The following is a 144,179-nucleotide window of genomic DNA, read 5'->3' as shown; positions in this document are numbered from 1 at the left end:
CTCTTTGTCTTTGTTCTTTCTGTTCACCATAGGTGGTGTGTGGTTTATTCTGTCCAGAGACGTAATTTATGTCTCTCCTATGGGCATGATTTCCATAGAAAGATTTTTCTGTTCTAGCAAAAGTGTTGCCATATCTATTGTCATATTTTCTATCTCCTTGGTAGGAGTTTCTCTTCCTCTTCCAATCCCTTTGTTCCCCCCTCTTATAATCTTCCTCATCTCTTAGGAATTTATCAGTTTTATTAATATATAAATCGTTCTCTAACTTATCTATTTTTTTCTTTAGTTCCCTATCTTTAATTTTAAATTCCGCAGTGTCTTCTAGATGCGCTAATTTCTCCTCTATAATTGTTACTTCTTCATCTATTTTTTTAATGTTCTTTTTGTGTTGATTGACTAATGCTAGCATCAAATCCACTGAGCATTTGTCAATAATATTATACCATATTTTTACAAATTCCTCATCCTCCAAATTAGAGGAGGGATCTTTAGAGAATCTCAAACCCCTTGGTATTCTATTACATTTGATATATTTGTTCAAAAAGCTTAGATCCAACCATTTTTTAGTGTCTTTAACTAATAGCCTATCTAGTTTGTGAAATTCTTCCTCTAATAAATCATATGCTATTGGTGTGTGAGATGTGTCTACATCCTGGTAATTAAATTGTGTCTGTCTAGAGTGTCTTTTAGCAAATATATTTGGTGAAGCGATATCCATTATCTGATTACTATCCTAATAACAGTGATAAAAAATGTGCAAATAAAATATAGAAAGCAAACAGGCAGCCCACAAATCAAAAGCAGATGAACCAATATACTAAATGACTTGCCTAGGCACCACAGCTTTCTAATAAATTATAAAGTGTAATACAGTGCAATTAAATGATGTTACCCGACAGGGTACTTCTCAAACCTTCCAGGGAAATATGCTCGGATTTCCCACAAGTACAGTCGTGATTGGTTGTGGAAAGTGAGCGACCCAGTCAGGAAAACAACATGTGAATAAAAAACATATACAAACAATTAGTTTAATTTTTATTAATTATTTAATGTATAATAAATCTTAACAAATTTATTATATACTCCAATCTATAATACATTGACCTTTACCCTTAAGTCTACCTCCAATTAAAAGATAACATCTTGTAGCATATATTAATCTAAAAATTCCTTATACAATATTCAATGCAGACACTATTTGCCATACTAATATTTGTTTTATATCTCTCCTCTCTCCCAACCTAGATAGTTTTCATGACTTATTGTGTATAATAATTATTGTTAGATAATAGGATAGTATTATATGTCTTCCTAAATTTATTCCAATTATAGTGAATTGGACAGAATGAGTTATCATATTTACTGTTTTGTTCCAGTACTCAATAAATTTATATAACTAATTAATTAAATCTTTTATAGTTTTAAAGTATGTATGAATAAAGATTGTCTTAATAACATTTTTTTTTAATGTATTTTAACTATTAGTTAAGCAATGAGTGTAGGTTTTTTTGACCACAGAGTAATGTGCCTATGTAAAGGCAAACCTGTGGGTTAAATTATGTTTTGAACCATTTGAAAGAGATTAGGATCAATTAACCAATTAGGCTTTAATCACATAAATACACTAAGCCCACGCAACTCTGCATGACGCTCCTGACGAAGCTGTATGACGCAGCGAAACGCGTAGAGCCTGATCCAGAGCTTATTCAGTCAAGCTGCAGCTGACTGGAAGCGAAGACCAAAAGACTCCAGACGTTTGTGCTCTCCAGTGATCCCCCTCTCGGCGCCTCGCAGTCTATTACCATCTGATGCGACCAGATACCACCCGGAAGTGACGTCAGATGCCATTTGGCGACGGCAGCACTAGGAACAGAGGAGGACGGGGAGACAGCACAGCGGGCGCACAGAGCGCAAAAGATACCTTTATGTGTCTGATATTTGTGTACTGAATGTGAGTACATGTCCTACAATTTCATTGATCATAAAACTCTGTTCTTTGCAAGCTATACTATTGGCCGTTTCTTCTGCTCTTCTTTTATATATATTCTATGGGAAACCGAGCTATACCATCCATGGAGTAACCCTCAGAAGGGAAGATCAAGAGGGGATTAAAGTCCTACCCAAAGAAAACCTCATTACCATATCACTATCTGACAAAGTCAGAGAAAAGCTAATTTACCCTACATTTTGCTGTAAGTAGGTTCTCCCCCAGAGCTAAGATTCACGTATATTAATTTATTATTGAATCACAATATTGCACAATAATTGTTTGTATATGTTTTTTATTCACATGTTGTTTTCCTGACTGGGTCGCTCACTTTCCACAACCAATCACGACTGTACTTGTGGGAAATCCGAGCATATTTCCCTGGAAGGTTTGAGAAGTACCCTGTCGGGTAACATCATTTAATTGCACTGTATTACACTTTATAATTTATTAGAAAGCTGTGGCGCCTAGGCAAGTCATTTAGTATATTGTTTCATCTGCTTTTGATTTGTGGGCTGCCTGTTTGCTTTCTATATTTTATTTGCACATTTTTTATCACTGTTATTAGGATAGTAATCAGATAATGGATATCGCTTCACCAAATATATTTGCTAAAAGACACTCTAGACAGACACAATTTAATTACCAGGATGTAGACACATCTCACACACCAATAGCATATGATTTATTAGAGGAAGAATTTCACAAACTAGATAGGCTATTAGTTAAAGACACTAAAAAATGGTTGGATCTAAGCTTTTTGAACAAATATATCAAATGTAATAGAATACCAAGGGGTTTGAGATTCTCTAAAGATCCCTCCTCTAATTTGGAGGATGAGGAATTTGTAAAAATATGGTATAATATTATTGACAAATGCTCAGTGGATTTGATGCTAGCATTAGTCAATCAACACAAAAAGAACATTAAAAAAATAGATGAAGAAGTAACAATTATAGAGGAGAAATTAGCGCATCTAGAAGACACTGCGGAATTTAAAATTAAAGATAGGGAACTAAAGAAAAAAATAGATAAGTTAGAGAACGATTTATATATTAATAAAACTGATAAATTCCTAAGAGATGAGGAAGATTATAAGAGGGGGGAACAAAGGGATTGGAAGAGGAAGAGAAACTCCTACCAAGGAGATAGAAAATATGACAATAGATATGGCAACACTTTTGCTAGAACAGAAAAATCTTTCTATGGAAATCATGCCCATAGGAGAGACATAAATTACGTTTCTGGACAGAATAAACCACACACCACCTATGGTGAACAGAAAGAACAAAGACAAAGAGACCACAATCCGCAAGTAGACACAACACTAACATCTAACAAAAATAATAAAACTATTTTTGAGGAAAGAGAAATACGCAGAGATATTGAGATCCAGAAGGAGAGAGAGAGAGTAAGGGAGAGAGATTCTAGAATGGAGGAGGAGAGACGAAGGGAGAGGGAGAGAGAGAGAGAAAGACAGAGAGAAAAAGATTTGAGAGTGAAGGAAGAAAGAGAAAGAGCTATGAGAGACAAAGAAAGAGAGACTAGAAGATATAGGGAAGAACAAAGAGATAGAGATTTTGCTTATCACCAAAAGCAAAGAGAACTAGAACAGAGGGAGAAAGATCAAAAAGATAGGGAATATCAAAAAGAGAAAGAAATTAAAAGAGAAAGGGAAATGAAAAGAGAAAGGGAAGAAAGGAAAAGAGAAAGAGAGAGAAATCATTTAGATAAACAACAGAAAACTAGCAGATCCAGGTCACCCATTGGAGCAACTGGACAGACTAGTTTTTTAGACATGGACACAACATTGAGTGTATGGGAGATACCCAGCACTTACACCCCCCCGAAAGAGAGGAGGGATCCAAAACTATATCTAAAAAGAGACAACATCAGAGAGGGAAACGAGGAAAAAGAAGGAAAAGGGAAAGACTGAACAAGAAAGAAGATATTGATACAAGGAGTATTTTTAATTTAAGCAAAGTAGAACTAACTGCACCACAACAAAAATTGATTTCAAAGGGACTGTCTTTTGCACCGACAATAGGGCCCAATAATTTTGGCCTATTTTTGGATGCAAATCGTTATCTTAGAAAATTGACAGTGAAAAGATTCTTCCAAAGTAAAAACACAGAATCTAGATTACATGTGGAGAAAACCAATATTAACTTTGGTGAGAGCAAATTTAAACATACTTCATTAAAACAGAAGTCCTCATTTTACCCGACCTATTACAAAGGGAAACATCTTGAAGTATTCTATGATTTAATTGTTAAGGACTTTGAGGCTCTTTCTAAGAATACAAAATCGTCGACTAGAAATAACTTAACCATAGAGGAAAGAAAAGCCTTGGAAGAGATAACTAAAAATGAAAACATAGTGATCAAACAGGCCGATAAAGGCGGTGGGACAGTTATAATGGACAAAGAGGATTATTTGAAGGAAGTACATCGCCTTTTAGGAGATGAAAATACTTATAGTATCTTAAAGAAAAATCCAAGTCTAGAAATTAATAAAGATCTGATTGTGCTTTTAGAAGAAGGCAGAGATAAAGGTATCCTAACAGAATCTGAATATAAATTTCTAAACAATAAGTCACCTCAAATTCCGATTTTTTATATTTTGCCAAAAATCCACAAATGTCTCCAAAATCCGCCCGGGAGGCCGATCATATCAGGCATCAATTCATTAACGTCAAACTTATCAGCCTATATTGATAGTTTCCTCCAGGGTTACGTCAAAGATATGCCATCGTATTTGAAAGATACAGCGGACATTATAAATACCCTAAATAAACTTGTATGGAAGGAGGACTATTTACTAGCCACCATAGATGTTGCTTCGCTGTATACATCCATTGCACATCAACTAGGCCTACAAGCGGTGGAGTATTTTCTTAGAAAGGATCCAGATTTACACGAATTTCAGATAAAATTTCTTTTGGACAGTATTTTGTTTATTTTGCAAAAAAACTATTTTCTATTTGATAATATATTTTATGTTCAGAAATGTGGCACCGCCATGGGAACGAAGTTTGCCCCCAGATACGCGAACCTCTTTATGGGGTTCTGGGAGGACCGTACCATCTGGCCCGGAGGCAAGCTGGGGGGGAACCTTGTCCTATGGCGGCGCTACATTGATGACATTATCCTTATTTGGCAGGGAGAGAAAGTAGACTTGGAGCAATTTATTTTAGATTTGAATAAAAATGATTTCAATCTGAAATTTACACATACTATAAGCGAGACTTCAGTCGAATATCTAGATTTAAATATTTATATAGAGGGAGGCACTCTAAAAACTAAAACACATTTTAAAAACGTTGACTGCAACAATTTCATCTTGAGATCGAGTTGCCATCACCATCAGTGGATGGACGGGGTCCCCTATAGCCAGTATAGGAGGCTCCGCAGAAATTGCACCGAAGATAATGTGTTCAATGATCAATGCAAAGTTTTGGAAAAAAGATTTATGGAGAAAAATTATAGCCAAGACACTTTAGATAATGCATTTACGGAGGCAAAGAACTTAGACAGAAAAGAAACTCTAATATCTAACAAAAAAACAAATCTTATATCTCCCACTTCGATCAATCCATATGATACTGCGTTTATGACTACTTTTAATAAAGAAGCTAAGACTATAGAAAAGATTTTACGTAAACACTGGCATGTTTTAAAATCAGACAATATTTTAAGGGAAATCTTACCGGACAATCCAAAAATAATTTTTAAAAAGGCACAAAATATAAAAAACTTAATTGCACCTAGCGCCTTAAGAAACACAAGAGAAATGAATCAAGGGTGGCTTAAAGATCTGACAGGTTTTTATGGCTGCTCTTCTTGCAAGGCCTGCCAACATAAACTAAAAGACAAAACTAGTTTTAAAAGCCAAAGGAACAACGAGTCTTTTAAAATCAAGCAGTATATTAATTGTACCACTAATTTTGTAATTTATATACTCCAGTGCCCGTGCGGGCATCAATATGTAGGGAAGACGTCAAGGCCCATTCGCACCCGCATTCTTGAACACCTTAGTAATATTAGAAGGGGGATTTTAATTGCATCATTTTTGGCCTCTTGACAACAATAATTCTTTTAATTGTTGCTTGTCTTAGGTTTGTTTTTGGTAATCTTTTATTAATTTTTTATCAAGTGTTGTGTTTTAATGAATTTTAAACTTATAAACTTAAAATTAAGAATAGTATTATTAAATTTGATAGATATTCCCTTATTTTATATATAAATCTTTTATATAAAGGTTTTTTAATTGTTTTTTTTTTTTTTTTTAACATCGATTATAGTCCCGCCGTTAGTTTAATTTTTATTAATTATTTAATGTATAATAAATCTTAACAATTTTATTATATACTCCAATCTATAATACATTGACCTTTACCCTTAAGTCTACCTCCAATTAAAAGATAACATCTTGTAGCATATATTAATCTAAAAATTCCTTATACAATATTCAATGCAGACACTATTTGCCATACTAATATTTGTTTTATATCTCTCCTCTCTCCCAACCTAGATAGTTTTCATGACTTATTGTGTATAATAATTATTGTTAGATAATAGGATAGTATTATATGTCTTCCTAAATTTATTCCAATTATAGTGAATTGGACAGAATGAGTTATCATATTTACTGTTTTGTTCCAGTACTCAATAAATTTATATAACTAATTAATTAAATCTTTTATAGTTTTAAAGTATGTATGAATAAAGATTGTCTTAATAATTTTTTTTATGTATTTTAACTATTAGTTAAGCAATGAGTATAGGTTTTTTTGACCACAGAGTAATGTGCCTATGTAAAGGCAAACCTGTGGGTTAAATTATGTTTTGAACCATTTGAAAGAGATTAGGATCAATTAACCAATTAGGCTTTAATCACATAAATACACTAAGCCCACGCAACTCTGCATGACGCTCCTGACGAAGCTGTATGACGCAGCGAAACGCGTAGAGCCTGATCCAGAGCTTATTCAGTCAAGCTGCAGCTGACTGGAAGCGAAGACCAAAAGACTCCAGACGTTTGTGCTCTCCAGTGATCCCCCTCTCGGCGCCTCGCAGTCTATTACCATCTGATGCGACCAGATACCACCCGGAAGTGACGTCAGACGCCATTTGGCGACGGCAGCACTAGGAACAGAGGAGGACGGGGAGACAGCACAGCGGGCGCACAGAGCGCAAAAGATACCTTTATGTGTCTGATATTTGTGTACTGAATGTGAGTACATGTCCTACAATTTCATTGATCATAAAACTCTGTTCTTTGCAAGCTATACTATTGGCCGTTTCTTCTGCTCTTCTTTTATATATATTCTATGGGAAACCGAGCTACACCATCCATGGAGTAACCCTCAGAAGGGAAGATCAAGAGGGGATTAAAGTCCTACCCAAAGAAAACCTCATTACCATATCACTATCTGACAAAGTCAGAGAAAAGCTAATTTACCCTACATTTTGCTGTAAGTAGGTTCTCCCCCAGAGCTAAGATTCACGTATATTAATTTATTATTGAATCACAATATTGCACAATAATTGTTTGTATATGTTTTTTATTCACATGTTGTTTTCCTGACTGGGTCGCTCACTTTCCACAACCAATCACGACACATACATACTCTGACTGACACACATACATACACAAACACACATACATACTCTCTGACTGACACACATACATACTCTCTGACTGACACACATACATACCCAAACACACATACATACTCTCTGACTGACACACATACATACTCACTGACTGACACATACACTGACTGACACATGTGTGCCGAGCACGCTCGTTATAAGTCAATTTCTGTGACAAAAGTCAAAGAAGTTTCACTTACTATGCGCGTGCACAGCACACACAGCTCTTTTTTCCAAACAGAGTTTTTAAAAATCTATGATACCCATGCCCACTACGTAGAATAAGAGTACGGGGGGCCCACCTTCCATACGTTACATATGACCTTATTGTGCTTCAAAAAGCTTCAGTGCTCTGGAATAGTGGAGCATGCTTTAAATTAGTTTCACTCATACCTGTTGTTAAGATCCCAATTTGTGTATATCTCGGGTTCTAACTCCAACCCCTTGGATGTCACTCGTGGAGTTCTGAAAGGCTCGGTTCTGTGGCCCCTACTCTTTTCAGTCTTCATTAATGATCTATCTAGAGCTTGTAAGGTGGTTTCAATGCTTATGTATTTAGATGACATGATTTTATATGTACACAGCCCTAGTTTCACTGACCTCGGACACGTCCGTCAATCTAATTTTTTAAGATTTGAATACTGGATTTCCCAAAACAAACTGCTTTTCAACACAGACAAACCTGTAATGACGGTAAATTTCTAAAGCTACCTATGACTGATTTACATATCAGAACTAACTCTAACACCATTCTAACCTCTGTCACAAGTTTTTAGTATCTGTGCATTTAACTTGACTCTCATTTAGCATTCGGATTGCATATTGATACTCTCAAATACAACAACTGTGCCAAACTAGGTATACTTTATAGGAACAAATCCTTTCTAAGCTCGATGATCAGAAAGTGCATTGCACAGCAGATGCTCATACCAACTATAGACTATGTAGACATAATTATGTGCCCAGGACATACTTGAAAACAAGAGCTAACTCTCAATGTGTTATTTTCTGGTAAAACATTTAAAATTAAAAAAAATTACACAGCCACTACCTTTAACCCCTCAAAGTCCTCTTGTAAAAGGGATAAAACCAGTTCATCATCCATCCCTGCATGTTTTGTTGAGTAATATCTCTTTGACACTGACCCTTTCCTCGCAAGTAGTTCTACCAGTGCCTTTGTACCCCAGATCCTGGACCTGTACAGAATCCGACAAATTCTCCTGCACAGGGTCCTCTTCACTTTCACTCGCAGATTAAAAGATTGTGCACATAGATGTAGCAAAACTTACTGTTCCTGGTATTGGAGCAAGGTTCAAGATCCAACCTGTGAGAAGACATGGATAACAGAAGCCTACAAAATTACATTACACTATTATGTTGAAGAAATATATATCACTGGCACCTAACACATGTAAATATATGTATAAATAAAATAAAACATACAACCAGGACTGGCATATGACTCAATTCCCGGAACAGGCTTCAGTAGGTGGAGAAATCATATACATGAAATAAGAACAAACAGAATACATAGCGTAATACTGTAAAATGATAACATAAATAACACACACTTATGCATAACACACAATGAAACTACTGGAAGCTAAAACGAATAACAGGTGAACTGAATTAATTAAAAAACATTTCATAAACAACACAATGTATAACACTGATGAGATTGAATATCCTATGGATATAGTCCCACTGGAACTTCCTCTGGTATAGATAGACTGCCCACTTACCAGATGGAAAATGGTAGTAGGCGGTGGAGATATCTGAGAGTCTCCCCTCTCGTCTTTGGCACAGTGGTTCCTGGCCTCTCTTCGACACAGGCGGCGTCCTGACCTCCCGCAACTTCTGTCCGGGTGGAGCGCCACTCCTGGTCTCACGAAGCCTGATGGAGCCATGCTATGAACTCCGGAATCGCCAACTGTGTATAGCTAAACACCCCTGAGGAAGAAAGCAGTCGCTTTCGAAACGCGTAGGGTGGTCCCGCTGACTCTGCCATTACTACCCCTCACAACCACTTGGCCATTCCACGGCGAATCTGCAGTTGCAGTTGGCGATTCCGGAGATTCCAATTTATCCACTAATTGTATTTAAAGAAATAGTGCCCCAGTAGGTCAAAGTGAAGAATACACCTGTGTGGAAAAAACAAACAAAAATAACCCTTGGGAATTTAAAATTGCCCCCCAGCTGAAGTCAAATACAGACTCTGAAAAAATGGAGAAGAAAATGTGTTCCTGGTGTAAAGAACCCCACCACACGGAGCAGTGTCCCTTCAGGCCTTATTCAGACGATGAGAGTGAATGCATGCACAGCACTGCTAATATTGTACAACTTACCAAAGAGAAGAAAAAGTCTACAGAGATGCGACCAGTACAGCAAAATATGCCCACTTGTACAGTAGATCTACCACAATTTTGGGTTCTATCAAAAACAGTGGCAACAGCTGCAATAGCGCCTCCTGAGGTCAGGAAGAAAAATACACCTGGTCACCCCAGAATGGAGAATAAGATGCAGCGTTCCTGTAATGAATCCTACCCCATGGAAGAGTGGCCCTTCCGGTCCGAAAAGGAAAAATACATCTCTTACGGGGAACCCGAACCGAGTCACACCCACAATACATCCCAGAATGGTGGGGGTGCCTGAACTCGGTACGAACCGAAAAGACCACTCTCTATGATGATGAATGTGATCGTCAAGAGTGGGAACAACAGATCTCTTAATATTTACACCACCTAACGCAACTGCAAGGGAAACATGGCGGATACAGAGAAGCTGGTGAAGTTCCAAATAAAGACGAAGACCCCAGTATCCCTGATGGGACGGAGTCGTCCAAAACAAAAAGGCGGAAAAATAAAAAAGGGTCTTCACTTACTATGGAAGGAACAGACACATCTGCAGATCCCGCTGAGGAAAAGGGGGTCCGAGGTGCCCTGCAGCCCATAGAAAATGGAGAATTCGTCCAGCGGATGACCGAATATCCAGAGGGCCCAAGGCAGAAGTCGTGTACCCCAAAGAAGTGTCTGCCTGGTGCTAATAGTGAGAAACCCTCAACCAACCATACCAGGTAAGCAGAGCCAGAACCAATGAGTGACGATCCCTTGACCAGCACTGACGATGCCCTGAAAATTGCCAGGTGTGACTGTGATCTGCTCCGGGAACAATTGAAACTGGAGAGGGAAGATAATGCTACAGAAGACTGTTCTTGCAATGTACTCTGAATCCGGGACCGACTTGGAGGATCTAAGGACAGATCTAGATACAGCAAACACTACTATTACCGCCATGGATGAAAAAAAGAGTCAATCTGATAGAATGATTACTATTCTGAAGCAGAAGTAAAAAGAGGCACTGAAGGAGATTACAGTCTTTCAGCAAGACGTTCGCAAATGCCATAGAGAGGTGGAAGTCTCTCAGAATGAGGTTCACACTCTCCGCATAGAACTGAATGCCTCACACCAGGAGGTCAACAGTGTCCGGACAGAAGTGGACATATCTCAGAAAGAGGTTCATACTCTCCGCACAGCACTGGTTGCCTCACACCACGAGATCGGCAGCTGTCGCACAAAACTGGAGGTCTCCAAAAAGGAACTTCACAGTCTCGCTGAGGAGCCGGACAATTCTAAAAAAAAACTATTGTCAATCTTAATATAGATCTCAAAGTGACTGTATGAGAGAGCGGGAGAAGGCCCAGAAACTGGAGCAAGAGCTGGAGAGACAGAGAGTCTATTCAATCCCCTTGAGTCAGTACACCAAGGAGAAAACAGACACAGCGGCAACCTGACGACAAAAATTATGGAGCTCCAGAATTTGAAGGAGACACTGATACAACTAAGAGAGAGCAAAGTGCGCAGATAAATTACCTGAGAAGAGACTTGCAAGACACACTCAAAAAACGGGATCTCTCGCGGATGAGATTACAGTACTACAAGGACAAGTATTGACCCTAACCAAGCGTCAGTATCCCACAGCAACAAAAACCCAAAGAAAAAAGGGTACAGTGAGAGCTGGGAACTCTTCTCCCCTAAAAAACAAGGTTGCAAAGTCTAAACCACCTAAGCAAGCACTAGCTAAACCTTCAGCGTCCCAACAGGCAACACAAAAAGGTATACATGCCAAATCAAAACCAGAAGAATCCTTAGTTGATGAAGCTGAAAAGATGGGACATTCTCTGGAAGTGGAGGTGGAATTTCAACTCAATCCCAAAAAAGCTGAACTGGCTGAACTGAACTGTCCATGGAGTTGAAAGAGTGCAGAAGGACAGCTTCAAGAGCGGAAAACTCAAAGGGCTACTCTCAAACGCTGTGCAATTGTCACCATACAGTCTGCCTACAAAAAGAGGAGCGCCCGACGCAAGGGAAATCTCATGACCGCGCACTCGGTAAAAAGACTTTACTTGGAAGAAGTTCTCCTCGAGTGACTGAGGAGTGCTGATCTCAAGCACCTTCGGGAGGAGACACAAATAAACTGGAGAAAGGGCTCCAATCCCAGCGGGACTGAGGGTTCTCTTCCTCCATCCACTCTCATTCAAGTCACAGAGATATCTCGAATGAGAGTGGAAGGATGGGCTTCAACCATGGAAAGCCCGAGCTTCCCACAAACAGGGGAGGTATGTAACAGGGTCTTATCCCTGTTAAACAGGCTTGCCTCTAATCCAGCAGTGTGCTGGTTGATTGCACACCTCATCAAAGCTCTGTGAAAAGCCTGTTCCCAGAAACAGGAGAGAGATTTTCCTCAGTACACAAGAATGCTGACAAGAGGAAAGAGGTCTTGAGCACAAAGGCTGTGCTGAGATCAAGACGCCCAAAGACCTATATTCCTGGACACAGGGGACTCAGGGAACCTACCAGAGACTGAAATGAAGGGCCACCTGCTTTAAGGTATCTCCTGAGACTTTGGGGAATAGGGTGGTAATGGGATTATCCCTCCTCCAGCCCTGCAGAAAGGGACTGGGGAAGTAAGTTAGCCCTTAAACAGGGATAGGCGTTTGTTGTTTTCATATGTTTTGCTGTGTTAAAGGGACAGGCGCAATAAAGCCTTATTTTAATTTCACCTTAAAAACGGTTTCCATTGCATACCTCTGCACACATCTCCTACATTGCTATTATGCATAATAATACATTTTATTTTACCTGCCTGCAGCCCTATTTTCCTTCGCTGTGCTCAGCCCTCCATTCTATCTTTGTTCACCATCCCCCAGGACTGAAGCACGCAATCATCGGAACGTAGACAGAGTCTACATTCGTGAGTATACTAAGTAACTCCGACTGCAACGGGACTTTCTTCCGACAGCCAGTGTGATTAGTACTTCCTTACTCCCACAGCACGGACCAACTGGAGGAGATCTGTGCACCCTTCTAGGGTGAGTTCTCTGGTTACGGGACCTAATCTTGGGTTGCACAGCTCTCAGCTCCTGTATATCGGTTTCTTTCAGTGTCAAACATCAGGTGAGCTGGATGTTACATATACACACGTAATTGGGCATTATGGATGGACTGTAGTCGCCATTATTTCTACATTGCTTACGGTTCCGGACTTGTGTTTTATACAATTATTCCACACCTTCTCGTGTTGGAAGCACCATTTAGGGTATTCACTTCGCATTGTTTTGCCAAAAGGCACAATAAATATCTTTGTTGATGGGCGCAATGTGGCTGTTGAACAGCATCAATATTTTACAGTATAACTTAGAATATTTAAAATTAAATGGTTCATTTCAAGATCATAAAACTTTTCTTAAGGGAGATGAAAAATTTGTTATACCATACATTCAGTATATCAATAACTTCACGCTTATCCTCTGTCTAAAGACCTTTTTTAAACAATAAAATTAACTACAATGTTGCATTCACAAAAGTTCCTTAAAAAGAAACACAAATTGTTATCTAAAATGCATATTGTACTTTACAGGCATTCCAATGAGATACTTATGTTCTTTGTGTGAATCTCAAGGCTTTTTGTTCACTAATCAACACGAGTGCCAGCACACGCTTAAAATATATCTTTTTTTACTTACTTTTCAATGAGTCCACACCAAAACACCCATCCAGACCAATCCCCTCCTCCATCATGCATATTCTAAAGTAAATAAACAGCTGTCATGCATTGTGGGCATTAAAACACTATTAACTATGTTAAATATCTTGGAAACAATAAATTGTCTTGTTAATATTGTATTGTGTGTTGAAGGGGATACAGTTCCATTATTTGTGAACAATTAATCAGCTTTTCATAAATTAAATCATACAGTTAATGACACAGCAGATGACTTTAATTTAAGTGGGGTGTAGGTGCAAACCAAGAACAAAAAAACACATTCATTAATATTCTAAAGAGCCTCACACATTCCAATTAAATACCCCTTATCCCTTAGCTGTCCTTTTTTTGTTCCAATACGAAAACAGAGATAGTGGTAGTCAAATAAGAAATATTTTTTAAGTAAGGTAAAAAGGTATTATACAGTTTCTTTAAGAGTACTCCTTCAAGAGTAGCTATACCTATGCATGGAAACATTATAGTGTTAACGATTACAGGATTAATACTGATTATCATGTGTATCCCTCCCCATCCCCATCCCCATATATAGTAACATTAATTGCAGCACTATAAAAGTCACAAACCATGGCCCCAATCACATTGCACGCTGGATCCTTCCATAACAAAGGCATATAAGATGTGCACATGCATCAAAAAAAGTTGCAGGGATGTGAAGTCACTATGCAAGCATGTTGTAAATGCATCATCCTCACACTTTGAGCTGATCATGTTATCTACAAAGACAAGACAATGGGCACCTGGGATGCAGAGCCAAGGTAAAATATAATCTGTGTTTGTGTGTACATTGAATACTGTACTTATTTTGGTCTCTTCTAGATCTATTTGTGATTTCCACAAAAAAAATGAGACTCAAAACCAGGTTTTATTTAAAAATGAAGCAGTGTAAATTTTAATATTTTTTTGAAGGCAATCTCCTGCACTTCGCTTATTGAATTTGGTCATTTTGGAGACTTAAGGCCTTATTTGAGTATCTTTTTGCTCTGTATTTTTTTTTCCACGGAGTGGCCCTGATGGCCAAGTCACAACTTTATTCTTGCAGTATAATTCTGATGGTTATTACCAATGATCTCCAGTGGAAATTCCCCGACCTGAGCTTTTGGACATTGAGGTGAAACCAATATGCCACGATCCTCATACCAGAGAGTTTCGGATTCACTGTGGGTATCATGGCTGGGAAACCAGTTAGGTCGTTGAGTCTTTTACCGAGGTTTGTATCTTGTCGTGCATTATATAAGTCCTCTATGTGAGTTTTAATTAGCATCTGATCTCTAAAATACAATATGGTATGTTTTTAATTTTAAAGAAGAAGGTTTACTGCAAATTTGGCTGACAGGCCATTCCTTCTTTTGTTTTTGTCATGGATTTAGAGAATAAGGTGTGCACAATAAGTAGCACACAATATACATTTGTGAATATTGTGTGCTACTAATATAACTGTAGTACAGGTAAATATACTTGCTGTGTATGTGATTGCCAATATGATTGGATTCAGCAGTGTTCAATTTGTTATTCAATTTAAAGGATTTGTTATCTTATACTATATTAGTGAAAGCACTGTATGTTTGCCTGCCTGCCTGCATGCATGCCTGCCTGCTGGATGTCCGGTGTCCCTAGCGGCAATCTCATTGGTCCCTTGGCCCGCCCGCCCCCGCACACCTCTCATTGGCCTCACACACTCACACCACCCCCTTGGCCCGCCCCCCACACCTCTCATTGGCCTGAGGCGGAGTGACGGGCCAAAGGTCCAAAAAAATAAATAAAACACACACACACACACACACGCACGCACACGCACACGCACACACACACCTCTCTCCCCTCTCCAAATCACCTTTTCCCCCTCCCCAGCGGCATCACCTCTTCCCCCTCCCCAGCGGCATCACCTCTTCCCCCTCCCCAGCGGCATCACCTCTTCCCCCTCCCCAGCGGCATCACCTCTTCCCCCTCCCCAGCGGCATCACCTCTTCCCCCTCCCCAGCGGCATCACCTCTTCCCCCTCCCCAGCGGCATCACCTCTTCCCCCTCCCCAGCAGCATCACCTCTTCCCCCTCCCCAGCGGCATCACCTCTTCCCCCTCCCCAGCGGCATCACCTCTCCCCCTCCCCAGCGGCATCACCTCTTCCCCCTCCCCAGCGGCATCACCTCTTCCCCCTCCCCAGCGGCATCACCTCTCCCCCTCCCCAGCGGCATCACCTCTCCCCCCTCACCGCTCCAAATCACCTCTCCCCGCTCCAAATCACCTCTCCCCGCTCCAAATCACCTCTCCCCCCTCCCCGCTCCAAATCACCTCGCTTCCCGCAGCTGCCACGCGGCGCGTAAGATGGCGGACCCCCTTCCTCCCTCGCGGCGCCGAGTCAGACGGTGGCGGCGCCCGGAAGTACAGGTAGGTGTCGCTCCCCACCTCCGGCGCCAAACGGAACTGAGAAAGGGCGCATCAACTGAGGTGTGTGTGTGTGTGTGTGTGTGTGTGTGTGTGTGTCACTGTCCACTGCCCCCCCCCTCCTATCCACTGCCCCCCCCTCCTGTCCACTGCCCCCCCCTCCTGTCCACTGCCCCCCCCTCCTGTCCACTGCGTCCCCCCTCCTGTCCACTGCGTCCCCCCTCCTGTCCCCCCTCCTGTCCACTGCCCCCCCCCTCCTGTCCACTGCCCCCCCCTCCTGTCCACTGCCCCCCCCTCCTGTCCACTGCCCCCCCTCCTGTCCACTGCCCCCCCTCCTGTCCACTGCCCCCCCCTCCTGTCCACTGCCCCCCCCCTCCTGTCCACTGCCCCCTCCCTCCTGTCCACTGCCCCCCCCCTCCTGTCCACTGCCCCCCCCCTCCTGTCCACTGCCCCCCCCCTCCTGTCCACTGCCCCCCCTCCTGTCCACTGCCCCCCCCTCCTGTCCACTGCCCCCCCCCTCCTGTCCACTGCCCCCCCTCCTGTCCACTGCCCCCCCCTCCTGTCCACTGCCCCCCCCTCCTGTCCACTGCCCCCCCCCCCTCCTGTCCACTGCCCCCCCCCCTCCTGTCCACTGCCCCCCCCTCCTGTCCACTGCCCCCCCCTCCTGTCCACTGCCCCCCCCTCCTGTCCACTGCCCCCCCCCTCCTGTCCACTGCCCCCCCCCTCCTGTCCACTGCCCCCCCCCTCCTGTCCACTGCCCCCCCCCCTCCTGTCCACTGCCCCCCCCCTCCTGTCCACTGCCCCCCCCTCCTGTCCACTGCCCCCCCCTCCTGTCCACTGCCCCCTCCCTCCTGTCCACTGCCCCCCCCTCCTGTCCACTGCCCCCCCCTCCTGTCCACTGCCCCCCCCCTCCTGTCCACTGCCCCCCCCCTCCTGTCCACTGCCCCCCCCCCTCCTGTCCACTGCAGGAAATGCAGGGGGAGGAATCCATGCCTTTGAGGCGCCCCCCCCCTCCCTTTGATGCCCCCCCCCTCCCTTTGACGCCCCCCCCCTCCCTTTGACGCCCCCCCCCTCCCTTTGACACCCCCCCCCTCCCTTTGACGCCCCCCCCTCCCTTTGACGCCCCCCCCTCCCTTTGACGCCCCCCCCCCTCCCTTTGACGCCCCCCCCCCTCCCTTTGACGCCCCCCCCTCCTTTGACGCCCCCCCCTGCCTTTGACGCCCCCCCCTGCCTTTGACGCCCCCCCCCTCCCTTTGACGCCCCCCCCCCTCCCTTTGACGCCCCCCCCTCCCTTTGACGCCCCCCCCCTCCCTTTGACGCCCCCCCCTGCCTTTGACGCCCCCCCCTGCCTTTGACGCCCCGCGCGCACACACTGACTGACTGCCGCACGCACGCACACACTGACTGACGCGCACACAAAGCCTGACTGACGCACGCACACACTGACTGAGGCACACACTGACTGTGTGTGCGTCAGTCAGTCTGTGTGTGTTTGTGTTTCTGCCTCAGACTCACTGACGCGCGAGCAAACACACAGTGACTGACGCACACACGCTACATGAAGCTGTAAAGGAGGGAGGGAGGGGGGGGGACTGGATTGATGTGAATGGGGGACAAACAGAGAGAGGGGGGAGGAGAGAGAGGAACGGGAACATTACATCCCGGGCAACGCCGGGTCTCTCAGCTAGTTCAATATAAAGTAAATCTGTTGTTAAGTCACACAGCTTTCTTAATATTTAATGGACAAAAAAATGGTTTTGCTTCTTTTGTAAAAAGAAAATGTAACTCTTTGTTTTCACTGTCGCTTAATGGAGATTCCATCTTGCCATTATACTGTACTGCCTTTTATTCCAACATTAACATCTGTTTTATCTTTCTTATCAGTTTACAGCACTTTACCAGCAGGCTTCAGGAAGAGTTGACAGCCTCTTATTTTATTATCAGGAAAACGTGGTAATTAAAATAAAGCTTTTTGTTCTCTGCATACATTATTTAAGAGTATGAAAAAAATGTTTCAAAAAAGCCTTTTAAATGAAAAATATACAATTAAATAAGTGGTGTTGTCAATTAAATGTCCTATATGTTCAACTAAATATACAATGGTATATTTAGCCTCACTGTCATTGTAGGGGTTCATGATTACTTGATTACTTTGCACACGTTACATGCAAGGCATGTGCCCTGTTGGAGGCTGAGAGAGTGGATGAGCCCCTTATTTTTACATACAATACCAGTTACTAAGTCATTTCAATACAGGAGGTTATTACTGGGCAGAAACTGAAAAAAAGTATCTAATAACTATCTAATTTGACACTTTCATAAATCATTGTAGCATTTTGGGTTGATACACTTAAAGCACACATCATTTGCTATTTCCTTATGGCACCCTCCCGGTTAGTCTGAGGCAACTCTGGGTAATAGCACATTGGTTGGGAAAGGTATCCAGAAAATGATTTAGGAATGGTGCTTCCACACCACAGTATATCAGTGCACATGTGGGTGACACTATGTGAATAGATATTGAGATACTAATACACTGACAAAAAGTGATAAATCAGTGATTAGTGAAAAAAAAAATATAGATGTGTGCATTGATGATCTATGAAAATTCTTCTGATGAAGTTGTTCATTCAGCAAAACGTGTTCAGCCATTACTGAAACTTTCTGAAGATAAATAAATATACTTGTGACGAACTGCTCAAACCCTCGTGCTGATAGTAATAATAAATTGAACTGAGCTACTTCACAACTTTGTGAAGAGCCCAAGCCTGCCGGACGTGTATCACGCCCAGCTAGGAGACCACCGGATGTGACCGAACCTAACTGGAAGTGACATGGGACATGGGACGCGATACACAGGACACCCGGAAGAGTGGAGGTGTAACCTGTGGCACGAAACCACGGAGCTAAAAACTATGATCTTCACCATATTTTTATGTGCATTATTTAAATGTACTACATTTGAGTACATTTACTACGTATTTTATTCTATAAAGCCTTTAAAACTGGTCTGCACCATGATTTGTTTCTTCATCTCGAGGTAAAAATCCTGCAAAACAACATACCTACCAAAGGAAGATTTTGCCACAGTTAAGGGGATATTTGCTGTATTGATATTTTCCTGTTGTGATCCATGTCTAGGCTCCCTATGGACCTTGGAGAGTGTGTACATTGGTTGGGAAACAATTATGTACAGATGTAGCAAGGCTAACTGTATCTTGCACCATGTATAAACAAGTCAGTGGAAATTGTCTGCCGAGATGGAACTGCGGGAGATCGGGAGTTCTGAATGGAACTCCTCAGTGTTTTATTCCTTTGTTGTCATGATTGCTGCGATCATGTGTCTGTGTGAGACACTAGAACCAAAGATAGTAAGGTTTGCTACAACTGTAGTGTAATCCTAGGAAAATATTGAAACATATTTAGCACTAACTGTACCTTAGTTAACATCTAATCTTTGATTGCCTAAACTGCAGACTATGTCAGTTACAAAAGACGTAGACATGTTTATGTAATAACATAGGGAAGGTATGGTAAACAAAAGAACATGCATCAATGGTGCTCTCTCACTCGACCCCCTCAACCAAGCGCTTTCTCACCACTGTAGCCTGAGGAAAGATGGGATCCAATTCTAAACGCCCCAGGGCCACGGTAGAGAGACCATGAGCTGGGAATTTGTGGGAATTGTCTGTATCTTAATCACAAGATAAGAATACATTCTTTCAATACACTTAATATATGAATTATACAGAGCCCTTAACACTATGTCAACCTTCTGACTGTATGCTCAAAGCTAAATATCAAATAGATGTAGCCCCCTTTTCCCATGACTTAGGGAACTACGTGTGCTGCCTTTACCTGTGGCTCACAGAAGACCCAAGCCTCCACCGCTGGGAGCCTGGGGTATGCTTTTGTTCTTCTTGGTGCAGCGCCTCCACTTGGGAGGGATCCTAGCTCTGCAGGATAAGAACTAATACAATAATAGTAATACACACCACAGGTATAGTTTAACAGTTTAATCACACACCCTAATAATAACACCCTATAATCAACCTTCCCACAATGCAATGCCCCCATACACTGTTCACACCCCTGTGAGATCCCCCAAAGTACTGAGGTGCCCTGGGCACCTAACCACCCGGTGTCCAGAGAGCCCAAAGTGTGTGGAGTAGTACTATCCACTGTGTATGTGGCTGTTGGTGCACGTTGGGTACCTTCCTGGTCTTAGGCCAGACCAAGCCTACTTGGATGGTGGATCCGCAGAGCTACAACGTGATCCCATGACACAATCTACCGGATCCTCTCTCTCTCTCTTGTCCGCAGGCTTCCGCCTCTTGAGGGAGCTCATGCTGGAGGGTGTCCCTTAAAGTCTTTTATACGGTGCCTGTGGTCTGGTCCCAGACCGCAGGCCGCGCACAACGCACAAGCAAACAAAACTGTGACAGGGTGAAGTCAACCCCTATCAGTTATGCCTGGGAAACATATGTCTGAGTGCTTCATCCAGCACTCATAAGGGTTAACTCAGGTGGAAGCTAGCTAATCAGGATGTAAGCTGACACCTGAGAGCCAGCAAGGTAGATAAGGATCTTGTTACCAGCAGTAGCTGGCTGTCTGAGATGAGAGCACATGGATAGATGTGCTGCTAGCCAGAAGGATAAAGCACACCACTTACTGCAGCCAAAGTAAGAGTTCTTTCATTTGTTTGCATGACTGCTTAAAAAGACTCTTACGGTTTGGGTATGGTTTAGCCAGCCAGCCTGCTAGCTAGGACTGCTGTGTTAGTCAGTTTTCTCCCAACGTGGAGCAGGATTTATTTGCTTAAAGGGACAGTGTACCCGCATGTTATGTTGCTGTGGAGAAATAAAGCCACTGAACGTTTTCATTTATCCTGAAACTACACGTGTGGACTGTTCCCTGACCTCGGCTACAGGCTGTCCTGCCACAGGTGGTGTCAGAAGTGGGATTTGGATGGGCCCTGTATCTGAAGGGCCACACACACACACAGACGGGGGGAAAAAATGGAGACAATTTTTTCTCAGTTCCTTGAGCAACAGCTCCAGCTAGCAGAGAAGCAAGCTGAGCGACAAGCCCAGCAAGATGAGCAACAGGCCCAGCGAGAGGAAAAGCTACTCCAATTGCTGGCCGAAGGCCCAGCTCCAGGCAGACCAGGGATTCCATATAATCCACCGGTGATGCTGCATAAAATGAAGCCAAACGAAGACCCAGAGGCATTTCTCCTCACTTTTGAAAGGGTAGTCACGGCCCACGGCTGGACAGTTGATCGCTGGGTAACGACTCTGGCTCCACTCCTCATAGGGGAAGCTCAGGCAGCCTACCAGGCTCTTCCAGCAGACGAAGCCATGGACTATCAGCAACTAAAGGCTGCTATTCTGGATCGCCTAGGCCTCACTCCAGAGACCTACCGACAGCGGTTCCGGACAGTCAAATATACAAACAGAGACAGACCCCGGGTCGTAGCCCACCGCTTAGTAGACTTATGTACCAGGTGGATACAACCGGAAAAACATGACAAGGCAGAGATCCTTGAACAGTTTGTGCTCGAGCAGTTCATACAGAAACTGCCCCCCTCCTCCCGCTCCTGGGTAAAAAGACACGCTGCATTTTCCCTGGATTCAGCGGTCCGCTTGGTGGAAAACTTCCTGGGCGACGACACCCAGAAGGATAGCTGGGAATGGCCGGTGCAAACACCAGTTGCTTCCGGTGATACTAGAGGCAGGAGAGCAGACAATCGAGGGGTCTACAACCCGCCAGCTCGGGAGATCCAGTCAACCCGATCGGAAGACCCTTTCCCATCTCGGAGGGTTCCTGGTACAAACTCCCGCAGAGACGTCCGTCCTGGGTCCGAGGCCACTGGATCACTCAAGGGAGGCCGCCACCCACAGTATTCCCCGAGAACCTGGACTCCTGTCACCCACCCGGTGGAGAGGATAACCCCACCAACCAGAAGGGAGGATCCCATCCAACAGCGGAGAGGTCCAAAAACCGAGCCCTGTCGAGAGCTTCCGCTGATGACCGAGGTTGCGGATTCAGGAGATGAGATGGACTGTTCATATGGCAGAACCACTGCCACAGCTTGTCTCCGAGGGGACCACAATCCGTGGTTAGTCCCAGCATCTCTGGAGGGGACAAAAGTAAACGCCATGCTGGACTCGGGCTCTGGAAAAACCCTGATCCTAGAGGGCCTAATTCCAAGCAATAGACTATCTTATGACTCTCCTTGGAATATCGAGTGTATCCATGGGGATACAAAGAGATACCCGACGGCGAACGTTCTACTGCATATCCAGGATCAAGAGGCTAGCCTACTAGTGGGAGTTGCTCCCTGGCTACCTGCTCCTGTTCTACTTGGCCGAGACTGGCCCTACCTCGAAACATTGTTGGCCCCTACTCCTACGGAGCCTACTTCTCTGATACCGGAGAAGCCCGGAGACTTTTTCCCTTTTTCCCCAGAGATTTTTCCCCGTAGACACCATGTCCCAAAGACACGTAAACAGAGACGTGTGGAAAAAGAGGACTGGTTAAGAAAGGCTGGGACTCTTGGTAACATTAGTCAGCCCAAAGGACTGCAGGTCATGGCCGGGGATGACCAGGGTGGGGAACAGATAGATACGGGAATTTTGCCAGACCTGGATCTTCCTGACTTCCGTCAGAGGCAGAGGGAGGACCCCGCTCTGGCTAGACAATATGAGAAGGTGGTACAGGTCAACAACAAGATAATGGATGAACAGGGTGTAAAAGTGTTTCCACATTTTGAACTGTTGAATGACATTCTATATCGTGTGAATAAGGTTACACAAACAGGGGAGGTCATTCGACAGATGCTAGTCCCAAAAGGGTTGATTAAAACGGTGTTCACCCTAGCCCATACTCTCCCATGGGGTGGTCATTTGGGCAGAGATAAAACCACGGACCGCATCTCGTCCCGGTTTTACTGGCCAGGCATACATGGTGACATCATGAAACTATGTGAGACATGTCCTGAATGCCAGTTAACGAGCCAAAAAGGACAGAAGCCGGCTCCCTTGGTTCCTCTGCCCTTGGTAGCCGTCCCATTCGAGAGAATTGGGGTAGATATGGTCGGACCTTTAGAACCCTCTGCGAAGGGACATAAATTTATACTCGTTGTGGTAGATTATGCCACCAGATAACCAGAGGCCTTCCCTCTGAGATCAGCCACTGCTAAACAGGTTGCTCACAGGCTGTTAGAACTGTTCTCTAGGGTAGGACTTCCCCAAGTAATGTTAACTGACCAGGGAACAAATTTCATGGCAAAGTTAATGCAGGATGTCCTAAAGTTATTGGAGGTAAAATCCGTCCGGACCTCAGTCTACCATCCTCAGACTGATGGATTGGTAGAGAGGTTTAACCGTACTTTAAAAACCATGCTTAGGAAGTTTGTGGACACTGAAAAGCGAGCTTGGGATGAACTTCTCCCTTTCCTGTTGTTTGCGGTACGAGAAGTTCCCCAATCATCTACAGGCTTCTCCCCGTTTGAGCTCCTATATGGACGCCAACCTCGGCCTACTGAAGGAATCCTGGGAGGAGGAGCCCTCCCCCTCCAAGAATACCCTTCAGTATGTCATAGACCTTAGAAATCGCCTAGACATGATAGGTCGGTTTGCTAAGGAAAACCTCAAATCTGCTCAAGAACGTCAAGAAAGGCAGTATAACCAAAATGCTCGCTTGAGGGTCTTCCAACCTGGGGACCAAGTGATGCTACTACTACCGACATCAGAGAGTAAACTCCTTGCGAAGTGGCAGGGTCCTTTCCAAGTTCTCCGCCGCACCGGGGAGGTGAACTATGAGATCTCTCAACCAGGGTCCAGGAAAGGTAAACAAATCTACCACGTGAACCTCCTGAAACCCTGGAAAACGATGAGGTCACTGTTTATCCACCCTCGGGAAGGAGAGATGGATTTGGGTCCGCAGCTTCCAAAGGGTAGTACGTACAATGACCATCAGGTTCCCATGGGAGGGCAGTTAACAACGGAACAAAGGTCAGACCTACTAGAATTATGTGACCAGTTCCCAGATGTTTTTTCGGAGCTGCCATGGCAGACTAATTTAGTGTCCCATAGGATTGAGACAGAACCTGGCGTAAAAGTACGGTCCCGTCCCTATAGATTGCCAGAGGGCCGAAAAGACCTGGTAGAGAGGGAGATAATAGACATGTTGGAATTGAGCGTGATCGAGGAGTCCCACAGCGAATGGTGTAGCCCTATCGTGTTGGTCCCTAAACCAGATGGGAAGGTGAGGTTTTGCGTGGATCTGCGAAAGGTAAATGCTGTATCCAGATTTAATGCATATCCAATGCCTAGGGTGGATGAATTGCTTGACTCGCTTGGGAAAGCAGAGTATATCTCTACCCTAGATCTCATGAAAGGATATTGGCAGATACCTCTAGCGGAAGAATCCAAATGCAAAACTGCCTTCGCCACCCCTCTCGGGTTATACCAATTCGTCACTATGCCATTTGGGTTACATGGGGCTCCAGCCACGTTCCAAAGGTTAATGGACAAGGTACTACGACCCCATAGGGCATATGCCGCGGCCTACTTGGATAACATTGTCATCTATAGCAGACACTGGCAGTCTCATATAAAAAGGTTAAGGGCAGTACTAACGTCCTTAAGAGAAGCAGGGCTCACTGCAAATCCAAAAAAATGTGCCCTGGGTAAATCCACTACAAAGTACTTGGGCTATGCCGTTGGGGGAGGGATAGTAAGGCCACTAGCTAGCAAGGTGGCCGCCATAAAGGAAGTCCCTACCCCACAGACAAAGACACAGGTCCGCTCCCTTTTGGGGTTAGCAGGGTATTACCAGCGGTTTATCCCCAATTTTTCAGAAATATCTGCACCCCTAACAGATCTGACAAAAAAGAGTGCCCCGACCCAAGTTAAATGGTCTTGGGAGTGCCAAGATGCCTTTGACATGCTAAAAAAGTGCCTGTCAGAGGGCCCCGCTCTTCGGAGCCCAGATTTTAAAGAGCCCTTCATCATCCAGACGGATGCCTCAGAGGTAGGACTGGGAGCAGTGCTGTCTCAGCAATTTGATGGTGTTGAACACCCCATACTGTTCATCAGCCGGAAGCTGTTCCCAAGGGAAGTGAGGTATTCCGTTATTGAGAAGGAGTGCCTCGCTGTAAAATGGGCAATTGAGGCCTTGAGACATTATGTCGCCGGAGTACACTTCACCCTGGTCACTGACCATGCACCCTTGAAGTGGTTAAACACCATGAAGGACACAAATCCAAGGTTGACCAGGTGGTATATGGCCCTCCAACCCTTCTCTTTTGATATTCAGCATAGACCTGGAAAAGACCATGGAAATGCTGATTTTTTGTCAAGAGAAGGAGTGGAGGGTCGGGCTTCAGCCGTGTGGGACACTAGCCACACACAAACAGGGGAGGTATGTGACAGGGTGAAGTCAACCCCTATCAGTTATGCCTGGGAAACATATGTCTGAGTGCTTCATCCAGCATCATAAGGGTTAACTCAGGTGGAAGCTAGCTAATCAGGATGTAAGCTGACACCTGAGAGCCAGCAAGGTAGATAAGGATCTTGTTACCAGCAGTAGCTGGCTGTCTGAGATGAGAGCACATGGATAGATGTGCTGCTAGCCAGAAGGATACAGCACACTACTTACTGCAGCCAAAGTAAGATTTCTTTCATTTGTTTGCATGACTGCTTAAAAAGACTCTTACGGTTTGGGTATGGTTTAGCCAACCAGCCTGCTAACTAGGACTGCTGTGTTAGTCAGTTTTCTCCCAACGTGGAGCAGGATTTATTTGCTTAAAGGGACAGTGTACCCGCATGTTATGTTGCTGTGGAGAAATAAAGCCACTGAACGTTTTCATTTATCCTGAAACTACACGTGTGGACTGTTCCCTGACCTCGGCTACAGGCCGTCCTGCCACAAAAACAAACTGTGAGATGGTCCTTAAGCCTTTTTAAGTTGGTCACAGCTTGGAACAGACCAGTGGGACACAGTAAACTGTGAATTAAGATTTAGCCAAACAAATCAAACCACAGTGTGGTTCTTAAGCAAACAAACTGGATGTATGCATGATTCCTTGGCTAGTGCACCAGCACAAAGCTTGGGACAGAGCAGTAGGGCATGGTGCACTGCAGAAATACATTTAAGAAAACAGCAAACTGTAGTGAGTCTTTTAAGCAAAAATCCAGGTGCTCAATATTCAACACACCACCATTACTTTATTTTGTTTAGGAGCAGTACAACAGAATTGAATACAGTAGATTTTTTTCAGGACACTTCAATATTGTGAGGATCCTTAGGGTACGTCAGCCTCGGCGCGTACTCCACGTACCTCAACCCGTGGACAGACCTGTCCTCCGCCTGCACTTCATGGCTCCCCTTCTCCTGGTTCCGGTTCCCAAACTGGGCTTGTGCCTCGATCGGCCCGTAGTGCGCCCGCCTCCGGACTCCACTAAGTTTCGGCGCCGTCAGTGCACGGCGCGCGATCAACGCGCTTAAGAGCCGCATCATCAGTCTGTGCCAGGGCTCCTCCCCACACCTGCTCCTTATGTCGCAATGCCAATCGCAGCCACGCTGCTGACGCGCCCCTCACCCCCTTCATCCATTGGCTGCTTTTCCCTACTTATGCTCTGCTGCCCCACTGGCTCTTTCCCTGAGCATAATCCTATGTTCCCTTGTGTTCATTGCTTCCTAGCCCTTGCAGTCGTGTCTTGTCCTCTTGTTCGCAGCTCTCTGTTATTGACCCGGCTTGTTTTGGACTTCGCTCTTCTGTACTCCTGACCACGGCTATCTATGCCTGTCCACATCTCTCCAACCCAGACCTCGGCACCCATACAATGACTACTCTCCAACCCAGACCCTGGCTAATAGTACCTGCAACGATCCGTACCTCTCCAACCCAGACCTCGGTAAGTATATCGACTATCCATACCTTTCCAACCCAAACCCGGCTACCTTGACCAACCTACACTCCAGACGTGCCCACGTGCCTGTGGGTGGTGTTTATATCTATCCCTAACTCGACCATGTGGTCATGCTTTGTTTGTGGTGAACACATCGTGACAAATATAAAACTGTATTACTGAATTAACGAAATCAAACTATATTAGTAACAACAAGTATGGCTTCCACTTAACACATTTTTGGATATTTTATATATGTGGGTGAAAATAGGTAAGTTAAATCAAACCTATATTGAAAACCAATGGCAGGAAACTCAGATTGTAGTGGCAAAAGTTTCCACCCTAAACATAGTATGAATAATATCCCTATTGGAAGTATTTAAGATTAAAGCAGCTGTCCAAGCTGCCATTTAAAAAACAAAAAAATATCCCTTTCATATGTGCACCAATACAATCTACACAATGATAAGTAATTATCCAAGTTGTTGATGGATCCACTCTCCTGTGAAGATTCAGCTCGGTGGTTCACTAACTGGCTGCAGAGGAGTATTGACTCAGTATCTGTGACTTTGTAAATGGGTGAAATAGAAACCAAAAAAAGCGTGTTACATTATAATACATAAAAAATGTAATTCAGATTTGTTTAAAAAAATTCTTCAAGTATTTTGTCATAGTATAGAACTGATTTATTTAAAAAAAAAAACGTGTAGGATATTGCTTGGTCTGCAACTTTAAGATGAAATTGCTCTGAGAATAGTGAATTTTCATAGGAGAGTGAAGTTTTATAACAAAGATTTTTACAGCGGGTGTTACCATGAAAAGGTATTGATAAAAGGTCAGAAAAGTGCATCAGATATGGATAGGGAAAGATTTTTAATACCCATTCATGGGAAGATGAGGAACTGAAAACAAACAATTCAACCTGGCATTTATTACACGCTATCATACAGAATCAAAAGAAGTTCAAATTTAAGAGATATGTGTGTTAAACTCCTTTTTGGAGAAAGATTTGAAAATGCCACAGGATATGGCTTTTCTTTCACAAAATATAAAGAGATGCTTCAAATGTAGTACTTATACTATGAAAAAATTTATCAATCAGACCTCTTGTTTGTCTTGTATTCAAGACAAAAACAATTTCTTGTCAATTTGTAGCGCTGTTTCCCTCACCCTATGGGAGATGTGGCAGCTACTGAGTGTGTGTGCTTTACCTGTGGCTCACAAGAGGCCTGAACCTCTGCTGCTCGGAGTCTGGGGTTTACCTGCCATCTGGTGACAGTGCCTCCACCTATGAGGGATCCTAGCTATACTGGATAACCCCATCAGAGGACAATATACCCAGTAATACACACCACAGTATAGTATAACGGTATTTACTAGGCAAAGACTTAGAACACACAGATAATATGCAACACCACCTTACAATACGTACACTGGCGACACACTTTATTCGAGCTCGGCTAGTCCCACGAATTCGGGTATACCCGGGTGTATTGAGGTTTGTGACTGTTTTCTGCCCGAGTGCATTGAGTTATTTTCCGGCAGGGATTGAAGCATTTTATTCCCGTTGGCTGCAATACTGCACACTACATATATATATATACTGCATTACAATTCATGAATTTATGCCATCTGGTAGACACGCGAAGCATTGCAGCCTATTAAATCCTAATCATTATCATTTAACAGATCAGCCGCCCATCAGCCAGGCATGAACCCAGGCTGGGAAGGCAAATGCAACGGGGCTTGTCAGAGGTGAGGAGCGGCGCATTCCAGGTATCTGCCAGGTACATACCGGGTATTTGCTCGAATAAAGTGTGTCGGTGCAGTATATTGGAATACCCACACAGTATTCCCACAGTACTTGGTTGCAGGGGCACTAGTGTCCCAGTGTCTAGCTCACAATAGGCACACCCACCAAGTGTGTGCGACAGCACTGTCCACAATTTGTGTTAAATTTGTTGCACTTGTAGATTGGGTATACATGCGGGTGCTCCAACACCTGGTAGCGCCATCCGAATCTGTCTCTACATGGGGTGGTATCCAGCTGGAGGGTCCCCTTAACAGTCTCTTTATGCATTGGTGGTCTGGTACCAGACCACAGGCTGCATCTGCTGTGCAGCGTCCTTCGCTGTGTCCCTGACACTAATTAGATAATAGGGCAGTATCCCTGTTTAATGGCCTGTACCTGTAGCAGCCACAACCTACAGGGGAGTTGGTGCCTAGCTTGGGCCTAATAGGGGGTTTCTGGCCTAGTGCAGGGGCCACAGACACCCTGCACATACACCCTTACCCTCCTTTTTCCCAGCTCCGACTAGAACAGGTTGTATCCACTACATGTATCAGTAAACTACCCTGTAAGTAGGCATTTTTATCTTTGCAAGAAAAGTTTGTGCTGGTTCTGGCTACTTCGCAATGTTTTGCTGTCTTTTATTTATATAATAGGATGACACAAACCAAAGAAAAAGTCTTTCCAGGACTCTGTCCTTTGATTGGACTCTTGGGACACTTTTGTTTGCTGTGACATCGATTTTGGACATTCATATAGGTACCTTTAGTATTATTGTATTGCGCCATGGACTGCATTTTTCACTTTCCCTAAGATTATTGTAACAAGTTCATTCGAGAGCGCTTGTGTGCTAGGTTGCCCTTGGCAGCCATTCCTATTAGAATTTTTTCTGTAATAAGGAATTTCTCTATATGGTATTTTCACTTAATAGTTCACGTTGTGGGTTATTCACAGTTACAATAGATACAGTGCTTTAGGCCCTTTTCACCTAAGGGTATAGATTTCAAGGTCAAGCGCTGATTGTACGTTTTTAGTTAGTTTGTCTTTTATACAAATTTCTAAGCACATATATGCAGTCATTAAGAACAACCAATCCTATCTTACAGCAGCACGTGTACTGGATAAACATAAAAGGGATAATACCTATTTATCATTTACAGCAATTAAACTAGTGATAGTGGTGCTAGCCATCAGCTAGTTAGATCACACTGCTAGATCTTCAGTCCAGAATAGCAATGCTTATGGGTTCTAGTCCTGTTTTGTCTAACCATTCTAGTCATTTGGTTGGTGCCTTAGAAAATTAGAAAGGTATGTTTCTGCGTTTCTGTGTGTTTGCTCTTTTTTTACAATCCATTTGAGAATTGTAAATAAATCCGTCCAGATTTCTTAAGTATGCAACCTGTGTGCAGATTTTGTCAAAGTAATCAACGGACATACAGTACTTGAGATAAATCTCAATGTATTACTTCCTGGTAAAACATTTTATAAATAAATAAAATTCCGGGAAATTAATTTTTACAGTTTTGCACTTCCCTAACTGTACACCACCCTGCCCCTTCTAGAGAGCAACCTTCTCTTATAATGTGCTCTGTATCGATTAATTATCTGGGAACAAAGCTTGTGAACACTTGCCATTTGTGAATTGAAATATTCATGTATCAATAGATATTGGTAGAGAATGATAGATGGTGTGAGTTTTGAGACAATGAAATATTGCTAACTTATTTTTTTCCTCTTTTTGTTCTTCACTGCAACCATCGAGAATAAATATATTTTAAATTCTCTCCAATAAAACTAACTACAATTGTAAGATGTGTTGTTTGTTAAGAGCAATTCATGTAAAGTGCGTATTTGCTTTTGTGGGTCTTTTCTCATTCAACATTAAGTGTTTATAATTTCCATATTTTGATTTCATTCAATAAATAAATCCAGCAATACTCACAGCTTTACTAAATGGGTATTTTTTCCCAAGCCATATGGAACGCCAGGTGTTCATGAGATTTATATTCTTATGAGACTAGGACTGGCTGTAGCTAATGTAATGTAGCAATAAGCTCAATTGTTGCTTATCTGAATAACGTATCGTATATACAGTATTTGTACAGCAGGAATGCCAAGATTTAAACTTTAAAAAAATGTTTGAGAAAATTGTGCTACAGTTCAGTGGTTATTTATAATTCTCTACTGACCATTTACAACAATATTGGTATTATAGGATTTTGGAAGATATAATTGCATGGTTTTGGCATACCCACAGATATACTGTACTGTATGATTTAGATTCTAACTTCATTGTATTTTATTTACTATGGAATTGGCAAGTGACACATGAGATGTATGAAATGTTATTAAAGCCTCACTTTGTGTTACAGCATCATGACATGTCTACATAATGATTAGAGATTAGCACATTTGGTTAGCGGATATGGATCCACCATGGATTGGCCGGTTACTTTGGTTTGCGGATTTCCACAGATCAGTCTCAAAAAGGCCAATTCACCTATACATATTTTTTTCCTATTGCTGGCAATTCGCACAACAGCGATATGCAGACGAGGAACATAAATAGAGGTTAATCCTCAACCTGAAGTTATTAGCTGCAGGGTTTAGCTGTGTATTGGTTAGGCTGTTGCTGCTGTTCTATTATATCTTAAAAATGTTTAACTGATTTACTTAGAAATAGTTTTTGCATTAACCTGTTGTGATTGAATGGACTTTCAGTTAAGTGAACTCTCTGTCTCTGGCCCTCATGCTGCACATGTATATGTGATTGTAGTATATTATCTTGATATACATACAGTAGCAGCAGTTATTATTATTATTAATAATATAACTCTGAAAAATAATCCAAAGAATAATTATTAAGCTTCAAGTTCCAGAACAATTTATTTATTGTAGCTCTGACCAGTTTTTGAAAGAACAGTCAGAGATAATATATATTCAGGGCTGTACTCTAGCTTCATTTTCTATCATTCTCTACTTGTACACAATCAGCGGGGAAGGACACTGCTTTAAATCCTTAGTAAAATTAATAAAAAAATCACTCAAGTGTCAAAAAGTTTACCATATTTATGTAAGAAATGTGGGACCTACTGTAGTTGAATGATTAAACAACAACCAGACTGTCAGGTGCTTCCTGAAGTCCTTGTCTTCAGTACCCATGTACGTCCACCGGGACTGCTGTCGCTCTTTCTAGTTCTCTGAAAGACTCTGTAACCTGATACTTCTGCACTGGTGTTTTCTCTCAGCCTGCCTATATAAACTTCCCCTTCCTGTCTCTCAGTGCCTGTTTCTACTGGTTTCTCCCGCACGTGCTAGGTTCATGTGTTCACTGCTCCCTACTGCTGTGCTGTTGTTGTTGCTATTTGTTGCCGCTATTGCTGCTGTTGCCTTGTCCTGCTTCCTTATCCCAGGCCTGTTCCCTTGTCTCAGTCCTGCCTCCTTGCCCCAGTCCTGTTCCTGCCTCCTCCCTGCTGACTTCTGCCAGTGACCCTGACTACAATACAGTGCCGAATGCCTCCGACCTCTGCCTGTGATCCCGACTACGATATACTGCTGCCTGCCTCTGACTGTGTGTCAGGACTTTTCTTCTGGTCTCCACACCTCCCTGCTCACCGGCGCTCACGTCCTGTTGCAACGGCCCGTCCCTCTGCTGGTCTGCGCACTGTGAGAACATCGCCCCCACCTCCCAGGAGCACGTGGTGGGTCCTGTCTGCGTGCGCATCTCCATGCCTCACGCACCAACCTTGGGCCTGCGTGCGGCACGCACATGCTCCCATTAAAGGGACCAATGCCTGCACTAATCTCAGGTGGACTACATCTGAGCCACATCCAGCCTCGGCCTATCACCATTCCACATATGTCTGACCACTCCTCCTCTCTTCCCCCTCATTGGCTCTCTCCTCTATTTAGGTTCACTCTGCCCTCTAGTTTTTGCTGAGCATAGACCTTTCTATGCACCGTGCTCATTTGCAGCCTGAGGATCTGTCTCTTCTTGTTCCCCTGGACCACGGCTTGTTTATCGGACTTCTACTCTTTCCACTCCACGACCATGGCTTACGGACCTCCACCATTCTACGCTCTCTACTCCACGACCATGGCTTACGGAACTCAACCATTTTACACTCTCCAACACCGGATCATAGGCAAGTACCCGCTACACTCTCCACTCATATACCGGCTACACGTTCATGACCCTGCAATCCGGACCCATCCCTGTGGCTTAGGGCAGTGGTTATATATCTTCCCTACCTCAGCCCCGCGGCCCAGTCTAGGTTGTAGTGAGTATCCATGACACTGTGACCCTTACTACAATTCACTGCTGCCTGCCTCCGACCTCTGCCTGTGACCCCAACTACTTTACAGTTCCACCTGCCTGTGACCCAATGAGTCCTGCCTGTTCCTGCCACTGGGATCAACACCTGCCGCAGATCTCTCCTTGACAGAATAAACAGGCCCTATGGATTCTTCTGGAACAGACCTAACCCAGGCTCAGCAGATTGCTGCCTTGCAACATGTCATAGCTGGCTTCCAGGAACAACTAGGTAATGTTTTCAACTATCTTGGTTGCGTGGAAAATCATTCTGTCACCACAGAAGCTTAACAACATGAACAGTGCACCGCTCAAACCGCGGTGCCTGTTCAAACCATGTCCCGTGTACCACTTTCACAGAATTTGTTTGGGTAAGACAACAATGCCAGGGTTCCCTCAACCGATTCAGACTTCTGTTTCAGCTACAGCCCACCATCTATAATACGGATGAAGCCAAGGTTGGACTAATATCAACCTGCTCAAGGATGAGGCCCTTGCTTTGATCTCCCCTATGTTAGAACAAAATAGCCCACTACTAAGGGATCTGGAGGACTTAAGAGAAACCATGAGCCTGATTTTTGATGACCCAAACTGTGGTGCGACCGCTGAGGCAACTCTGAACAACCTTTGTCATGGAAGATGCCCTGCAGCAGAGTATGCAGCTGAGTTCCACAAGTGGGTTACTGATACTAATTGGAATGAGGCCGCTCAGTGATATCACCTTCGCCAGGGTATTTCAGAGCAAATTAAAGATGAACTGGTCTGGGTGATACCTCCAGAGGAGGTTTGAGGAATTTGTCTGTCTATTTATTCAGATCAATCAAAGGCTTCTGGAAAGGAAAGTGGAGAAACAGGGGTTCATGGCCAACAACCCCAAGGGTAGAGATATTTACACTCCAAGATGCTCCAGGGAGACTGAGGTCTAGCCAATGCAAGTGGATACGTTGTGGGGTCCTATTTCTCTTGGAGAAATGAATAGACAGCGTTCAAATGTAAATATCAATATATTTCTACATTTTGCCACAGTGATTCAGCGCATCACAATGCGGACACGGCTGTTTCCTGCTGCTGGTGCAGCCAGCCAGCCCCCCGGCGGAGGTACGGGGACATGGGGTGGTGCTCGGCGGCTCCCTGGGGGGGTTCTTGTGGCTCACTTTGGCTCACGGTGGCTCAATTGATATTGGATTAGTAATGCTAGCTAGAGTTTAGATAGTAGTTTTTGCATGTTTTTGTATAGCGCTGCTAGTTGTACGTAGCACTTTACAGAGACATTTTGCAGGCACAGGTCCCTGCCCCGTGGACTTACCATCTATGTTTTTGGTGCCTGAGGCACAGGGAGATAAAGTGACTTGCCCAAGGAGCCGACACCGGGAATTGAACCAGGCTCCCCTGCTTCAAACTTTCAGTGCCAGTCAGTGTCTTTTACTCACTGAGCCACTCCCACTCCCTCTAGATAATTAATTATCTAGAAGAAAATGTCCCAGACAATCTAGAAGAAAATGTCCCAGACAATTGTGGAGGGTGGATAATTATAAAGGTAAACTAAACAATTTTATTAGTTTATAAGACAGTAAAATAAGGGAGGCAATCATATAGTGAACACAATATAAATGCTGATGAGCAGCAGCAATCAGGTCAAAGCGTAATATGGTTGAGTAGCAGATGGCAACTGGATCTATTAATAGCGGCAATTATAGCACCCACATTGGTGGTAACTAGTGGATAATGGCTTATCTTTGTAATCAGCGCAAGAGGTCGCTACCTAGCTGCCTGTAAGGATCATCTGGGCAGTTAGGTGGGAATTCTCTATATACGTCTAGTCTGTACGTATGTTCAGACATGGTATTAAATGCTGTGATTACTGTTTAGTAGCCTGCAAGCCAATACATGTAGCTAGTTGGTTGCAGTGAGTGTAGCAGCGTGGTGTTGGTTGCAATGAAGTAATAAATCAGCGCAGTGTTCAATTAGTGAAGTAACAAGGTAGTTTATCCACTGTGTGTGACCTGTGGCTAGATTACCAGTTCTAATTGTGCCAAGAATGAGGCAGATTAGTTTAACCGAAGTACGACAGTTACCTACAGTATATTATCATCAAGTGATGAAATCAGTCATATCCCAAATCTGTGGCAATGTAGTTGGTGTTGGATGGTCCCAATGATCTCAGGAGAAAGAGGAATAGAGACACCAGTGCAGATGGTATTGATAATAAAAATATAAACTTTCTAATAAAAAAAACCCTCCTAATTAAAGGCTTACAGAAGATAAGTTCTTTAAAGCATAGAAGTAGAATAAACAGTGACTCCCGAATGCTGGGTGAGTCACGATCTCACCACTCTTGCTTCCTATGGGTCCGTTGTGTTGGAATGTCCTACAGCGTCGGAAACGAAGGGTAGGCTTCTCCCAATCCTGTCTCTCTCTTCTGAATTAAGGCTTTGAGACTGTATGGGTTTCGCTGGGCTTGCAGCTTCGTCAGTAGTGATCCAGGAGATTAATTGGTTAAACACAATCTTATAATAAAGGCTACCAATGTGAGAGTCTGCTGCTATCCAGAAAGATGGCTCGTCATCTCAAAGGCTAAAAGAAACAAAAAAAGCACAAGCACGACTTTCCTAGTGTAGAAGGTTAAAAAAGATGTGTATTATGGTAAAGATAAGTATAAGTATTGCACATACAAAATAGCAGTTCTTTAAAGCTTATGATATGGCATATTGACAAGGTTACCGCAACACATATCAGCTGGTCCCCACGGGCAACATAGAGATGATTGTTGTGCCAGGTTCCATTCAGGACGATAGCGGGGAAGGTGATTGAGTCTCCAATCGATCCACTCGCAGTAGAAGACTTTTCAGCAGGAGCACAACCAACAGGATAAAGTTGCACTCAGTGAGTGTTTCTCCACAGGCGGCAGTTGATGATGTCACTCGGGTCAAGCAATTCTGATTTACAAAGATTCCATGAGTTAAACACAGATGCATCTCATGTATTCTGTATGTGGTCTCTCACCTGATTTCATTCTCCTTGTAGCAATTTTGCTTGTAATATTAGCTAATAATTTAAGACATATTTATTGTACAGATGTAGCCAGACTTAATGTTCCTGCTGCCAGGGAAACCCACAGAATACTGACCGCACCATTCCACGACAGTGGGAAATGTCTCAGTGGGAGTCCTAATGTAAGGAATGGGCCATCAAAAGTCAGTCGTGGCCTTTACTGTCCCGAGCCACTGGATTTTGCTTTTTATCCTGTGTCTCTGGGTACAGTAAATCTGACTACAAATTTATAGTGTACTATGGCTAGGGGCAAAATCTTAATAGTGCTTGCCACCTATCCTGATAGAAGTATGATTCACTTACTTTTAATCTTCTCTGGTATTTTAGAATTGGACAATTATTAAAACAACCCCATGGATGTTGTTTTGTAAATAAATCAGATAACAGCAATGCATCTACAGTACCGACAATGTTTATTGAAGCAAAAGCCGCCGGTTGACCAGGACTTACTCTGGCTGGTGCTGAGAATAGTCAGTGCGCCAGCCGCATCCAGCCGCGTCCCCTCCGTTTCCCCCCCCTCCAATCGGCGCGCAATTTAAATACCTTCCCAACCCCCTAGCGGCTCCTGCTGTGCCCCTCTGCATCCCCGCTCCCCCGCTTACCTCATTTCAAACCTTCAGGGGAGTCGGGGAAGCCGGGGAAGCCGGGCGCGCACGTCACTGTGACGTCACCGACGTCACGCGAACGAGCCGCTTCCCAATGCTTCTCCACGCTGCCGCCACGCATCCAGCCGTGCGGTTTTTAGTCGAATAAACATTGTCGGTGCTGTAGAAGTGTACACGGAAATTTTTTTTCAGTTCTTGATCTGTTTCTTTGGCCAAAGTAGATTTATATACAATTATATAAAACTACTATTACTTGTAAAAGACAGTAATCGGAGAACAATGTATAAATGAAGGCAATAATAAACAACACAAAATAAAAATGTATTTAATACAACAGAACATATACATTATAAACATATAGAGGACAGGTATTGCTTTATTCTCGCCATTCACTGGTGCATAAGGCTCTAAATTTGTGGTTTTATTATCACCATTAGTACCTGAAAATCACCTAAAAACAATTACAATTAGTACATTATATCGCAAAAACTCAATTCAATTTGTAATATTGTAAATTTAGTCCCGAGACGCTATAATTTTTCTACTCCTTAATTTGTTAATAATGAACCCTTTGAGTGCGCTGGGACATAGCTACTACATTATGGTGTCTGGCTCTTCAGGGACCCCGTGGCATAGTAGCTACAGTATGTAAAAAATAATGCTCATTTGCAAGGGGAGAGCGTGTCCTGCACTCCTATGCAATCCACACTTGGACTCCTCTTCCATCCAATCATTTGCCATAACGCGACAACGTGATTGCGAGTGTCGAGAGAGGGTGTAGCACTCTGGTACCGCGGCATCTCCAGCACTCAAAGGGTTCATTGTGACGATCCTCACAAAACCCTTACAGTTGTTTGTATTGGATGCACATTTTTGGGTGGAATTTAAAATAAAAATGTACAAAGCTACTGTAAATGTTTAATAAAGGAAGACTACAGCTCAGTTAATGAAAAAATAATAAATGTGATGATCTCATATGCAGTGAGCCCATAATCCACTGTTTGGCAAGGTTACCCAATACACTACTATGGGAGTGCTGTTCGGCTGTGACCATGTCTATAAGAATAACAAAAAAAATATTTAAATATACTAGTAGCACTAAAAGTAAGACATTTGGGATCAAGTGTGATGTGCATTAATATTTTTTACTTTCATCTCAACAACACTCTAATATAATCTACACTTTAAAGCAGGAATCCCAGGTGCATCTTTTTTTTGGACTTTACATTTATTTTTAAATAGAACCAGGGGGTTCCTCCAGGTGACCAGAGCTGAACCCCACTTTATTCAGCTCCAGGCCCCCGGTTCTCAACATAGATAATGGTGAAATTACTTGTGTTGAAAGCCCTCAAGGAGGAAAAAGAATGACCATTTAAATATGAGTCCCGCTGGCCTGTAGGAAACTGCAACATCATCATTAGCGGCTTAGTGGTTTAATAATATTGTATAGCAGGCTTTTAAGCAGCATTATGTGTAAGAAAGATGAGATGCTGAGGGATAGGCAGTGCTATTTTTTTTAATTTTGTTCCCATGTAATGCAGTAACTGTAAAAGTATCTGGATAAAATATCTAAAGTACCTGAAAATCAAACCAAATTAGCTTCATGGATTCGACAATATCCTGCCAATTTAAGCAGAAAATGCCTAAATTAGTTCTGTAGTAATAGATAATACTTACTGAATTTAAAAAAAATTGTTCAACTCTTCGTGCCATTTGTAATTAGTTTTAATATACTGAGCATCCTGTGGTTGCTATAACACATTTTAGCACACATCCCCTGCGTGCAAGTTTTGGCAACAAATGATCACAAACAGGAAAATGTTGCAGTTTTCCCAGCAGGAGGCTGTGGCGAAATCTATAACAATAGGCAATGTAACCCTTAGTAATATAAGGTTACATTGTAGCTGTTGCATTCCACTGACTGAAGGATAGATTCAGGAACAACCATTACATGAATCCATTCAGCAGGATATTCGCTGATCAATCATATGAGAATGGAGCGATTGGCAGCTTACGTAATTAGTTTTCATTAAAGGTAATTTAATGCTGCATATATATTAAAATAGAAGAAAAAGTGCAGCAAGGAAGGCTGCTTTCAATATTGTGCATCTCTCTGCTATCCAGCTGTTAGTTATTGTTTTATAACTATATTTTAATTTTCATTTTGTTTAATGACAGTGACTGTGAAAGGAACTATTTGGTAACAACAGCAGCAGTGAGTGTTTTCAAGGAGTGGTTTCCCCCCCACCCCCCAATATAAAGATTTCCTTTAAGACTGATTCAGACCTATGTATTAAGCTTATGAGAAGAAAAAACAGATAGTATTAAACGAAAAAAATTGTTATATTGGATGTAGCTCTGGGGCCTTTCTGTCTACGCATGTATTCAGCATCGTAAATGTCATTCTCGGTGCAAAATTGGAACATGGCAAGCTCAATTTCAATTAGCCTCGTGTTGGCCTACGTACTAAGCTCAGTTTTCTCAATCTGGGTCAATAATATATATACAGTTGTGTGAAAAAGAAAGTACACCCTCTTTGAATTCTATGGTTTTACATATCAGGACATAATAGCAATCATCTGTTCCTTAGCAGGTCTTACAATTAGGTAAATACAACCTCAGATGAACAACAACACATGACATATTATACCGTGTCATGATTTATTTAACCAAAATAAAGCCAAAATGGAGAAGCTATGTGTTAAAAACTAAGTACACCCTTACTGCTTCCATAGGAATTAAGATGCTAAGTAGCAGACAGGTGCTGCTAATCAAATGCCCTTTGATTAATTGATCATCAGCAAGTGTGACCACCTCTATAAAAGCCGAAGTTTTAGCAGTTTGCTGGTCTGGAGCATTCAGGTGTGTTAACACAATGCCAAGGAGGAAAGACATCAGCAATGATCTTAGAGAAGCAATTGTTGCTGCCCATCAATTCGGGAAGGGTTAGAAGGCCATTTCCAAACAATTTAAAGTCCATCATTCTACAGTGAGAAAGATTATTCAAAAGTGGAAAACATTCAAGACAGTTACCAATCTTCCCAGGAGTGGACGTCCCGGCAAATTCACCCCAATGTCAGACCGTGCAATGCTCAGAGAAATTGCAAAAAACCCAAGAGTTACATCTCAGACTATACAGGCCTCAGTTAGCATGTTAAATGTTAAAGTTCGAGACACTACAATTAGAAAAAGACTGAACAAGTATGGTTTGTTTGTAAGGGTTGCCAGGAGAAGGAGCTGACCCTGATCAGTGAGACTGTCCCTCTACCAGCTACTCCTAAACGGAGCTTGGGACTTATCTACCTGGATTACGTGGAAGCCTAAAGGGTACCCTCCGCTTCTAAAGAGCCCAGCAGATGAAAGCACAGCCTGATATGACTGCAGATTCCTGAAATTGGGTGATCCGCTGCAGCCTTCTCCTGTGTCCTGATACCTGAGTGGTAACAACTGTCATAGTTACAGTTACATGCCTGTTTTACCTTTATCTGATGTACGCAGAACCTTGAATTACTTTTTAATATAAATTTTCATTCTTACTTCACCATGAGCGTTGTGCGCTGTTTTGTGTTTTGTTTTGTCTAGATTCAGGGTCTTGGACCACCCTATCACAGCAGCAGACGCTCCTTATTGGTAACCTAGTTACTTATACTCACTTGGGTATTAAGTGGTTAATGCACTTTATTTCAATTCACTGTTTATTCATTATAGTTGTGCACTTGTACTGTGTTTTTCTTTTGCCAGGAGAAAGCCTCTTCTCTCTAAAAAGAACATGGCAGCACAGCTTAGGTTTGCAAAGTTGCATCTGAAAAAACCACAAGACTTCTGGAACAATGTCCTTTGGACAGACGAGACCAAAGTGGAGATGTTTGGCCATAATGTACAGCACCACGTTTGGCGAAAACCAAACACAGAATATCAGCACAAACACCTCAAACCAACTGTCAAGCACGGTGGCGGAGGGGTGATGATTTGGGCTTGTTTTGCAGCCACAGGACCTGGGAACCTTGCAGTCATTGATTCGACCATGAACTCCTCTGTATACCAAAGTATTCTAGAGTCAAATGTGAAGCCGTCTGTCCGACAGCTAACGCTTGGCCGAAATTGGATCATGCAACAGGACAATGATCCCAAGCACACCAGCAAATCTACAACAGAATGGCTGAAAAATAAAAGAATCAAGGTGTTGCAATGGCCCAGTCAAAGTCCAGACATCAACCCGATTGAAATGCTGTGGCTGGACCTTCAGAGAGCTGTGCATAAACAAATGCCCACAAACCTCAATGAACTGAAGCAACGTTGTAAAGAAGAGTGGGCCAAAATTCCTCCACAACGATGTGAGAGACTGATAAAGTCATACAGAAAACGATTACTTCAAGTTATTGCTGCTAAAGGTGGTTCTACAAGCTAATGAATCATAAGATGTACTTGGTTTTTCACACATGGTTTCTCCATTTTGGCTTTATTTTTGTTAAATAAATCATGACACAGTGTAATATGTCATGTGTTGTTGGTCATCTGAGGTTGTATTTAACTAATTTTAAGACCTGCTAAGGAACAGATGATTGTTATTATGTCCTGATATGTAAAACGATAGAATTCAAAGAGGGTGTACTTTCTTTTTCACACACAACTGTGTGTGTGTGTGTGTGTGTGTGTGTGTGTGTGTGTGTGTGTGTGTGTGTGTGTGTGTGTGTGTGTGTGTGTGTGTGTGTGTGTGTATGTATGTATATATATATATATATATATATATATATATATATATATATATATATACATACATATATATATATATTTTTTTATGTTGGACTGGACTTGGACTGGACTTGAATTAAACATGCAAATAAAATGTATTTACAATAATATTTCTGTGCCACAAAATGAAGAACAAAATGCATCAAAATTGTCTTCCAAGTTCAACTTGGCATAACCCCAATAAATAGTGTTAGCGCAGATTTCAGTTGCTATGTACCAACCCAAAAATGTATCTGACGCAGCATGGATGCCTATTACACAGGTTATCAAAATTTATTATTTTCACAGTATAGCTTTCATAAATAATATTACACAAAAATGTATATTTACTAATACTAGTTAGTATGACATTATTACATTATAAATGTAAAAATGCACATAATTCTGTTTCAATTTAAATTGTATCAATCGGGTAATCAACATGAAGGATGTGTCAAAAATAATTTCAGACAACAAATGATGCGTTATATGAACTAAATCACACACAAAGGTTTGTATTACTTTTTAGCACTATAATTTTGACACACACAAAAAATGTAAGATAAAATTTTAGAACATAGGCCCCAGTTTCTTTTGCAATGATGAATAACCCGTGTTAGTCACCTGCTAATTTAGTTACATTGCACCATCTAGGGACTGGGAGACGTAAAAGTTATGTGAAAATATATTAATGTAACTGTCCTGCACCATAAATGATATCATCATTTTTTGAGGCTGTAGCTTAGCTTTAAACTGTGTGAGTTTAGAGGCATTTTCATGCATCTATACATATTTGTTTTGCAAATAAGTATGAAACCCTGGAAATGATGTCCAATTGTTTTTTTGTATCTTAGAAATACAAAATCTTACATTAGCGTTGATAATAAAACACCATAAAAATATCTATTTTGATCAAATATCCAATAATGTATTGGCCGTAGAATAATTACTATTTTTTTGCAGATGTATGCATGCGTTATGCTTATGGCTATATCATATCAACTGCATGATTTTTTTAAAATTCATATTTCAGTTTACTGACAAACAATTTGATCGTTGACACGAGTAGCACTTTCAGTTATACCAAAAAAAAAGTCTAAAATCTGACCCATAATCTATAATGTATTGTAGTTTGTGGACTGATTTGGATATTTATAGTGTGTCAACACATTTAACTTCAATAATAATATATAGTACTTCTATAAAAAATTTAAAAATATATTGGTTGACAGTAATTAATAATCTGGTACAGTATTGGCAACATAATTTGCTTCTGATGATAATAAAGTTACCTATTTGACTATATTGCTCAATTTTCAGAATATTTGATACAATCTGTACAGTTCATTGACTTAAATATTCAATGTAAACTGGTACAAATGTAATACTTTTTGGGGCTAGTACTAGCTTTTGCTCTTAAAAAAACTTTTTTCATTCTATATTATATTATACCAATTCATTCATGTGTCTTATAAAAATGTACGTAATAGTTTGCGATATGAAACATTGACGTTTTATGAGTGGAGATCTCTATACAAGCTGAATTACTGTATATTTTAAAATAAATAATTGTTTTTTTTTTTATATAGATAAACTTTCATCATTATTTTTTTTTATGTTCAAGATTTGGATGTTTGCTTGACAGACATAGATCACGTTGGTTTTCAGACATTTAAAAAAAAAAGTGCCAATCATAAAATACTGTATAAGGCTTGCAATATTTGCAGATCAGTTTTGCTTGCCTTGCAATTATGTAAAATTGGACTAATAGTGTTATTTAGTTATGTTAAAAAAAGATTCAAGTTATAAATGCATTTCTTAATCATCCCACAATGACAGTATAATGTGTGTGTGTCATATATATATATATATATATATATATATATATATATATATATATATATATATATACTGTATATATATATATATATATATATTACTTACTTGCATATGACATTGCTTGCATATGACACACACACATTATGGTTCATATGTACTGTGTATTTTTAGAGATGAAACTGAGTAAAATGTACAGTATGAAGGTTTAAAGCTGTTCCACATACATTTATTTTAATGTTTAATCTACTTTATTTACTTACACAGTTCATTGCAAATGGGTTTGCATAGATTGATCAATTGTGATCAGCAAATGTTGACAGGAAAAAAATAATGAAAAGTGGTAGGAAATACTGGGTATGATGTTTCCCACCAGCCATACAAATTGCATATATAGAGCTTTTAATTTTGTTTTACTATAATCAAAAATACATAAGAAATTTGTTTAAATGTTTACTGAAAGCGGAAAAAATATATAATTTGTTATAATAAATATACCAAATGCCGCTGGACATTTATTATGGATGAACTATGCTTTATATGGATGTTAATTTCAGTTTTGTATTGCAACAGTATTAGGTTGTGTATTAAAATACACTCCAGGTAATAGTACAAAAACACATTTGGGGCTGTTATAAGTTTAATCCATTATGTCTACATCTATGATTGAGTGGGCTTAGGGCCTGGAATAGGAACCAAGCTTCGTGGGATACAGTACGTTAAAAAGTCTAAAAATTATATTATCTTTGTTTCAGAACTCGCATGCAACTTGAAGCATCCCAAAATTAAGTCAGTCAGTTCTGAAATATGCTGTCCTCAAGCAAAAACATCCTTGTGTTATCTACTTTTGATATACAGTAGTTCATGGCCACTTCCTATTCCCTCAGAAGGTAAGGGAGGGGTTGATATCACATGATGTTGCTATTTGAAAATAGCTAAATGAATTATATTATATATAAAAAACATTTGTTATATTGATATGTAGTAATTCTGTATGCAACTAACCATGTTCTAGTGATTTTTTTGTACGGTATATTAATATAACATTAGCACTCCATTAGGACAGTACACCGTAGATTTGAGCTTCTCTTATTTACAATACGGTATATATTACCAAGAATAAAGTGGCACTCCGGTGGTGTTCAAATCATAAAAAAACAATTTATTGATACCAAGATCGACATTTCAGCCTGCTGGTGAAACGTTATCATCTTGATAGATTTGCCAGCGGACCGAAACGTTGGTATTTTTATTAATAAACCTTTTAACGATTTGAAGACCATCAAAGTGCCACTTTATTCTTCGTACTATTGGCGGTTCTGTGACCACATGTGGTGACCACGTGTGGAATCTATGACAGGTACCGTGAGTTCACCTTTTCTTGGACTATATCAGTATATGTTACATACATAGGTAATTTAAATACTTGATAACTTTTGCTGATCAAATAGTCATACGTTTAAATGTATTTTTTTTTGTTCAATGTTTATTTTCCTGTTTCTTGTTTTCATTACAGGTATTTACTTTTCATATTCTTCCTGTGTGTTTTTGAGGCATCTGAGGCATTGATCAGACTTAAAAATACGGTTCAAAAAATAAGGTCCAGGTTTCCTAAATGGTACTGTCGTGGAGGTCCACTCACATAGGTAAGGCTATCTGCCATTTAGCATAGACACCATGTCAAAAAGCTGTCTTTCATTGAGACGGAGCCTAAGATATATAGTATTATTATTACTACTGATAGGTATTGTATGAAAAGTCAAGTATAAATGATATACAATATTTTATAACTTCGCAAAACACAAAATCTACAAATTAATTATTCCTATAAACCTTTAGTTAAAATGGGGAAAAGTTAGAATGTGTTCTGTAAAAGTTAGCATAGCATGGGGGAGATTCACTAAGTACTGATGCGAGGTATGGCATTTAATATGAGGCCGTAGTGCGATACCCCACATTGGAGCATAGTGAATCACGGCGCTTGAGTTGTACATTTCTGAATTACATTACTTGCATATACAGTATGTGTGCATAATGCTTATTTGTAAATAGTAAGGAATAATAATAATAATAATGGTAAAACAATCATAATACCAGCTAAGTAAGACCAATAGCTTAAAAAAACAAGAGACCCTCATAATAATTATATCTTTTATCTAATATTAAGATGATGGTCAATCACGGAATCACTAAATGTATAGGGAATTCTGGAATCTGAAGCAATGCAATATAATACCCCGGGATATATTTTTCTGTGATTCTGAGAATATCAATGTGGTCATATTATTGAAAAGTGCAATGCTGGCAGTTTGATACTTCAAATCTAGTGGAAGATCTAGTCAAGCAGTATAACGTAGTCATTGTAGAGAAACATCAGGCAACGAAACACTGCAAGGTAACGACAACTTGGTATTTTATGACTATACTTAAGGTGCTTTTAACATCCTTGCTAAAATATATAATATTCTTAAATGTCCACTATAGCTCTAGGGAAAATAGGATTTAAGACTATATTTTCTGTAGGTAGTGTAGGTCTGACAACAACATATTTCTCAATACTAGTAAGATACAATATACTCCAAAGAACACTGCTCCAATCCCAATTGTTATATCTTTCACATCTAAAAATGGAATATGTGTAGAATATGGATTTGTTTATTAATTGAACTGCTAGCAGTTAAATACAGAAACTATTGTGTTCAGCTACCTTTTCTTAATTAATTTGCACCTAATGAAATGCAATCCTAGATACAGATGTTTAGATTTGGACATCCTATAACTCAATGACAAATAATCAACAGTCTATTCTCATGTAATACTTTGTCAAGTTTTTTGATGCAGCAAAAATACACTTTACCACAAATAAATACATTTTCATATTATATACTAGTTTCTCTTTCTGATGAATTATTTGGGGCCTTAGATAACTTTGTTGTCACATCAACAATCTCAGTGCTGGTCAAAGGTTCTGCCTCCTTGGTATCAGGAGTTTTCTCTGCTGTATTTTTTCCATCCTTCATCTTTTCCTTTGCCAATAATCTGTAATTAATGGCATTTCCAATAAATAACCAGATGCTTGCTGTGATGACAATTATTCCGCAAACAAAGTACATGTATTTATAGTTTCCAGTAATGTCCACCAACCATCCTGAAAGACAAGAAATATGTATGCAGTTTTAAATATAAACACAACCAACCAGACACTTTTCTGAATGTTTGCTTATTTTATCTTTCCTTAACATGAGATATACTTATTTGGCATAATGTATTTGTATATAAACTGAGCCCTTCACATTTGTAAGTGTGTTTTTATTAATGGGTCCACTTAGCCTTCTATCATTTAGATTCAAAGGTGAACCATAGTTATGGCATTTGCTTTTCTCCGGCAAGTATGAGCATATTGTACATTAGACAATTGAGGCATTTATTGATAGGGTTTGTGAGTTTAATAAATTAACCAAGTGAGTTGCTCTTCTCCAGACCACCTTTTTACTGATATCTTTGTGCAATACAGGTGCAGATATCCCCCCCTCCGACCCCCTAGATTATTCTACATTAAGTTATTTATATAAAATAGACACTCACAGCACCACTTGATTCTTGTAAATAGTAATACACAATGTACGGTATACAAGTCAACATTTTCCATACTGTAACCGCCTTTCTTTTTCATTTACATTTCAGTTTTGAAGCTAGAAGAGAGGTCTGGAGCAGCAAAAAAAAGCGGCAGTTTGGAATGGAAGAGCCCCCAAAAGTATGCAGGTAAAAAAATGGCTTTACTGGGACATTCCATAGAGAGTAATCTCCGTAGAAAAAACCTCCCACGTGTTTCACCCCTACAGTAAGAGGCGCTTTCTAAAAAAGTGCCACTTAGGCGTCAAACGCGTGGGAAGTTACTTCCAGCCGTTTTTTTGCTGCTCCGGACTTCTCTCTTCACTCTACTACTTGACATTGCCGTCCAGGAGGGACTGCGGAAGTATGCATCGCCGGCAGACGCGAGATGCTGCATTGCCGCTTGGCCAACTGTTGCACTATTTTTTCCGGAGGTTCATCCAGAGGTACAGTAGGATCATCATACTATACCTCTCAGACCCTACCCAAGTGCTTGTCCATAGTTTCCTGCAAACACATTCCCTCACAGCAAGTTATATTTCAGAGATAAGACTCTATGCAAGCCAGATCTAGAGCACACAACAGGCATTTACTCATTGAAGCTAGGAGACTTTCATAATTGTAACCCACAGGCTTTTTTTTAATTTTAAGTGATTGTTCACATCTATCTGTGTTTGTTGTCAGGCTGTATATTTTCTATGTATCACATTTTAAGGATATCAAATTATGAAAGTGAAAGATTTGTCTTAATCAGAAGCAGAACATTTTAATTTCAGAATAAAACCCCTCATACACAGATTTGGTTAGAGAACCAGTTATTTGCAGGAATATTCTTGAAGTTTGTGTAACAATTCTCAATGAACCTGTTTTATGGAGTATTTTTACAAATTCAACTTTTAATGCAATACTCTCCAGTGGTGAAGAACAATGATCTATAAATAATCAAACGTGTAAAAAGATAACAAGTAATATCATGATCCCCCTCATAAAATACAACTACAAACTTTGTGAAAAATCAATTCATTTTATTGTGGATTACTTTATCTTGCCCTTTCCCTTATTTATTTTAGTTATTTAACTTTTTGATATGCTGATGGGCTGTTCATTAGTTTGTGCTTTTGTGACAATGTATCAAAGCGTTCTTTTGTTTTCTCTTTGATTTCTGTTTAAATACATTTAATTGTGCTAATTGAGTGCATTGGTTTGTTTCACTTGTCCTCTTTGTATTGTTTGGTTATAGGCCTTTTGAATATATTTTGGCTTTGTGTGAATTATCACTTTGTTTTTTGTTTTTTTAATTCCAAACTCACTTTAGTTATAATCCTATTTAGGATTTAATAAAAGTCTGCATTTTATTAGACAACAACTATTAGAAATGTATTATTTTGCCCATAGTTGCATATGAGACTTCTTGATACAGTAGGTGTTATGTATGTATGTAAAAACAATACTTGATAGATTTTTTTGTGAAAGTATTACATTATCGTAAAAATCATTAGTGCCTTAGCTGAGATTTTGAATTTAGAAATGCTACTTCATTATTTTATTTTTTCCCCTCAATATTTGTGGACTGAATGTCCTTATATGAAATTGTCTCCACCTTTCTAAGTAAGATTTTTATATCAAATGTCCTTGTTCTTAAAGCCATGAATCTTGCAAAAGATCTTTATTTTATCAGATTTTCATTTCTTCTACCACAATGTTCCCTTGGGTTTGAAGATTCTTAAGTTAATCATTTTGTGTCCTTCAGCAGACAGGCTTATATAATAGTGAAAACCACTGTATGACCTCAGATTTAGTGCTTGAATCTAACTTTGACAACAGTTCATATACAAAGTTTACCATGAGCGATACTATGCCATGTTTTAAACGCAGTGCAGATAGTCATCCATGACAAAGTACAGTGGAACACTTTAATAAAGAAATTGATGGTTCAGTAAATTGAAATGAGTCCACTGGGATCACCAAGAGAATACAAGTTAAAATACCGCAGCAAAATATAGTTACACTGAGCAGTGCACCTTTCAAAAAGAAACAACCTGGAGGAAAGACATTTAAATAGCATATAACAAAATATATACTTCTGCATTAGTTCCAGTAAATATAATATTGGGAACAGATCACTCAATATGGGTATAGGTTAAAGACATACAAAAAAAGAAGAAGCAAAAAACAGACAGGTGAGAAAAGGAGGAAAATTAAACAAAATATAAATTGTCCCATTTTCTACACCTCTCCGAGGTTTAGGAGCCACCTCAATGACCTGAAATCGAAGCTGACTTACGCTATGCCCAGCCTGGAGGAAGTGTGCAGACTTCTTACAGGCTGGGCGTAGCGTAAGTCAGAGGTGGCAATAGGTTACGCCAATTGAGGAAAAGGGAGGCCTTCTGTATTCGGGAGATGGGCATATTACATCCAGGCAGCCTTAGCAAAGAATATGACCTCACTAATATAGTGTGATTTGTATCTTTTTATTTAACCTCTTTTAATATGGTAATTCTTTGCCTATTGTATTGCTTCACATTGCTGCAGCAAATTACCCATGGAATACTGGAATGTGGCGACGGTGGAAGTTGGACTGCACATGGATACACCAGTGGCCTGTGGGCTTATCTGTTACCTTTCAAATATATGGGTAATGTAAGTAGGCTGTATAGGACCTGAACTCGAGATATATATCAACACATTTACTTTGATTGGGTCGGACGTCACTGGGTACCTACTACCGAGCTCTGAAATTCCTAGGTTTCTTTCCTTCCTCTTTTATTATCCTGAACTAGGATGCTACTTGGGTTTTAATTGAGAATGTCTATTGGGGGTTCTACTTTCTCCCTCAATATATGATAAGATATTATGATGATACGTTCTTTGTATTATAGTTATGTCATATTTGAATTCTTTCTATAGTGATCTTGGGAAAGCACATGGGGCCTCATGCAGAGAGCAGCGAATTTTAAAATTGGCGAATTTAATAAAAAGGAGCTTTTTTGGAGAGTTTTAATCTCCATATGCAGAAAAGTGCGAATTGTGCTATGTTTAACATGGATGCGTCTGGCGAGTTTAAATTGGCGAGATGCGCGCTTCAGAAATGTGTTAAAACAAATTCGCGCCTTTTTTTTCCCCTTTGCAATGGCCGCGAGCGGCAGTTTTTTTTGGCGAGGCAAAACGGAGACAATCGCGCCATTTTATTGGCGCGAACAGCCGCTAGATGCCGTTCGCGCCTCTCTGCATACGGATATTTTTTAAACTGGCGAGATTGCGGTTCTCGCCAGCCGCGAGGCGAGTTTTACAAATAGAAAAGAAAAATTGGCGCGTTTTTCGGAAATCTCCATTTTCTGCTGTTTTCTGCACGATTATCTCCAAAAAATGGCGAATTTCGAAAATTCGCAGCTCTCTGCATAGGCCCCATGGTCTTTCCCTTCTAGCAGATTATACAATACAGATTTTTTTGAGATTTTTTTGAGATTTTTTTTATGATGTAGATCCAAGGTGGGCAATCCTGTCGCCAATTTTCACAAGTGGCGAATTGGCCATGAAAGTGCGGCGTGTGCTGGTTTCCGCGAATGAGTCATTGACGCAACATAGCCATCCAATACTCCCCTCTAGCTTCAGTTGGAGTCTAGACCCGACCTTGAACTGTTATTTTTTATGGGAGCTAAAATTTGTAGTGACGCAAGTAAAAGAAAAGCATGGTGTGCGATTTTCACGTCTCATTCGCCACACCTGTGGCTACATTGAAAAATAGGTTGCCCACCTCTGATTTAGATGAATATGTAGTACTTTGGTGACTACTGAGATCTGTATTGGGCTCTATTGGGATGATTTATTAGGATTATATTGCAAGTTTTTTTTGACTGCCAGCTGTGGCTAGCTTATTTCCTTAAAGGTGGAGTTAAGGCTAAAAATGCATGGTCTAGCATGATGCTTGATACACGTTCTATTATTTTACAGGGGGTATGCTCTTCTGGAACATTAAACATTGATGGCTGAAGCATAGGCAGCATTAGCTGCCATTGATTATGCATACAAGTTCTAGCTTTTGACACAGGATCTACAGCACTATGGGGCTATGCTTGAGATGTATCTCACACTTGGGCTTGTGACCCATTGCGCATTTAACAGTAACTAGGGGGCCATACAGGGTGGACTTAGGGCACACTGAGGTGGCTAGAGATGATTCACACGGTACTGTGCATGAGCACGTGCAGACACTGGGGCACACAATAAAAACATAGGTAGGATGGAGTCTGTAAATATGATATGACGCGCATGCACCCACACTACGTGCGCTCACACACGCACAAATTGTAGATTCAGCCAGTAATGTTCCAGTTCGTCTTCTCTGTACTGCTGACATCACAGCATGTTGGAGAAATGCGTTTGCACATGCGCATTAGCTACAAGGGTTGACCTCTCTGATCCACCATAGGGAGGTGGGCCGGCAGTGGCTTGGCGCCAAAATAGATTGATTTTTTTCACTATATGTTGACCCAGTGTGATGTACAATGGTATAGGAGCTAGATAAAGGACCGGGAGGTCTGAAACGTCGCTCCCTTCTTTTTTGTATTTAACCCTGATGCTTGTGTGATGTATTAAACCCTATTTTAACATGTACTTGTTTTTTATATATAAATAAAATATTCCTTCCCCTTCAAATTAATAACTAGGATTGTGGAAGGGTAATTACTTATCATGCAAAAATAGAGAATATAAAGAACAAATGCTGCTTATACTGTAAGTCTAAGTGCACATTGTTTTCAAACATTAGTTTTACAAAATATTTAAAAACACTTGTTTCACCATTTTTGTAAAGGTATAAATTACCAAGATTTAGCTTATTAAACGTATAATTGCCACTAGTTCATTTTCAAACTACTTAGGAATGCACTTTAAAAAATCTCTAGGTTTTTCAACATTGTTTTATCACTGAAAAGATAACATTTTCAGGTAAACAAGATACGTCACTCCAAATTTGTAATGCAAAAAAACCCACTGTGTTCACAACAAAACACAAGGAGAACATTGCCACATCCACAAAGCTCTGTTAAATTATTTAAAATAAATTCACGTTACCTTATGTCTTCCCACATAGCTTTAAAGGCTAATAATATAAAATTAAGTAATGTTTTCTCCTGGAAAGAGCACGGCGTTAATTACACTATACCAGCTGTTAGTGATAATGAGATGCACAAAATGTGTTCCCTCTAAAAGCACATACCCACTAAAGTCAATTCAGTTTAATGCAGGGACTTAAAATTAGTTAAGCAATACCTAAACTTGGCGTTACTCACATGCAGACCATGAAAAAGGGAAAAAAACAGTGGTGTTGGAGGAGTACTCTTTACCTGAGAAAAACAGTATGATCATTTCAATATGGAAGGTATATTCAAATGATGTAGAGAGACAGCACGGGGAGAGAGACATAGCATGGGGGGAGAGAAAGAGAGACACAGCAAGGGGGAGAGAAAGAGAGACAGCATGGGGGGAGAAAGAGATAGACACAGCATGGGGAGAGAGAAATAGATAGGATGGGGGAGAGAGAGACAAACAGAGAATGGGGGAGAGAAACAGCATGGGGAGAGAGAGACACACACACATAGCATGGGGAGAGGCAGCATGGGGTGGAGAGAGAGACAGAGAATGGAGGAGAGAGAGAGAGAGAGAATGTGGGACAGAGAGCGAGACACAGAGAATGGGGGGGTGGGGGGGGGGAGAGAGACACACACAGAGACTGGGGGGAGAGAGAGCCACCCACAGGGGGTAGGAAAAAGAGAGAGAGACACACAGAGAATGGGGGAGAGAGAGAGACACACAAGGAATGGGGAGAGAGAGACACGGAGGGATGGAGAGAGAGAGAGACACAGAGGGATGGGGGGAGAGAGAGAATGGAGGGACGGGGAGAGAGAATGGAGGGATGGGGGAGAGAGAGAATGGAGGGATGGGGAAGAGAGAGAATGGAGGGATGGGGGTAGAGAGAATGGAGGGATGGGGGTAGAGAGAATGGAGGGATGGGGGGAGAGAGAATGGAGGGATGTGGGGAGAGAGAGAATGGAGGGATGGGCTGGGGGGAGAGAATGGAGGGATGGGGGGGAGAGAATGGAGGGATGGGGGGGAGAGAGAATGGAGGGATGGGGGAGAGAGAATGGAGGGATGGGGGGAGAGAGAATGGAGGGATGGGGGGAGAGAGAGAAAGGAGGGATGAGGTAAGAGAATGTAGGGATGAGGGGAGAGTGAATGAAGGGATGGGGTGGAGAGAGAATGGAGGGATGGGGTGGAGAGAGAATGGAGGGATGGGGGGGAGAGAGAATGAAGGGATGGGGGAGAGAGAATGGAGGGATGGGGGAGAGAGAATGGAGGGATGGGGGAGAGAGAATGGAGGGATGGGGGGAGAGAGAATGGAGGGATGGGGGGAGAGAGAATGGATGGATGGGGGAGAGAGAATGGAGGGATGGGGGAGAGAGAATGGAGGGATGGAGGGGAGAGAGAGAATGGGGTGTGTGAAAGAGGGGGGGGGCGGAGAGACATAAAGGAGAAGGGGTGCATTTGGTGATGTCATTTGTTTTATAAATATTTTTTTTAATGTGTATACCTGTAAGTCAATGAATACTGAGAGAGACACACACAGAGAATGGAGGCGAGAGAAAGATACACAGAGAATGAGGGAGAGTGAGACACAGAGAATTTGCAAATTTCGCAGTGACTTAGAATGTTGACAAAAAAATCACTCATCTTTAATTCTTCCTTATAATCCTATATATCTATAGCATACACGTGCATAAAATTAATGAAATAAATTCTTACCTCCCAAAGGAGGCCCAAGAAGAACTGGGCAACATTCCACAATAGTAACAAGTCCAACGGCACTGGAAAACCTTGTCGCTCCAACAATGTCCATCAGGGTTTCAAACAGGACACTGCTCACCATCCCAAAAGCAAATCCAAAAAATATAGCGTATATCACAAGGCCAGTGTAATTATTGGCAAAAGGACACAAAACATGGCAAATACCGTTGAATAATACAGCAAAACTAAAGAAATATTGTATCCTTGGACGTATGAATTTGGAGTTTGCAACCAGTCCCATAGAAGGTCTCGCAAACATATCTACAAAAGCTAGAATAGATAGCAAAAATGCTGCTGAATATTCATCGATACCCATATGCTTAGCATAGGGAGCCAGAAATACAATGGGAGCGAAGAAACCAAGGAACATAATTACATTTCCAGATAAGTAAATTAGAAATCCTCTGTGTTTAAAAAGTGATAAATCCAAATATTTGTTAATGCTTTGGAAGACTGACAAATTCTTGTCATTGTTCACATTGGTGTTCACTGCAACCTTCTCAACATCTTTTTTTGTTGGCTTTGGTCCAACGGGCCTCATGAGAGACCCAGCCACACAGCAGTTTAAAAGAAGTCCTCCTAAGATTAGAAAGCTCCCTCTCCATCCAAATTTATTGAAGAGAAACTGATTGAGAGGAGCCAATGCGCTTAGAAATACTGGACTCCCAGCCATAGCCAGACCATTTGCTATAGGGCGTTTTTTGAAGAAATACTTTCCAATAATTGTTAATGAAGGCTGAAGATTAAATGCTAATCCAAAACCTATGAAAAATAAGGATAAAGCATTACACAATAGAACATACATACATTACATACCCAGTGGCAGAATAAAGTGGTTAAAAGTCAATGTGAAAGGACATTTACTTTTCTAAAAGCATAACAGACCTTTGTAACAAGAATTAAAAGCACATTTGTATGAAGAATACAATTGTGTGGACTAACATACTACTAAGATCTTTTATTAAACATGTTATCCCCGTAATTCCAGATACATTGAGCTAAAAAGAAGTCACTTTGCTGACTGTGAATTCAGTTCAGCAACACATTGCTCCAGGGTTATTTCTGTCAGAAAGTGGTTTAAAATGTCAGAATGTAAATGGTACACCTAATAAATATCTATTGTTTTGATTTCAACAAATAGCAACTTAATTTGAATTCTCAAAATCACGTTGTACCTTTTATTGTAACTAGATATGTGCGAATGTCTCTTGCGTTTGCTTCGTGAAAATGGCACATAATTGTTACTAAATACGGAAAGGTTTGCACATTTCTATTGCCAATAGCATCTCTTTAAAATGTGTGCATTACACAGTTAAAAAAAGCAAAAGCCATCTAAGTAATACTTTTCACACAGTTTGAACTAGTAAGATTTGATGTCAAGGGAGGTAAATTTTAAAAAAACGGCCGCTCTCTCTCTGTATTCATTAAGAATGATATGAAATATTTGCATGTGTTTGTGAGTCCAGACAATCTGTTTCAGCACTTCTCTCATGTTAGGGTTTAAGAAAAGCTTTGTGATAAGAACTTTTTTCTTTGAAGAAGGTATACTTTGTTTAACCTTTTTGGCACCCTTATGACATACCTGGTACCAGGTACTATACAGTACGTCATGGTTTAAATACTCATTTTCTAGGGGCTGATGGAGCTGACCGCTCCATCAGCCCCTCCACTATCATTTTCATCACTTGTATGGTGGTCGCAAAAATGTGATCGCTACCAAAGCGATCACATGGTCATGATCTTGGAAGCCTGGTGGCACTCGAGTGCTGCTGGACTTCCCACACTGTGAAGGTTAAATCCCAGTGTTATATCTTTAACCTTTGACTTCCTGTGTCTCAGATATCAAATTAGATGGTAAGATCTTTGGGGTATGGCTATATTGTGCCTAAGGTGCTATGTGATAAGGCATCTTCCGGTTCTAGAAGACACCTTATGGGCAATTTACTTGAATGGGCTGTAAGGTGTCTTCTGGCATGGGATGGTGTCTAACAAGATAGCACCATTTGTGGGCTGTTATCTTTGAAGTTGGATCGTTTAGGGCCATATACAATAACTCTGCAATATCAGGGCATATATCATTAGGTTACCTAAAATTGTAATGAATGTTATCTTCCCTGAGTTTACCATACATCCGCAAAGGTAATAATTATATGCAACAGCAATGGACATTGTTTAACTCCTTCACATGCTCTTTACTGCATTTGAAATTAGCACTACTTCGCATTAAGTTCAAATAACCTAGTGTTATGGCTGCCAAACCCAAAGTTGGCATTACTTCCATCCACACCCTGAAATATACAGTATGTTTTTTTGGAGAGAGGGAGCGTGTTGTTTAAAGGTGTTTGGGGAGGTGTCTAAGTCACCTTGGACAAAAAAATAGGACTCTCTTCTTTATCTTCTGTCTCTCTCAAAACCCAAATTTCAGGGTCTGGGTGGAAGTAACACCACCTTTGGGTAAGGTATAACTTTTTGTGTTAACCTAAATGGCCTTTAGTAGATATGTGATGTTGGGGGAATACCTCTTTTGCATATTATTCTCATGAGCTGTAAATATGAACCATATGCTATTTAAAATGAGTAACATTGAGTTAACTTTAGGTTATTCCCTTTAGTGGATAGGTGTTGCTATTATCCTAAAGTTAATTTAGGTTAACGTTATGCTAAAAAGCCTAACAAAGCATAGTATACTGTATCTAGGTGTGGAAGTGTAAAGAAAGACTGGATCTTGATTGCAACAAGATAATTATTAATGAGGGTAACAATTTTCAACAAGGACATGAAATGTTGTTTAAAAAAACATAACTTACAGTACAATTTTTATTTTATTTTTCTAATGCACTGGTATTCCCTTTTCCAAATATTTGCATTTTAAAATAAATGTAGTAGAACAAAAAAAAAAAAAATGTACAGAGCAAAACATTTTTTTGGATACTCACCTCCAATAACACCAATGCACATATATAGTCCAAAAACACTGTTGCAAAATGAGGCAGAAATCAGTCCCAACGAGCACAAGCAACCTCCTGCAATGACCATTGGACGGCTTCCATACTTATTTACCATAATGCTGCTTATTGGACCTAGAGTACAATATGAACAATAAACATTTCAAGACCAACATAATTGCATCTGACATGGTAAAACTTTAGAGGATAAATAATTCATAAGCATGCATAAATAATTGCAGTAATATATCATGCTTAAAGGTTCACTTAGCTCACATGTATTCAAGTGTAGCGATATAGGGGCATACATATTACCCCCTTCAGGCCCACCACAAGCTTGTATAGGGCCAGAAACAAAAATGTAAACTAGGGCCCTAAGTGAATGAGCACGGGAGTTTTGGAGGATGGGGGGTGTGGGGATCTTACAGCTTGTCCAACATATTTGGGTGGGGGAGACGGGTTGGTACTGATAGCTTGTTTAGCATGGGGGTGGGAACGGGGAGTCTTATGGCGTGGGGAGAGTGTCCATTTGTTTCTTGAATTTCTCTCAGCAGAGGAAGGTGTCTGGCGGTCTGGCTCATCCGGAAGTCACAACTTTCTTTCAGTTGGGAAAAACTTCCGGGTTTGGCCGGGCATGTTGTCTTAGCACTCCTCTCCTGATAATGGCTTATTAGTCGCATAAACTTTTTAATTGCAGTGCTATGTACAGTGTAAATATTGCCCACATGAGTATTATTAATTTTCACAATTCCAATAAGTACGTTGATCTGGAATATCAACCTGGAAACCAAAGCACTGTCACTTTATACAAGGACTATGCTAAACTATTTTTCAGGATACTCAAGTAGCTCTATAGTAACTAGTGGCAAAAGGTGTTGAAAACATTTGTTGAGTGAATATTGTATTCCCACAATTCACACAAATATTATGTAGCAATCAACATATGCAAGAACAATTGCTAAACTGGGAATTACTTATGCACTGCAAATTCCTTTAGCATATTTTCTTGCCAACCTTTACTGCAAATACTAAATGAAAATATATATACTGTGTGTATGTATATATATACAGTGTTCGACAAACCTATACATTTGCCCGCCCCGGGCGAGTGGATTTAACCCCCGGGCGAGTAAATATTGGCCCAAGCAGCACACGTTTGGTACTAGGTGGCGAGTAGATTTTTTTGTGTGGCGAGTAGATTTTTTGGTGATTTGTCAACCACTGTATATATATATATATATATATATATATATATATATATATACACACACACACACACACACACACACACACACACACACACACACACACACACACACACACACACACACACACACACTGTATAAAGTGGGGTGATGAAGCAATGTTCAGGGGGTCATTGGGCGATGTGCAGGGTGAGATGGGGGATGTGTTGGGGAGGTGCAGGCAGTTCCAGGGGATTTGCATGATGGGTGAGGGATTGGGGAGGGAGGCTACTGCCGAGGAGGAGCTGGGGATTGGGAGAGAGAAAGCGGGCTGCTGAGGAGGAGCTGATAATAGAGAAAGGGCCCTGAGGCTGCTCAAGGGGGAGGAGCAGGTAATTGAGAAGAGAGTGAGGCTGCAGAGGAAGAGCAGCTGGAGATCAGAATGGGGGAGGGAGGCTGCTGGGGAGTAGGAGATTGTGATCGCCAATCTCTAATCTCAACTTCTTCCAACCACGATACAACCATTGCCGAGAACTGGATCTGAAGCCACATACGCTCTCACGTAACACCACACCCAAAGAAGAAAAAAAAAAGTGGGGATTTAGCATAAGGAAAAGGCAGCAAGTTACTGTATGTCACCATTGCCTAAATGTTTTTTTTTTTTCTTCAATGGTCTGGAGAGGTCGTCGTTTAGAATGTTATATTACATGTCTTGGTTCATCTTTCAATATATTTCATACTAAATAATGTCATGATATTACTAGCATCTGACAGTTGAGCTGCAAAGATTGTATATACAGCATAATTTCTAACAATGAATAAGAACTGTCAAACAAGTTCTCTTCTTGCTGTCAAACTATTCCCCTTTCTCTTGCTGTCAATTTGAGCAGATAGCAGAAGTAGGTTTGTACTATTTGTTCCCCTCAACAAGTAAACTATCTAGGTTTAAACTGTATCGGGTCTTAGTCAATTGCTTTATCTATAGTGTATCGCTCTGAACATCATAATTCTTCAAAAGTTCTGCTCAGTCTTCCTTATCCTCAAGTTTTATTCTACAAGGTTTACATGCCTATTTATAAAAAAAAGAAAGTGTAAGGACACATTGATCCAGTATCCCTGCAGCATGTTTGCTAGCAAAGCTACATACATTTTCAGATCTTCGTATTTATCTCATACAGTAGAATAGAGAGTGTTATTTTCGTATCTGTTACTGTATTTATAAAAGATACTATTTGAATATATATTAATGTAAAAATTAAACAAATTGTAATTCCAAACTGTAATTCCATTCATGCTTTTGTTGACACTTCGGTGTGCATTATTACTAAGGGTGGACACTTTCACTTGTCTTGGTTCACAACAAAAATTCTAATACGATCTTAATACATAGATACCCTAATTTGTTTCAGGACCAATATAGTTGTTTAAACCTCGTAAACTAACATTTTTTAAAACAGTAAATTCTTTTAAAGTGAGAATAACTGGACTTTGATCTAAAACAAATCAAATATATATATTTATATACTATGTAGCCAAGTCCCCTTGAGCAACTAATTCTCTGGCCCGTCTAGCACTGTAAGTCCCAGTAAAGAGTGGGCAGTGTTGGGAACAAATCCTGCAGGGTCTGGTTGTATTGTTATATGTGTGTTGCCTAATAAAGTTCAAAAGTAGCCTAGTATTACAAAGGGGAGCCTATGACTGATAGGAGGCCGGCTTACAAGCCACTCCCCTGGGAAGGAGGGGTTTCCCTCTAGAGTAAGTGTTTCTGGGAATTAGTTCTGAGCTGCCCTTCATGATATGAGGACGCAGCATTGAGCCTCTCCTGGAAAGGAGTAGGCTGAGACCTTGCCCTGTTAGGGGGTCAGGTTTGCTGAGGAGGGGTATTCAAGGCCTCAAGCCTGGGTACTGCCTTCAGGGACTGTAACCTGTACTGCCATGCTGTGTTCAATAAACTCCAGTTATATCATCTCTGGTGTGATGCTTGGAGTATGAACAATGCAAGAAGAGTGCCCCTGAGGCTCATCCTGGCTGTACCAAGATCCTCTTGGGCTGGAACGCTGCCGCTGACTGACGAACCATCCATGATAACCTGTCTTGATGTCTCCCCATACCATCGCGGAGATCCCAGGCCTTCTGTTCTCTACCTCACAGGTATGCACCAGCACTAGAATACACGGTAGCGACATGATCTCAATTAGGGTGGGGGAAAAGGTGCTACAATTATATAAGATTTCAATGTGCTCATATTTTCCAGAACAAAGTTTTACAATGTGATTTGTTATGTAAAGTACAGCTCCATTTGACAACATGGAAAGGATTTGCAACAAACTGAAAACACTTATACACGCAACTCATTTTCTATCATTGTTTCCATCTTAAATACATGCTTTATAGCTTTGTAAATTTAGATCATGAATTAAATAGACATAGTCTTGTTAGTTCAGTTGCGATAGTGCAGAGTAAATGAGTACTTCAGTATTAGGTGGTACCATTTTTATTTGGACTAACAATTGATATTATAAGACAATATTTTGAGAGTTCTCCTCTCTTCCTCATGTCAACAATACTGATTTACAAAAGATTCCATGAGTTAAACACAGATGTAAAAACACAAGATAACAATCTAAGGCATATGAGATAGAGAAGGAATGGCAGAGGGAATAGTGGTTCAGTTAAAAGGGCTGCTAGTCTTAAGGGCAGCACAAGGTAATAGTTAAATTACGCTATACCAACACATTAACCCTTTCCACAAGTCTATTACCACGATCATTATGAACTAGGTTCACACGGTTGATCTAACAACTAGCAATCCCACCTACCCCTTCCGTTCGCACCCGGGACTATATTAATCTATGTGTTGTCTGGTTTTTTTTCTGTGCACATTCATTTTAGTATATTACCAATAAAATTAAGTTTTAATTTGTCCATTATTTTCATCTTGAGTGCATCTGCAGGGCTTGCTCTCATATTTATATGGTATTTATTACCTATCCATTTTAGCTGAGCAGGAGTCGTTCTTCTTGTATTGCATTTTAAAAAGTATAATTCAAATCAATAGCATTTAACGGCGGATCGGGTTCGATACCTCACATCAAACCTTGTTGAATCCTGGTTATAGTTAATTTTCACACATGGATTCATGTTGAATACTTGATGTCTATCAGTTCAATTAAAACAGGATTACTGTAAGTGTATTTATTTTATGGATAACTACTGCTAGTAAATATTGTCTTTTGTCCTCCAATCCTATTGTACTGCACTACGGAATTTGTTGGCGCTTTATGAATAAATTATAATAATATAAATTATTAGTGCAATATTATTTATAATAATAAACACAAAAAGAGAGTGCAAGGAAAAGACTATCAATTCAATATAAAAAACACTTTATATAAAGTATAAACATAAGAAAACTTATATCACAAGTAAAAATCTAAATGAAGTCCCTCTGGAAAATGGAACCGGACCCGCACCAGCCAGAATACCGGAGGAACCACCGTTCAAAGCCTGGATGAGGAAGCTGCAGAGCTCCAAACAACCCTCTCGTGGATACAGGGGACTGACGTTGGCGTATGACATCACAGCGCCTAGCGTGGTAACCGTGGCAACCAGTAACACCTCAACCCATTTCGCGTTTATTACACTTTGTCAGGGGGTGTGCTTACTGGTCTAGGTGGCTGCTAGATATACCTAGCCACTCATCCCTATTGGTTAACCTTAAAACCAAGGTAATTACCCAGCTCAGGTGCTGGACATTACAAACAATCTATTACAACATCACATAAGACCAACATACAAAGTTTACAACATTACATTAAATGACTAAAAAAATACATCCTAAATATAAATATTTATATTCCTCCAGCAATGTCGTGTACCTCATCATGTGCATGAAATTCCCAGGGGGCTGCTACTACATAGGCGAGACAGGGCAGGGGCTAAACAAGAGAATGAACCTGCATCGCCACAGCATCACGCGTGGAACAAGAGACAGTCCTGTCGGTGAACATTTCTCTGACTCTGGCCATAAGATGAACAATCTGAGGGTTGCCATACTCAAAGGTAATCTTAAAACACCGAAAGAGAGACTGTTGCATGAATACAAATGTATGCAACTGTTCGGGACACTTAGCGGTGGCCTAAACAGAGATCGAAATTTTATGAGTCATTACTGACACAAGTGAACTCTCTTCCGATGAGCGCTATAGGCCATGTCTGTACATGCTGTGCTATATGTATGCACACACAGCTGTCTCTTACACATACTAATACTCCTTGTTTTTCCATCCCTACACACCTATAGGGACCACATAGTATCCACACACACTTTTAGTTGTGCTACAATCTCTCACATTTCCATACCTACCCACACCATTTATATCCACTCCCACTCCACACACACCTTTTGTAAAGCACTGTATATACTGTGGGCTCTCCATTCATTTATATTCACACAGATACACACAAACACTCTTACATCACTTGCTTTCAGGAACCTTTTGACACCTCTAGCCATAAAACACATCCACACCGGGTTAAGGACTAGCACAGATAACATTCCAAGTGACACTGTTTTTAAGTATACCTTTTGCTTGTTTCATTCATTGTAACATCGCCAGAAGAAGAGATCAGTGTATCTCGAAAGCTCGCACAAATAAAAGCATTTCGTTAGCCACAGAACGGTATCATCTATTTATTTTTTGATTATTGAAGCTCGGCTAACACGGGACTGATACCTCTACATGTATATATATGTATATATATATATATATATATATATATTTATTTAACGTTATGGTGGGTGAAAAAGGCAACAAAAAAAGTCCACCGTTTGCATATAGTCAATAAAGAATATCACTTGTGAGCACATTCCCATGTCTTAGACAGGTCTGCAACCTTGCCTTTCAACCATTATCACCTAGCATACAGTGCATTCACTGCAGCAAGGGATTGTGGGAAATGACATGCAAATGAGCACACAATGTGTCACCTTTTGCCTGGAATATCCATTCACATGGAGCCCATATAAGTAAATGTAACACTGTTCACAAAGCTTTTAAGCACAGCATGGGACAAGTCAAACCACTCACAGACATGTTTAAACCTCGATGGTATCATCAGTGTGAGGGTTGGTTTATACTTTCCTTGAAATATTTCTAGGCTGGGTAGGTTTACCATTTACATTTTAAGTTATGGTGGAAGAAAAAGGCAAAAAAAACCTCCACCATTAGCATGTTTGCATGTCATTTCCCAGAATCCCTTGCTGCAGTGGAAGCACTGTATGCTAGGTGATAATTGTTGAAAGGCTGGGTTGAAGATTTGAATGTGCTCACAAGTGATAGTCTTTATTGGCTATAGCCAATAGCGCTTGTGCCGATTTCTGTATGGTGGTGTTGGTGGTAGAGTTGATGGGTGAAGCTTATAGTTGCCCCGGCGTGGGTGGTTAGGCCTCGCTGGAGGGGTTAACCCCTTCATTACCACGTCGGCAGTAATCACTAAGGCCATTATGGGGTTAACTCCTCCCGCAACCCTCCTGGGAGGTCTAACCACCCACCCAGTCTTCCACCAACAAACAAGGTAAAGCTATTTAACCCCTTCATTACCGTAGTGGTTAGCAACTAAGGTAATTAAGGTGTGTTTTAATTTTAATAACATAGAATTGAAGCAGGAGGTCTCTGGAGCTGAACCACATTAGTTTCAGGTCCAGGGGCCCTCTGATTCCCAAGGTACAGGCCTCCATAGGGGGTGGGCTAGTAGAAAAGGAGAAAAACTGGAAGAGCACTACTGTAGGTTCTCTACTAGCCTACCCCTTGGACGGAAGCACACCTGGGGACCCCTTACCTTTGGATCGCATGGACTGTGCAGCACTCAGAGTGAGTCAATTGCTTGCTACATGTTTTCCTGTTCAGGACTTTATTAAGACATTTGGTACGTTATAGGGTGTTATTATGCTCAATTTTCCTGGTGTTATTGTTTACAACAGCGTCACTTATCTGTGAGCTTACCATCCAGGATTGCAACCCAGTACCTGTCTTCTATCAAGTTTATGTTTAGGGGTCCCCCCTACAAGTATCTGGTTATCTATTCATTCATCTATCCTACTGTTGGGGTCTTTAGCATTACGCAGTCACATGATCTCTCCATAGGGGGTGCCAGTATATCCGGCAAGTTTACATCTCTCGTATCACGTGACTGTGTCATTTAAACTTGTCAGAGATACTGCACCCCCTACAGAGGCCTGTACCTCAGGAAGCAGGGAGATCCGGGACCTGAAATGAATGTTGTTCATCTCCTGAGACCCTCTGCTTTAATCCTATGTAATTAAAATGTAAACTGCGTGATAGCCTATAAGGATGTGGCCAGACAGGAACGGGCGCGCTGGCACTCGTGCGCTGCGCCCTGCTCAGCCGGACGATTCGTGGCCGGCTAGGCGCGCATTCACCTGGGGGCACGGCCGCGACGTCACAGAGCTGGTTCGTCGTCATTGGGCGAACCGCTCACGTGACGCGCTTGCGAGCGGCAAATTCACAACCATGTAAATGCTATTCCTGTAGTAGTATTGTCCACAGTGATTTTGTGTGTGCTTTTCTATATTGTATTAATGTTGTAATATCAGTCACATCTGTAACCCACAGTATGTGCTTTTAACTGATGCAAATAAAGTTACAATTTCCCATAGGGCAGCAGGTGAAAAGATAGAATTGGATTCCAAAAGGTTTGGATGCATTTTGAAGTCTATTTTCTCATTCTTGGAGACATAATTGTACCCAGAAAATGTGTAAACAGTAAAACAAACTGCTAGAAAATCAATATATTTTCCTGATTAGTCTAGAAATCCTAATACAACCAATTAGTGTTAGGTTTTTTCCCAAATCCAAACGCCACCACTTTTTATGCTTGATAAACAGTCAAATATGTTTCATCATTTTTCTGACATCCTATTTGACAAGAGAAGATTATTCTAGCTGTACTGTTTCCCTGGTGTTTTTCAAATACAGTATGCAAGTCACAGCATAGGACAAGACTCAATAGAGTCTATGGGCCTCATGCAGTAAGCGTTGATAAGGGAATTATCACCATTTTATAGCCAAAATTGGGTTTGAGATTCAGTAAGCGCCGATAAGTGCTTGATTTCGCCAGGTTTCGGAGCCGATTATTTTGTTATGGGCAGTCGGCTGCCGATAAGCCTGTTTTCGCCACTGATCGCCACTTTTTTAAATCGGCTGGATTCAACAAAAAAAAACAGCTTATCGGGGCTGATCGGCACTACGAAATTGAGATGTTATGGCCGATTTCTCCCGCCAACTAAAGTTGGCAGTTTGGAGGGGAGAACGATCGCTAAGGCTGCCGGAACGGCACTTAGAAAAAAAAATCTTCTGTACATCAATGGAGTCAATGGAGCGGGGACGTATAACAGTATAGTACTGTTTACGTTTCATTGCTCACAATACAAACGTCATTTGCATTACAGTGTGGGGGCATTCCCTGCATTGTGTCATAGCTGACGTGTATTATTTGCATAACATTATACTTTTACATGTTTTCAGCATTTGCGGGTCACATTACTCATCATGTGATGATGTGCCAAGGGAAAATACTATACTCAACTCTTAAAGGAGAACCTCACATCATATCACACATTTTTATGAACTGAGCAACAATTATTTACATGATGTTACACATGACACACATGTCACACATACACCGTATATTCATGTTCCTTTACATTACACAATGCTTGTAATGTGACACGCATCTTTAAACGTTCATGTACATCTGTCTTCTCATGTTTACATCTAGTTTTGGGTACTCCCTATTTTCATGACGTCACTTATTGGACGCTCAATCACATTGCATGTTTACATTGTAACCGTAGCATTACAAGCACTTCAACCTAACTTATACACACATGTACAGTAATTCAGCATTGGGACACCTTGTTAACTCATTCTATACCAACTATCCTCCTTACAGAAATGCATGCATATGCACACGACTATTCATTGTTGTCAACATGTCACAATAACATGCCTAATTACACATGTTACACAAAACTTTTCCCACGTCAATCTCAGCCTTTTTGTCTAATTACATGACTGACTGTTGCGTTCACAAGTGTTACATGCATTGCACATGCAACTATTTATTTGCAAGCAATGTTTCTACAAAGGTTCACGTCACATCATTGCCAAATATCATCATTCCCTGCAGAATACACACAACAAATACTTATAACAAGAACTGCACACAGCTTGCCACAGAAGTACTTTATTATGTTAATGTAACACCTTGCATTTTACTATGTCACCTGACATCATCACATACCTATTTAAAGGACGCCCATTACCTGATCATTCACAGCTACTCATTTCAAAATGTTGAGATTGTTTAGGAGACGGAGGAACATTCTTTTCTATGACATGCTTGATGATGAAGAGAATCATATAGGGCAAGGGAGGGACACACCGAGGGACAGTGACAGGGACAGTCACGCGGATACGACAGGGACAGGGAGAGGGACAGGCCGAGGGACAGGTAGAGGGACAGGAGATCAGAGGAGAAGACAGAGGAGACAAGTTGTGCCTCGTCCGCGTCTGTACAGGGAGAGAACCCTGTTAGATGGGATGAGTGAGGAGGAGATTGTAAGTCGCTATCGTTTGAGTTCAGCAGCAATCTTATCTCTTTATCAGGAGATAAGGGGAGATTTAGATTTTTTCACAGCCAGAGGTCGTGCAGTCCCTGGGCTTGTTAAAATGCTGGGCTCATTACATTATCTTGCTTCCGCGTCATACCAGACAACTGTGGGCATAGTGGGCGGGGTCTCGCAATCTACATTCTTGCGGGCCTTGACCCAGTTTCTCTATGCACTCAATAGACGCGCTAGGAATTATATTCATTTTCCTACAGAGGCGACAGAGTGGCTGGAAGTCAGGACTGGCTTTTATAATATAGCAGGGATACCATGTGTGCTGGGTGCAATCGATTGCACACATGTTGCTTTGATTGCACCTAGTCAGAGTGAGCATGTGTACCGCAATCGTAAGCACTACCATTCACTCAATGTACAGGTGGTATGTGATGCGACGATGAGGATAATGCATGTGGTACCCAAATTCCCTGGTTCCAGTCACGATTCCTCTATCCTGAGGAACTCTTCAGTCTTCCATGCGTTCGAAGAGGGACATTTTGAACATGGTTGGCTGCTGGGTGAGTACACATTTACATGTTCTAACACAAAACACTTTTTTATTTAGGAATGTTGGCATTGTACAATTTGATCACTAATGTCAGCTTATGTGTGCTACATTCATTATAGGTGACTCAGGATACGGAATTAGGCCGTGGCTCTTGACTCCGGTGCTAAACCCTCAAACTGAAGCAGAGGACAGGTACAATGCAGCCCATATATCTACAAGATCTGTTATAGAGAGGACATTTGGCCTACTCAAGACCAGATTTAGGTGTCTGGACAGAACTGGTGGGGCTCTTCTATACAAGCCTCAAAAAGTGTCTGATATTATCCTTGCCTGTTGCATTTTGCACAATGTTGCACTGAGGCACAATGTACAGTCAGACCTAGCTGAGCCTGTGGTAGACGAGCATCCCACCCATGTAGCTGCTGAAAATGAACAAACAGCCAGTGGTGGCCAGACACGCCAGAATCTCATCAATTCATTTTTTTCTTGTAAGTAAAAACATATATGTTCCAAGTTCTACTTTTATACTTACATTATGTTATCTTAACAATAATGTTTTTTTATATACCCTTCTGGTAGGACACAGATGAATATGGGTTGCACACCTTTCTTCTCTCTGCTGTGTGCACAAAGGGATGTGGCACCGGTATGTTATTGTTGCACAGGTTATATAATCCCTCTTCAATTGTACTTTAGTTGTGTGTATGTGAATAAAACTGGGGTAACAAAGCACTAATATTTTAGCATTGTGTTGTTCCTTATGCTAACACAATACACATATTATGCCCATACTCATTCATGCTTCTAGTATGCTTACATACAATGTTATTGGTGCAGTGTAACATGTACATCCATATGATGTGTACACCAGCCTGATTTACATTTTGAATGTCATGAAATATACATGGTGTTGCACATTTAACACCAAATACACACTTTGCTGTGTTGTTTACGGTACTGAAGATGGCATGTCAATGTTTGCAATTTATATATTGTTCCTTTGCATTATAGGTATATCTCCAGTATGACTGATCATGGTATGTATATTTGCTGACATCTCTCATAAGATGTGCCTACATCAATCTTCCTATAATTATTTGTAGTAAAAACCCAACATATTGGTTTAAACACAAATGTTACATATATGTACTTTCTGTATCATGTATATGCATTTAGCTACTCTTGAGCTTTCATGTGCATTGTATTAGAAAATGATTACTCACATTTCATCACATTTTATGTATGTTTCCTTATAAATTCCATTAATGTAATATAGAGGTGTTTGGAGACAAGGGGATAACTGTAGTTATTTCTTTACTTACGGGAGATCATTCATCACGGATGAAATTGACTGATCATAAAACTCCATGCATGAATGCCTGCAATCACAACAATGCGTACTACATCTTATATTTAGCAATGTTGGTGTTTTGTAATGCTAGGAATTAATAGTCAACATTAATTTAAATTTGTGACATGTGTATGTATAAGTCACACGTGTGTGGATGTGTCCTACATGTACCAAGTGTTAAACTGTTAACAGAGAAGACAAATTTGTCGCTAATGTTACTGTCATTTAGCATTTATAATTTACCAATATGACAATGTTGGTAATATTTTTGGAATATAAATCACGTCACTTCATCATTATCATGATGTTAATTATCAAGTATTCTCACAATTGTAACGTCAATCACGTGCACATTAGCATAGACACACTTTGTAACACAACTGTTTGTGTCTGTATCAATTTGTGTAGGATCCATGTATAACACAGACAAATGATAACACCAGCTTTATTATGGTAGCTTATATCATCATATTGACTATACTATGTATTTTTAGAACTTTTAATAAACACAGTAAACTATAGTTAGTTAGGTTAATGAAATATACACAGAAACGTACTTCATTACATGATGTTGATGTCATAATCAGAACATCATGCATTGTAGGGGACCACAACATCTGGCCAATAACATTATTTGCTACTATCCCAAACATTTTATCAACATACCCATGTAACAAGAGATTTTTAACAAGAAATGGCTAGTTGGTTGTAAGTGTCCTTTACATTGGGAGAAGGAGTGGCTCAGTGAGTAAAGACACACACTGGCACTGAGATTTTGAAGCAGGGGAGTCTGGTTCAATTCCCGGTGTCGGCTCCTTGTGACCTTGGGCAAGTCACTTTATCTCCCTGTGCCTCAGGCGGCAAAAAATAAATTGTAAGTTCCACGGGCCAGGGACCTCAGCCTGAAAAATGTGTCTGTAAAGCGCTGTGTACAACTAGCAGCGCTATACATGAACATGCTCATATTATAATTATTATTATTATTGTTACATAGTTTCGACAGTCATACGTTCCATTACACAATAGAATTCACAAATGTCAAATTTGCTGATGGAAATAAGGACATTCATTGCCAAGTAATGTCCTGTACCTTTTTGTACTTTTCATAGTGTGTCCTTGATATAAAGTTTTGCCGTTTTACCAGTGGAAAACAGTGCACCCATGGCAGCTATACTGTGAGTATTTGTGAGTTCACATTATATCAGAACTGTATTGTAAAGTGTGCAAATGATGAGACTAAGGGCCTTATTCTATATTGACCAATGTGGGTGTTTGAAGGGTTTCAGACAAAAACCATCCCTAATGGCTGCTTCACAAAATACCCCCTGTCATAGATCAGTCCGGGTTCAGACACGTTTGTTGACTACCTAGATCTCTGAAAATACACCAAATTTGGGAAAAATGTCGTAGATTTTGATAAGAGATGTATACAGAACTTAATTTATATACTGTAGAAACTCAATTTATCCAACGTGTGCTCCTGTTTACGCATAGGTGTCTTTCCATATATTACATGGAGGGGGGTTTGAGGGTATATATCGGATTTGAGGAAGGAGAGTATGTTTATATATGTGTGTACATACACACACACACACACACACACACACACACACACACACATACTCTCCTTCCTCAAATCCGATGGCGGATTCAACAAAATCCGTGCGGAACGGTTCCGATGGTGGATTCAGATGTATTCAGTCTGATTTTTTAGTCCCCAATCCGCCTTCAGATCGGATTTTGGTAAAACCAATGTGGAAATTCCATACATTGAATTTGAGCAGATTTGCCCATCTCTATACATAGGCAAGACAATAGAGGTATTGATAGCATTTTACTGAATGTTACAATTTTTTATTTTCCTACTTGTCATAGAGCGTGGGAAGAGGAAAAGGGGTGCGTTGTGGATTCTGTTCTTTTTCTGGCTAGTACAGAGGGACACAATATTTAAAGGTAGGGAATAATGTGGATGATCTGCTTCAGCAGGACATATCAAAGCCTCAACTAGAATCATAACCTCAACCCCAATAAAACAAATATAGGCTTACAGGTTCCTCCCTGACTGGTGTATCCAATTCAGTTTTGTTAAATCCTAGTCCTCATGGTGGCCTTATCAAAACCTCATCCCTGCTTATCCTTGATGTCTTTGATACTGTACTGTTCTCAAGTTATTTGTGCTCTAATTATTCTGTACCGTGCTGCCCAAATCCCAGCATAACTAGCAGTCCAGGTTTCATCCCTCTGCGTATACCTGTTGGAGGTGCAGCTAATGGAATATGGTTCATAAAAGTACTCTCCACATACTGAGTTTTTTTTTCTTCCTGAATCAGGCCTAACATAGTCCCCATGATTTGGAGTAGTTGTTTTGGGCCCTTAATAAACTGGAATCTTGGTGTAGAAAGGCTGCATGGAACAGTAGTCACACTATATTTAAATAGATTTTGAAGACCTTATTTTCTTTCAATTTGTAAATCCTCTCCTCTGACCCTTCTAAACAATTTCACTTTGTGATCATCCAAACTACACCCGGTCTTATAAACATGCTTGGGTATTATATTTGACTCCTCTCTCTACTTATCCTCTCATATTCACACGATTACCATTTTTTCCTCTGCAATATTGTTAGAATGGACCCTTTCCTCTATCACTCTACAGTTTACACTCTAATCCATGTCCTCATTCTTAACATTTACAGCCACGTTCTGCTATCTGGATTGCATTTTAACACCCTCTTGGAGAACTGTTTCTGTCTCCCTTCTTCGCAAATCCCAAAGCTGGTTTCCCATTCAATTTTGTATCACCTGCAAGATGCTGCTACTCTTCACTCCTATGCCCCTCCTTATATTTCTGCTATCATCTCTTGCTATGTACCTACCTCACTGGCACTCTTCTCAAGTCTTCGCTCTTTGCCACATATTTTAACTGCTCTGTCCCACCTTGAGTCTTCCTCTCATATAACCTCTAACCCTTTATTTCCCTCACTATTCATTAAGCTCCCTTTTTTCTCATCTTCAAGACCACCTAAAAAAATCAATTAAGCATTTTATATTGCTGTAATGTGGCCTCATAACCCACAGCACTTATCTTGCTGATCTTGAAGTTTGTGTTACATTTACTCTTTCTGTATAACAAACCACCAGTTAGATTGTAAGCTCTTCAGGTAATAAACTTATACCCCTAAATGTCTACTTTCATGTATTATGCATTTCCCCTACATTTAATATTATCCACGGCCTATGTATTTTATGTTATCTCTTTAAAGAGCTGTGTACATGGTTGGGGCTATAAATGTAAAAGAAAAGATATACAAAAATCACAAGTTCTTGAACTGCATGTTTTCTGCAGACATTACATGTCTTGTCTATGTAATGTAGCTAGGAATTCCTAATGACAACTGTCTAATCTCAGATGTTCTATTTGTTAGCATATTTGTGTCTGTAAAGATTCCTATGAGGTGCGTACTGCGCACTATACTGTAATTGGGAAGTGCTTTGAGTCCCATTGGGAGAAAAACACTACAGTATATGAAATAAAGTTCTTATTATTATTATTATTATTATTATTATTATTATTAAAGCTGGACCCGTTATAATGCGGTGCTTGGATTGCATTGTAGCGGATTGCGCTATAACGGGGTTGAGCTGTATTATTATGATTATATTTGATCTTCAAAGACTCTATAACCACAGGTCTAATACAACAAGATTAGTGCAAAACATATGAAGCCCTATCAAGTGTCTCAAAATGTGCGCAAGTCTCACGCATAGGGACTGTATCCCAGGGTCTCATGCAGTGTGAGGTACATCTCAACTGCCAAGAAAGCACAAGACACAGTTCTAACTCTATCCCCTGTTATCAATACTCTGACCCCTTACATCAGTGATTCCCAACTCCAGTCCCAAGAATCCCCAACAGGTTTTAAGGATATTCCTGCTTCAGCACAGGTGGCTCAAGTATTTGACTTCTTCTGGATCACTATAAAAATAAATATCTCACTCAGAATTACACTAAGGAATTAATAAATACAGTACAGTATATATCTCATCATTAAATAAATAAAAATGTCACTGTGTGTGTTTCTAATTTTTACTTAACGAGCTGGACGTGGTATTAATAATTCTAAACTGGACTACTATAAATATGTTTTGATTTGTTTTTCATCAATTACTTCTCTTTATTCAAAATACAGTACAACAGAATATTTAACCGTGTTGTTTTTAGGGTTACTTTATGAATCCCTAGTTTATCAACAATTAAGATTTACCGAAATTTTAGTTAGACTAACAAAAACAGACAGAGAACAAAATGCATTGCATGCCATGTAAAAGTACACAGAAATATATATTGTTAAACATTACAAACTATAGTTAACTGGCTGAAAGTTGCTCAGAAATTCTAAGAAATCACAAAATACTGAGATTTATAAACAGATAATTGCATTTTTTGTTTCCTCATGGAAAAAAAATGTATTATTTTTATGCTGTTGGGTGAACTATACTATTAGTTTTTCTGTCAGGCACAAAAAACATACAAAATCAGTGATGCCATCAATGTCATTTGTGACGTCATGTATGATGACATCAGCAAGGCATGGGGGGAGTTAAGGTCACGTGTCATCTTAACTTCGACATTTCAAGACATTTGAAGAGTTTGCTTACAAACCTTAATTAAGGTTTTTTTCAATTGAATATATATGTATGTGTAACTGTCTGTGTGTATAGTGTCTGTGTATAAGTGTATATACAGTATATATTATAATAAAAGAGCCTGTGTCTGTCTGTCAAAGCCATAGCTCTAAGAGCATGATATATATATATATATATATATATATATATATATATATATATATATATATATATATATATATATATATACACAAACACACACAATACAATCCTGATTAATTTGGTTAAAATCTGTGTAGTTTTGTAAGGTTCAGTCCGCTATCTTGACTCAAAATGGCACCCAATTGTATCCAAACAGACAAAAACCTGCTCCTTGATCTCAGGAACTATCATGCAAAATGTGGTTACGATATCTTAAGAGCTGTACAAATGCATAGCAAACAGACAAACAACGTTCAAAAATATATAGTAGATATTAAAATATCTTACCTGTACTTGTAGAAATCACAACACAGGAGATAAAAAAAAATGTAAAATGTGAACGAATATTCAATTAGCTTTAATGTTAAGTTTAGTTTCCTTACCTTAAACTCATGATTCAGCATTCTAACATCAACAATTTGATGTGATTAAGTGAAAAATGAAGGGTCTGTATTGGAGAGAGGTCAATATGGGTCATTATAAGTATATGTGAGATTAATGATATGTAACCCATGCATTTGGCCTTTTACACTAATTTCATTTTGTTTTACATTTAGTATGGTAAAATAGAAAATAATGAGACACTTGTTCATTCTAATTAATGTGAAGGTTTGTGTTCCTGATTCCCATAATAGTTTTTTTTTTAAACAATTATATTAAAAAGAACACAGTTCATGTAAAAAATTGCAATTTATTACAAAAACACTACTTATACAGGAGTTACAATAAAGGGAACATACTTGTCTTTTGTCTTATAACTTTAAGATACTGTATAAATAAAGAAAACGAAAAATATGCACTGAATAAAACAGGTAATCTGATGGTAAGACATTTTGTGCAATTATTTTGTGTATATTAATATGAATGTATGAAAGTATGTACAATATATATATATATATATATATATATATATATATATATATATATATATATATTATTTTTTAAATGAGAGCAACAAAAATAAATATGTTGTCGTTATACGTTTTTTTTTATTTTTTTTTTTTTTTTGCTGATTTGCCAATTTAGGAAAAGAAAGTTAAAAGTGATTTGTGAGAAAAAACAAACATATTTCTTGAAACCTCACTGTTAAAACATTTGATGAGCACTTTGCACCAGAATATCAAATGCAAGAAACTTTTTGGGGGGCTCACTCTAAATAGCTTTGCACAATGTTAAAAATAAACATGTGTTCCTGTATTGGTCTAGTATTGTGAATCTGAGGAGGCCTGTAAATCTGAGTGTTAATGAGGGTGTATGAAGATTGCCAAGGTGTAATGTAAGTGCATTGTAACTGATGGTACTACGCATACTTGCCTAGAAATACACTTGTCTGGATAAAATATAAAAGACTTGCATATAGTTATTTCCCCCTTGATTAGGCTTCACTGGTTAAATACTCATGTAGCAGTCATTTGTACCCCCATTATTCATTAAATAACGTGTTATCTCCTTAGTCCTTGCTTTCAATAGCACTAATGATAAACAACATTCTAGCATTAACGGGAACAGTAACGTCTCTACATCTGTATATTATCCAGCAACCTTCCTGTTACTGACTGGGTATGCATATTGGCGGTGACAAGAAAATATATTCTCTGTTCCCTCCCAAATGTTCTTGTTCTTGTCTCTGAATAAGGGACTAATGCCCATATTGTTCTTAACGGAGTACACTCATAGTAGGGCAATATCTTATCACTGCCCATTTAAGCATGAGGGGCAATGCCTCCCCAGTATCTTAAAATCCACTGGGAGTATGTATCTGTGTGGTGCTATCTTTATTGTAGGGATGTATTGCACCTCAATGAAGAGGGATCTTCTGCTAGGGGGAGAGTGTTAAAAAGGTTGGAGGAGATATTAAACTAGGATGGAGGGGGAGGGACAAGAAACAGATAATGAACTGAATAGATAGGGATGGGGAAATAGCAAGTGGACATGGAAGTAGAATGGGGGCAAGTGGGAGTTTGGTGTGCACACTTATAGTTGGCTGTGGATAGCCAGCAATCCAATACTAGGGCCATGCGCGCACGGCAGTGAGCGTGGAGCCGTACGACAGGGGGGAAGACTGCGAAAGTAAGTTTTCGCGCCGCTACCGTTGCTGTAATGCATGTGTGTATGTATGCATGCATGTGTGTGTGTATGTATGCATGCATGTGTGTGTGCATGTATGTATGTATGTGTGTGTATAATGTTAATAAATAATTTATTCTTACACAACGTGTCTTTTTTAATTTGAAAAAGATATAATAAATGAATAACTCACAATCTACACACACAAACACACATACACACATATATACAAACACACAGACCACTTGAAACCTGTCGCTCCCGGCAGCACAGACCATACACACAAAAAGTGTGTGTCACGTGCACGCGCGTTCGCACAGGCGCGCGCGCCCACGCGCCCGCACCTACTATAGAACAAGCCTTAAGACTAAATCCAATTGGAGTTAAAAGGCAGGAGCAAATAAGATAATAGCACAGACTGGAAAAAAACGTAAATGTATGCTTGCTAATACAAGAAGCTCAACAGATAAAATGGGGAAGCGTGAATTAATAGCTACAAAGGACATTCGATGATGTTTCAATGTTTTTTTTTTGTTTGCCTTCCTCTGTATCAAAATACTCTAAATACATATATAGGATAAGTATCTGTCGTCTAAATTTAGCATAGGTTGAACTTGATGGACCTATGTCTTTTTTCAACCTCATCTACTATGTAACTATGTAACATTACAAATGGTTTGGAAGGGTAAGTATGCATTTCTGTAGATGACACATACATATCTGCAACAGGGTTGACACTCTAGACGGGAAGGGGTTAACAAAATGACTAATGATTTAGGTAGATTGAAGGAATGGTTAAGAGTATGACAACAACAATTTAATGCCAAAATGTGCAAAATAATGAACTTGAGTCCAAAAAAAATCAAAGGCAGAATACAAGATTAATGGCACTATAATGTCCACTACAATAGAGGAAAGGAACCTGGGAGTCATTATTTCAATAGACTTAAAAGTAGGTGAGCAGTAGAGTGGGGTGGTTATGTCACTTTATAGATCATTGGTGAAACCTCACCTAGATTACTATGTTTATTTCTAGAGACCATATCTGCAGAAGGACGTAAACACATTTGAGATTGTGCAATAAAGGGCTACTAAAATGATGCATGACTTACAGCAGGGGCACGTAAACCTTTTTGCGGCACCCCCCATACCTTACCTCTTCCGCTGACCACCCCCCTCCGTGTGACGTCACGTGACCTGCGGAGTCATTTGACGTCACGTTACCAGGGCAACCGTGACGTCATTTAACGCCTCATTGCCATGGTCACGCGTTCTGAAGTCGGCTAAATCCCGGTAAGTAGAGGTTGCAGAGGCCTCGCGCTGTCCCCCGGCATTTAATTTAAATGCCTTGGGGAAGCGCGCGGGACCTCTGCAACCGCCCACGCCCCTCAAAAATCTGGGGACCCCCATGTTGCACACCTTTGATCTACAGAAAAAAGAATTATCAAGAAACATTATTATGTGCAGCATACAGCAGGGGTGAGAAAACTTCTTACGTTGAGCCCCACTTTTCATCTGTGATATTAGTCGGGCCCCCCTGCCTGATATAATTCGAATCACATTAAAAAAAACTTTATTAATTGGTATACAATATAAATGTGAATACCAATCCCGGCCCTGCTCTGGCGGTCCTTCGCCCTCTTCTCCAACCACCGTTCTCCTCTGCCCCCACACTGCTCCGGTCCCGTTGCCCTCCTCTCACCCTCTTATAAAATCTTGCATGTCCCCCAGTTTTCGCACCCCTGGCATAGAGTATAGAACGGAGAGGGGGATATGATTAAAACTTTCAAATATATAAAGGAATTAAACAAAGTACAGGAGGGAAGCATATTCCTGGGCTAAGGGAACATGTGAGGAAGTAATTCTTTACGGAAAAGGTGGTAGATTTGTGGAATAGCCTCCCAACAGACGTGGTAAGAGTAAAACCATAAAGTAATTCTAACAAGCTTGGGATAGACGTAAAGCTACCCTAAATACAAAAGAAGGCCAAGGAACAAATAGCGTCTGAGTTTTTACATAAGATAGGAAAATGAGTATACACGTGGGCTAAGTGGTTCCTATATGTCAAATTCTATTTTTCTATTCCCCGTCCCCCACAAGAAAAAAGTACTGTACTATATTTTATAGTTTGTAAATGTAAGCATGTTATACATATTAAATAATTGGTGTAAAGTCTATCAGTTTATTATGACTTACCTCCTGCATACATGACAGCAAGCATAATTGATGATATCCAAGCAATTTCACTATACGAGGTGTCGAATATTTCCTGGATTTCTTTGAAGAAGACTGTAATGGCTTTGGGAAATGCATATGAAAATCCAATTGAGATAAATGCTCCAAAAACCACAACCCAGCCCCATTCTCCATCTGGAGGAATGTGTTGTAGAGATGTCGGCATTTCCGGCTCTTTTAAAAAAATCTGACTATTCTGTAAAATAGAAAGGTAAATAGAGTTAGGATGATTAACATAAAATATTGACTTAAAATAAATATATAGAGTACAAATTCACAAATCTAATTGCTTATTGTGTTGTGAAATAAAAGTTGGTCAATGAACTTCATGTTTTCAGAATTTTGTGCAATGAACCTCTGAATATCAATGAGTGAATGACTCAGTAAAACAGATGTAGAATGCCACGACTGTGGTGGTTGCAGCACGGAAATGATTAATGCTGCAGGGGGTCCCATTCAGGAGCATGCAGACCCAGCAGCCTGATAGTGACAGACTCTGTCCCTAGCACTGCAGACTTTTGCTTTTTGGTTCCCCGGCGCTGGAGACATTAAGTCTAGCTACTGTACATCCACTTGAAGTCCCTATTGTAGCCACTGACACACGGCAGCAGGTGAGAAAGCACATTAGCCCCACCACCTTCTCGCACATGGTGAATTCAAAACAATATTTGCTTCTCCCACAAGCGCATTGTGTATGTGTCGCTTCATTGTACCATCAGTAGAAATACCGATTGCTAATTTGTATGTGATGTTTATTGGATTTCTGAAATACATTTTTATGTATTGGAATTCTAATGTTTACGACCCACATGGGCATGATTTAACACTATGCCAGCCAATGGTCAACCTAAAAAAAAACAGTCACAAACAAGATCCAATGCATTCAAAACAATCTAAAACTAAAAACAAATAAAGAAGTAAACCGAACAAAATTACCACCAATCAATTAATCAAATCCAAAATAAAGACCAGCATAAACAATTAAAACACCAAAACAAAACCATGAATAAATATATAAATAAACTGCATCATTCAAAATCAAAAGTCAAAAAATAATCCAACATTAAAAAGCAAGCACCAATCAAAAGCCAGAAATAAACAATTTAAAACATCAGCAAAAATTCCTGAACACTACATCAATATGCAATATAAATAGCATACAAATTGAAAAACAAAGAACCAATATACATTTAAAATACATACAAGCAAGCATTTGCCAAAACAACCATTGCTTCTTACTGTATGTATAGCCCTAAAGGGCCATACATAAATACATTTGGAATGAATGTGTGAAAAAAAATGCAATCACCTAAAATCATAATTTTTAGATTATGATATAATGTGACTTATGCACATGTTTATGTGACAATCTATGTGTTTTACATATGTTTATTCATTAATTGTTATCCATGAAGTCATAATTATTATGCCTCCAGCATTCATCTATATGGTAATTTGATCATCCAAGAATTAGTGTGCTTTATAATTGATTCTGAAGTACAATGTTTTAATTTAAATATGTTTTATTAAGGAGGATTAATTTTTTGAATCTCATAATTAAATATAAAGCAACTTTTTTATAATGTATTTCTTTATTATTTTTTCAGGGTCATTTAGTATATATATATATACACATATATACACATACACTGCATATATATATATATATATATATATATATATATATATATATATATATATATATATATATATATATATATATATATATGCAGGCATAGCCCGCTTTAAGTACACTCACTTTAAGTACACTCGCGAGTAAGTACATATCGCCCAATAGGCAAACGGCAGCTCACGCATGCGCCTGTCATCACGTCCTGAACAGCAATACCGGCTCCCTACCTGTACCGAAGCTGTGCGCAAGCGGGGAGACTATAGAGCCTGTTACACATGTGTTATTTACATCAGTTATGCACGTATATAACGTTTGCAGTACAGTATATGCATCGATAAGTGGGGAAAAGGTAGTGCTTCACTTTAAGTACATTTTCGCTTTACATACATGCTCCGGTCCCATTGCGTACGTTAATGCGGGGTATGCCTGTATATATATATATATATATATATATATATATATATATATATATATATATATATATATGTATATATATATATATACAGTGTATGTGTATATAAGACCCAACTTAAGACACACTTGCTTAAAGAAGCATATGAATAGCACTGTGGATATTCTGAACACATGATACATAAAGTTTGGCCCCCTGCAGACGCACTTACCAGAACTCCCTCTACTGTCTCTGTACGTTCTCCCTACCTACCAATTAGACTGTAAGCTCCTCGGGGCAGGGACTCCTCTTCCTTAATGTTACTTTTATGTCTAAAGCGCTTATTCCCATGATCTGTTATTTATATTATCTGTTATTTATTTGATTACCACGTGTATTACTGCTGTGAAGCGGTATGTACATTAATGGCGCTATATAAATAAAGACATACAATACAATATATATATATATATATATTTTTTTTTGTGATAATGTAGAAGATATATGGAGGTCAAGAAGTCAATCGAGGGATAATCATAGGGATCAACCTACTCCCGGACCATCTGGCCAATCAGGCAATTGGTTCGAGTCCCAGAAGGATCGTGAGCCAAAAAACTCGTCAGGGCGAGGACGAGGAGATCGAGGAAGAAACAGGGAATCAAGAGGTGCGATGAAAAGTAAGAAATATTCAGAGGTGCGATGAAAAGAAAGAAATACTCCTAGGCACTCCAGGAGATAATGTTATCAAAATCTCAGTTAATATCTTGACCCTAGGATAATTGTCCTTTCTGAATAAGTATTTGAATTACGCTCCATTAAACGATTTCAGACTCTTTGATACCATCATTGACTTACAATGCTTTGCTCATAAATTATGTCAGAATTTTTTTTTTGCAGATAAGGATCCCTTGAGGGCTGACGTAGTCTCGAGTCTCCCTTCACTGTCACCATCCTTCAGGGTGGACTGGCCCACGGCACCCATCTTTGACCTTTTGAGAATATTGTGCTTTGTCTGATATGGAAGGTCTTTTATACCGAACAGAACGATGATTCATCTGATGATTTTATGTCTAATTTTTTCCAGTCTCAAACATACTAATTTCAAAAAAAAAGTCTACCTTTATTCCCAATTTTTCAAAGGGACCTTATATCACCACCTTTGAAAGATTGGTAGAACGAGATTTGAAATCACTGGCAGAGGGTTGTGCATTCAATCCATTCCCTTATGGCAATCTGACACAGGAGGAAAGAATAGAATTACACAACTTCCAATCAGATAAAATAATTGTCATAAAAAATGCAGATAAGGGAGGTGCGGTTGTAGTACAATCCTCTGCCACTTATAAACAAGAAGCACTTGGACAATTAGATTATATCACTTCATATCATAAGCTTAGGAAATATCCTACTGGGGTCTTTCTTAAAGAGTTGAGAGCACTACTTGACATGGGTAAGATACTATGTGTATTAAATGCTAAGGAGTTTGACTTTCTACTGTGTTCACATCCCATTGTTCCCATCTTTCTCCAACTCCCAAAGATCCATAAGTCAGTTACAGTACCTGCCCACCTAGTAGGCTCATAGTGGCTAGCATTGGATCTTTGGGAGATGGTCTTTCTCGATACATAGATGGGTTCCTTCAACGTTTGGTTCAGTTATTACCAACCTTTCTTAAGGATACCAGTCAGTTACACATCAAATGGGAAACCACTTTTTGTTGATTCACTATGGATGTGACTTCTTTATACAAAATTATTAAACATGATCAAGGGATTTCTGCTGTACAACATTTTCTCCATTTATCTAATTACCAACAACACTTTGCACATTTTTGGTTGAGGCAATCACTTTCTTATTAACACATAATTATTTTACTTTTGATTCACAATTTTATTTACAAATTAGAAGCACAGCTATGGGCACTTCTTTTGCACCCTCTTATGCTAATTTATTTATGGGATTGTGGGAGTCTATGTTTATTTATGGTGATCACAATCCTTTTAGAAAGCACATTAAATTTTACAGACATTACATTGACGATCTGCTCTTTATATGGGATGGCGATTTTACTTTTGAGACTTTTTTTTTAATAATCTTAATATTAATGATTATAATCTTATATTCACTGACACCTTTGATATTCAACACATTTGTTATTTGGACATCATGTTATATATAGATCTTAATAGACATATACAAACAGATATCTATAGAAAGTCAAACTCCCGAAATGCATTCCTCATGGCCGACAGTAATCATTCTAAACCCCTAAAGAGGGGTATTTTGAAGGGTCAATTTCTAAGACGCAGAAGACTTTGCTCCACTGAAGAGGCATTTGAGACTCAATCAAGAGATTCGGCCAATAGAGGTTATAGTCGAACCCATGTCATTGAGGCTGTCTATGCAGTCAGATTATTGGATCGCATGGATCTTTTCTAAGTCACGATAATATTAAAAATACTAACAGACATAAACACTCTTCTCAGACAAAAAATACTTCTGTACCATTCTTTACCACACAACAAAGAAAACAGGCAGATTCCATACGCAACATTATAAAAAAAACATTGGGATACCTTAAAATTAGACATGGATTTAAATGTTTTTGGTCAATGATGGACACAAATTTGTCTTCAGAAAGGCAAAGTCATTGCCCAGTGTTCTTTCACCAAGCCTGTTTCATTCACATTCTAACACCCGAGGTATCGGCAGCATTCCCAATGGTTTCTATAAGTGCAGTTACTGTGCTGTTTGCCAGTATGCCAACTCAATCAAAAATGTCAGGTGTTCTAGACCAAAAAAAGAATATGAACATTCAAACATTTGTTAATTGCAATTCCAGTCACATTGTGTACATTGTCAATTGTGGCTGCGGCAAACACTACATAGGGCGCAGCATTAGACCTCTTAAAATGAGGATAATGGAGCATGTTAGAGCAATCAAAAAAGGTGATCTAATGCACTAAGACACTTTGCTCATTGCCCTCAGGGTGGCATCTGGAACTTCACATTCTCAGCTATTGAGCATGTTCCCGCGCCCATTCGAGGGGGTTATAGATTGAACATGGATTTTCGGTATGGACACCCTACAACCTGCATGAATCAATCAGGATTGGGAAGTAATTCATTTTTTATAGAATAACTTTTATGTTATCATCTATGTTCATATTAAGATTCTACATATATTTTTGATTTACATGTTTCTCAGGATCCTGGTTGATATATTTCGAGTCTTTTGTATTTTATTTTTATATTATGATATAATGTGAATTATGCGCATGTTTATGTGACACTATGTGTTATACATATGTTTATTCATTAATTGCTATCCATCAAGTCATAATTATTATGCCTCCAGCATTCATCTTTATGGTAATTTGATCATCCAAGAATTAGTGTGTTTTATAATAATGATTCTGAATTATAATGTTTTAGTTTAAAATATATTTTTTATTAAAGAGGATTCATTTTTTGAATCTCTGATTATATATAAAGAAACTTTTTTTGAATGTATTTTTTTTTTTTATATTATATTATTATAAAAATAATAATAATTATTTTTATTATATTATTATTAAAAAAAAATCAGGTTAATTTAGTATATACATATATATATATATATATATATATATATAGTGGTTGACAAATCACCAAAAATCTACTCGCCACACAAAAAAATCTACTCGCCATCTAGTACCAAACGTATGCTGCTTGGGCCAATAGGAGCTCGCCACGATGTTAAATCCACTCGCCCGGGGCGAGCAAATGTATAGGTTTGTCGAACACTGTATATATATATATATATGTATGAAAAAAAATAATGTCATATGACATATTTTGATGTCATATGATAGTTTGGAGATTATCTTGATTATTTGTGTCCACATCCTATTATTCTGCTTTACCAAACTTTATTGCATGGTATAGACTTATTTATGTTATTTAATTGATATATATTCTTCAATATGTTTTAATTCATTTTAAGTAGTTTATTCTTATATATCTTATTTTTTGTTATTATCCTTATTTTTTGTTATTATCTTTATTTTTTATTATTTTGATAATTATTTTGTCTTTACTTTGTTCTTTTCATGCAATAGTCACTTAGGTTGTTTTTTTTCCATTTTTTTATTTCATATTTAGTTATACAGTATACTGTATATCTTTTAGATATTAGTGTATGTATTGTTGATGTTTAATAGTTATTATGTGTTCTATTGCTTTAGTTTTCATTTGTTTCAGTTTTCAACTGATTGCTTTGATTTTGTTTCAATTTCTTTATTTGTTACAACTATATTCATTTTTTGTGTTTCTTTATGTAGATACTATGTGGCCATCATGATTTCATGTGATTTCGTTCTTGCATTTTTTAATGGGCAATCAATGTAGGTTCTTTTATTTTGTTTTTTTTTATATTTTAATTGTACACCCTCATATATAGTCATTTCTGTTGATGACTGATTCATACCTTACAGGCTTCCATAGCTCATTATCTGGTCTCTCAGCATCAGACCTACAGGTGTGTTTTGGCGCGAATCTACTCTGACACGGAGGTGGCTATTTAAGTATGGATTTTTAGAACACTGGTCACTCTTTGATAAAGCACCTACCGGGTGAGAAAAGTGTCAGAGGATCCCCTTGTCTATTTTTGCTATTATGCACAATAGATAATATTTTACTAGTACCTGACTCCAGCCCTATTTTCATTGCTGTGCTCAGCCTTTACCCCATTTTTGCTTAAATCATGTCCATATTATATGGGCATGATGTACATACACACTGTGTCATTCAATGGTTTGATTGGCATTGGTAATGTGTTCATTTTGCAAAGTAATGTTGTTTTATTTGGGACTTTTTTTTACTCCTTCACCATTTCTTGCTATAGTGGTAAATCATGCCCATGTTATATGAGCATGATGTACCCACTGTACCAATGAATGGGTGAAGGATGGGGGTAGTTGCCTGGGGAGGGTGTGTGGCAGAGAAGGGGTTAACCAGGCTTATAATAAAGGTCAAGACCACTTGGTTACCCCTGACCCGTGTTTTGGGGTCCTAGAGTGTCAGCTCTTGGGCCCAGGCATTGTGTATGCATTACTGTGACTGTGTGCAAAATATGAGACAACTGCCATTTTGGTGTTTTACCTCTTCCAGAGGTTTTGGGACTGGGAGATTTTCAGGAGGTAAGTTTCAGGGTGGGTTTGCCGGAGAAAGTTGTTACAGATTGTGGCTAGGTATCGGGGTTCCCAAGTTATGAGTTACCCCAGAAATTTATCTGGGAATCAAGTGAGATTCTCGGATACATGGAAGCCCAGTGCTCTAGGCAAACCCCCATCCTGAAAACGTTCTTGCGACTGACCCCTAGGACGTCCTGCTTCAGCATAATCCAGGAAAAGGTAAAATGAGGCACAGGGTTCCCTAGTATAAGGGAGGAAGCCCAAGTAATGCCCAGGAACTCTGAATCCAGGATAGGGATTCAGGGGGGAAATCATATCATGTGTTAAATGTATGAATTATGGTAGCTCCCGCTCAGGTATAAGGCTGAGAGGTTTGTTTTATTAAAATGGGGACACAAGGGGTTAAAATATATCTGCAGGTATAGCAGAAGTACCCACATAAATGCCCAGATATACTGAACCTAGTTTGGGGGTTCAGGGGCTGCTCCAGCTTATAACACTGAGCAGGTTTTTAAAGTGTCTAAAAGTTTAAAAGTATTTTTCTCATGTGTGCCAGGAATGAGGCTCGTGATTTGTAGGGAATATACACTCACTCCATTCCTAACACCAGAATAGGAACTCATAATTTTTAGCACACAGAAGACAGGACACAATATATTTGATTAGATGGGTATAGTTTAATGTGTATATATTGATAACCTGTAAATGAACTGGGACATTTGTCCTAGAAGTGTGAACAATTTGTTAGCCTTCCTGAGGAAGTGAAACACCAATATTCGCAGCTTCAAAGAGTCAGTTCAAACGCAAGGAACTAGAGATGTGAATCTTTTGTTAGCCCTTCCGTGCTAATTGAGGCCCGTATCCTCAATTCAAAGAAGCCATGTTGCCAAGGCCAGACTTAGTGGCATTTGAGCCAGGGGGGGGGGGGGTAGGGGGGTTCGAATAGTGAATGGGCAAAATGGTGGTTCGGGCACATGTTCTCTCACTACTCTGAAGCCAGGAGACAGATGGGGGAACATTATATTTTTGTTGCACATGCTCAGTTGCGATACTGAGGCTGTGTGCCAGTTGTTGCAGGACTGGAAGAACCTGACGATAGGTGGAGAAATTTGTTCCCACACCAGAGATTGGCTGTACATTATGGAAATAGTACAATTTGAGTTTTTTAAAGTTGGTGCTGTCAGTCAGACAGTCAGTTCCATCAGTTCCAGCTGAGTTCCATCAGTTCCATCTGAGACCTATCATGTAAAGAGATTCATCAGTTCCATCTTGTGTGATTCACCTGAGATTCAGTCCCATTTGAGAATTTCCAGCTCTGAGTAAATCGTCTAAATTTCGCAGAGGATAAGTGAGCAGATTCCAACAGCAAGACGCTACGGGAATGAAATGTGGCCGGGACATTTGTTTTGACCCAACGTCGCGTCACTGTCGCCGTTACTATAAGCACAGCCTAATGCTGCTCCCTCTAACTAGCATTGCTCCCTCCTACTTGCCCCGGCCCTCACATCCATCTGTCTCCTGCTTTCTGACCCCCCCGCTCTCTTCACTGAGCTGCGCAATGACACACACTGATACTCTCTCAAATCTCTGCTCTCAGCTCTGAACTAGCTCCACTCTCTCCAACTAGCCCCAAAATCATTGAGTAACAGCTGGATTACTGTGACAGCTGGTAAACCCCCTACTCTTTGGTGATTTACCAATGTGAGGATTAAAAGTTTCCATCATAACGTAAAGATAGGGAAAAAAACATAGTTAAAAATTGTTCCTTGCTAAGCAAATAAAATGAAGGAGTCTGTGGGGCTTATGCAGAGAGCATAGAGAAAGGAAATAGCGCCATCTTTTGGCGAAAATACGCAGGCGAGAAGCTTGTCCTGGCGAGACCATGGCGGGCAATTCAAATTCGCCAGACGTGTGGCGAGAAGCGTGATTTCGCCAATGTTGAAACACGCAAGATTCCAGTAGCTCCAATGCGCATGTACGCGCCAATCGGAGCTACTAAATGGCGCGTTCAGAGGAAATTTTGACCGCCAACAAAAGTTGGCTGTATTGTGGGCAAATACAGCGCGCCACTACATGGCGAGTTTCACGCCAAGTGAAACTCGCCTAAATAGCAATTTAAAGCACACCGCACTGAGTACTCTGCATAGGACCAAATTTATTGCCAATCCTGCGGCGAATTTCAGCCTTTCTGTAAGGTACCTCTCTGCTTAAGCCCCTGTGTATCTGAACTGAAACAAACAAACTGCGCACTCCTCCCAAATTGGCTTGCAGTTTGTTGGTGAAATTCTACATTTTGATCCTATATCTTATGACAAAGGACTCAATTAGTTGCATCTTTTTATGAAAACGTGATTCAAGCCTGCTAACTGTCAAAGTTAACTCCATTTTAGCAAATATCTACACTAAATATATAATATTTATTTTTGTCTTGTGTACTAAACATCGTGAAATATGCGAAAGTGTATAAAGGGTTACACGAATGAAACATGTATATCTACGATTCAGTGCAATGAAAACTGGCAAAATCCAGAAATAAAATTCCCTTATGTTGTGTTTTTATGCTTTATTGTGCTGTTTTGGTATGTCACCTCATTTGCATAATGTTGGCGCCATTTTCACATGGGGGTGGGGGAAGGGTTTAAATAATGTGTTTCTCTGACATCTATGGCAGGGACGGGTAAACTGGGGGCATGGGATTTTCTTGGGGGAAGGGGGCACGGCGGTTACAGAGGCCTCACGCACTTCCCCAAGGCATTTAAATTAAATGCCGGGGAGATGTGAGGCCTCTGTAACTTCTCTTACCTGCTCTCAGCCGGCTCTTCGGTGACACGTCACCATGACAACACGGCGTCAAATGACACTGAGGGGTCAAATGGCAACACGACGTAACATGACGTTGTGACGTCATATGATGCCACCGAAGCCAAAGAGCAGGTAAGGTGGGGGGGCACAAGTATGGGGGAAGAGCAGACGGGGGCGTGAACAGAAATGTTTGCGTACCCCTCGTCTATGGTGCTCTTGAGAAAGACTCCATTGGAAGGTGAAGCGTTCAACACACACACACACACACACACACACACACACACACACACACACACACACACACACACACACACACACACACACACACACACACACACACACTTCTCTTGTTTGTCAGTCACAGACACACACCACCATCTCTGGTAGAGAGTGAACATCAGACTACCACATTGTAGAAGTGTTGTATACTTATTTGCTAATTGGAGATTTGGCAAGGAGCTCAGAACCTGAAAAGAGGGGCTAAAACCTCCAAAAAAAGTATTTTGCCAACGGAACACTAACATATTTAGTTAAAATTCCTGTTTCAGATTGCCTATCTGTCTATTCCCTTCCAGGTCAAGTGAGTTATTTATATATTAAAGTAGCAACCCCCTATCCTTTTCTTTCTTTTTATAGAATCGGTAGGAGAACCATGCTATTTTTAACCTGGTTGCTAATGTTTTTTACGTGCCAGTGTTTCAGGTCCCTTTTGGGAAATCAATATGACTGCCATCCAAGCCTCATATCCACAGGCCAATAAGAAGCTGTAATGTCATCGGAGCATGACATATCAGTTTCCTATTGGACGATCCCAATAGCCATCTTTAATTTTACTTTAGTTTAAAGGGCACCTAAAAAAGTAAATATCTCTGGAATATCTGGAAGAGTAGATGGGGGACCTCCACAGTTCCAATTATGCAACAATTGCTGGGTTTGTGTATACGGAGCATAACACATACCGTATCAATTTTAGATTTACATTTTTGCGTGGATATTTGCACCATAAATTAAAAAAAAAAACTACTCACTCATCTGAGAAAACCCTTATGCATTTTATGAACAGGGACTGAATACTGTTTTATAGCAAAGTAGAGTAAAGCAGACTTGGTGTAGTGGATGTTAGTGGACCAACATTAGAGTTCTTCACAATACTTTCATTGGATTAAATATTATACATATATGAAATCAATACATACCATAGACAACAATAGAGAAAAAATAACAGCATTTCACATACACTGGTACAGTAAGAAAAGAGTGCCCTTCTCACAGTTAATTAAAACAAGTACATTATATTGGATCATTAGGAACATTTTTTTTCTATGGAGGAACATAAAGAGATTAAACTTTGTATTTGTTTAATTATTTGACTTCTTACAGCTTTACATACTTTAACATACTTTTAAACCCAGGTTTTTCTAGACAGAGCCCTTAGGGCAAAAACGTGGGAGGTATAGTTTTGAGGAATTTGCACGTATACATAATGGACTATCATCATCTTATAAGCTATAACAATTTCACATGACTGGTTAATACTTTAACACAATTATTTTCCATTGTATGTCATATTAAATTAGCATTACAATTAAACATACTGTAAAATGTGTGTTATACTAGTCATTTTCAGTTTGTATTAGAAACAACTTTGTATAAAAAGGTTACGAGCTACATAGTATACATGAAACCTGATAGTAGATATGGAATGGAAAATGTAATTGCTCAATAGAATAAAAAGTTAAGAAGCTGAGTCACCCTCCATTTATAACTTGACAAATGCTTCATGTCATATGATAAGCCAAACGTGTTCAAGTGAAAGGCATGTGACTAAGGTTTATGCAATGACATGACTTCAACCAACTTTGTTAAGTTATGGGTTGGGACAGCAGTGGTGCATACTGTGAAAGTCATAGGTGTCACATTGGCTATTAAAAGTCATAACAGTGTTTTCCATACAAGTTAGATTAGTAAAGCAAGTGTATTAGTAGCTCTAAAGTGGTGTGAATTTTTTTTTTTGCCCACTGTCTCCTACTGTATTTGTTTTGTTCCCCATGTTCCCATTACCAATGCTATTTTTTGGAATCTATGTATGTCACGGGAGACAAGGACTAATACCAGGGATCAATATCGCCAGACAGAACACAAGAGTTTATAAAATTAATTTATTGGAAAAACATATCCACAACTATACAAAAGACACAAACATCACACATACCCAAGTGGGGAAACTGGGGAATACCCTGCCTAACTAGTCGCAGGGACCTACTTGCAGAGATTTCCCCTGATCTCTATTTGCCCAGGGCCTACAGGACTGGTTTTCAGGCCTGAGACCAGCACTGGATTGGACACTGCAGTTTCTCCCTGTCACAGCAACACTTCTGTAAGGCTTGGGACATAGCAAACACTTTTGTGCTGCTGCTCGCTGTTGCTTGCTGCCGCTCGCTCTACCAGGAGCTTTTTGCTGTCCTAGCAGAGGAGACTGCAAGCGCGCTTGGGAGGCGGGTATCACTGTGTGTGTGTGTCACTTGGTAGCTGTCAGTGTGTGTGTGTGTGTGTGTGTGTGTGTCACTTTGAAGTGGTCTGTGTGTTTGTGTATCACTGGGGAACCTGTGTGTGTGTATATGTGTGTGTGTGTGTGTATATTATATAATATTTAAAAAATTTAAAACAAAAGACATGTTGTGAGAATAAATTATTTATTAACATTGTGCAACTTTGATAAATATATTCACACACATACATCACACACATACATCACACACACACACACACACACACACACACACACACACACACACACACACACACACACACACACACACACACACACACACACACACACACACACACACACACACAAACACACACACAGACACACACACAGACACACACACAGACACACACACACATACACACACACACACCTCTATGCTGCCTCTACTCTGTTTGGTGGCTCTGCTATCTCAGAACACCGACACAGTAGGAAAAAAAAAGGCTGCAGTCCCATTGGATGGGAGCGGTCACGTGACCGCTCACCCGCTCCCCCAAGCGGCAAAATTTCAAACTCTCCTGTCTCTTCTGATTTTCTCAGCCTCCGCACGCATCAGCACGCATGCAGAGGGAGAAACTATAGCCGCGCTGATTACAGATGCAGGGGCTTTGTGCATCTGTTCAGCGCGGCTCAGCCCGCCTCAGCGACGCTGATTTTACTATGTACTAGGCCTAACTCTCTGCAGGCTCTGTCTGCTAGGGGTCTCCCTCCCCACCTTTTTATATACTTAAACCATAGTACTGCAACACTCAGGGCCAGGAGCTGCCTACATGCCCAGCCCTGATTGGTGGGTAGGACTGCAACATAACATTTGCAACAATTCTACTGCAAACATATTAACCCCTGATTCCTGAGGTGCTGGAACCAAGCAAAGACATATATACAGCAGGGCCCCGCTTCTCGTCGATCTGCCGATACGGCGGCACCGAGAGGGGGGCCGTCATGTTGGCTTGTAAAACGCGCATGCGCAGAACAGGTGGGTGCGCCCGGCGCGCATGCGCAGACCATAGTTTGCGCGCACAGACCGTAGGTCGCGCATGCGCAGAACGGCAAAAATGCCGGTTTGCGCATGCATAGACCTGAAAATTGTCGGATCCGCTTTCCGGCAATTTTCACTATACGCCAGGCCCCTGGAACCGAACCCGCCGTATACCCGGGGCCCTCCTGTATATACATAACATATAATACAATACCAATGTATTACTGACAGGAAGGGGTAATGGCAGACTTAACCTTTATAAACAGCAGCCATATTTCCCCCTACCGTCACAGTGTACATACTGTATAATGTATGGTTTAAAACCCATTTCCAACATACTTTTTGGGGTTTGTACTTATAATCATTAAAGATCTTTATTTTATTTGCTATGTATGAAACTGTATTCATTACATATGGTTGTTTTTTTTAATGTGGCATTTCAAATGTTTTTTAATATTGTTTAATATTACCCAAAAAACATGCGGTGTTTTTCAGCATTTTGAACATGCATCAATGTATCAATGAGCTTAGGGCCTCATGCAGTAAGCACCGAAAAGCCGTTTTTCGCCATTTTCTTGCCAATAATGCCTCTCCGATTCAATAAGCGCCGCTAAGCTGCTGAAAACACAAAAAATTTGCATTTTTGTTTGCCGAAAAAAACTTATCGGCAGACAGGTGCCGATAAGCCACTTTTCAGCACTCATCGGCACATTTTGAAACCCGCTCAATTCTAGAAGCCCCGATCAGCTTTTCGCTGCTGATTGCCGCTCTAGAATTGAGATTTTCACGCCAATCCATCCCGCCAACTAAAGTTGGCAAGTTGATGGGGGAGAAGCATCGGCAAGGGCGACACTTAGAAAAAATTAGGCCTTTTTCCTGCCTGGGATTAATGCTGGGGGTCTCCGGAGCTGATACCGATTAATACCAGCACCGGAGGCCCCCGGCATGCATCCGAGGCAGGAAAAATGCATTTACAGACCACTTCATTACCTTAGCGGCTAACCGCTAAGGCAATGAAGGGGTTATGCCAGGTTTATTGTGGGTAGCAGGGGTGGATGAAGGGGGTATTTGGCCCTTGGTGGCTGTATAGGGCTTGCGGGGGGGGGGGGGGGTTGCGGGTGGACTTAACCCCTTCATGACCTTAGCGGTTAATGCCGCTACGGTCATGAAGGGGTTAACCCCTCCCCCTACCCACCCGTAAGCCCTAAACGCCCACCGTTGGGGCTAATACCGACTTCACCCACCACCGCTACCCACAATAAAAAAATACACACTACAGCCCCACAATAAATAAATATATATTTAAATTTATATATATATATATATATATATATATATATATATATATATATATATTACACCAAAAACACCTATACCCCCCCCTAACATACAGTACATATATGAAATTTTTGGGATGCACAGCAATGATACTAGAGGCCGCCGGTGGCCCTCGGGTGTTCCCCGCAGGTGTCCCTGCGGGCCTGCAGTACCAATTCTGTGCCCCCCAAAAATAATTAAAAAACACATAAATACTTATAAATAAATACCCCCCCCCCCTAACACATACAGTATAGTAATGGGCAAAATTACTATTATCCACATATGGATAATAGTGCATTTGCCCATTTAAAATACATAAAGCACAATAAATACATATTGCACTCACTCATGCCCGACTGCAACGATGAAGGCCATCCTCATCTTCATCATCGTCCATGCCCCCCTCCGATGCTGCAATACATAAACAAGAATAAAAAAAGCCAATGTAATGTCCCCTAACCCCTTAATCCTTTTAGCGGTTATTAACCGCTATAGTCATTAAGGGGTTAACCCACCCTCACCCACCACTCGGGAGGCCTAAACACCCTCTCCCACTACCCCCACGTGAGGCCTAACCACCCTCACCCACTACCCACCGAGAGGTCTACCCACCCTGGCAAGGGGACAATACCCCTTCCCCCACCCCCGCTACCCACAATAAACAGGACTATATTTAATAAACAATACATAACCCACCCCTGTGCCCCCCCATAAATACATGGTTTATTCTTTTACATACAGGGTTAAGACCCCAGGCCCACGGGAGTCCCCGGTGGTCCTTGCGGGTGTCCGCAGGCCTTACAGTGGCCCAGAAAAGGGGTGCACACAGGGTCTGGAGGCCTACATGTGGTCCCCGTCAGGCGCCGTGGTCCTCCAGGTGGTCTCCGCGGGTGGGCCCGCAGGTGTCTGGGGGGCCCCGGGTCAGCCCCACAGGTGTCTGAGGGTCCTTCGGTGGTTCCCACGGGGGTCTGGGGGCCCTCGGGTGGTTCCTATGGGTCTGCGGGGCCCCCACAGATGTGGGGCCCCCGGGTTCTTCCCCGCAGGTGTCCCCCGTGAGTCTGCAGCCTGGTACCAGTGGGCGTCCGGGGAGTCCTCAGGTGGTCTCCAGAGGTCCCCGCAGACCTAAGGAACCAACCCTGTATTTAAAATAAATAAACCTGTCCTATACATTTAAAGAAATAAATACCCCCCCCCAAATACATACAGTAAAGTAATGTGCAAAATAACTATTTGGCAGATATGGATAATAGATTATTTGACCATTCTTAAACACATAAAACAGCATCAATCAAGTAAACAAATAGAGTTCTACGTACCCACTGGCAATGAGATGGCAGTCCGATCATCAAACGTGCTCCGTTGGCAAAAGAATACATTGAAAATACTTTGAGATGCCAGTTAACACCTTAATCACCTTAGCGGTTAATAACCGCCAAAGTAATTAAGGGGTTAACCCACCCTGCACCAATACCAACCTTTCACCCATTCATTTGTACAGTGTGTAATACATATACAGTGCTTTACAAATCCAGTCGCCCGCTCGCCAGGAGTGATCGGATTTGGCTAGGTGGCGATCCGTAATGGCCGCCCCTGCAACGCATGCGGTTCTCTTACAATTTTCCCCTGCTCCCGCCGAGAAAAAAATAAATAAAAAAAATCCCGTTATTTGATTGGCCTGACACGAGTTGGCCTGCTGCCAAGACTTTTTTGGGGGCGGGGGGAGGCTTGCTCTATATGAGCAGGAGCAGTGACGTCCGCATACCTTTAGAGGGCTGATTATTGAAGAAGTAAGTACTCTCCCTGCCTCATGCATTACCATCCCCCTCTCCCCCCCACTTGTGTCAGACGGATGCTGGCTGTGTGTGTGTGTGTGTGTGTGTGTGTGTGTGTGTGTGTGTGTGTGTGTGTGTGTGTGTGTGTGTGTGTGACATGCTGGGTGTGTGTAGGTGGTAGCGGGGAGGTGTTCCCGACGCTCCCGTGCTGGCTGCCCACCCGTACCTTCCCCCCCCTGGTCCCCGGTGCTGCCTGCCCACGCGTACCTTTCCACCCCTGGTCCCCGGCGCTCCCGTGCTGCCTGCCCGCTCGCGCGTACCCAGTCAGTCATCGCACCCCTCACACACACTCTCACTCTCACACACGCTCTCACTCTCACACACGCTCTCACTCTCACACGCGCTCTCACTCTCACACACGCTCTCACTCACACACACACACACACACACACACACAAACACACACACACTCTCACTCTCTCTCTCTCTCTCTCACACTCTGTCTCTCACACACACACTCTCTCTCTCTCGCACACACTCTCTCTCTCTCTCACACACACTCTCTCTCTCACACACACTCTCTCTCTCACACACACTCTCTCTCTCACACACACACTCTCTCACACACACACACTCTCACTGAGAGTGTGACGGGAGGGTTGAATGACTGGGTGACTGTCTCTGTCTCTGTCTCTCTTTCTCTGTTACTCTGTCTGTCACTATCTCTCACACTCTGTGATAGTGTGTGTGTGTGTGAGAGGGGTGGGATGACTGACTGGGTGACTCTCTCTCTTTCTCTGTTACTCTCTCTGTCACTCTCTCACTCTCTGTCTCTCACCGTCTCTCTATCTTTGTCTCTCACTGTCTCTCTGTCTTTGTCTCTCACCATCTCTCTGTCTTTGTCTCTCACCGTCTCTCTGTCTTTGTCTCTCACCGTCTCTCTGTCTTTGTCTCTCACCGTCTCTCTGTCTGTGTCTCTCACCGTCTCTCTGTCTTTGTCTCTCACCGTCTCTCTGTCTGTGTCTCTCTCTCTCTCTGTGTCTCTCTCTGTGTGTGTGTGTGTCGCTCTCTCTGTGTGTGTGTGTGTGTGTGTGTGTGTCGCTTTCTCTCTCTGTGTGTGTGTGTCTCTCTCTCTGTCTCTCTCTGTGTTTCTCTCTCTGCCTCTCTCTTTGTGTGTCTCTCTCACTCTCTCTCTTTCTGTGTCCCTCTCTCCCCTCTCTGTCTCTCCCCTCTCTCTCTCTCCCCTCTCTGTCTCTCCCCTCTCTCTCTCTCCCCTCTCTGTCTCTCCCCTCCCTGTCTCTCCCCGCTCTGTCTCTCCCCTCTCTGTCTCTCTCACCCTCTCTCTGTCTCTCTCTATCTCACCCTGTCTCTCTCTCTCATCCTCTCTCTGTCTCTCTTACCCTCTCTATGTCTCTCTCTCTCACCCTCTCTCTCTGTCTCTCTCATTGACTTTCTCTCTCTCTCTCTCTCTCTCTCTCTCACCCTCTCTCTGTCTCTCTCACCCTCTCGCTGTATCTCTCTGTCTCTCTCTCACCCTCTCTTTGTCTCTCACCCCCACTCTCTCTCTGTCTCTCACCCACACTCTCTCTCTGTCTCTCACCCATACTCTCTCTCTGTCTCTCACCCACTCTCTCTGTCCCCCACTCTTTGTTTCTCACCCACACTCTCTCTGTCTCACACTCTGGATCTGGATCTCTTATTTACCCTATATATCTTAACTGCCCTATACCTACACCGAAATAACCTATACTGCTTTCTTCCAGATCTGACTCAAGCTTCACACGGGAGACATCGGAATCCCCCCTAACCCAGAAGACAGGTAAGGAACACCTCCCCTCCAATGTATAACATTGCGGGAATGAGGGTACCTGGACATTGAGGGACTGCGGATCAGGTAAGATCCCAGGCGGGATTGCTGCTTTAAATATTGGGAAGTGGGGGCATCCAGACACTGGTTAAGTGGTTCAGGAAACTAGTCATTCACATCTGGCTTTTTTTTCTAAATCCGACATTTATACACACACACACACAAAAACACAAACACACACACACACACACGTAACCAGGACTAATTGTAGTATAATGTAATACAATAAATAAACTTATGTCAAAAACGAATGTTCTTACTAGGAATTTATTTTAGTTATGTATTTTTTTAAAGCAGGGCGGGACTAGGGGTGGGACTAGGTGGCGAGTAGATTTTTTGGTTCGGCGATTAGATTTCTGGGTGATTTGTCAAGCACTGTATATATATATATATTCCTTTTTCGATTGCAATGTGCTGGTTTGGAGATTGAGATGTAATGTTTTAATTTCTGCATTTTTCTGTAATCCTTAACCATTTATTTGTATATTGGTGTATATATATCTATATAGATATATATACACACATATATATATATGTGTGTGTATATATATCTATATAGATATATATACACCAATATACAAATAAATGGTTAAGGATTACAGAAAAATGCAGAAATTAAAACATTACATCTCAATCTCCAAACCAGCACATTGCAATCGAAAATGAAACCAGCAGCTCATTGCAAAATAAATAATCTCTCATCTACCATAAAAACAACGCCTACACAAATACATATATACCAAATTTCAAATCAAACAATTGCATTTTAGTGTGTACATGATAAAATTAATCTGTGCATCATGTAACACTATTCCAATTCAATGTTAAAAATAAAATAAACAATTACCAACAAGATACAAAAACTAAGCAAGTAAACATAAACATATTTACCATCAATCAATGAATCTAATAAAAATCAATTACAATCAATCAAAATAAATAACACAAAACACAAATAACACAAATCACTAATCAATTCCTAAAACCAAACCATTGTTAAAAAAATTCTACTTCAAAGTAACCACCATCATACAAAATCTAACTACCAAAAATAAACCAATATTAAAAAGCAAGCCCTGAAATAAACTATTGCAAAGACCCTCAAAAATTACATTTAACTAAATAACAATTACATTACACACCAATTTCTAACCAAAGCTGCAAAATACATTTTAAAAACATCAAAATAACATAAATAAACATTTGCAAAACAATCATTTATTACCCCTGTATGTCTAGCCATATAGATTAGACATTACATACAGGGGCAATAAATGAGCCTAAAAAACAATTACATTACATTACATAAAAAATTACAATACAATACAACCATTCAGTGTCCCTGTATGTATGTAAATCCATAGGGACATACATAAATACAGGGCCACTAAATGGACATTTAAAAAAAAATCACATAAAAATCAAAAACCTATAAAATGCAAACAAAATACATTTCTTTTGTTTACTTACCATTAGATGGCCCACTCACCGAATTCCCGGGGAACCGCTTACTCTCGAACAAACAATCCACAGGTAACCATAAAATAAAAAACCCTTACAATCCAACTGTATCTTCTTTCTTCTATTTGTAATCCATTTCATCTGGGGGGTCTTCATCTGTATTCTTCTTTCTTTTTCCGGTCTCTTCCGGGGTCTTCTTATCTTCTTGCGCCACGCCCTGGTCCTCTTCTTCCTCCAGGAGGTCCGTCCTCCTCAGCGTCTGGCTTAAAAATGAGACAACATAGGCTTTTATAGGCCTATGACGTCACATTTTCATCATATGGTTCCCACGGCCCTGATTGGGCCGTGAAAACCATGTGATTTTGTAAAAAAAAAAAATTGATGACGTTTGAATGAAAAATTGATCTATACGTTTGAATGAAAGTAGGCGAATATATATATAACGGAAATAGCCGTGTTAGTCCAGTTGCGATAGTGTAGAATAAATGAGTTCTTCAGTATTAGGTGATACCTAATCTTGTTGTGATAAAGACACTGATAATGGCACAAAACCGTGCAACAACACACGTTGCAAACTCTGCAAACATATATGCCAAGATCCCACAGCAGGTCACAACAATGGAACACTCAATGTTAAAGGATCATACAGCTGCACATCCAGGAACCTGGTTTACATGGTTCAGTGCAACAAATGTGACCAAGGATGCTACATTGGGGAAACCAGCCAAAAACTTCAAGGAAGAATGAATATGCACAGACACTCTATACTCCACCATGAAGAAGGAAGATACTGCTCACCAGTGGGACACAATTTCTCACAACCAGATCATTCCAAAAATCAAAATCCTCAATGGAATGTTCAAATGCACCCAAAAACGTAAAAGATTTGAGCTCAGAATGATAAGAATCTTTGACACCAAAACAAGTGGACTTAATGCAGACATGGGGTTTCTCAAACACGATCATAATTTGTTGTAATGGTCCTCCCTGCCAAAGTGCAATCCTATACCTCCCCCCACCCCCCCAGCATCCTCTTCCCCCTCGGTGCTGCTGTGGATATACAGCCCCCCAATCCTTAATTCTCACCTTCCTTATCTCTGTTTTAACACCCTTCCAGTGCCTTTCCCACCCCACCTCATATACATCCCTCTGTTCTACATTCTTCCTTTTTTTTCCCAATCCCTGTCTAAGTCGTAGAAACCTTTGTATATCAGTATTGCCGACCTGAGGAAGAGAGGAAAACTCTCGAAAGCTCGTCCTATGACATAAATTGTTAGTCCAAATAAAAAAGGTATCACCTAATACTGAAGAACTCATATATTCTGCAATATATTGCACTAGAGAAAGCAATTTTCTTTGCCAATCAGAGACTGGGAGTGACATTCATAGCCAAAGGCTATGATACCAAACTTGTTTCAGACTCCTTCAGTAAAGTTAAAGCCCTAGATAGGTCCCTTTTACTCAATAAGTCCAAACTAAAGAGACAGTCACATTAAAGTTATGATGCCCCTAGACCTACTATGGACCCTGGTCCAACAAGTTTGAGATTCATAACAACTTACAATCAATCATCTAGGTTCATTCGTACCATTCTAAATAACCACTGGAATGTTCTTAAGTGTGACCCACATTTGGGATCTATCCTTCCAGAGAAGGCTTCCATTATTTACAGAAAAGCCAAGAATATTAAAAATATTTTAGCTCCTAGCAAACTTCGGGCAAGTGATTCACTGACCACTTCCGCCCCTGTGAGCCAATTTGGCAGAGGCGGCTGCATCACTTGTAGACATTTGGAGGCCAAATCCAGTTTTGTTTCTCGTGGAAAAGATACTGTATATGAGGTTAAGAGTAATATCAACTGCCTTAGTACATACATAATATATATATATATATATATATATATATATATATATATATATATATATATATATATATAGGGAAAAAAAGAGGAAAAGCGCCCGATCCATGTGTAAAATCCAAAAACAGAGTTTTAATATAAATAACAAGACAAATGCACACTCACAATTTGTCAATGCAAATAAAGCATTGTATGGGTGAACCCATGCGCCAACATGTAGCCTGCTTCCCGACCGCTTACTCCGTTATGTCAAACCTCACTGCTGCCGGTGTATCACGGTAGATCGTCCCTCCGGCAACTTAAATGAACAGCCTGTGGTTCCTAACAAGTTCTGTCAGTATTGCGTGCGACTCAGGGAAATGTTTTCCCCTTCCTGGCAATTGGCGTATGAGCTAGTCCACCACCGTAGCTCAGTAAAACCACGTGACCCTACACGTTTCTTCCGATAACGGATTTCATCAGGGGATTGAGTGGGCGATGGCTTCAAATTCCTCTGCCAACGGGTAACATTCTGGATCCACCAGTTGGTTACTCTCATACCTGGTGGATTAAATGTGTTTAGATATGAGCACTCAGGTCTAATCTCCTCCTTCCTCTGAAGATTCTCCATTGTGCTCTCTTTTTTATTCTTCAGCGAATCCTGATATACTCTATCTTTTGGTTCTACCTGGGTAGATTAGGATGATTCATGCATATTCATAATAATATAAGTGTATTACAGATCCGTCTGTCTGTTTGGGTGATATAGTAAAATTCACCCTCTCAATATTATGCGAGTTATTTGCTGAGATTTACTCTCCCTTCTTTTTATGTATACATGAGCAAAATGCTTCATATAATGAAACACTGTATGAGATACTATGTTTAAGGTATTTAGCAATTTTTTGTATAATTTTGTTTATTTTACTCATGTATTTTTATTTGTTTTAGCAGTTATTCTTAACAAGATGTTTTTGGGTTATACCAAGTTATTCTTTTTTATCTAGTCTACCAATTGTTTTTGATATCATTGTGGTTATGCTTTAGATACCATTTTAGTATTTGTTTATACATTTTGAACCGTTTATGTATTGGCTCATTACCATATGCGCTAAACCAATGAGAATGGTAGTATAGGGCTGCTAGGCAACCCGTTGAACATAAATAAGCAGCCAAGGAACTCCGAACTATTCCCTTTGAGAAAGTTGCCCGTGTGCGTCGAGACGCGTCAGGGTACGTCATCACACACGGACATTACGTCAACACGCAGTTCCGCGACTAGCCGGGTCACGCACGGAGCAGATTCGTGGCGGTTGGAACACAGGCTTTACTGTTGCTTCCTCTGCAACTCCTGTGGACATTTTAAAGGCTTATTGGGCTTCTTGGCGGACTCGTGTCTTTTGAGTCCATGGAATAAGAACTTGATTGTGGACTGCAGATGCTGGGATAGCTGGTTAGCGGTGACATTGATTCACAAATTGCCTATTTTATTCCCACACTTGTGAGTGATATTCTCCCCCCTCTTCTTTCTTTTTTTTTATATATATATCCCCTTAAACAAATGTGGAGACACCTGTGCACAAAAAATGGGCCCACCTGACATACAAGGAAAATATGCTAATGGGAGTCATTAGTAGGTGTGTTTGAAGGGACTCTAACAATAGGCTCTCTCTCATGTTAAAAAAGGTTGAGCAAATGTATGTAATTTCCCCGGCAGCTAGAATTCGCACATTCAATTCGACCTACTATAACACCTTCACATATGAATATTCATCTGCAAATCGAAAAATTGACCAAAAAAAGGCAAATAATTTGTGGGTCAACATTTTACACATTCACCCACTTCTAGCCATTCTCCAGAAGATCTCCCTGTGCAAGTAAACTAAACTCTGAATAGAACTATCCCTTATCAAAGCAGAATATATTCTGTGGAATTTAGTGATGTACTTTATGAAATGTAATTTTTGTTCATAAATCTGGAAAGTGAATTTACATAACTTGAACCTTATAAACATTTACAAATGGAACAAAAGGTGCTAATCTTTAATGTAAATATTGTACTGTGTGTTAAAAAATTATTAAATCAATGTTTAACCACTCTTACTTCTATGCCCCAGACTCACACTTGGTGCTGAGGCAGGGGTCCGAGTTCTGTATTGCTCTCTATATGCCACACATGACTTACGGTCAAACGGCAGGCAATCAGTACACGCCGTGTGTGGTACAACTGCATTTATGTAATCGTTACCCAGTCCTAAAAACTTTGTGTTCCTCAGCAAAGGATCACTATACTCATTATACAACATACTGTGACAAAAGGCTTACTCCGGGGCTCTGCGTTTCATTCGCGTCTTTCTGGGCAGCTACATTGCGTTCCAGCGCACTCACTACGTCTTCCATCTTGTTTGGAGAAAAAAAAACTTTTTTTTTTTTTAAAGTTCTTTAACCCGCAGACCTTTTAGTGTTCTGCCCGCATTCTCCACCATATGTGACAAACGGCTTACTCCGGGGCTCCGCCGTCTGTCCGGGACTGTTAGAACACGGTCTTTTAGGGTAGATTAAATGACGAGGCGTAACGTGCTGTTCCTTTAAACAGGCTATGCCTGGTTTATTCAGTCCCAGGCACTGAGACTGCCACAGTGCATACAAAAGAAACACAAGCAAAACAAAAGCCTGCTCACCTGAGCAATAACTTAACTAAGGTTTTCCCTGACTCAGGGTTGGAGTGGCTTTTCCACTTCCAACAACAAAAATAAGGAACTTTGCAGTTTTAGAAAAAAGGAGCAGAATGATTTAACCTGTTTGGGGAGAGGCTTTTCCCCTCTCTGCTTCAAGCAGCCTTCCTGCCTCCAGGCTCTTGGGGAGAGGGAAGAGGAACCAGGAAATCAGTCTTAAATACCTGATTTCTAACTAGCAGGACAGGTGACAGAAATCAGGCAGCAGACAAACTCTGGTCTGGATCCCTCATCCCTCAGTTCCAGCACTTGCCAAACTGTGGGATGGAGTGCATGTATTATGAGGCTGCACTTTCCAGCCTAAACAGGATAGAAACTGTTCAGTATCCTGAGAGCCCTATATATGGAATTTATTACCATCCCCTGGTTTCTGTCACATATCCTCCCCCCCAGCTCAGACCCCGAGGGATGAGCGACCATGGATATTAGGGAGTGCATCCATGACAACCCATCAGCATTGCCATGTTTGTGCCCTGACCTGTGTTCCACAGAAAATGTAAAGGGTTGTAGACTTAGGAACCACCTGGTTACTCTAGCATTCTTCTCCCTGTTTTGACACATCCAGGTGAGGGGTGCATGATCTGTGACCAACCGGAATTTTCTCCCCAACAGATAGTATTTGAGCGTCTCTTCAGCCCACTTTATTGCGAGACACTCTTTCTCGACTATGGAGTAATTTTCTCCTGGGGATTTAGTTTCCTACTTAAATAAAGGATGGGATGCTCCTCACCTTGTGACTCCTGGGAGAGTACAGCCCCCGGCCCTACCTCAGATGCGTCGGTTTGGACTAAGAACTCTTTAGAGAAGTCAGATGTGACCAACACTGGTTGGGCACAGAGAGTTTCTTTCAGGCTTCTAAAGGCCTGTTCGGTTTCGGGGGACCACTTTACCATTAGTGGCCCTCTTGCTTTTGTGAGGTCAGTTAGTGGGGTTGCCTTAGTTGCAAAATTGGGAATAAACCTTCTATAGTACCAATTAATCCCAAAAAGGTCCTTACTTGTTTTTTTGTAACTGGCCTTGGCCAATTTTGTATCGCCTCTACTTTAAGTGTTTGGGGTTTGAGTAAACCTCTGCCAATAGAATACCCCAGATACTTGGCTTTCCTCCAGACCAATAGTGCATTTAGCGGGGTTAGCAGTTAGTCCAGCAGACCGAACTGCGTCAAGCACAGCTTGGACCATTGGAAGGTGGGATTGCCAATCTTCACTATGGATTACCACATCATCCAGGTAGGCGGCAGCATACCGAGCATGTGGTTTTAAAATTGTATCTATCATTCTTTGGAATGTGGCGGGAGCTCCATGTACAGTAAGCCAAAAGGCAGCACCCTATACTGAAAGAGGCCGTCTGGGGTTCAGAAGGCTGTCTTTTCTTTTGCCCTTTCTGTGAGGGGAACCTGCCAGTACCCTTTTGTTAGGTCTAGGGTCGTGAGATATCGGGCTTTGCCCAGTCCCTCTACCAGTTCATCAACCCTGGGCATAGGATAAGTATCACATTTTGACACAGCGTTTAGTTTACGGTAGTCATTGCAAAACCTTGTTGAACCGTCTGGCTTTGGGACTAAAACTATAGGGCTGTTCCACCCACTTTGGGATTCCTCAATTACGCCTAGTTTTAGCATTTTTTTAACCTCTAAACTTATAGCCTCTCTTTTGGCCTCTGGGATTCGGTACGATTTAAGGTTAACTCGGACCCCCGGTTCAGAGACTAGGTCATGTTCAATTACGCTAGTTCTGCCTGGCTGTGTAGAGAAGACTTCTTTGTTTCTTCTTACTAAATTCTGGACCTCTCGTTTCTGATGAACGGACAGGGTCTCAGCTATGCTAACCTCTGGGTCAGTTTCTCGATTCTCTGATGGACTTGGGGGTACTAAGGTTAACAAGACCTCTCTATCTTTCCAGGGCTTAAGTAGGTTTACATGGTAAATTTGCTCAGGTTTCCTCCTACCTGGCTGTCTCAACTTGTAATTTACTTCTCCCACTCTTTCCAAGACCTCATATGGCCCATGCCACTTAGCAAGGAATTTACTCTCTACGGTGGGAACCAGAACTAGCACCCTATCGCCTGGAAAAAAAATTCTGACCCTAGCACCCTTATTATACGTATTCCTCTGTGCCTCTTGAGCTTTTTCCATGTGTTCCCTCACTATAGGTAGGACTGCAGCTATGCGGTCCTGCATCTGGGCAACATGCTCTATTACACTTCTGTATGGGATAACCTCGTGTTCCCAAGTCTCTTTGGCTATATCAAGTAAGCCCCTTGGGTGTCGGCCATACAATAGTTCAAACGGGGAGAAGCCTGTGGATGATCCTCCATAATGGCAAATAACAGGTATGGTAACAAACAATCCCAGTTTTTCCCATCCTTATCGACTGCCCGGCGTAACATGCTTTTTAAGGTTTTATTGAATCGTTCCACTAAACCATCTATTTGTGGATGATAGACTGAGGTTCTGAGATGCTTGATTTTTAGGAGTTTATATTTTTGTTACTTGGGACATAAATGGTGTTCCCTGGTCAGTTAAGATCTCTTTAGGAATTCCGACCCGGGTAAACAGGACTATTAACTCTTTTGCTATGTTTTTAGCAGAGGTGCTACAGCACCGACAATGTTTATTCGACTAAAAACCGCACGGCTGGATGCGTGGCGGCAGCGTGGAGAAGCGTTGGGAAGCGGCTCGTTCGCGTGACGTCGGTGACGTCACAGTGACGTGCGCGCCCGGCTTCCCCGGCTTCCCCGACTCCCCTGAAGGTTTGAAATGAGGTAAGCGGGGGAGCGGGGATGCAGAGGGGCACAGCAGGAGCCGCTAGGGGGTCGGGAAGGTATTTAAATTGCGCGCCGATTGGAGGGGGGGGAAACGGAGGGGACGCGGCTGGATGCGGCTGGCGCACTGACTATTCTCAGCACCAGCCGGAGTAAGTCCTGGTCAACCGGCGGCTTTTGCTTCAATAAACATTGTCGGTACTGTACGTAGGGGAATTGCCTCCGGATATCGGGTGGCATAATCTAATATTACCAATATATGCTGATGTCCCCTAGCCGACTTTATTAGGGGTCCTACTAGATCCATAGCAATCCGGATAAATGGTACATATATTATGGGAAGGGGTACCAATGGACTACGATACGCTTTGAACGGGGCGGTGATCTGACATTCTGGGCATGAGGAGCAATAATTTGTCATTTCTGCCAGAACCCCAGGCCAATAGAAGCTTCGGAGAACCTTTTCTTTTGTCTTTTCCACCCCTAGGTGTCCCCCAATGGGTGACTATGTGCGAGGTGTAATACTACATTACGGAATGTCCATGGTACCAACAATTGTTTAGTTATAATTGATTTCCTTTTATCAACCCGATATACTAGGTCATTCTCTACCTCGAAGTAGGGGTAGGCAAGTGACCTATCTGGTTGGCCAGGAGTACTATTCTGGTCCCGTATATTCCCCCTTGCTTCCGCTAATGTGGGGTCTTCCCACTGGGCCTTCTTAAAACTCCCAGGACTGACCTCTAGGTCAGCGAAGGTCTTATCCTGTTCTCGGGTGGTAAGCGCCTGTTCAGCATCTTGATTTGGGGTATTCCCTACCCAGGTGGCCATGGGAAAGGGGATTTTACAGCACTCTTCCTCTTTCCCGTTTTTATTTGGGCCCTCGTCAACCTCCATTTCTGAAAAAGGGAAAGGATTTGTTTCTTCTGTTATTTCTTTATGGTCCGCTATTGAACTCTGGGCGCTATTCTGAGAGGAGGACCACATTTTTAGAAAATGGGGAAAGTCGGTCCCTATTAACACATCATGTGCCAATTTGGGTACTATACCCACTTTGAAATCTAAAGAACCAAACTCTGTTTCAATAAGAACATCAACAGTGGAATATTCGTGATTATCCCCATGTATACAACAAATTGCCACTCTTTGTGACCTGTTTACCTGTTTTTTCCCAATGGGCAACAGGTATTCGGACACTAGTGTAACCATACTCCCAGAGTCAAGTAGTGCCCGAACCCTCTTACCATTTACCTTTACAAATGCCCAGAGATGGTTATTCAAGGGGTCCTCTGGGCTAGGCCCAGACATTGAGACCACAATGAATAAGGTTCAACGCTGTTGCATTGCATTGGTTCAATATTTAGTGGGCAAACTTTTGCGGTGTGGCCCCTCTCATAACAATTTACACATTTAGGTACATAGTCTGTGTCCCACTTAGAGCCCTTTTTCGGCTCTCCATGTTGGCTGTTGCCCATAGTATGCGAGCCACTGTTGCTGGTGCTGTGTGAAGGCGGTCGTCGCTCTTCAGCCCCCCTTAACCCTGGTACCCTTTTACCGTCTCTGGAAGAGTCCTGGAACCTTGGGTAGTGGGGATAATCCATGACTGTGGGTTGCAGGTGCTCTCCTGCTGCATTGTACCTTTCTACGAGGGCCACCAGCACGTCTGCATTGTGGGGGTCATTCTGACTGACCCAACGGCGTAGGGCAGAGGGAAGTTTCCTCAAGAACTGGTCCATTACCAACCGTTCCACAATGTGGCTTGCTGGGTTGTAGCCACTTCCGAGCGAGGTGGATGAGGTCATACATCTGGGATCGGGTGGCTTTATCCAACGTGAAGGACCATGCGTGGAACCTTTGGGCGCGAACGGCCGTGGTTACGCCGAGGCGGGCGAGGATCTCGAACTTCAATTTTGCATAGACGTTAGCTTCGGCTGGCTCTAGATCAAAGTAAGCTTTCTGGGGTTCGCCGCTTAAGAAGGGTGCGATTAGACTGGCCCACTCAGCTTCTGGCCAACCCTCTCTCTGTGCCGTGCGTTAAAACGTGAGAAGATAGGTTTCAACATCATCCGAGGGCCCCATCTTCTGAAGGTAGTGGCTTGCCCTGGTCATTTTCGGGACTGGGGCTGGCTCTTCCAGTGGAGTCTTAATGATAGTCCCTCTCAGGATCTCGAGTTCCTGCTGTAAGCCCTGGGCGAACCGTTGTTGCTCCTCTCTCAGCAAGCGGTTTGTCTCTTGCTGGTTTGCATTCGCGATTTGCAGAGCTGCATTCGCCTCTTGCAGGGCTGCATTCAACTGTTGCTGGTTTGCATTAGTCTCTTGCTGGGCTATTAACAGCTGTTGCTGGGTTGCATTCCCCTGTTGCTGGGTTTCATTCGCGTCTTTCTGGGCAGCGACATTGCGTACCAGCGCACTCACCACGTCTTCCATCTTGTTTGGAGAAAAAAAAACTTTTTTTTTTTTTAAAGTTCTTTAACCCGCAGATCTTTTAGTGTTCTGCCCGCATTCTCCACCATATGTGACAAACGGCTTACTCTGGGGCTCCGCCGTCTGTCCGGGACTGTTAGAACACTGTCTTTTAGGGTAGGTTAAATGATGAGGCGTAACGTGCTGTTCCTTTAAACAGGCTATGCCTGGTTTATTCAGTCCCAGGCACTGAGACTGCCACAGTGCATACAAAAGAAACACAAGCAAAACAAAAGCCTGCTCACCTGAGCAATAACTTAACTAAGGTTTTCCCTGACTCAGGGTTGGAGTGGCTTTTCCACTTCCAACAACAAAAATAAGGAACTTTGCAGTTTTAGAAAAAAGGAGCAGAATGATTTAACCTGTTTGGGGAGAGGCTTTTCCCCTCTCTGCTTCCAGCAGCCTTCCTGCCTCCAGGCTCTTGGGGAGAGGGAAGAGGAACCAGGAAATCAGTCTTAAATACCTGATTTCTAACTAGCAGGACAGGTATCAGGCAGCAGACAAACTCTGGTCTGGATCCCTCATGCCAAACTGTGGGATGGAGTGCATGTATTATGAGGCTGCACTTTGCAGCCTAAACAGGATAGAAACTGTTCAGTATCCTGGGAGCCCTACATTAGGAATTTATTACCATCCCCTGGTTTCTGTCACAATACATATATAATACTTGACAATAACACTGCGCAGGTATGTGTCAGTGTCAGTTAAGAGTATACCACCTAATCCTGGGTATAATAATAGTTTGTTCTTGTATAGCGCTGCTAGTTTTACATAGCGCTTTACACAGACATTTTGCACACACAGTTCCTGCCCCGTAGAGCTTAAGATCTATGTTTTGGTGCCTGAGGCACAGGGAGATAAAGTGACTTGCCCAAAGTCAGAAGGAGCCGACACCGGGAATTAAACCAGGTTCCCCTGCTTCAAACTCAGCGCCAGTCAGTGTCTTTACTCACTGAGCCACTACCTCTCCCTATGGTATATGGACTTATTTTATGGTGCTGGCACACCGTGGGAGCTCTTAGTGCACTAAAGTGTGGCAGGCCTGTACTTCACAAAGGTGATTCGGTACCACTTTAACTGCAGTCGTTGGGGGTCCCCTGCAAACTTGATTGACACTCCGTGCGCTTTCCGGCGCGGATCTGCTGGTCCTTTCTGCACCAAGTACTGCTCTCCCTCCAGTGGATCTCTACAATCCCTCAGCAGGATTCAGACTAGCCCCGGGTCACACTTGATCAAGCCTGAAGGCATTCAGGCTTGTGCAGCTCTGACCTCATGTATCATGGTTGTCCCTCTTACAAGGTCCTCTCTCCCTTAGTCCCACCTCTTCAACAGCCTTTGTCATTGGCTGCTATTGTCCATTACCAGCTATATGTCCATAGTCCATTGTAGAGAAACCTGCCATGGGCAATCTGAATGTCTTGCATGCATCACACAGGTGGTTACATATGATTTCAGGATATTTCATATTCCTTCATTAGTCAACCTTTTACAAACATTCACTGATTGACTAACAACAAGTACCAGTAACATTCACTATAGGAATGCCTAGAGGGAAATAATTTGAAATGATCATTTTTATTCTAAGCCCATTCGGAGGTAGGACAAAAACTTTCAACGACTCAGAATCAATCAGCATCTACAAGCAGTTATCCATCTACCCGAGGAATAGAAAGCAAAAAAGAGAAGCCTAATGGACAAAAAACAAAAACACATTTTCAGAGAGGGAACCTTGCACTGGCATGGAGGGACTAGGGGAAAAAAATGAATTATAAATCTGTAAGAATAATTTAACATTTTCTTTGTCCCTCCTATGCTAGTACAAATAGCAATACCCAATACCATAGCAATACCCTTCTCAAGATGGGAGAACAAAAAAAGACTACCAAACAAGAAACATAAGTCCAATATCAGAGAGAAAATATGTCTAAAAAGCTGGCAGAGCATTCAAGTTGATTGCCCAAAGGTTGAAAAGCAGCCAGACTTAAGTCAAAAAATGTGGCAGGGAAGATAGTCTTCTGCATAAAATGGCAACAGAGCACCCAACTTTGAGACAGGAGAGCACCCACGATTCGAACAGGCCACAGAGCACCCAAGCTCTGAGTAAGCCGCAGAGCACACAGGCTGTGAGAAGGGAGCAGAATCATGCAGGGCTTATAATCTATCTCGCTTGTAGGGAGGATGCCCAATAATCACTAAGATATTTCCCAATTAGCTTGAACAGAAAGTCTCATGCAACAGAAGGCAGCTGTAGCAACCTATTGATATGGAAATTTGGACTATGAGGGTCTTTTGGCTGAAAGAGGGGGGCCAGAGTTACTTGCAATGTAATAACTACATGTGGTGAATGGGTTAAATGTGTCTGTATGTATGTCCGGATGACTAATGGTTCTGCTCTCAGTTAAAAAACTGTCACTAGGCAGTTTACAATCAACAACAGGGTTGGTCAATCTTCCAGAGTATGTGATAGACTGTATTCTGTTGTGGCCTGTTTTTACAAGATAAAAACAGATATAGAATTGCTGAGAAAATACAAGTCAGCCTTTAAATATAGAATTGTTGAGAAAAGACAAGTCAGCCTTTTAATATAGAATTGCTAAGGAATGACAAGTCAGTTTTTGTAATCTGCTTTGTAACGTAACATATGCTGTACAAAGACTGAAGAGAAAATACCTTTCTTTAGAATCAGCCTGAAGTCTCGTATGACAAACTGATTTTCCCTGCAGTGTTTGTATTGTAAGTATCAATAAATTTACTTTTTCTTTTAAAAAAAAAAACTGAATTCCAGTTATCAATAATCAGCTTGAATCTGAGGGTCCATAACACTGTTAGACAATGAACACGAGAAGTGTATATAAAGCATGCTTGGGACCTCCCCTTGCAGAGTCTCATTGACTTTCGTGTATGATCATACTTTATTCTGTACAGGCAATAAACTACTCAATATCTAAGAACCCGTAATTGCTCTTATCTATATGAATTTGCAAACAACGACACAGCCATAACTAAAGCCTGAAAAAGTAACAAAACACCTGCTTCTGAAGTACACATAGGGTCATATACAAATCCTGTTTACATTTAGTAGCATGAGGACTTTCCACAGCAGATATGACAGATCTTAAAGATCAGCGGTGCGCAAACTGAGAGGCGCCAGAGTGTTTACGGAGGCGCAGCCAGGCGGCCAAAGAAGCTGTGCGCGGGCGGTGCTGGCGGCCGAACATGATAGTGCAGGAGGCGGCCGAACGTGATGGTGTGTGCGGGCGCACGCATGAGCGGGTGCTGCAGAGGTATGGCGGCGGCAGGAGAAATGGTTCCGAAGAGGCCAGCACTCAAACTACTGCGGGGAGGAGCACGCCCCAGCACTGTGATGTCAAACACCCCTCCTTCGGGTGTCTGCCCTGCAATAGCGCTCTTGTCCTGATCTCCTCCGCTAGCAACCTGATTCCTCTGCACAGCTGACAAGTGAAAAGGTAGGCTGCCACTATATCAATGATACTATGAATGTACAAAAATAATTAATAATAATAAAAAGTTAAAACACAACATTGAAAACGAAAAAAATTAACGAAATAAATAATACATAATACAATTAGGTAGGAGTGTGGTTGACACTGGGGAAAGCAAGCCAAAGAGCGGGGGCTGGGGGGGGGGGGTGGCAAATGGGAGAAGGATAAAAGAGAGGGGAAGGAAAAAAAAGGGGAAGGGGGAGATCGGAGGGGGGTAGCAAAGAGGTGGATGAATGCCCCCCAAATGGATTGCCTTTGTGATATTGACTGCCCACCAGAAAAAAAAACAATATTGCAAGATACCAACAAACAATCAAATAAACAGATAGTGATCCAATACTAGAATACTGCCTGCATAGGATCTCTCATAAACATGTTACAGCTTTTTGATGTTCTTTTTGTTGTTAATATGATTTATTTTAAAAAAAATTGCAATGTTTCCCTGTTTTAAAATTTTTGAAATATGTAAGTATTCACATTGTATACTGTTTAATAAAGGTTTTTTCGTGTGATTTTGATTACATCAGGCAGGGGGGGGCGAGAAATTTCATGGATGAAAAGGGGGGCTCAGTATAAAAAGGTTGCTCACCCCTGTTATAGATCGTATAGATCATAGATGGCATATCCTGCTTTTGGGAATCATAGGTAGACCAGCAAAGCCTGTTTCCATACCTTTGGCCTCTACACTCCAGATTTGAGTAGCATGTAGCATAATTCTCTGACTGCATACAGTGCTTTTCGCACATTGGCCAGGACAATGGTTAAGCACACACATGCTCGTTTCCCACTGGTCAAACGAGCATATCATGGCATTTGGGGACTTCAGGGTAAATATTCTCCTTTGCCCAGGAATAAGGAAGCATGAAGTCTCCCTGTAATAAGAAGTACCAGAAAAAAAACACCTATGCATAAAGAACCTACCTCCTTGACCGGTAGGACAAAAATAACTTCTGTGAGAAGAGCAGGAAGTTCTGAAGGGGCTAATTGAGCCTGATTTATTGAAATTTTTTCTTCTACCCCCAACTAGGAAGAGATTAATCAACATTAGTTTGCACTGGCATATGAGTGACATAGAGAGAAATTATATCTTTAATTATAGGATTTTTTATTTTTTGTTTGATTAAATCAAGCTTTATTCTTTAGCTTCTGAGGTCACCATGGTAACCTCTAGACTGGTCTGGCAGAGCTCCAGTTTAACACTTATATCACCTGAACAAAGCATCAGCTTCTAATAATATAAACAGTGTTGGTAAAGGAAAGAAGAGATCTCAAACTAAGTAACTAATTGCCAATTAAAATGTAAACAAATGGTGACCAGAAAGGACTGCTATAAGGAGCTCACATCATATCTTCATCCCAGGCACTTCCCTCGTATATTTTGACTATTCTTTTCCCTACCCTTGCCAGTCAGACCTAGTTTCACCCTCTATGCCCTAGTGGATTTCCGCCATGCAATGCATCCTCCTCCAGGACTCTTGTAAAAAAGATTTCTAGGTTAGTGGAACGCAGAGCTTCTGATATCAGTGCACGTCTGGCCTCTCCCTCATGCTGGTGTGCGCTGGAAGCTGAGCTCAGCTTGCTTCCGGCGCGCCCACGTAAGAGCGCCCCGGCGCATGCTTACGTCAGAAGCACGGTGTGGGACACGTGTTGGTGTCAATGAGGGAGGTCTGCAGCTGGAGGAGAGTTTGGGGCCAGCGGCAACGAGAGGACCGGCAGCTGGATTTGGCCAGAGGTCGGGCCCAACATGCACCACCGGTCAGCCGGGCCCCCCGCAGCCACCAGGCTTGGGACACTTGTCCCGGCTCTCCCCTCCCTGTCGGCAGCCCTGCCTGCTGGCACTGTATGCCCTCTACTACCTTTCCCAAGGAAAAGGGCTTGCCCGCCACAAGATGCAGACTATGATATCATGAAACAATCATGACATGTTCACTGACAAAAAAGAATCATGTGAAATGTTCTTTCAAATAACATTTTGTATACATCTACAAACCGTATAATTATTCAAATAATGTTAATTTTTTCCCTGTTAGCTTTTGACATTGATTATAGTCACATCTAGCCTTCTTTAACACCTGTCTAGGTCTACTTCAAAAGTGATATTGTTTTATATCCATTGCATCCTCTTTTAGCTTTCGTAAAGTAAATGGAAAAATGTCAGGGTGCCTGACCACCTTCTAGGGAGACCAATTGGAGGCGTTATTTTTGTAGCTACATGTTGCAGAATTACCTCTTTAGAATCTGAACAGAAAGAATGATATGGATGAAGCTAAAAATATATTTCTGGATATATGTCATTAAAATGATGATAGTATAGTCCTTTTAAATATGTATTAGTGAATCTAAATATGAAATCGTTATCAATGCTTTCCTATCAAATTTTTCAGTTTCCAATTTAATCCACACAGGATTTATGAAATTAAAAATTGTGTTATTTGTTCTGTTTGAGGTATTTTCACTCCAGGTTGCTTTATTAGTCCATTGTTCATTACCTAAAGGCAGGGGTGGACAAAAACAAAAACAAAAAAGGGAGCCAACCGGACTTTTTAGGAGCCGAAGTTTGGTGACGAGAGGGGGATTGATGGCTATCACGGCACTCAACAGCCACACCACCACCTGTCAGCAGATGTGTGTGAGTGTGTCAGTATGTTTCTGTGCCCCACACTGACAGACACACTCACACACTGACAGACTCCCTAACAGACGCACAGAAACACAGAAACTCCTCACCCTGGCCAGACTAACGAGCACTTTGCCTAGCCCCCTCACGATTAAGCAGCATGTCACCTGTCAGTTACTACCACGGCCAGCATCAGCGCCCCAGTCATGCTTTGCACTCCCGTTAGTAAAGCATGATTAAGTGTGCTGTTCCCGGTCGCCGAGGTGACAGATCAGTCAGCACGGTCCAGTGCCAGGCACCAGGATAGAATTAATTCGTGCCTAAAGGTGAATGAGCAGGCAGCTGATGATTATTCTCCCTTTACATAAAGTACAGATATAGCAGCCATTATGGAATCCGTTATTCTCTTAAAGAGCATAAAACGTGTTACATTTTCAACGCAAACATTTCTAAATGCAAAAGTAGTGTGTGATTTCATGCTAAATTTCAGCTGCAGCCATCAGGTTGTGTAGTGAGCAAAGTGGCCTATGCATGTGTGCACTGGGCTCAGCGTTTGAGTACTATACATGTAACATGTAGCATGTAAACATTGTGCAGTGCTGTGTGCCACACAATCACTAGTATACAGTACTTGTATCTAGTGCAAAATGTATTTTATGATAAGTATAATATACTGTACAGCGTAATTCATTACAACCTATTATAAATAGGCATGTAAATGGGCACATGACTGGCACTTGTGGGCAAAGACGGCAATGAAAAGCTAACACATTGCACAATGCAAGTATATACAAATGCCTGCTGCCACCACACTGCAATTTTTTCCCACTTATATTGCGTGTAGGTACAATAATAGGTGCTACACTTGTACCTTCAAAAGTATCCACGTATTTTAGTAAATATGTAAATTATGTGCAGCCCCTTTTCCCCGTACCAAAGGAACCACCATTACTGCTGTTACCTGTTTGGCCACCAGAAGGCCTGAGCCTCCGCCTCTGGGTGCCTGGGGTGTCGCTTGGTCGCCTCGGTGGAGAACCTCACCTCACAGGAACCAAATAGTGAATACACACCAGGTATGTAATAACGGGTTTTACTGAACAACCGTATGCAATCTGCACCCCTCAGTATATAACCCATACACCCCCAATACACCAATGAAGTGTCCCCACAGTACATTGGGTGCTAGGCACCAATACCTGATATCCTTCCCCAATGTCAGGCCCACCCAAAAGTGTATGGAGTAGCGCTACCCCATGAACCGTTGGTGCACTTGGTATGGTAGCTGGCCGGGTTCTCCGGTAGCCAAGAACGGCTGAATAACAAACAGTCATCCGCAGATCCAGCGACGACGTCGTCAGCGAAAGCGTCCGCTTCTGCGTGGATTTAACTCCTGCTGGAGGGCCTCACTTTTGACAGTCTATTAACGTAGGTGGTCTGGTCCCAGATCACAGGCCGCAGTCACCGTGCAGGGTCTTAGCTGATGCCTATTACTATCAGGCTACTGGGGAAATGTCCCTAGCTGGGGCCTTTCCCTCAAGCAGCCACAATCTAAATGTGAGTGGGGCCTATCTGGGACCTAAGGGGCAATCTGGGCCTAGTTTGAGAGTCTGACTGACACCCAGACCCTACCTTCCCCTTCTGAGTCCTTGCTCCAACTGCCAGCGCGCGATCTCAACGCGCCAAATGTATACAACTGTCTTCAGGGTATCTCAGGAACCCTATTGGTTAATACTGCCCACAGGGTCTGGCCGCACCAGGGGATCCTGGGATATGTACAGTAGAGGCAACGTTTATTCTAACATTTGCTGTAAACTAGCCGGGTTACATTCTGGGTATGTTCTGGGCTAGTTTGAGGCACGTTTAAGGCATTTCTGCATTGACTAACGACCCATAGGATTAACACAGCAGGGATCCCTGGCAGTCCAATTCAGTTTGAATGGGACTGCCAGGGACCCCCGCTGTTAATCTGATAGGCCATTAATCAATGCAGAAATGCTGGGGCTAGTTTAAGGAAAGTTTAAGGCATGTATTCAGAATGTACCTGGGTGTTTCCTGGGTCTTTTGGGGAATTGCCACTGGTTTTTGTTAGAATAAGAGTTGCCTCTACTGTAGTTCCCCTGCGGAGCATTGTTTAAGATGGCCGCCGCTATATCATCCCAATGCGCATCTCTCCCCAAATGGCCGTCGTGACCTTTGCATTCTCTGTGCATGTGCAAGTGCTTCTGCGCATGCGCAGCAAATACCAACATGGCAACACCCCTACCGGTGTCCCGCCAAGGAGCCCCGGCAACTCGGACACCCTCCAACTCTCCCTGCAGCAACCGCAGCCGTTCCGCCCCATTCCCTACCCGGCACGGAGGCTCGGCTACATATGTTACAATCAAAAGCACCTGAAGGGCTAAAAATCCCTATTTTCTTAACAGATTGTCTTGAAAAATTATTTTATACATACAGTACATATGTTTGGATATGGATGTAAATGCAAACTGTTAAATCATAAATGTAAACTGTTAAATCAGGTATATTTCTGAAAGTCTTATTATAATTTTCCAGTACCGGTAAACCCTTTAAAACAGTTCATGCATTTTTCCCATTTAAAATAACACTATTTTACATGTAACATGATTATTTCAAATGCAAAATATGACACTTTTATCAGCCAACCTTAATTTGTAAATTTTCAAATGTTGTCATTAGGAATGACATTTTAAGCTACATGTCACTTTAATGTGATTAACGGTCATCTGCAAAAATGTATCCACATTTGTAAATTAACTGTAATAACACATGTACAGTACAGCTTTTATTCACTGAAATGCAAGATACATAGCCTACAGGTGTATTCAGATGTGTATATTAGCTTATACAAATGACAAGTCTTATTTAACCTCAAATATCACAAGAGCGGAATAGAGGTTAGCCAGTTGTGGTGTTTACAACATCATATTGCCAACAAAATCTATGACTAATATTCATTCATTATAATGTTTTCTAAAACTATTACATACCCTGCACTTTTCAACCAACAAATCTAAAAGTTATTATAAGAACAGTCATTTTAAATCATTCGTAAAAAGAACACTACAAAAAAAAACCTGTTGTAAATATGAAGTGCTTTGAGTCCTTGAATTTATTTTAACATGTTTGGAGTTAATCCTAATAATATACATATTGAATTTCCTTAAATATTATAAAAAATATTATTGACCAATAGGAAATAAGCATATTTTTCAAGATATATTTAGAAGATCAGCAAAGTATAGCTAAACAAAAATAACTCATTTACCAAATATGTTGTTTTATGAAAACATTGGTGTCAGATAAGACAATATACTTGAATACAGTTTAATGATTAGGCAAATGTAAAAAGCAATTCAATTGAAAAAAAATATACCTCAGCAGAGGTTTTTCAATTTTAGTGCTACCTCCATACACGCTTTAATCACAAGAGGTATCATACAAAAGAAAACTATACAACACCTGGCAATGCAGAAAGCTGTGGTCAAAAACAAGGGTATTCCTGAAAGGTTATAGTCCTGTATTTGCTGCTTCTTCTTAAACATCTCTTACTGTGGTGAGTTAATTTCATCCCACTATGAGTTTTGCTTTGCTGATTGGCTGAAAGTCAGACATACCCCTTTCTTTGTTTGCTAATACAGTGAAGTATGGCTCACCAAGGGTATGACCTTTAAAGTACATATTCACGTTGAACATATTTTTTCTAATGTGCACTCTGTTAGCATTGTTGTCACATATTGTAGTTCTATCACAGAAAGAAATACTATTAAATATGCTTCTTAGTTAACGTGGTGTTTCCCTGAATGTATTTAATTGTAAATAGCATATGCAATTTGTTCTTCAGGAAACTTGCCACCTTGCAACAACTGGCGGGAATGCAGGCTTCCTGAAGAATGTAAATAGTTATAAACAGAGAAAGAACCTTATTTTCTACTTTTCAAGCATTCGTTTTCAATAATCCTTGAACACAGTTTGAATTATACTCTGCAATATCTATATATAAATAAAACTGAAATGTTTGCCAGTGGGTTTGTGCTTTTTCTGATTGGTTGCTGCACGCCCTGCTCTTGCTCTCATTGGCCTGACTGTGGGGCGGGGCTTGGCACTCATTGCTGACTACGGGGCGGGGCTTGGCTCTGATTGAGAGGGAGGGCCGGAGCGCACGTGAGCCAGCCTGCAGAAGTACTGCCACGTTCCCCCCCCCCCCGTGTCGCCGGGCCACCCGCTTCGCCAGCAGACGCCGCCAGCTATCGCCCCCCACGCGCCCGGCACCACCGCAGTCCCGCCGAGCCCCCCCCCCAACACCCCGGGGTAGCGGCCGTCCCGCCAGCTACCGCCCCCCCGCGGGCGCCCCCACTGCTGTGCCACCGGGCCCCCCGCATCACCGACAGCTACCGCCACCCCCCGCGGGCGGCCCCACTGCAGTACCACCGGGCCCACCGCATCATCGACAGCTACGACACGCCCTCCAGCACCGCCACCCCCCCCGCAGGACCGGCTTGCCCCCTGCAGTACCGCCACCGACCCCCCCCTGCAGCAATCTGCTGCCATCGGCTCACCGCCCCCCCCCCCCCCATCCCCAAGGTAAGAATGATTTTTATATGTATTGGGGGTTGGGGCCTTTTTATATGTATTGGGGGGAGTTGGGTTTTTGTTTATATGTCTGGGGTGGTTGGGATCTGTTTTATATGTATTGGGGGGTTGGGGTATTTTGTATATGTATTGGGGAGGTTGGGGTCATTTTTATATGTATTGGGGGGGTTGGATGGTTGTTTTATATGTATTGGGGGGTTAAGTAACAGTTGCGCGCTATAAAAAAGTGTTTTCGTGCTCCGTGTGCTATGGGTTGGGGGAGGGGGGCCCTGCTCCATTCATTTGTCCTGGGCCCAATGATGTCACATGACCCCATAGCATAAGTTCCCGTCGGGTTACCATGGCGACGCGTCGCTGACGATAAGGTTGGAGAAAGTTACAGAGGCCTCATGCGGCCCCCCTAGCGTTTCATTTATATGCCATGGGGGAGAGCGCAGGACCTCTGTAACCGCTGCGCCCCACCCCCCTCCGGAAATCTCGCGCCCCCCAGTTTACGCAAGCCTGGCTTAGAGAATACTCACGTAGCATTGTCTTTTCATGATGAAAATTCATGGTAAAACTCACATATAAAAGAAAGGGAAAATTATTATTGCAGCACAGAACAAGTGTTTATTTTCTGATAAAATAACCTTAGAGCCACTAATTCAAATGACACTTTTATTTACAGATTTCAAACACTTTCCCAAAAATCAGGAAAATGTGAATCTTACAGAAATTGTACACTTAGGTATTGCTTAAAGAGGAATAAAACGACAATGTTATTGGAAAAATTATGTGATAAAAATCTTCATAACTTTCCAGCCCAAGCTGAAATATTTAATAAAAGAAAACTGGCAGATAATGGGGGAGAATATTAATACAAATTTGACAAATTGAATCATTTTAATCTTCCGGCTCTTTGCCTCAATATATCAAGGTCTTTGCACCATATGCGTCACCATGACAAACTGGATCAGTGCATCAATCTTTTATCTTGTATAATTCACTAGATCTGAGGTCCCGTAAACTTCTCTAGGTAATGTTTAATGCAAATGCAAGCAGAAAATGCCTCACAATAAACTTCCATTCCCACTTTTGTTGATACATCTCCCCAAAATAATCCCTACTGCAGGTCACGAACAGTGATCTTTTGTCTCAATTTGATGTAGCCGGGACCCCCTAGCCCCTTACCTCCGGTGCGGGGAAGGAGGCTACGACTGCTCTGCCGAGGCGCGCAGTTTCCGGTACATGTGCAGTGACAATGTAGTGGCGGTTGCCATCTTATAGTAGCTCGGCAGGGGAACTACAGGTCCCAGCAGCCCCAGGGGCTGCTTATCACGTGACGCGCCACCGCCAATAGGGCCCCCCGGATCTCCTAAGGCAAGAGAGATACATTAGCCAGGCAGGTAATGATAGCACCACTGGCTCCTTGACGGGGAAAGGGGGCTACATTAGATTAATAAAAAAAACATAATGTTTATGTTTGTATTATTAGGTGAGCGGTTTGTCACTCTATTTATGTGCTACATTCGCGCCCGGGGTTGCCACCTCTCCGGGTTTCACCCGGAGACTCCGGGTTTGGCATCCCCTTCTCCGGGCTCCGGGTTTGTCCCTGAAATCTCCGGGTGGGCGGGTTGTTGCAGACAGGGCAGCACAGTAAGTGAGTTCGCATTGCTGCAGCACTCACAGATCCTCTGCATTTCTCACGGGACTATCTGTGTGCACTTCACAGCCTACTACATCCGGGTCACAGCCCTATGCTCTACTGCACATGCTCACAGGTAGGGGATCATGGGAGTTGTAGTTTTTATTAGACAAGCTCGATTGGCACATAAGCAACACAGTAACATTCCTAGAAACCCTGCTAGAGAACACACACCACCCCCATGTATCTTATCTCCTCTCTCCCTTCTCCCCCCTCTCCCTCCCCTCTCCCTTCTCCCCCCTCTCCCTCCCCTCTCCCTTATCCCCCCCCTCTCCCTTCTCCCCCCCTCTCCCTTCTCACCCCCCCTCTCCCTTCTCCCCCCCCCTCTCCCTTCTCCCCCCCTCCCTTCTCCCCCCCCCCTCTCCCTTCTCTCCCCCCCCCTCTCCCTTCTCTCCCCCCCTCTCCCTTCTCCCCCCCTCTCCCTTCTCCCCCCCTCTCCCTTCTCCCCCCCCCTCTCCCTTCTCCCCCCCTCTCCCTTCTCCCCCCCTCTCCCTTCTCCCCCCCCTCTCCCTTCTCCCCCCCTCTCCCTTCTCCCCCCCCTCTCCCTTCTCCCCCCCCTCTCCCTTCTCCCCCCCTCTCCCTTCTTCCCCCCCCCCTCTCCCTTTCCCCCCCCTCTCCCTTCTCCCCCCCCTCTCCCTTCTTCCCCCCCCCTCTCCCTTCTCCCCCCCCCCTCTCCCTTCCCCCCCCCCCTCTCCCTTCCCCCCCCCCTCTCCCTTCTCCCCCCCCTCTCCCTTCTCCCCCCCCTCTCCCTTCTCCCCCCCCTCTCCCTTCTCCCCCCCCTCTCCCTTCTACCCCCCTCTCCCTTCTCCCCCCCCTCTCCCTTCTCCCCCCCCTCTCCCTTCTCCCCCCTCTCTCTCTTCTCCCCTCTCTCTTCTCCTCCCCCTCTCTCTCCTCTCCCCCTCTCTCTCTTCTCCCTCTCTCTCTCTTCTCCCCCCTCTCTCTCTTCTCCCCCCTCTCTCTCCTCTCCCCCTCTCTCTCTTCTCCCTCTCTCTCTCTTCTCCCCCCTCTCTCTCTTCTCCCCCCTCTCTCTCTCTTCTCCTCCCGACTCTCTCTCTCTCTTCTCCTCCCCCTCTCTCTCCTCCTCCCCCCCTCTCTCTCTCTTCATCTCCCCCTCTCTCTCTTCTCCCCCTCTCTCTCTTCTCCCCCCTCTCTCTCTTCTCCCCCCTCTCTCTCTCTCCTCCCCCCTCTCTCTCTCTCTCTTCTCCTCCCCCCTCTCTCTCTCTCTCTTCTCCTCCTCCTCTCTCTCTCTCTCTCTCTCTCTCTCTCTCCTCTTCTCCTCCCTCTCTCTCTCTTCTCCTCCCTCTCTCTCTCTTCTCCTCCCTCTCTCTCTCTTCTCCTCCCTCTCTCTCTCTTCTCCTCCCTCTCTCTCTCTCTCTCTCTTCTCCTCCCTCTCTCTCTCTTCTCCTCCCTCTCTCTCTCTCTCTCTTCTCCTCCCCCCCCTCTCTCTCTCTCTTCTCCTCCCCCCTCTCTCTCTCTCTTCTCCTCCCCCCCTCTCTCTCTCTTCTCCCCCTCTCTCTTTACAGTAAAGCTGCTTCAGTTCCTCCCTTTTGATAGCAATGAGGTAACCTTGTCTTTGTTAAATTAACTCAAGTAAAGTTAACTGAGGTAAACATTGTAATAAATTAATATTGATCAGTGACGACTCTGTTTGCAACAATTGTCATCAGCGTTAGTTATAAATAATAGAAATGACGTAAGGTATAATTCCATATACCATTAACGCAGCAATAGTGCCAGCAATAGCATTTTCCCTCCATCTCCCCCTGCAACTACTCTCAATATGGCTGCGCGGCGTCAAATGGCGCTGCGTTGCCATGCCAACGGGAACGTCACGTGACGTAACAGCATCACGTGATGCTCGTTGCCATGACAATGAGACGCCACATGATGTCACGACGTCATGCGGTGCCACGTTGTCATGGTGACTTGACGCCGCGTGACGTTACATAGCATCCCGTTGTCATGGCAACACAGTGTCATTTAAAAAAAAAAAATCTCCGGGTTGACCGTCAGTCGAAGGTGGCAACCCTGGCTACATTAGATTAAAGAAGACATGCTGGCCCAGATTTACTAAGTGGCACTGTACCATAAGAAAACTTTCTAGCACCGAAAAACACCTAATGGCCAATTCTTAGTAACAAACTTCTCAAATTATATATACATTTATAAATTGGCAAGAAAAAGTTTGTGAACCCCTTAGGATTTTCACATATTTCAAACTTAAAATGTTATTAGATCTTAATCTAAGTCCTAACAATAGATAAAGATAACCTTATCAAACAAATGACACAAAACATGATACTTTGTCATCATTTATTTATCCACAAATGATTCAACATTCAATATTCATGTGTGAAAAAGTATTTGCACCTTTAGATTCAGTACTTGGTGGCAGCCCCTGGAGCAGCAATGACTTTCCCTAACATGGGTTTTGAGAAATTGTGGCCCATGAGAAATTGTGGCCCATTCCTCCTTAGAGAACTGCTTCAACTCAGTGACATATGAGGCTGTCTTTGCATGGACAGCTCGATTCAGGTCCTGCCAAAACCTTTTGATGGGGTTTAGGTCCAGACTTTGGCTAGGCCATTCTAAAACGTGGAATTTCTTCTTCTGCAGTCATTCTTTTATAGATTGGCTTGTATGTTTAGGATCATTGTCTTGCTTCATGACCCACTTTCATTTCAGCTTCAGCTCATGAACGGATGGCCTGACATTCACCTCTAAAATCTTGGCACAATTCAGAATTCATGGTTGTGTCAATGATGACAAGCTATCCAGATCCTGAGGCAGCAAAGGAGTCCGAAACCATCACACACCTACCACCATGCTTGACAATTAGGATGAGGTTCTGCTGTTCGAATGCAGTGTTCGGTTTTCGCCAAACATAACGTTTCTTATTGAGGTCAAAAAGGTCTACCTTTGACTCGTCTGTCCAGAGAACACTGTTCCACAAGTCTTGTGGATCATCTATGTGCATTTTAGAGAGCAGTAGTATCCTCATAGTTATCCTTTCATGAACACCATTCTTGTTCAGTCTTTTTCTGATAGTTGAGTCATGATCACTCACATTAGCCAAGGCGAGAGTGGCCTGCAGATCCTTTGTTACTCTGGGGCTCTTTGTGACTTTCTGGATGATTTGCCAATTTGTTCTTGGACAGGTTTTGGTAGGATGATCGCTCATGTGATCTTAAACTTTCTCCAATTGTAGACTACTGTCTGACAGTGGATTGGTGGAGACCCACATCCTTAAAAAATGGTTTTATAACCCTTTTTAAACTGATGAGCATTAATTGCTGCTTTTGTGAGGTCCTCGGAGATTTCGTTTGATCATGGTATGACTTGTTTCCACATACCTGTATGGTGAAGACCAAACTCAAAGTATCTGATCTTTCTATAGGGTGGGGCCTCTCAAACTCATCTAATTATTAAAATACCTGATTCTAATTATCCCCTTTAATTTAGATGATAAAACTAGGGTTTCTCTTACTTTTGCACATACCCAGACTCTTAATTACACATTGTTTGTGTCATTCATACATTATTTTGTTTCAAAAGACATGAATTGGTTAATATATACCCTATTGAATATTTAAGAAAAGACTGGTTTTGATTCAAGATAGTTATCAAGGAAAACCTATGGAATTTCTGCAATTATCATTGGGGTTCACAAACTTTTTCTCGCCACTATATATGGCTTTTTATGGATTCTAAAAAAAATGTTTATATTTTATTTTACAGATACATTTTGGTTATGAATTTGTACACTTACCATCTATATCTTCACTGCCTTAAACTGATTCTTTAGTAGTAGTAGCACAAATTAAGGTGCAATAGATTTTGGTAAATTTAATCTGAAGACTTCTGCTTTGAGAACTTGAAGTATGGAAGATGTGCTTTATATAAATGATGCGGATTTAAATACATAAAAAGGAAGTAGCACTAACCACTATCTAGATGTGAGATATTTAATGGAGTGCAATGTGGGTATGACAAGAGAAAAAGGAAGAATGGTGGAGCACTACAACAAATGTCCATAGAAAAATAAACAAATAGGAGAGTGCGTTTCCCATAAAAAATAATTATTTAATGGTCATGAGGACAAGAAAAGGGCAAAAAAGCCCCACCAACGTTTCACGCTTCTCAGAGCGCTTTGTCAAGGTATACACAACAAACTTTATTGACATATATAGAGACATTTTAAAATTAATGACCAATGAACATAAAACAAAAGCAACACACCCTCTCTAATTACTAATGATCTCCTGATGTGCGAGAGACCAAACTAAGTGTGCGGGCTCAGCAACCGATAGTCCCGCCCCTAGCAACCAATCCGGAGTCCAAACAGGTCTAGCAACAGCTCAGGCTAAGCACTTGCGCAGTGTCTGACTGTGAATAGATCTGTTGGGATAATGGAGGCTACTTACAGGGTGGGAGATCGGCGGCAACAGAACGCATTGTGTTGCACAACACTAGCAAAATACACACGCCAGCCCCACAAGCTCGCAAGCCGCGCAGCACCCGGTGGCAAGAGGGGATCGGCGAGGCGGGCCAACAACCGATGGTCCCGCCCCCAGCAACCAATCCGGAGCACTGGCATCCATAACAACCACTCTGCTTATACGCTTGCGCAGTACCTAGTAGAGGGCAGATATGTCAAGGCAATGGAGGCAACTCAAAGGGCGGGCAGTCTACACCCAATACCGGTTGTCTTCAATCAAGTATTTATCCTGGGGATCTTTCTACAAGTATTCTTTATTTATTCTATTATATTTTCTGTTATCGGTCTTTAGCACCATGCATTAACATTCTACAATGTGGGTATACAGTATATAAAAATATTGTGTATTTAACCTATAAAGTGAAATAAAGTCAATGACTCCCAATGCAGTTGAAAACGTTCTGTATCAGTGAAACTGGTATACTACTAATGTCCAGCTGCCAGAGTCCAAAGAGAGAGTTCCATGTCCCTCCGGAAAAAATTGAAGGCAAGAAGAGATGTCCTCTGGTGCGTAGACTCAATGATGTAATCCAATATGGAAAAAACAGAAGAAAAACACAGCACAGATATATTCTCATCCAATTATTTCAGAGGACAGTTCCATAGATTATGTTTGTGGGTTGCGCATCAAGCTATGCAAGTGGAGATTTACTCCTAGATTTCAAAAGTTGGTTTATCTTGACAAAATAGAAGAAAAAATAACATGGCATAATAAAGTTTAATAAAAAAAAAAAAAAAAGACTGGCATAAAACAGTATTGCACTCACAAACATTTCTTTCAATTGCACGTTTTTTAATAGCTTTCCAACATATGACGGTCTCCGTCCTCCCCTCTTCTGGTCCGCATACAATGGGAATCCGTGGGGTCCCAGTCAATAGGATTCCATCACTCCTTACTGCTCGCAGCGTCCGTCTACTTCAGATGGGCTTTACCGGGAGTTCCGTTGTAATCTCCCTCCCTTCGGGCTCGTGCACAGCCCAGACAGACAAAAATTGTCGGCGGTCCCCTCTGGAACATGCTCGCATCTATGTGCTAGTATCCACAGGAGCCACTAGCGAGCAGGCAAGTTTGGAAATCGCACGTCACTAAAAAACTACAGTGGTCTGCGAGGCATAATCCTGGATACTCCTGGAGGGAGAGGACATCGGGACTCCCAGTAAAGCCCATCTGAAGGAGACGGACGCTGTGAGCAGTAAGGAGTGATGGAAACCTATTGACTGGGACTCCATGGATTCCCATTGTATGCGGACCAGGAGAGGGGAGGACGAAGATCGTCATTTGCTGGAAAGCTATTCAAAAACGCCCAATTGCAACAAACGTTTGGGAGTGCAATACTGATTTATGCCAGTCTTTTTAATTAAACTTTATTATGCCATGTTATTTTTGTCCTTCTATTCTGTCATGATACAACAACCATTTGAAATCTAGGAGTACATCTCAACTTGTATAGCATGATGTGCAACCTACAAACAATCTATGTAAGTGTTCTCAGAAATAATTGGACCAAAATATATCTGTGCTCTGTAATACACTGCTGTGGTTTTCTCCTGTTTTTTCTTTATTGGATTACAGTACATCATTGAGTCTACGCGCCAGAGGACATCTATTCTTGTTGGATTTCAATGCATACAGTTGGTAGCCTGGAAGACTGTACACATTGTCAGTGATGGAAAAATTCTGGGCACCTAAAATTCCTCCCTTAGCGCCTGTGGTGTGCGCAGGGAGGATTTACCAGTCAATCCCCGCAAGCGGATCTTGCAGGTTGGGAGTCGCAGGTGATTGACAGGTAATGTCACTGCTGCACAGCTCAGTGAGGAAAGCAGGAGGCAGAGGCCGAGCATGGGTTAGGGGTGGATCGAATTGCCAGTCTGGGGGTGGAGCTAATCAGAGGGGTGGGGCAAGTCAGAGGCCTTCTGTGGCAGGGGGAGGGTGTGTACGAGTGTACGTGACACAGAGAATGTCTGTGAGACAGAGTGCCTGTGTGTGAGTGAGAGACAGACAGAGAATGAGAGATAGACAGAGAATAAGAGACATACAGACAGAGTGCCTGTGTGTATTTGTCAGTGTCACAGATGCACACTGACACAGAGCCACCGACAGAAGAGGGGTAGCCATAACTCCTCCGCCTCCCGTCTCCTCACTCTGCACCGAACAAATCACTGGTTCCGAAAAATTCTGTATGGCTCCTAAGTATTTTATATTTTTGTCCACCTCTGCAATGATATGCTGTGATATTCTTTCATTAAACCAACATGCATGTAGCTGCCAAATACAGTATGTGTAGGGCTGTTTATATGCTTACATGAGCAGAGTGCATAGTGGTTTCTAAATTTTGGTAGCACCAGGCTGAGGAAGATCTGGAACTTTATAAAGCAGAGATTCAGTTCAAATTGATTAGGCTGTATATATATATATATATATATATATATATATATATACAACAAATATCACTTGTGCACATTCACATGTTTTAGACAAGTCTGCAACCCTGCCTTTCATCATTATCACCCAGCATACAGTGCTTCCACTGCAGCAAGGGATTCTGGGAAATGTCATGCAAATGTCACCTTTTGCCTGAAATCCATTTTTACAGGAACCCTTATAAGCTAATGCTCGCCATTCACGCAGCTTTTAAGCACAGCGTGACGCCACGCCACATGACCCCGCAGCGTCATCTGATGCCGTGGAGATGCTTCCAGATGCCGGCTGAAGCAAGGTAAGTTGAGGTTCCAGAGGCCTCACGTGATGCCCCGGCATTTAATTTGAATGCCTTGGGGAAGAGTGCGGGGCCTCTGGACCCTCCCGCGCCCCCCCAGAAAAAATCTGCGCCCCCCCAGTGCCCAGGACACACTTGAAAACGAGAGGTAACTCTCAATGTATTACTTCCTGGTAAAATATTTTATAAATAAATAAATAAATAATAATGGTGAAAGACATGTTTTTGTCGCCTTTTTCACCCACCATAACTTAAACATGTATGGTGTTCTTATAATGAACCCAGCCACATGGAAGAGTGTCCCATAACTTAAATTGTATGTATGTATGTATTTATTACAAGTTGTCCAATTTGAGAAAAAAAAAGGTATATACTAAGACAATTAATGCATAATCGCAGCCATAGCTCTTTTGTGAATCTACGCACTGACACATTCTACCTGATGCAGACTATGGAGATAGGGATAGAGAAGATGAGGAGGCCCACACTGTACGCAGTGTGATAGGTAGAGTTGCCAGGTGTCCGGTTTTGAACCGGACAGCCTGGTATTTTGCTCCTGCGTCCGGTATAAAATGAAAGGTAATACAGGACATGTATATGTATTACCTCTCTCCAAACGCAGGGTGGTTGTAGGGGGCCCGGCGGCAGGTCACAGCAGTTGCCGCCGGCCCTGGCTCTCCCCTAGCTGCAGGCTTCTCCCTCACTGTCTGTCCCACGCCGTGGTGTCTGCTGCTGACGCACACCTAAACTCAGCTGGGCCAAGTTTCCGGTGCACGCCGGCGTGAGAGCGAGGCCGGGAGCACGTGACATCGGCATGACATCTCGGTGTGGGACAGACACTGAGGGAGAAGTCTGCAGCGGGGGAGAGCCAGGGCCGACGACAAATGCTGTGACCTGCCACCAGGCCCCCAGAGTCACCAGCCCCCCATCCTGCACTCTCACACCATCTTTTCCTCCCTCCCTCATCACTCGCCCCCACCTTCCGTCAATTACCCCTCTCACTCAATCCCCCCACAAAATACATACTAAAAAAAACCCACTCCCTAAATACACCCACCAATACATATTAAAAATATACTCACCCACTCCCCAATACATAAAAAGGTCACATGGGGTTGCTACGCGTGATTTTATTGGAGGAGAACAGACCAGGAAGAGAGAGGCTACAAACTCATGCTGACGGAGCGAGCGGTCCGGACCCTCTCACACTACTCCAGCGGCATCCACTTGTAGTCCTTCTCAGGACTTCTTTAATACATTTATTATACTAGTTCTCAGTGTGCTGTCTGTTTTTTCTTATCATTGTGCAGAGCCGGGGCCTGGCCAGAGGTTGTGCCTAACTTGCAGTGCCGGCCAGCCAGGCCCCCCGCAGCCACCAGGCCCAGGACACCTGTTGGCAGCCCTGAGGACAGACATGCACAAACATATACAAAGACATAATGAGGGCCCTGCTCGTGAGAATTTAAGTCTTAAATGTGATTATTGCTGGCAGAAAGTGTTGTAGATGCCTAAAGGCACGGAGGGAAAGGTTAAGGCGTGTTTAACTAGGGATGGACTATTGAATGGTGTTAGGTAACACCTGAGGCTGAAGGAGTAGACGTTAATGCTTAGGCTTGAAGCAAAGAAATCGGTGGCGGAGGTAGGTGTGGGAACACCCATAGAAGAGTAACAAGCAGCATCCTGAACACAGAAAGCACTGTCAAAACAAAGGCTTATAAACCAGATTTGAGACGTGTGTGTGTGTGTGTGGCAGAAAATAGTCTTAAATTGAGTCTGAAATATAACCACGTGAACAATTTGAAAGTGAATAAAGAGAGTGTATGGATATACCGCATCAGACCAAGGGGCTTGCAATTTTTAAATTTCTTGTAAATACCCAGCTGATGAACATGTGGGATTTAATGGAAGAGATCCAGCTAAAAATCGTTTAGACTGGTGAATTTCCAATTGTACAAATAAAGCCTTACATTAAATGTGAAATGTCATAATTTACCTATGATTATTGTAATAAAAATGGCCGGGAATATTAAATATTTTAATCAATCTGGTAACTCAGGGGTCAACGTTGGTTAGGAAATACAATAATTGTTTTTATGACAAGTCAAGACCCTACCTGTGTCTGTGCTGATCTACGAAGAAGGCTTCATTGGGGGCTATCACTGACGGCTCACTAAAGGTGAAATATGTACAGTTTAGGCTATATAAACGATAGTCAGATCGTGGGTTGTCACCCTCAAATAAATCCTTACATTCTTTAAATATCCCCTGTGCATCCCAGAGAGAGGTAATTAACAGATCGCCACTTAGTATGAGGGCTATATTAAATATAGGATATAATGGGATGACGAATAGAATGACGAATCATGGGAATAACGTTTAGATATTGGTAATCTTTGCAAGGAGACAGATGCAATAAGATCAAACACTTGATGTTTTGAAGGTGGCAAGGGACAGATATCCGTTTGTTGCTCAAATTTATGGGTAAGTCGGTCAAAATTAGTATTGTCACATTCAGCAAACACACCTGAATCTATTGATATAACTTGCATCTAAGTATTAGAGAAATTAAGTTATCAGTGTTTTTACATAATAATTATTCAGTCAGACTTTTAAATGTTGCAAAAGAGCTGATTTATGACAGGGGTGGGTTTATGTTGTTTCAATGGGGAAATAATAGTACATAAGTCTCACCAAGGTAATATGAAAAATCAGATTTCAACAGAGGTGTGTCTGGGATCAGACAAGTGAATTTTCATCTTTTTTACGCCAGTAACTTCTCTGGGAAGAACTTATAATGTGTGGTAATGAATAGGGATTTCTGCTATGTTTGTCCTTTTATTTTTTTAAAAAACTGGTCTGCAACGGTATGTTTTTGTAATCTTTTTCTGTATCCTAAGCACTTTAATTTTTATAAATATTAAAATAAAACTTAAATAATGCGTTGGGCTCTGAATTAACTGTTTGCACGCTTTGTATAGAGTAAAGTAAATTGTTAGACACATTTTGCTACAACAGATTTTTGTGTTAAGTGCATAGTTTTTCTTTAATAGAGACCTTAGACACTGCAAATTTCATATTTAATATTTTTTGGGTGCTGGGAGAGGATAGATATGATTGCAATCGAGTAATGGGTAAATATTAACTAATTGAAAGTACCTTGCGCAGGGGAAAGGTGAGTTTGCTATAGTAGCCATGTATATTAACCCTGGCTGCATCTATAAGTCACGTGCTGTCGTGTATTGTTCGTGACAGATGGTATATTGGGGAAGATATTACTCATTTGATGGACCATTGCAGAATGTGAAAAGTGAGTCAGCTAGGTAGCTGTGTAAACCCTTGTCCCATATGAAGATCACGTGATCACAGGTGTGCCGTATTTGACAATCATAATTACAAAATCCAATAAGGAATAAAAAGACACTGCTTTACTTAAAAAAAAAAAAGTTAAACGTTACTGATACATTATGGCACTTGAAACTACTGTTACAGGTCATGTGGCATGCCGCAAGCGCTACGTTCCGTAAAAGACAAACCATTACATTTAATATTCAAGGACTCCATTTCCACAGACTCTGTACCACAAGATAGGCATAAATCAGGCGTGGTGCCTATATTTGAAAAGAGAGCTAGATCACAACCAGGGAATTACAGACCTGAAAGCCTGACATCAAGTAGCTTCCCCACTATTGAAGGTTTAGTACCGGATAATATTCAAGAATACCTAATGGATAACAAACTTATTAGTAATAGTCAACATGGATTTATAAAGGCTAGGTTATGTCAAATTAACCTTATTAGTTTCTTTGATGAGGTAAGTTGGAAATTAGACCAGGAAAAATTAGGTGCATTGTTGATGGAGAAGGATTTAGGAGTGCTTGTAGACAGCAAGCTTAGCAATAGTGCCCAATGTCATGCAGTAGCTGCAAAGGTAAACAAGATCTTTACTTGCATTAAATGGGAAATGGATGGAAGGGAAGTAAACATAATTATGCCACTTTATAAAACATTAGAAAGACCACACCTTGAATATGGAAAAAAGTTTGGAGCACCACTCCATAAAAAATTCATTCTAGAATTAGAAAAAGATTTCACCAGCAACAAAGGAAAGATTTATTTACAGCAAGGGACGTTAAAAGGTGGAATTCATTACCCACATGATAATGAATTCTGTAATGGCAGATGCAATAGATATCTTCACAAAAAGGTTGGACATCTTTTGAGAAATGAAAGGTATACAGGGATATACAAAATAAGTAAACATGGAAATGATGGTGATCCAGGGAGAATTCTGACTGCCATTATTGGAGTCAGGAAGGAATTTAATTTGTCCCTTATGACAGGTGTGCGTTGACGTTTTTGTCTGCGCCCCCCTGCCTGCTCTCTCCCCCACCCCCACCTCTCTCCCCCCCCCCCCACCTTACCTTTTCTCCGGCGTTTACTGACATTGCGTTGCCAGAAGCTACGCGATCAAACACATTGAGGTCTATGCTCACATATACGTGAGCGTCAGCACGGCTGTTTTTTCGCGACACAAAAAAAAATTTTGTCTGTCTCGCGACGGCCATGTCACGTGATTGGTTCGCCCAATGAGGGTGAAACCGGCTCTGTGACGTTATCGGCCACGCCTCCCAGTCGTGAGGATCTGTAGTCCACCGATCGCTTGACTGACAGACGCGTCCCTGCGCCATAGATTCGGCCTTACAGAGGCCTTGCACGCTCCACCAGCATTTAATTTAAATGTGGGGAAGAGTGCGGGCCGCTTTAAGCTCCCCCTCCAGTTTGCATACCCCTGCCTTATGAGACAGATGATATTTCACTGGGGTTTTTTGTTAGCTTTCCTTGTGATCAAAATACTGTAAATACAAATATAGGATAAAGTATCTGTAGTCTAAATTTAGCATAGGTTGAACTTGATGGACATATGCCTTTTTTCAACCTCATCTACTATGTGGACAAGCAAACTCCCTGATGTGTTAGGCCTCGTTCAGGGTGCTGGCTTCGGAGGGAGGGTGTGCTTACGTGCGAGCTGCCGTCCGAAACAATGTATTCAAAGTGAGTTGTGGTTGTCAGGGTAGAAGCTGCCCTGTCTCCGAAGTACAGAGTTGACGCTGGCTACAGTTTCAATAAACAACCCAACTTGTTTATTCAAGCTGCAGCAGACTCTGGTACCTTGGCAGCCAATGAAATCATTCTTAAGAATGATTTCAAGACTGCAACTTCGATCCCTAACCTCAGGTCTGTAGCCCCGCCACCTCCCCGCTTCCTCAACTCTTCAAAAAGTCTGCTGGGGATGTTGTGCACACATCGCCCAGCAGACTGCCGCTCGCACACGCGAACGCCCTCCCTCCAACTCCTGACTCTGGCACCCTGAACGAATATTGCTTTGTTTTAAACTAAAAGAAAAAAAAATGTTTTACAGTTCTAGCTATAACCTCAATTTGTATGTAATATTTTACAATGATCTAAACAAACAACAACAATTTGATCCTGGCAATTCATGTTCATGCAATATGATTTCTGTTTCTGATTATCTTACATAAGGATATGATTAACCAGGCAAAGCTGAGACACACTATCCTCTAATCACTACATCCATTACAGCAGCACAAACAGATAGTGCATGGTTCTCCTATAGTTTAACCTCAGCACAGGAGTTGGGATGACACCATATGGTCACATATTTCTTTGCAGATTAAAAAGGGAGGACTTTTTCCCTTGATCAGTGTTTCCCTCTAAACAATTATATTATATAGCATTGGTGTGACAAATATACAAGAATCACAATCAATGGTCTCACAATACAATACCAGAAATGAACAGATATACAAAGATAAAGTACCCCCCATCCCCACAATCGTAAAAGAGATACTGAGCAATTACAATATGAAGTGTTTGTTTTCTGTTCCGCAGTAGGGAAAAAGATCATATGATTTACCAATACAAATCATTTGGTATCAACAGAAAAATAAATGATTTCATAACTCGGGGGAAAAAAAATGCATCGTATGGTTGTTATATATGCAAAATATTTGAAAACTGCCTCATAACAAGTGCGGCGTCTCCAGAAGACATGAGCATTCTGTGCGCACATTACGTCACAATGCCACAGCTATTCTTCTCCACTCATCGCAGAACAGAAAGGCTCCGCCCCGGAGATCTGGGGCAGCAACAACACACAAACCCCACAGTCCGATAAGCCCCTGCACTACTCACTCATACTGCAAGCTGCACCTTCACTCACATACTCATTCAAAAGGACTTCGCTCTAACTAGGAGGTAATACTGGCAAACTGTAAAGTATTGCTATGAGTATGTTTTATTTCTACAGTGTAACATGTCTGACGCCAACGTGATGCATTCTGTTTTATAAAACGTACAGACAGAACTGTATCAGACATTTGTTCACAATGTATACATGAAATGCTAAAATAAATTACCTGTTCAATGGAGGGGGCTTGTTTCTTGTTGACGTCTGGGTTTTTTTTTCCCTTTACACTGAATGGGAGTATTTAAATGTTTCATTGACGTTTCAGATGTTTTAGTAGGAGGAGTAAGCTGAAAGAATGCGTCTGTAGAGAAAAGGGAGGGGTGGTGAGTATCTGGGCGGTTTGTACTGGTCCTGCTGATGCTGGCTTTCTCTTGTGCTCCCACGAGCACTCTGCAATGCCTTTGGGCAACCCAACCCAAACATTTCCGTGGTTGGCAGTTTGCTGTAAGTAGAGTAGTGCCAACTTGAGAGCAACATCAAGAAGACAAACTGCAGTTTTGTTCCAATGCAAGTTTATGCAGCCCAGAAACGAATTAATTCTAGCGATGTGTTACTTTTTTAAGTATTGCAATTTAAAGCAGCAGGACCAATGTTGAAATCCCAACACTTGCAGTAATGCTGAACATAAGTTTACTCTTTCACTGACCCAAAGACGAAAAGAGACTAAAATGTACTGCCCGTTAGCTACAGCTGCTGCCTCAACCACACCCCATACTGAATATTCAGTAATGTGCAGGACCCTGCGCACCAACGAGCCTGAAATGTCGCTACAAGTGACATTGTGTACTAGATGCTTTTGATGACAAGCACATAAAATCAGTGAAGCAGACCTAGTAAGAGTCTGTGTATTAAAGATACGTTTAATAATAGAGGAAAGTGGTAAGCACAGCCAAACAACAGAAAAGTAGTATAGATCTAGAGTCTAGACAAAGTGCATGGTATAAAAAGCATAGAGCAATAGATCAAAATATGGAAAAACATACTAGCACACAGGGACAAATTATATGAAGTAGCATGCACATTTATCAATGGTTGGACCGAAATATCGATACATTTGTATTTCACCTAATATTTAAAAGAAAAATGTAAACCTTGGCTGGCGTTTTCCCCAATTTTTTTTAAGGTAAATTCAGCTACATTTTCTTAAAAGAAAACAATTGTGGGAGGGTTATAGTTAATGTATGTGCCCAGTATCCTTATACCATTTTTTGGTTTATAGTGGGGGTTAAAATACATTTTCTTTTTATATCTTCACATGTAAGTTTTTTTTAAACAAACTATTCATGTGTGTAAAGTGAAAAAAGAGCCATTAGCACACACAAAAATGTACATTATGTACAGAACAAGCTCTCGAGAGGTGATGCAGTTAAAAAAAAAGTAATGTGTCCTTTTTTCAAAGTCATTGATATCAGGTTACCTCATATGACTGCACATTTATAACATTTGGCCAATCTGAAGCTTGCTGTCAGATACATATTAAATAATGGAACTAGGCCAGAATAGTATGTCGTGATTACTGAATAGGTTTAACAATTCAAGAGAATTGAAGTAATTGCATTGTTAGCGGTGCACTACTCACTAGGTTGAACATTAAGGCATTAGCACAGATGCATGCTATTGGTGATAAGTTAGAGAAGACAATGCTTGAGACATTGTTGCTGATGGGTTATCTATTCATGTTGTGCTACAGTAATTATATTTTGTCTGTCAATCTAATTTCTACTGCTGGGATTAGCCACCACATATTTTGTGGATAGGAGCATGCCTCTATCAGCAGCATGGTTATAGCAAGCATATGGGTAAAGAATTAATGAACTAATGTTAATAGCAATCCATGAGGGACAGCAGGGTTCAGAACAGGTGACTGCATTAGTGTGAGAAGGTGAAATGGGTTTGTTATTCATCAACTGCTTGTAAAGTGGACTAAACATGCTGGACAAACAGGATTAACCCAAAGAGAGCTTTTAATTCGTATCATACAGAAAATATTTCAGCATACACTCACTCATTCAAAGACCTCTAAATAGATGCAGCTCTATCATTGTATTGTATTGTATGTCTTTATTTGTAAAGCGCCATTAATGTACATAGCACTTCACAGTAGTAATACATGTGGTAATCATATAAATAATATACATAACAGGTCATGGGAATAAGTGCTTCAGACAAACGTAACATTTAGGAAGAGGAGTCCCTGCTCCGAGGAGCTTACAATCTAATTGGTATCATAGAGTAAATGGTTGAAAATAGGAATGTGACTTTGTATAAGCGTACTTACCATTTACAGCTCTAAAAAAACCTATTAATGGTATGCATTATGTATTTGCAGCATGTATCACCACATACACCACTACACAGGAGATGATCATATATTTTTTGGATGATTCTTGCTGTAAACTTTTATATATAAGGGAAAAAGGGGGACGATAGACAGCACTCTGATGATGTTAAATTAATGCAATTGCAGGGTGCACGGAACCAAAGGGGACCCTTATTCCCCTGTATAATACTAACAAATCTAAGTAAGTACCAGCACTCACTGTCTAATGGCTAAATGATTTCATCATTTAGCCATTAGACAGTGAGTGCTGGTACTTACGTAGATTTTTTAAACTTTTATATATGTTCAACACATATTATGTGCCTCATTTTGTCCAGCTTGCTGACATACAATATTTACATTATTATTGAAACATATGCTGTTTGTACTGAACTCCAGTAGAACAATTTGTTTGTGATCATTTTTTCTACAGAAATGTGGCATTGAGTTAAAAAAAAAATTGCTAAAGAAGAAAAGCGAAGGGAGGTTAACATTTTGGACTATGTATTCAACTTGCGCTGAAATATACCTGTGCCAGGCAGTGTCGATGCATTAATCATAGTTGCACCATTTTGGGGTTTGTCTGCATCTGCCTGCGAGATGAGGGATTTATGGAGCAAGTGAGAGGCGTTAGGGTGGTGTTACATTTGCATATTGACGCAGGTCTATGTATTAAGAAATGTGCGTCTTGCGTTACTTTTCTTGACTGTTCTGCGTGGTTTTCTTCATCACTTTAAATGTGGCATAAGTCTTTTTTTTTTTTCTTCATAGCACAGAATAAATCAAATTCTAAAATGGTAAAACTACACTTCATATATATGTTGTGGGAAAAAATTGATGCAACTGTATTGGCGCCCATGTACCTCTTGATCAATTACTAGCTGAAAGTAACCAGCGTTGCTCAGGAATTCTAAATATCCAAAAATACTGAGATTTATAAATACATAATTTTTATTTTTTTAGTTTCTTAATGAAATTTTTTTTATTATTATTATTTGAATGCTGTTGGCTAAACTACTGTATATTTTTGTTTTTTCCAGTTCCCTCTCTCGAGTATCCAACATAAAGTTGTCCATGTGCAAAACATGGATTTTCTAACCTACTACTACTTTAAGTTACTGTCCTTGAGATGTATTAATGGACATTGCAAAGGCAAGCTTGACTGGAAACTGAAGTCGTGTGAATTAAAACGGAATGTCGGTAGGGATGAGTGGGATTCTTGGTATTAATGTCTTCTCCTTTAAAGCAGCAGTCCAAGCTGCCGGTTTTATTTATTTAAATTGTTTCCTTTTAATATGTGCATCAATACAATCCACACAATGATAAGTAGTTAGCTAAGTTGCCAATCAATCCATCCTCCTGTGATCGATCAGCGAAGATTCAGCCTGGGGTTTCATTAAATGGCTGTCAATGCAGCAGAAGAGGACCTAAGATGCAAAGTTCTGTGGGGAAGATCATGTGACCAGGAAGTCACCAGATACAATTACTAGAGAGAGGGCAGGGTTGAAAAAGGGGTGTGCCAGAGCCTGTTTCAGAGGAGGAAAGGGATGTTACTTTGTTAATGGTTGCTATAGAAACAAAAATGCTTGTGTCGATTGACTTGTATGTTATAGCTTCTCCAGCCAATTTTTGTTGGAAATGTATGTTGATTTCATTGACATAATTGTTTTTTGGAGCAAGAATTGCACGTTCGCTAAGCCATTTGTATTTTTAAAAATTAATTGGTATGTTTGGAAAAATGTTGTCTTTAAAAAAAAAAAAAAATATCTATCTCATGTACGGTGTTGCAAAAGTTTTCTGTAAAACTGATGAGTCCAGTGAGTCGATCAACTGGAAGTTTTCCTTCGGCAAGATGAAGTACCCGTTGAGCGAATCTACCAACAGAATCATCACTTTGTAAATACACTTGCATGTTTGTTGTATGCTTTAGTTTGGTAACATTTCACCAGAGATATTAAATTATTTTTAAACATGCTTTTAGCTCATCGGCTATAGTTCTCTTTGGTACAGTTTAGCGAAGATCCCCTGCTAACACCAGAAAAACTCTACCCATTATAGTTTCATTGCGTCTGAGGTCCTGGAGTTTTTGATGGAGAGCCTCTAATGTGTGCTTGTGGGACATTGTACTCTCGTCCCAAACAATGATCTTGCACTCTTGAAGAACTTTGACTGCTTCTGTATTTTTGCTAATGTTGCAAATTGGATTTTTGCAGTCACCAAGACTAAGTAGTAGCTTGAGGGTTGTGTGATGGGATCATGTCATTTGTGATTTCATAGTTGCATAAATACAGTAGTTACATATTAGATGAGGTTAAAAAAAGACATACGTCCATCAAGTTTAACCTATGCTACATTTTGATGACCAATACTTTATCCTATATTTATACTTACCGTATATTGATCCAGAGGAAAGCAAACAAAAAACCCCAGTGAAATATCATCTAATGATATAATTTCATAAGGGGAAAAAATTAATTCCTTCCTGACTCCAAATATTGGCAATCTCCTAGATCAAAATCCTTCCCATGTTGACTTATTTGGTACATCCCTGTATACCCTTTTATTTTTTTCCCCTAAAAAGATGTCCAAACTTTTTTTGAAGATATCTATTGTATCTGCCATCACAGTCTCCATAGTTAATTAATTCCACATTTTAACTGCCCTTACTGTAAATAACTATTTCCTTTGTTGCTGTTGATATCTCCTTTCCTTAAGAGATGATCTTGTGTCATTTGTACTGCCCTTGGGATGAATAGTTCTTTTGGAAGCTCTTTGTATTGTCTATGAATATATTTGTATATCATACACCCTCTTAGACGCCTCTTTTCTAATGTAAACAAATCTAATTTAGCTATACCCTCATCAGATTATCCGTCCCCTTTATTAATACAAGTGACAAAACTAAAGGTGGGCGCTCCGGGGATCTGCCATAAAGTGCAATATAATAATTAGTGCAATAAACTACAATATAATAACAGAAAAACACAATTGATATTCAATAAAGTGCCACTAAATTTGTAATATGTGACCACAAAAGGTGTAGATTACGAAATGTAGCTCAAAAAAACTTTAATGGATGGTTTGTAGAGTCCACTTGTTAGAATTCATTCTCAAAAAGTAGGGAAGCGCAGGTATCGGTGTAGTATATAGAAAAAAAATAATAAAACACAACATAGTGCAATAAAGTTTTTTTTTTTAAACAAGTGAAATATGCTGGAAGAAAATCTCACGAATGGGGACTCGCATGGTTCCAAAAATATATAGGCACATTCAAAACTGTGGCAGATAATGAGTTATGTGTAGATAAGTGTAGTTCCCTACTTAGATGTAGTTTTCTGTCTTTGATAGGGTTAAGTCTCACTCGTATGGCAAAATCAGTGGCAGTGTAGGGTATAGGTAAACAATGGTTTAATCCACTAAAGAATAAAACAAGCTTTATAAACTGCTAAAATCAAAACTTACATAGTGTCATGAGATATAGCGCACATAACAATCTGGTGTGTACAGAGATCAGGTACTCTCCTCTGCCTCCATCTCAGACCTCTCGATCGCATCGCGTCTCTTCCGGTCTGTGACACGCATCAGATCCTGGATGAAGGAGGGTCTCGGCTGAATCTCTGCTCAGTAGTGAGGGCAGATAGGAGTCCTCTAGGAACACCACAGAAACGGCTCTACGTGTTTCACTTGTGAAAAGCTTTGTCAGGAGTCATGTATACTAGGGGGCTTTGACTTGTTGTTTATACCCTTTCTTGCACTCTCATAGGCTAATTGAAAAAATAGTAAACGAAGGGCAAGAATGTAGAAAATACATATTTACGATATAGGGACATCCTAAATCCTGAAAAAGCATTAAACATTAATCTATTGGAACAAGAAGTCCATACAATGACAATGATGAATCAATAGGTAATCAGTTAAAACAGCATTATATAGAGAGGTTTATCCAATACTGAATAATGGCATTAGAACAGTGGGTAATAAAAGCTTATTATAAAAGCTCAAGGCGCATGGCAAGAAGAGGGGAGAGGAAAAACGTCATTAATAAAACATATTGATACAGTTCATAAAATCACATTCAAAACATACAAATATTTATAAAAATGTAAAAACTTATCAAAAGTGCAAAAGAAATAAAATGGCACGAACATATGTAATACATCATAATACATAATAATTGAATATAAAATGGAAGGTGCAAGGTTTATTATAATATCATTTTGACAAAAAAGGTGCAATATCCATTTCAGCGTTTAGACCCTTAGGAACCATTGTTTTAATTCTATGGAACCAAAAAGTCTCTATTGCCACCTCTCCAATGAGGGGTAACTTGTTCCATTCCTCTGAAGGTGAGGTCTCTAGAATTGGAATTGTGATTTATTTAAAAATGTCTAGGGACACAGAGTCTGGATTTTCCTCCGTATGTTCCCTATATGTTCTAGGACATTTAGACCTTCAGAGGTCTAACAGACTGACCGATTATATATTGTAACCCACATGGCATTCAAGCATATATGTGACATGGTCCATTTTGCAATTAATAAATTGAACCATATCAAAAATCTCACTGGTCACATTAGATTTTAAGGTAATTGTTTTCTCTGGATCCAAAAGGGCAGGCCTGCAGCTTCCACATTTCTAAAAACCTTTCGGTGACTATAACCAACTAGTATCTTTTTCTGTATTCAAAACTTTAAAAGTACTAGCTGCTAACTTGTAATATTTGTATATCAATATTTGTATATTAATATACCTTGTTATGGAAGAAGTAAATACTCTGAATGTATTTATTAGAAGACTCTCAAGAAAGAGAGCAGATCAGGCGCTTTCTTTTCTGATGATGATTTACAAGAAGATCCCGCTCTGAAAGTAGAGTGATTTTAGATGTAGAATTCTTGAAGCTACAAATATTAATGGTTAAAGACACAATGAAATGGCGGGATTTGATTTTCCTAGAGAAATATACAAAAGGATCCTACAAAAGATTTTTTGCTTGACATGGAAACTTTTATTAAAAAAGGAAAAGATTGAAGTTTCCAGCGGCTGGAGAGCGCATGCCCGACGGGATCAGGTATGGCGGCATAGACTTTCCGCTCTGCTAATACCCGGTGCACAAATATAATAAATCGTTATAAACGCCCAACTCGCGATCCCAGACAGATAAATAGCCAAAGATGACAACACGTTCGCAGAAAAAGAGACAAACACTGGATTTGAAGGCTTATTTTTCAAGCGCCGAAATGGTGCGGGATGGGAGAGAACCTAACATGTCGTCCGGCGGCGGCTCTGATATCGATTCCTTACAGGAGATGGGTGACAACCCGAGATGCAGCTTGTAATAAAGAAGGATATTACAAAGTTATTTCAGGACTTGAAATCCTTTTTCCATGGGGAGATACAGAGCCTCAGAAAGGACATTAGCAATTTTGGAGAACGCACAATCAAATTGGAGAAAAAGATGGACTCCTCTACTAAAACTCATAAGCACAACGAGCAAGAACTTACCCTCCTCAAAAAAAAGGATTGAAGAGGTTGCGGAGAAACAGAAGGACACCGAGAATTGGGACCGCCGCAACCACCCAAGAATACGTGGGATCACAGAGGCTATCCTGGATGTGGAAGAAATGCTGGGAAGATGGCTGAACTCCCTGTTGCCTAAGAAAACAGAGGCCGAGCTAATGCTGGACCATTGTCACAGAGCATTGCGCTCAAAGCCCTGCATGACAACCCGCTGAGGGATGTAATCCTCCGATTTCATTATTTTATAATATAAGAGGAGATATGCCAGATTACGAGTGCCCCCCTACGATCATGTACGAGGGGGTTCAAATGCTAATTTTCTAGGATATTTCCCCAACTTCGCTCAGCAAAAGAAAGGCACTACAACCTATTACAAGAATCCTAAGGGGGTCAGATACAGGTGGGCCTTCCCCTTCGGGCTACTTGTCATAAAAAATGGAAAGGCATATGCTCTAAAAAATATCACGGAGGGACAAGAGTTCCTGCGGAGAATAGGAATTACTGCAGAATTCACTTACCATGCAGAGAAGCGACCCTCTCTCGAAGAGAGCTGGAGAACAGTGAGCAGCCCTGCAGGACGAAGGAAGGACTTAAAGGGGCCCAACCGCTACAATATTGTAAAAAGTTTTGCCTCTTAAAAGGGCAATGCCAGTTCTCATGTTATGTTATGAGGCATTAGAGTTATGATCCAGAATTAACTCTGGTCCGGTTCTTTTGGGCCTATTCCGAATTTAGAATGGAACAAGCAGAAAAAGATGGTGGACCCACATGGTGATGCATCGTGAAGCCCAGCAGAAGGGAAGAGGAGAGACGCGGAGAAGAAAGGGAGCGAAAGACTGAATTGAAGGCAATGGAACCCACCATACAAGAATCCGGTCTGGACAATGGCAGACTCAGTGTAAAATAGTTGTCACAGCAGCAGATTGCCTCCGGAAGGGCTGGAAAGGAGGGATCCGAAGCGGTGAGAATCAAGTGCAGTTCTGGGAAAGGAGCATGTGAGCACCCGAGAGAGTTATAGAGCGACTGACCCATGGAACCTGGCAGCGGTGCGCAAATTCCGTTGCTGGGGGATAGGGAGAGGAGTGGGGATGGAGGAGAAGAGGGGAGGGCTGCCAGGGATAATGGACAGCTATACCTAAGAGTCTTGGGGGGTGTTTCTGGAGGGAGAAAAAATGGTAGGTTTTGAAGACATGGCGACGGGATAATGCGCTCGGGAGAGAGGATCAGGTTAGAGAAAGAAGAGAGCGAGGTGTTGGCAGGGGACTGAGAAGGGAAGGAAGGGGGGAGTATAAGGACTTAGGGCTTAGCGACTGGGATGGCAAACTTAGGTGAAAGGGGTCCATTTATACAGAGGTACAGTTACTAGTGGAACTTTACTTCAGGATTAAAGGGAGCTATATATTAGGACAATAGGGATTGAAGATAAGCAGGAAGCCAAAATAAGAATTAGGAATAGCCGAGAGCTACATAGACCAGGAGGGAGGTCATTAAAGGTTTAAGATGTAGTATAGATTGGGTAATATAAGAAAAGGGAGTAAATAGGGTTCATTATTGTTTAGTAGTTCAGGGTGTTTTTGAATGGGTGTTTCATGTTTTCTATAAAGGATGTGTGCCGGGGGCTAGGCGGGAGTGTCGTCACCCCAACTGTCAGCATGCGCTGGCATTCCAGCGAGCTGGGACTAACCCAGTTTGCAGGTAAAGACCTGCGGAATCATGAGTTCACCTGTAGCCCATGTCTTGAGGCCCATTGTTGTGAGAGCCCAGAGGAGGTTTGCTTCCCAAGGGCCAGAGAGCCTAGGTCGCTCAGGACCAAAAGTGGCTCAGATAGTTGTGTTTTATTTTTTGTATGTCTTCTCTTCCCTATCCCCCTTCCCGGCCAGGAGGGCGAAAAAGTTGCAACAAGAAGTACACAGAGAAAACTGATCAGGAATTCTCGGCAGCATCAGATGGTGAGCATGAATGGGGTAACAGAGACACATACAGACACAAATGGCGGTAAACGTAATTTCCCACAATGTTAAGGATTTCAATAGCCCACATAAAAGACGCATTGCTTTCTCTTAGTACAAGAAGAGGAAAGCGGATATATTGCTGCTACAGGAAACTCACTTTAGCAAAACAAATTTTCCTAAAAAGAGGGGTAAGAACGAAGGTACTGTGGCACTTCTCACAGGAGTAAGAGACAAACAATTAGTAGACATTTGGAGGGAACAGCACCCCGGAGAAAAAGGCATCACTTTTTACTCACACCCACACAATAGTTACAGTAGAATTGGTTACTTCTTTGTATCCAATAGACTGGTTCCACAGACCACCTACTCTGGGATCCATAATATTTCATGGTCAGATCACGCACCCATAGAGCTACGGTGCTCACAAATTAGACTAGACAGCCAAGAAGCAAACTGGAAAGTTAATGAATCAATTATAAAGATCCCAGCGATAACCCAAATTCTTAAGGAAGAATTGGGGAATTTTTTTCGGATTAAGAGAGATATCGTGAACTTCCACACAACCTTATGGGAGGCTCACAAAGCTACCCTTAGAGGCACATTAATATAGCAGCCGGTAGGAAAAAAAAAAAGAGACACAAAATTGAAACCAATTAAAAACGAAGCTTCATGAGCTCTCTATCCTACATAGGGGAAACGGTAGCGATGATTCCTTGCAGGAGCTAAAGGATGTGAGAATTGAACTCAACCTGCTCTTCCAGCCCCAGGCTGAGAAAACGCTGAGTTGGTCAAAGAGAAAAATTTGGGAAAAAGCAAACAAGCCAGATACCCTGCTAGCGAGCAAAATCCGTAATAGGCAACCAACTTATAATATACACTCCATTAGGACTCACATGGGAGACTTGACGTCTAACGCCAAACTCATAGTAGGAGAGTTTAAAACATGAAAAACAGGGAGAAGGTGATGCATAATGCAAAATGAGTAAAGCGCTAGAGAGCTTCTTGGCTGACTCAACATTGCTGAGATTGAGTGGTTTGGAGCGAGAGTGCCTACAAAAAGATTTTACAATAGAAGAGTTATTGGAGGTAGTTTAAAAATCTTAAACCCTCTAAAGCACCAGGCCCAGATGGGTTCTCTAAGCTATACTATAAAAAGT

General features: G+C 41.4%; 1 protein-coding gene and 1 long non-coding RNA gene across 6 annotated transcripts; one reads left to right on the top strand and one right to left on the bottom strand.

Annotated features, from left to right (window-relative positions):
• Positions 1–41,377: 41,377 nt before the first annotated feature.
• Positions 41,378–133,693, bottom strand: SLC16A7 (solute carrier family 16 member 7). 5 transcript variants are annotated; one of them, XM_075600147.1, is made up of 6 exons: positions 133,403–133,693; positions 97,547–97,800; positions 77,552–77,786; positions 56,722–56,865; positions 53,744–54,547; positions 41,504–46,478 (listed from the first exon to the last, which is right to left on the bottom strand). In XM_075600147.1, exons 2-6 carry the CDS (start codon positions 97,547–97,549, stop codon positions 46,210–46,212), a joined length of 1,455 nt encoding a protein of 484 aa, XP_075456262.1. In that variant the 5' UTR covers positions 97,550–97,800; positions 133,403–133,693; the 3' UTR covers positions 41,504–46,209. The 5 variants fall into 5 exon arrangements, with proteins under 5 accessions (XP_075456267.1, XP_075456262.1, XP_075456264.1 ...); XM_075600152.1 differs by lacking the exons at positions 97,547–97,800; positions 133,403–133,693 and adding an exon at positions 73,672–73,736 and having other exon boundaries at positions 41,378–46,478; positions 77,552–77,680; XM_075600149.1 differs by lacking the exons at positions 97,547–97,800; positions 133,403–133,693 and adding an exon at positions 116,936–117,616.
• Positions 133,028–137,625, top strand: LOC142495123 (uncharacterized). The gene is made up of 3 exons (XR_012801664.1): positions 133,028–133,241; positions 133,499–133,556; positions 136,594–137,625. It is a non-coding gene; the product is annotated as an uncharacterized LOC142495123 (long non-coding RNA).
• Positions 137,626–144,179: the final 6,554 nt, after the last annotated feature.

This window comes from Ascaphus truei, chromosome 5, assembly GCF_040206685.1.
Source record: "Ascaphus truei isolate aAscTru1 chromosome 5, aAscTru1.hap1, whole genome shotgun sequence".
Taxonomy (NCBI): Eukaryota; Metazoa; Chordata; class Amphibia; order Anura; family Ascaphidae; genus Ascaphus; species Ascaphus truei.
The sequence above is the reverse complement of the archived record's forward strand: the minus strand, read 5'-3'. Positions and strand labels throughout refer to the sequence as shown.

Excerpts from the sequence above, each read along its gene's own strand:
- SLC16A7 (XM_075600147.1), bottom strand. Across the intron at positions 56,866-77,551 it reads TGCTGTCATGTATGCAGGAG|GTCCAATAAGCAGCATTATG; the intron begins GTAAGTCATAAT and ends ATTGTACTCTAG. Across the intron at positions 54,548-56,721 it reads GTGCATTGGTGTTATTGGAG|GTTTTGGATTAGCATTTAAT; the intron begins GTGAGTATCCAA and ends TATTTTTCATAG.